The following is a 144179-nucleotide window of genomic DNA, read 5'->3' as shown; positions in this document are numbered from 1 at the left end:
ACTTGATCCTCAGGGACCCATTACTCAACCAAGACTAATAACTTGATACTCAACTTAGACTCAAGATTCAGAGGCTTCACACTTCTTTTTGATACAGCTTTGAGGACCTGATAATCGACTTGGAAATAAGCTTCGAGGACTTGTTACTTTAATTTAGACCTGAGATTCAGGAGCTTAAGACTTACCTTTGACTCGAGCCATAAAGACTTTAAGACCTGACTTGGACTAAGACTTGATACTTTAAATTGTCACTCAGTCTTCCAAGATTTATCAGTTAACCTGGAATTGGGACCCTTGAGGCTACATCTGGACTCAATCTTTACTTAATACTAAACATGGACTTGCAATTCAGGGGCTCCAGGCTTGTTCTTGATTTGAGCTTCAATTTGACTCGATTTAAACTTGAGCCAAAGAGACTTGTGGATCGACAAGGACTGAAGAAACCTGATACTAAATATGAACTCAAGGTTCCGAGACTCAAGACTGTATCCGGTCTTATGATTCGAAGGCCTGCTACTCGACTTGAAGTCAACTTTGAAAGACCTGAAAAATGCTTCAGTTTGAACATGACCCTTCAAAGGCATTCTGCTGCAAAGGGTGAAGAATTGATTTGGACATTGAGATTCAAGACAAAGACTTAAGTGTTACTAGCACAAGATTTGGCATGCAAGCTAGTTTGACTTGGAGTTTTGAAGACCTGCTGTTATTAACTATTACAGTATCTTTGATTAGCTTTTGTTTTTTTTTCCCTTTGTTTCTGTTCACTTCCTGTCTGGTGCTCTTATTTTTTTTACTTGTCCTGTTTTGTTTGCGTTTCCTGCAAAAGCTTCAACCCCGCTGCTTAGTGCTGTCTGTTTCACCTGGGGGTGATTAGTGATTATGTGTTTCAGCTGTTGCTGATCATCAACTGGGCACTATTTAAGACAGCTCACTTGTATGCTGGTGTGGGATCATTGTTTTGCATTGCTTGGAGCATGGACACTGTTTGGAGTTTTTCCACAGTCAGTATCTTAAGAATGCCCGCTAAGTACTCGCTTGCTTAGTTATTTTTTGTAGTTTAGTTTGTATTTTGGTACTATCATTCTTCCCCCGAAGACCTCCTTTAGTTGTTTTTTTCTTTCTTTGCTTTGTATTTTTTCGTGCCACTGGCTACCGCCTTCCAGTGGCATTGTGTTTGGTTTCACCTCGCTTGCATATACAGTGTGGAGTATTTTCCTGGTTCTTTCTCTTTTTGATGATTTTGCATACTTAAGAATAAAGACTGTTTTTGCTCACAACCCCCTCTGGGGCTTTCTGGGATTCCCCCGAGGGCGAAACGTAACACCCGCAACGCGACTCGATACTTAACGGATCGGCAGCAGCCTAAATGGTGCTTGTGTGCCAAACGAGCAGCAATCATTAAAAACCTGACCTCTTCCTCGTCCAACCATGTCAGCTTCACTCGACTAATAAACACGCTGTGAACGCCAATCATTTTATCTGTACATTTTTACAATGTAGACATTTGTTAAATCTATCTTCTTAAGTCGCTATTGTTGGTAACATGCTAGCCGTTGCTGGAGTGCTTATATGTTTGAGTTTAAGAAAATGTCATTTGTAGCCCCATGTAAACTGCACTTTCTAATTTGGACTCAAGATTTTGGCTCAAGACATGCTGTTGACATATTTTGAGCTTTGAGGACTAGATTCTAAACTTAGACAGGTCAGGGTCAAAAAACCTAATCTGGATTTGAGTGTTAAAAGTTCAAGACTTGACGTGTAAAAACTTGATACTGGACGTGGTCCTACTTGTACTATGTCAAACAGGTAGGCAGACTACAGAAGATCAGGAAGGAAACCTCTTTATGATAGTAGATGGAGTTTTTGTGTGTGTATATTTGTTCTAGAGCCAGACCCCATTCTGTTCTTTAATATAACAAGGGTTTGGTTTTATAAGTTGCTAATCTTTTTAAACTTTAAGACTCTGAATGTCTCTAGTTTTTAAAAACATAAACATCTAAATAGACTTGATTGTTGTCTGAATATGTGCCCCCGTAGGCTATTGCACGACATCAGCCTCAAGCCATCTCCCTCACAAGCCGTGTGAGACAATCTGATGGCAGCCGCGAGCGCCGCATCTACTGATTCATCACCTCGGTGACAAGAGCGCCACACTCCCCACTTGGGTTACAGCCTGGGAAGCACTCGCCTCGGTAAGATGTCTGCTGGTGTGATGTTACTCCAGTGACTCACTCATCCACATCAGGTAATGATATCACTCACACGTATACACAATGACAAGGCCAGCATCAATAGCTGTTATTTTATATTGATGTTAAATGTCGAATTTAGAGTTGACACTTAGGTGTTAGTTGTTTAGAGATTAGATGTAATCATTTTTTAGTAGGGATGTGCCGACCTATCAGCCACCGGTAAACCCTGAAAACGTATATTGCCTATTAATGCTGATCACAAATGCCCCGTTTACTGATAAGGAACTAGCTGCAAATCATGTTTCCATACACAGTGTGATGCCACTCCCATTAACTAATTATAAACACCTCCATGACGGCAAATTAACTGTATTTAATTAATTACTGTATTTCTTAGTATTTTAAGTGTCATTATCATATCATATCTAAGTGCTGACTAAACTTGTGTAGAACCGCGTTTCAGCAGAAAGTGAACATTTATTAACAGGAAATGTACAAGTAGATTAATATGAGTGTAGAGAGGTGATAATGCAACAGCAATTGTTGGTGTGACACGTATTGTGAGAGGACGATCGGATCCATAAATTGTTCGATTCATCAGCGTATGATCCATTCTAGAGGGATTAGGGCAATATTTTTATTTTGACAAAATCTCTTTTTTTGTTCATGTTAGCAAACTCAGGGAATAATTCCCTGGACAAGGGGGCTGTGAGGGCAAAATCCAAATGATTTACCATGATGATGACCATAACAAATAAACCTACTTAGGCTTAGGTCAGGGTGATAAGAAAAATAAATACTAATCACATAAAAGTATATCCTATCCTATATTACTGCATAAGAAGGGACTCATAAATAACTGACAAACAATTGATAACAATAATAAGCTAAAATAAATACACTAAAATAATTAGTATATTTCTTAACTAAACTGTCCAGGTGAAAATACACCTTCACTACATTAGTCATCATTTTTGCATTTAAGAAATGTATCTGGCTTTAGCTCCAAACTTCTTCTTTGTCTGATATTGTCATTACTGCCACAAGTGGTGGAAAAGTGTATTACAACTGAGTACCGGCGCAGCCCATACAAACCAAAGCTGAGAAACATATTTTTTGACGGACCTGCACGGGAAGCTCGCGGCCCAAAAATGGCAGAGTTGTGTATAAAGAGTATGGCCAACTAAACAGGCGCCATCTTTGTTACCAAAGACGTGTGCGGTTGTGCCTGGATGCATGCAATTGCTGTCGTTTTGACATTTTCTCTGAGGAAATAAACATCTATATTTAATTGTTAACATACTCCAGCTCATAAACTTACAATAAAACATGCTTTTATTTCATGAAAGTATAATTTTGCGTCCGTATTTGACGTACTCCGCTGCTTCATTCCTGCAGTGTTTATTGACCTCTAACACGCAACCGAAAGCACAATAAACGTAAAAAAAAAAATACACAGTAAGACCAAAGAAGTATGTAAATTGTGGTGGTTACCTCCAATGTATTTGTAATCATTGTATGTATCACTCATTATGTATTATGCTAACTGATCTTTCTTTTTTGTAACACGCTAAGTGATTAAGTGCACTTTTGTACTTGTACCCCCATATTTCTGCGCAATAACGCAGATGTGGTAACACTGGCGAACAATAGAGTATGAAGTGAATTTTGGTCCAGAACATATTTTGATAAATTTTTTTGGACATATTTATTGCTACTTAGTTGTTTAGTTTTCTATGAGGTATGCAGTTCATTTTGTAATCTATTATTACACCCAAAATGTGGTTTATTTTACTCTTTCATTGTCTACTCCTTCTATTTGTATTTGACTTTCTCTTCTGCTGCTACCGAATTGCATTATTTTAGTTTTACAGAAATTCAAAGATAGGCTGTATTTGTCAAACCATATCTTGAATTTATTAATATATTCTGTTATTATTTGTATTAGATTCTGTTTGTACTCTCCTGAACAAAACGCAGACATGGTGTCGTGCGTTTACCTCGCACAAGACACTGTAGTTTGTGGCTTTCCAGTGTTGACGGCTAACCTTCACTTCCTTCTTGTCTTTTTTCGGTTTTGGGAAAAGCAATTTAAAAAGCTTTCCACAATTCTCGCGGGTGGAGGGGCATTTTTACACGTCGAAAAACTAACAAGGAAGCGCCGCAAACACATAGCATTCGTTCAAAGTTGGTAGCAGTCATGGCGCCCTGTCGTCATTTGAGTGCCTTTTGACCAATCATTAAGGAGATCGCCTGAATCCGAGTTGGCCATACTCTCTCTATACACAAATCTGAACAATGGGCCACGGCCTCATGGTTAAGAAACGCTGTTTTATAAATTACAATTGCAGGAGAAAGTGAAAGTTGTGATTTTGCCTATGTAATTATAACAATAAAATGGATATTTTCTGAAGAAAAAGTAATGAGGAAAAAGCCTACTACCAACATAGCACAAAAAGGTGCAAAATAGGCTTTTATCAGCCACAACAAAGTAAGTGTATTACCGTATTTTTCGGACTATAAGTCGCAGTTTTTTTCAGTTTGGCCGGGGTTGCGACTTATACTCAGGAGCGACTTATGTGTGAAATTATTAACACATTACCGTAAAATATCAAATAATATTATTTAGCTCATTCACGAAAGAGACTAGACCAGTGGTTCTTAACCTGGGTTCAATCGAACCCTAGGGGTTCGGTGAGTCGGGCTCAGGGGTTCGGCGGAGGTCAAGACACACCCGACTCATCGTGTAAATGAAAACTTCTCCCTATCGGCATATTACGGATACGGCAACAGCAGAAGTCACACTGATTTGCAGGTGTGTAATTTGTTGTGAGTTTATGCACTGTGTTGGTTTTGTTGTTTGAACAAGGTGATGTTCATGCACGGTTCATTTTGTGCACCAGTAAAAAAAACATGGTAACACTTTAGTATGGGGAACATATTCACCATTAATTAGTTGCTTATTAACATGCAAATTAGTAACATATTGGCTCTTAACTAGTCATTATTAAGTACTTATTAATGCCTTATTCGGCATGGCCTTATTATAACCATAACCCTCAAACCCTGGCCCTAACCCTCTAACCCTAACCAAATAACTCTAAATTAAGTCTTTGTTACTTAGAATATGTTCCCCATACTAAAGTGTTACCAAAAACTGTCTTGAATTTGAAAAAAAAACAAAAACATTTTATCTTTCACTAAAGAAGGGTTCGGTGAATGCGCATATGAAACTGGTGGGGTTCGGTACCTCCAACAAGGTTAAGAACCACTGGACTAGACGTATAAAATTTCATCGGATTTAGCGATTAGGAGTGACAGACTGTTTGATAAACGTATAGCATGTTCTTACATGACTCTTACCATAATATGTTACGTTAACATACCAGGCACGTTATCAGTTGGTTATTTATGCGTCATATAAAGTACACTTATTCAGCCTGTTGTTCACTATTCTTTATTTATTTTAAATTTCCTTTCAAATGTCTATTCTTGGTGTTGGGTTTTATCAAATAAATTTCCCCCAAAAATGCGACTTATACTCCAGTGAGACTTTTATATGTTTTTTTCCTTCTTTATTATGCATTTTCGGCCGGTGCGACTTATACTCCGGAGCGACTTATACTCCGAAAAATACGGTACTGCAAGGAAAAGACTACAAATGATACCTCATCCTTCACATGAGGGGAAAATAAGAAAAAATATGCCTGACATTTGAGCAAAACTGGTTGAAAAACATGGCCGCCATCGGGCAAAACGTGTTTGCAGGTGTCCAAGCAGGCAACTAATTATCCATAAATCATGAAGCATTTCTTTAACGATTGTAAAATTGAGAATATTTGAATTCCATTTATGCTAGCATGCCCTACAAAGAATTTTGAGCACAACCCATATTGGGCGCCACAAATGTCATTTACATACAACAGTTGTAAAAGTTAGAGTTATGGAACACCTGTTCATGCTGTTGAATGAGAAAGTGTCTCCAAACTTTTGACTGATATTGTATACGTTCAGTAGGTGAATGGCAATTGTACGGGACTAAAAAAACAAAAACAAACATAGGACATATAAATGGCGACTACATGACTAAATAGTAGCATGTAAACAGATGTCAACAACACCAGCATAGCATGTTCGCAGATGTCAACAACACCAGGATAGCATGTTAGCTGATCTTTCTCAGCGTCCTGGAGGTCATCGGCTATGTCATGTTATGATGGCACCATGACAACATTGCAAAGCATATCATCTTGCAAGCTTCTCAATATGCTTCCTGTGAGAGACTCGCGAGTCGCACTGGCGTTCACCTTCACGCTTATTAGGGGAGGTTTGAGTCATGCGGTGGCGATGAAGCCTGGAGCGCCCCTCTGCCCACCCACCGGCACCGGGGGCTTACAGGTCCTGCCAGGAAGAGCTGGGTGTTGTTGCGTAACCATACTGTCACAGCTGTCGGCAGGCGACACTTGGATTTGCTGTCACCACAGCACAGATAGGAAAGGAGGCAGAGGATAGGAGGCCGGGGCCTGTCAGGAGGTGGTAAATAAAGCCAAGTATAGTCTTTGAGAGAGTGGCGCTTTCCGAGGAGGAAGCAGCTTTTGGAAAGTTTTCGTTCCATTTATTCTTAAATTCAAACACAGAAAATGCCTCCAAGGTGGAATAATCACAAATTCCTGAGTAGTTTGATTGGAGGATGGCAAGAGTGTCCCGAGTCCTTTATTTATTTATTTTTTTTACAAAAATAAAATGCAACATGGCCTGCATCTAGGGGTTTAACAGTATACAAAAATTTCTTTGTGGAATATTTGATGTGAAGTTATCGGAACCTTGGATAGGTCAATAATTCATAATAACATTGATTTTGATTCAATATTATGTTTTGAGCAATGACAGTTTGGAAGAAAAAAAAACAGCTTTGTTTTATTAGTCAACATTGCAACTTTTTCTAAATTACATTTAACCTTTAAGCTTTTTTTATTTCACTTTTGTTATGTTTTTGTTTATTTTAATAGTATTTTTAGAACGTGCCGAGGGCCTTTAAAACATTAGCTGTGGGCCGCAAATGGCCTCCGGGGCACACTTTTGACACCCCTGCTATAGATAATAAAAAATTAAAACTGATAAATCTATGGATAAAAAGCAGAGCCTGGCGACGCATGCGCGTTTATCACAACTCTCTCGCTCTCTCTGTCTCTGCCCCTCCCTCACGAATGCTGCTGCACGCACAATTTTTTTTGTTTTTAACCCCTTCTTAAACCTGAACGTACATTGAAAATACACGCAACCCTAACTCAAAATGCCGGACATTTGAGGCATTTAAGAAACTCCGCCCTGACAGCTCCGCAAAAGAGGACATGTCCGGTGAAAAGAGGACGTATGGTCAGTCTATCGTAGCCCGTTAGTTGCTAGCATGCCGTGTGTTGTGCCTCGGTGTGCATTGTTTACACAACGTGCGTTACACTACTTAATATGTCCGAGTGGAAACTCGTTCGGTACACCTCCGAACCGAACCGGAACCGAAACGGTTCAATACAAATACACGTACCGTTACACCCCTACCTGCATCCAAATAAGCTCGTGTAAGATGTCAATTAATTCCAAGCAGCTTCCTGATTCCAAATTTACCCAGAAATGAGGCACGCAATGTTAGCGCAGGGCCTGTAAGTGGTCATACCGGGTACAAATCCCAGCAGGAAATGTGTTCAGAAAGAATGCAATTTGGTTTTATTATGTCAAATTTGTTTTAGTACAAAGCATGCATCAAGTTAAATTTAAGTTTGACTAAAAAAAGCATGACATGTTTCACAAACATACAAAACTGTAAAAATATTTTATAAATAGGGGTCCTCAAAATAAAATTCTGCTTAGGGCCCCATTTTAGTCAGGAGCGGTCCTGAGAGATTGCCACAATGTCTCGCCTTATCTTGGCCAGGAATTGATTTTTTACAATAATAAGAGACACAGTGCATAACTTTTTAAACAATATAGGGCGTATATAGCCATTTTTCAAGAAACGGTTGGCAACCCGACACTTGACCCTTGTAGCTTTAATGCTAATGAGCGGTATCTGACTTAGTTTGTGTCTCCAGGAAGGGCTATTGTGTTCTTTATCGACTTTACATCTATACTGTCACTCTGTCCAATGTAATAGACGCCATACAACATACTAACATTAAGGACAGAGGGACACAAACGTTAGCCATGCTAGCATTTCTATATGCTAACATTACACTCACATTTTAACAGCGGTATTATGCTAGGGCAACATATTTGTTAAATAGAAACAAAACAATCCAATCACAGCTCCTAGATAGTTGGCAGAGCTCCAGGCTGAATTTTAAGACACGGAGTGAAGCCTGTCTTTTAAAAAAAAAAAAAAAATTTTTTTTAAATATGGAAACTGAAAAAGCGAGCATTTGAGCACCTTCTTCAAGTAATCCTGCTAAGTGAAGACGATCGCCAGCCAAAGAATCATCACAACCTTTGGTTGAGTGTGGACCTCAACCAAGTCATTTAGCTTGTACAGTAGGGAAGGGATTCATATGGCCCCATTCCTGGGTGGATCTCATGTTAGAGGAAGGTGGGGGGGGGTTAATCATTTTGCAATGCAGTCTGCTGAAAAGGATGGAAAGCGCCATTCTACATAGCAACTGACAATGTAGTCAAAGTTGGAATTTCCACGAAACACATTTAAAGATATACAACACTACTGCCAATCCGTCACGTTTCATGTGTTAAGTAAACGGCGACGACTTGGCCCATATTAATCCCCTTTGTATTGTGGCTAACCACAAACAATGCCAATCCCACTTTGCACTAGTACAAATTACCATGACAACATAGGTTTTCTTCCTGCACGGAAGTAAAACTGTTTTTACACAACAAGAAAAAGAAGCCAAAACACAATCATCATGTGTCCCGCCAAGGGTGATCAGACACTTGGCGTGGGTTGCAGAAACAAGCGCACGAAACAGGAGCTAATGTTCGGCACCAATGCCATGAGACACAACCAAATATGTGCTTGAAATGTCTTTGCGAGCTTAATATAACTCACTGGCACAAAGCGCCGCTCCTGGCTACACAAATGTGACTCGGGACACATGACGGACTCTGTGCTGCAACTTTATTTGACGCTAAAGAGGACATCAGAAGACAAAACTGGGATGTCCACATGACCACATTGCTGAGACATGGAGGGGGACAAAGAGTAGAGGAGTCACAGGGTGGGCACACGTCCCTGCTTGAAGACACATTCAAGAGCGAGTCAGCAATTCTTTGTTTGGGGGTTTTATCGGTCATGTGAGGCGTCACAGGACGTCAAGACCCTGAAGGTTCTTTACACAACAAAGCAGGCTAAGAACTTCCTGGCAGCCAAAGAAAATAAGATATAATTCATGCACTTCGAGAGAGGAGAGCAGAGAATGAAAGACCTTAGAGTTTCTGTCCTCCATCCCTCCTGGATGGACGTCGAACACCACTGTCTGGTGTCTCTGAGTACTGCCGCATCACGGGTAGTCTCCTGACTTTTCGCTGTCGCCCTCGTCGTTGCCTGCCGTCCCGTTCATGGCCTGCACTCGGGCCAGCAGCAGCGGCAGGTTGATGGCGCCCTCTGGCGTGTCCTCGTCCGACGAGTTCCGCGGTGGGTAGAAGCGCTTTGCTTTCGACAGAAAGTCCTCGGCGATGTCGAGATACAGCAGGCGATCCTGCCAGCAGAAAGTTACATTTACAAGTATTAGTCAGTCCCTGCAGTACTTTGCAGGATTTTGGGGGATTGTTGTGGCCTAAAGTAACGCCTAATAATTTCCAGCAGCTTTTTCAGAAAGTTGCGGCAAAAGTTGGAACATTTAGAGGCTTTTTTTGTCAATGATATTAAACCAACTTGAGATTTTATGAATTTGTTGTTCCTTGTAACCTCCAAAACGCACAGGATATCAACACAATTTGGAAAACAAATACCGTATTGATTTTAGGGGTTTGAATATTTGGCCACCTAACGATTCCATCCGATTCCTAGGGTGACGATTGGATTCAGAATTGATTCCCAATTCAACACGATTCTTTTTTCAAACCAGTTCTCGCAATGTATCATTTGAGATAATTATAATGAAACTTTTTCAAAACAGGTTACAGATTAGAAAAGCTCCTTCTGGTTGCACAGAGATTGCCTAAAAAACATAATCTTGAACATTTTGAACCGATTTAGAATCAGGATGATTCCATCCATCCATTTTCTACCGCTTAAGAATTGCAATTTGGACGTGAATCGATTTTTTTGTGCACCACTACTTGATGTTATACTTGTTTTATACCACACGGACTTAAAAGTAGACACAAGATGGCACTAAGAGCACATACTCAGTGCTCAGTGTCAAATTTCTCAAAGATTTCATTAATTATTACTAATAATAGTAATAATTATAATTAGGGCTGTCAAAGTTATGTGATAAAAATGCTTTAACTATAAGTTCCTTTAACGGCACTCATTTTTTTTAACGGGCATTGTTGACCCTTGGGCCGTTCGGTAGCGGGGAAAATTGGCAGCATTCACTAGTTACTGATGAGCCACAAGCAGGAAAATAGCAAGCAGACATGGACAAAGAAAATGGTATATTATGGAAATATCAGGTCCAAAGCCATGGCAAATTGTTCCCTTCACAAGACTATTTTTTCACAATGAGCTGTCTTCACTGGATTAAAAAAACTGCTGCCATGCTGGTAGGTGGAGCTTCACTTCCATGATTAGATTACATTTAAGGTGCATTGATAACATAAAATGTAGATTGTTACTGTGACTGCTTTTTAGTAAGTTGGGATAAAAGCTCAGCAGAAATGAAAAACGGTAGACAGGAACTTATTCTCGAGTCACTTTTTATAGCAGGTCCGCTGTCAAACCATGTCAAGACACCTTCTTAAATTAATCACACGCTGCCGGCATAAAAATAAAAGTGCTATGCATTACACCCGGTCTAACTACAGTAACAAAATAAAAATGGCTTACAATAAAATCATGCTTTGTCAAAGATGTTTTGTAAAGTAGTCTGATATTTCTACCTAAATAAATGCTAGTACATAGTACATAATATAGGGGGAATTTTTGTGGCAGTCTGAACTAAAGTGTGTATTATTTTATTACATGTTCTGGTTGATACTCTGCAATTACATAATGATTAGCAGGCTAAATATTAGACTTAATTATTAAATAGAGAAGGTTACAACATTGTCACGCAGAGATACGAATACCACTAACTTGTACAATATGTAATATATACAATATCAGAAGCATTTATTCAGTTGGAAATATCGCAGATACTGTATTACCAAACATCGTTAACAATCAAAGCATGACCGTAACAATCCACATTTTGTGTTATTATTTAGAAACTGGTTTCTAAACATGTAGTTCCTCTCCTTTGAATGCAAGTGCTTCTACAGCAGGAATATAAATACTATATTCCTACAAAATATGGCAAGACACCAACGCACTGCACGTATATATTTTTTAAATTTCATTAAAAGCGTATTTATTGTTTTTTTGTGTTAAACTGTTTAAAAAAGCACAATGTTTAAAAAACATTTAATTAAAGCAAACTAATTGTCTAGTCATGGTATTAAAAACCTAAAAATGATCTGTCCAGGGTACACTTATTAATGAGGAAAAATTGGATCTATCTGTGATTAATCGTGATTAATTTTTAGTTGACTATAAACAATGCGATTCGTCGCAATTAAATATTTTAATTATTTGACAACCCTAATTACAGAAAGAAACATCACCAAAGGCTTCCTTATTGTCCACCTTCTTCTATGTCGTACACTAATTGTAGACATTCTCCATATTTATTTCACACTTGAAAAGTGTTTTTGTCCATTTTAAACATTAATTTATGTTCAATCACATTAAAAGCATTTGTACAAACAATCTATAGTGCACATTTTTGTTGGTAAATGATAGACAATGAGATTATTGTCACACTTCAACATCTCCAACATGTAAATGCTGCCTCTGTGATACATCAGCATTGCAAATGAAAATGTGTTCCTAATTGCCTAACCCACTCAGAAGTAAATGTTTTTATATTACCCATAAGTCTTAGAGCTGTGGACCGGAACAGTGCCGTTTAATCATTAAATAGTTGATATATTGTTGCACAGGAAACAAATAATTTTGAGTGGACCGTTGACATGGGTGTTTGAGCGCCACCCAGAGACAAATTGGAAATATTAGGTGAGGTTGCAGGCATTGGACAAAGTTGTGAGACTTGAGATTGCTCCTGCCTATCAAATAATAGAAAAGGACTCAAAAGTTGTTCTTTGGCTTCAAACATGGACTGTAAATGGAGGCGGCTCATGAAAACTCATTGCCCACTTCAGATGGTTAACTTTTAGCGGCTGTGCGGGTAACACAAGTGGTACATGGGCCCCATCTAGTGGTACTCAGGAACACACCAGATGTTGTGTTTTATTTCATATAAATTGAAGCCAATTTCCAATGTATGAACCAATGAGACGCTGAAATTAACTTGCTGAGTACGACCCACACGTTGGAAGCTAGTAAACATCGATTCTAAGTGGAGGTAGTACAGGGGTGCCCGCAATTTTTCAGCAGACGAGCTACTTTTTAAATGACCAAGTCGGTGGTGTATTACCTGATTCTGATGAATTGCATTGATTGGAATCAGACAAGATTCACAGTAGTGCTGACAAATTCCACATTTTTGATTTTACATTGTGGAGCGAAAAAAAGTCCTCCTTTCTGTCCAACGCCACATTAAAGTGGTTGGTTTTGGCATCTTGTTTGTCCAGCTTCCGTAGTCCTTTTTATACATTTTACAAGAAATACATTGACAGCAAACTCCGTGGCTTGCTAGCTTGTTTGCGCTAGCTTTCTGAGACTCTTATTTTGTTAGCGCAGGCGGGATGGAGCAGCACTTTTATTGTGAAGACAGGAACGGTGCGGTCAGCCTCTAGGCCTTTGACGGGAGGTACGGTTGAAATAAAAACTGTTTCTCGCCTTCTTGACGGTCTTTTTTTTTCCTTCAAACTGATCTCGCGGAAGCCAGCATCATTTCACAAGATCCTCGGGTGCCACAAATGTCAATCAAGTGACGGAAGTGAAGTGAATTATATTTATATAGCGCTTTTCTCTAGTGACTCAAAGCGCTTTACATATTGAAACCCAATATGTAAGTTCCATTTAAACCAGCGTGGGTGACACGGGGAGCAGGTGAGTAAAGTGTCTTGCCCAAGGACACAACGGCAGTGACTAGGATGGCGGAAGCAGGGATCGAACCTAGAAAGAACCCTCAAATTGCTGGCACAGCCACTCTACCAACCGAGCTATGCCGCCCGGTTGGTAGACGTCATAGCAGGGCTGGGCGATATGGCCTTTTTTTAATATCTCGATATTTTTAGGCCATATCGCGATACACAATATATATCTCCATATTTTGCCTTAACCTTGAATGAACACTTGATGCATATAATCACAGCAGTATGATGATTCTATGTGTCTACATTAAAACATTCTTGTTCATACTGTATTAAAAAATGCTCATTTTCAACTTTCATGCAGAGAGGGAAATCACAACTAAGTCAATTGACCAACACTGTATTTATTAAACAGTTATTAAGCAGTGGCACAAACATTCATGTCATTTCCAAAACAGAAAGTGCAAGATTGTCAGAGACATTTTAAAACAAGCTATAAGTGCACTTTTGTGAATGTCATAAGATGACATTTCAAAACAACACTAAATTAAAGTGCACTTTTTGTGCAGAACGCCACTACAATAGTTTAAAACAAATAAAGTGCACTTTTGTGCATGATGTTACACAAGATATTTCAATAAGTGTCACATAAAAATTAGCTGCATATTAGGTTATTTCAAATAAGAGGAGAAAACTATAATTTACGGGGATATTGATTTTTGAAATAGGTAAAGCAAAAACTAATATTAAATACAAATGTATTTCAGTTTTAGGAGTTAAATGGTGGAACAAGCTCAGTGATGAGCTGAAGACATGTACTTCTTTGTTAAGGTTTAAGAAAACATTGAAAGGTGAAATAATTGAAAATTATAAAATATAGTAACAATTACTTTCATCCCATTGATTTTTTTTTTTTTTTTTTTTTTTACGTTGATGTTCCAGGTAATCTTATTTTCAGTGAAGGTTTAGGATAGACAAATATAAGCTTTGGCTTCAGCCTATTCCTTTTTCGGTCATGCTTTTTCTTTTCTTTTATTTTCCTTTTGTGTGTAAATGTGTATGATTGTTAAATATGTATAGTCTGTACTCTTAAACTGGTCACACAAAATGGTTAATGGTTGATTATATGACCGAAATAAACTTATTTCATTCATTCATTCATTCAAAAATTAGCTGCATATCAAATAGTATATGTCCTACGGTCTTGATGTGGAAATAGTTGCTTCGGCATTTAGTTGGTGTGGCACCGAACGGAGATGTTGACATGTACAGACATATTCCCGCTTGAAGCCAAACCACCGTCAGACGATAGACCCCGTGCTGTTTTTCTTGGGAATTAATTATTCTTCCATTTTTTACCAGATTCGCACCTTCTTTCTCTCGTATTACCACTCAAACCACAAAGTTAGCTGTTAGCATCAGAGCTAACGTTACCATGTCGGTACCTGTCTGCTCCGCAGGAGCGTGTTACGTTGCTCACGTGACAGTGTGTGACGTATGTAAGAAGGTGCGCTTGTTTTTAAGTCTCTATGAGAAGGAGAGACAGGAAAGAGTGCGAAACACATGCAGTTTAATGCCCCGCAGCTAAAAGCAACTGGGGGAAGATGTATACTCGAATATCACGATATAGTCATTTTCTATATCGCACAGAGACAAACCCGCGATATATCGAGTATATCGATATATCGCCCAGCCCTACGTCATAGTGAAGATTTATGATCGCAAATTTTTAGGTCTATTTTTCAATGCCTGGCTGACACACCTCTGCGATCGACGGGTAGCTCGTAATCGACGTAATGGGCACCCCTGAGGTAGTATCATGAGTAGAACTAAAACCTTTGAATATTTTCACTGTGTTGATGCTTTTGCATTGCTAAAAGCAGGTATTAATATGAGTTACAGTCAGTAATGATGAAATAAAACTCACATGATGTTCGAGCGGTACCATTTGAACATGGAAAAGCGACCAGTGCGCCTGATACTAAAAAGTAGACAAGTGTGCTTCTCACCAGGATGAAGAGGTATCTTTCCGGCGGCGCTTCCCCGCTGTTAAAGAGGGACGTATCGGAATGGAGCGTCTGCAGCAACGAGCGCGCGGCCGCCGCGTCGCGCATGCGGTCGAGCGAAGCGGTGGCAGACACGTTCAGCAGCGAGTCGGCCTCCGCCATGAAGCCTAGAACAAGAACGTCAATTTTTACGAATCGGTTTTCTAGTGCGTTAAAAAAAAAGTGGGATTAAAAAAAAAAAAGATGCGTGCTCTCACCAAGGTTTTCCAAGAGGGTCTTCCACTTGTCTCGGACTTCCCTGCGAGTGTCTCTCATGGCCTCAATGTCCACGCTTAGACGACGATAACCCTTAAGCACAGCAAGCATGACAAAGCTGCGAGCCTCGCATGGTGTTTTTTAGTTTTTCTAAAATACCGTAGTTCCAACACGCGTCTTGTTGCGGGCCTGCAGGAGTGAGTGTAGCGCTCGGTCGTCGTCCCTCTCCGTGTGGCTGGGGTCCCCCGGCTCGCTCCACAGGTTGGTCTCCTCGTCACGACGTTTCTGGACCTCCCGGCTGAAATATTCCAGCGGATCCGTGTTTCTTGGACACATTAATGTAGATTTTGATTATTAATAATAAGGTCAACACATTTTGCTAAATTCATATGAAAAAATATATTTATTTTATATAAAAATTTAAAATAAAACAGAATAAAATATTTTTTAAATGTATTTTAGTTTAAATATATCTTAATAGTACAAACTAAAACCTTTATTAAATAATTATACATCAATATATAACAAATAAAAAATATATAGAATTCAAACAAAATAAAATATAATTGAAATATACATTATATATTAAAAACATATTTATTTAATAAATGATAAATGATAAATGGGTTGTACTTGTATAGCGCTTTTCTACCTTCAAGGTACTCAAAGCGCTTTGACACTACTTCCACATTTACCCATTCACACACACATTCACACACTGATGGAGGGAGCTGCCATGCAAGGCGCTAACCAGCACCCATCAGGAGCAAGGGTGAAGTGTCTTGCTCAGGACACAACGGACATGACGAGGTTGGTACTAGGTGGGGATTGAACCAGGGACCCTCGGGTTGCGCACGGCTACTCTCCCACTGCGCCACGCCGTTATATTTTAAATGTTCTTACATTACTACAACTCTTTTGACACGTAGGTCAAGTATTAAATTCACACTTGGTTACCTTTTTTTTTTTTATAAATTAAAATAAAATATAATCCATTTATTTATTTATTTATTTTTTTAGTTGTTAATTTTAGAAGTGTTAAAACGAAGCAAAATAAATAATAAGAAAGGAAATAATCTTAACATTACAGTAAAGTACAGAAAAAGAAACAAAGACTTCACAATGAAAACACATGGAAAATGAAAACAATACGATTAGGTTTTTTCATATCCAATATGGAGTTGGGAGAAGTGAAAATGATTTACTCCCCCCCTTATCTGTATCTTATTCCGCTTATCCAGGTAATGAGAAAAAATATTTATATATTTTATATTAACACATTTGTATATTTTATATTACACATACAACAAAAACGAGTTAGTAAAATGTAATAAATACATAAGTTGTTGTACAAATCTATTAAAGACAAATCTATTTAAACTATTTCTAAAAATGTTTAGAAAAACCTAAGACATCTTTAAAAGAATTTTAAATCTAAACAAAACACATATTTGCGCTTTTATATATTTTATATTAGCACAAAAAAATAACTAAAGTAAAAATAAAAATTTGAAATTGGGTACAATACTATTTTCACCAGTAAGTTAAACACTGTAATAAAACCACAGCAGGTTAACTTTTTTTTTTAGAATTAAAACAAAATGTAATGAATATATATTTTATATTAATACATACTTATAACAAAAAAAATAGTTATTAAAATGTAAAAAAAATACATAAATGTTCATTTGTTACACAAGTTTAGGACAAATCTAAACTATTTTTAATCAAAAAAAGACATCTTAAAAAATAGAATCTAAACAAGATCAAATGTATAATATTTGCGTATTTATATATTGCATATTAGTACAAAAAATTATTGAAATAAAATGTAAGATTACAAATAATTAAATTGCAAACAATATTTTAAATGTCCAACTATTTTGACCTGTAAGTTAAGCATTGGAATAAAACAGCAGTCTGTTAACTTTTTTTTTTTTTTTTTTAAATACAATGGACATACTAACTGAAGGAAATCAAACTAGGATCTTTTGGGCTACAGGCCAAATTTTTACCCACTCATACACTTTATTCAGGAAGCTTTTCCCCCCAAATGTGAGTGCACATTTACAGGAACATTACGGTAATCTTAAAAAAGCGGTCTTACGGTATCAAGGGCTGCTTCTCGTCGTCGTCGTCATCACTGTCGGCACAGCAGTAGCAGCAGCACCGCATGCAGAACTTGGAGAACGCCGCGCCCATCGATGCAGATTATCCCCTAAAACAAAAAAAGTTATCACCTCACTGGTCCCTCAGCTGCTTCGAACCAAGACCACCTCGCTCTTTCACATCCTAAGTGGACAACAATAGGCACAGTGTTGAGGATGAGGAAGGGGTGGAGGGAGGCCTCATTGTTGCCAAAGTTTACCTCATGTTTACCTTCCCATGGTCCAGGATGACGAGGTGGATCCTGCAGGTGGAGAGGCCAGAGAAGGTCTGCAGACCAGCACTCAACTAACTAAAGCAACATTTCACACACCCATTGCCCCGGCAGATAGTTACAGCCGTGTCATGTGAGCGAGCCGCATCATCATCATCATCATCAACCTCCCGCCTCCATGTTATTCACATTGTCCTCTGAAGACAACATCACTTTTCTTTAATTAAACCCCATAAACTGGCTCTTTTAAACACACGTGTCTACAAAATAAGTCTTCCCCCCCCCCCCCAGGGTCCAAATTTACAGCACACCCCGCCTCCAATCCCATTTATAGCATGTGAACACCCCTCAACTCACATGGCTTCATTGAGGATTGCTGCAATCCTGATGCGTCACCTGCTCCGCTAACACGAGCTAATCACTAGCATGAGCGCGTGCAACAAGATGGCCGCTGGCCCTTGACGAAATGTCAGTGCAGGAATGCATACATAAAGCACATCTCTGCTGGGGAACATCACACGCTTGACACAAAAGGCTCAGAAAGGATACATTTCAATTTCTTATAGCTGATGGTTTTTTTTTACTATTCCTGTTCCGCGGACAAACATTTCTTGAGAAGACAATGTGTCGCTTGACTGATCAGCAGAACAAATGATCTAATGTCAACTCTGAGCTACTTGGTACTAAAAGCTGAGCCCTCAACCACAGTACCTCTGCCATCTTTGTGTGGGGTCTTTAAAGCCATACCTGAAGCTTTCAGGTTAATTACTTAATTTACTGACTAGTACGCTTTTATTTGATTTTTCCAACTGAACTCGGTTGCACCCCAAACCAACAGGGTTGTTGTTCTGACGCACAACAAACAATAACTGAAGTTTTTGAAGAGAATGACATGCAAATTTGACCAAATTTCACTTCAAAATACCCCAAAAGACTCTTGGATGGTTCCAGCTAAAAAAAAACAATAGTTTTCTTGTGACACCAGAAAACAATGCCTAAAGGCTTAAGAGTACACGCTGAAAGATGTAACCAGCCAAAGAGAAGATATTTTGACTGCCACTACCACGACCATCTTGGGTCAAAATGTCATTAAAAATCAACAGAATTCTTGTTGTAACCTGGACTAGTACAGTGCAATCTAATATCACAAACTTAATTGGTTCTTGAACAGGGTCTGTAAATTGAATAGTTCATATGGTAAAGCAAATTTCCCCATAAGAATATGAATAATAATGGCTTCCAGCCTTGATAAAAGTCTATATATTAGTTTGTACACTTTGAGTACAATATGAAGTACTATACAGTAGGGCTGCAACAACTAATCGATTAAATCGATTATAAAAATAGTTGGCGATTAATTTAGTCATCGATTCGTTGGATCTATGCTATGCGCATAGGCTTTTATTTCTTTTTCTTTTTTAATAAACTTTTATTTATAAACTGCAAAATTTACCAACAGCTGAGAAACAATAATCAAAATAAGTATGGTGCCTGTATGCTGTTTTTTCAATAAAATACTGGAAAGGATAGAAATGTAGTTTGTCTCTTTTATCCGATTATTAATTGAAGTAATAATCGACAGAGTAATCGATTATCAAATTAGTTGCATCCCTACTATACAGTACTGCATAGCAAACAAATAAAAACATCCTTAATTTAACAACCATATTGCTACAGTTTTAAACATTTAAAAAAGTAAAATCCACCTACAGTATATTATCGCCAAAGGAGCTATCATTCAAAATCAAGAGCGCTTTTGTAAAGACACAGAACAAACAACGCCTGAAGGTTTGAAAACTAACCAGCCGAGCAGACAACATATTTTGCCTGGACTTTTGACTCCAACTACCACGGCCATCTTGGGTCAAGTTGCTGTTAAAAAAACAATAGGGTTCTTTCTGAGACATTTCAATTAGAATGAGTTACAGTGAGGTCCACAAGTATTTGCACACCCTGCAATTTTGCAAGTTCTCCCACTTAGAAATTAGGGAGAGGTCTGAAATGTTCATCATAGATGTATTTCCACTGTGCGAGACAAAATCTAAAAAGAAAAATCCGGAAATCACATTGTATGATATTTTTATGATTTATTTGTATGTTACTGGGGTTCATAAGTATTTGCACACATCAGCAAGAATTATGACTCTCAAAGAGCTGTTAGTCTACCTTAAAAAAAGTCCACCTTGACCCCACAACTAATCACTCACCCACCACCTCTTAGATCTCATTAAAGTCACATGTGCAGCCCACAGTCAGTCAAGGTCCAACTGCTACCATGGGCAAGACCAAAGAGCTGTCAAAAGAGACCAGAGACAAAATTGTAGAGCTCCACAAAGCTGGAAAAGGCTATGGGACAATTGGGAAGCAGCTTGGTGAGAATAGATCAACTGTTGCAGCAATTGTTAGAAAATGGAAGAGGCTAAACATGACTGCTAATCTACCTCGGACTGGGGCTCCATGTAAGATCTCTCCTCGTGGGGCATCACCGATGATAAGAAAAGTGAGGAACTACACGGCAGGAGCTGGTGAATGACCTGAAGAGAGCTGGGACCACAGTTTCCAAGGCTACTATCAGTAGAACACTACGGCGTAGTGGTTTAAAATCATGCATTGCACAGAAGGTTCCCCTGCTTAAGTCAGCCCATGTCCAGGCCCGTCTGAAGTTTGCCAATGGCCATCTGGATGATCCAGAGGAGTCATGGAAGAAAGTAATGTGGTCAGATGAGACCAAAATATAACTCTTTGGTATAAACTCCACTCGTTTGGTTTGGAGGAAAATGAAGGATGAGTATCATCCCAAGAACATCATCCCTACAGTGAAGCATGGAGGGGAAACATCATGCTTTGGGGGTGCTTTTCAGCAAAGGGGACAGGACGACTGCACTGTATTAAGGAGAGGATGAACGGGGCCATGTATTGAGAGATTTTAGCCAAAAACCTCCTTCCCTCAGTCAGAGCATTGAAGATGGGTTGTGGCTGGGTCTTCCAACATGAAGCACACCGCCAGGATAACCAAGGAGTGGCTCCATACGAAGCATATCAAGGTTCTGGAGTGGCCAAGCCAGTCTCCAGACCTAAATCCAATAGACAATATTTGGAGGGAGCTGAAACTTCACGTTGCTCGGCGACAGCCCCGAAACCTGACAGATCCAGAGAAGATTTGTGTGTTGTCGTGTGTGCAAACCTGCTGAAGAACTATAGGAAACCTTTGACCTCTGTAATTGCATTCTGCACTACATACTACTGATGTTCTCATGTGTGCAAATACTTATGAACCCCAGTAACATACAAAAAAATCATACAATGTGATTTCCGGATTTTTCTTTTTAGATTATGTCTCGAACAGTGGAAATACATCTATGATGAACATTTCAGACCTCTCCCTAATTTCTAAGTGGGAGAACTTGCAAAATTGCAGGGTGTGCAAATACTTGTGGACCTCACTGTAAGAACTGTTTACTTTTAAACTAGCCCAGCAATAGTGTGGTAAGGATTATCAATCAAGTCACAGGCTAGTAGTAACCCTTTCATAAAAATGTTGACAACTGGCCCAGAAATAAAAAGCAGGACTTTATAACCAGGAAATAATTATTTTATTAGACACTAGATAAAAACGAACAACCAGTTGGTCAGTTAGAATTTCTATGACGCTGTAAACAGTGTGATGTGTGTGACTGTATTAAAAAAAAAGAGCATGTGAATTAAAATTAAAAGCACAATAATAATCAAAATAAAAAAGGACGTGTCGGCAATAAAGGCACCAATATATTTTTGATACAGCTCGTTGCTTTCTTTTGAAATTTCTTCACACTCACATGTCTGATGAGGGAGGAACAGAGTGTTCCCTGTAGCAAGGCATCACATGATCAACACTCACAGACAGCAACTATAATTTGCCACATAAAAGATAGCATGATAAAAAAAAAAACAAAGACTAAGTGAAATGAATAAGGAGCTCGCTGCAAGGCCACTTGACGTTCTTAGCGTGCCGCCAGCATCCTGATGTTCTGATTAGCCCAAAAGAACAACCAGGATGCAGCTTTAGTTCCTGGTGGACACAGTACTGAGGCCACTAATGGGCACATTAATGTTCCACCTTTTTTTTAGTTTTACAATCATCAAAACCTTTCAAATATTTAACTTGATGGCCTCAGGCTCTTAGAAATAATATCAGATAATTTTCAATACTTCTCCGACCACAAATGACCTAGGCAGCCTCTTTTTTTGCGTTTTTTTGGGGCCAGAAGGTAAGCACAGATACGTGGTGTCTCCCTCTTGTGGCCAAGTGGAAAACCCTCTGCATGCAAGTGTCTGCTGTCTTGTCGCTAAACAGCAACAATGTGACACACACAAAAAATCAAGCGTCTGTGCAAGAAAGGATAAGGCTCAGAAGAGAGAAGTCTTTTTGTAACAAGCAAGGAGGAGCAAAGCTTCTGACAACCGTGTCATTGCCCCTCCCCCGCGGGACGCAATGTGTGTTTTCGGTGTGTCCTCAGAAAAGGCAACCTTCCTCATCTGCTTTTTTTTTTTTTTTTTTTAAACAGTGGATGAGTTACAGGGACACCTTCTGTCCAGCGGTGGGCGCTGTGTCATCCCAAGCGTCAGCGCTGGTGGTGGCAGCGTATGGCGGGCCGCAGGTCTGCGATGCGTTGGCGCAAGTGGGACATGAACTCGAACATGGTGGCGGCGAGACTCTGGTGGATGAGGTAGCGGGGTAGTCGACCCTGACAGGAAGGAAATGCATGGTTTTTGCGAGTGTGGATTATGGTGTTTAACAGTAATTATGTCCATATAGACGCCAAACGTGAGAAAAATAATCTCCCTCAATCTACTTTGCATAGACTCAAAGCTTTGTTAAAAAAACAAGTACCACATTTTTCAGACTAAGACACACTTAAGATCCTTAATTTTCTCAAAAATCAACAGATTATCACCCCGTGCGCCTAATATTTAGATTATTTCTGGTTGTGCTGACGATCTCGAAGGTATTATATTTGGTACACAGTGTAATGATAAGTGTGACCAGTAGATGGCAGTCACTCATGTAATACGTGTGGGCTGCAGGCTGACACCTGTTCAATAAATGACGCGAGCAAGTACCCGAAAGCAAGCAACACCAAAACGTTGATGTTTCATTGAGAACATAGAACATTACACACGGCAGTCAAAAATCTGTCACAATGTTTTAGTACGACTTTGGTAAGCTACGAAGCCGCACCGCTCGAGGGATTGTTGAAGCATAACGGCTACCGTAGTCAGACGTACTGTGCTTCAACATACGGGTATAGATATGGTGTGTGTAGAAGGACTCCGAAATGGCACCTATTAGGAGACATTATCTGGCGTTTTGTTCAGGAATATTATGCAAAAACAACTTTTCTTACCTATTGGTACCTGCTGATGTGTATTTAGGATCTGCATAAGTCCCAAAAATGTGTGCGTGTCCGACAATGTAGCCCGCGCAGACGTCACAATCAATAAGCTCCTTATTTTTTTCTATCCTCTTGTTGTGGGGCATTCATTCTCCGCTGTTGCCATTTCTAATATTAACTAATGTACTGTTCTAACTTATATCTGTCAGTAGACTCGCTATGGAAGCGCTAAAAACTACTGGTACAACAAAGATAACGGGGAGAAGACGCTGTCGAAGTAGAGGCCTGTAAATAAGACCGCCCACAAATTGGCAGATTGTGAAGAGACGGTCAGAAAGCTTGAAGATGGTCAGTAAAACAATCTTTGCAACATTTTGACCAAAGAACCACCGTTACATGTGTTATGTGGACCACAAGGAAGTCTTTTCAATGTAGAAAACAATATGACCCCTTTTATGCGCCTTTTGTATAAAAATAGACCTGAATAGACTCGCTCATCAGTCCTGCGCCCTATGGTCTGAAAAATACGGTAGGCTTTGCTACATGTCTTAAAGCGAATCCAGGAGCTCTGCCAAGAGACTGGTTATTAGTTGTTCCTCTACGTCAAGAAGATTGTTTCAAAGCGCAGCTCCCCATTTTATATTTAACGCTATTTGCTCGCCCTCCTCATAAACACATTATAATGGGACTGTCTGAGACTGTAGCTTGTCATTACAACTCTGTAGATTGCACTGTAACTATGCTTTCTAATGCTGCCAGAGCATAAGAAGACATAGCAGGAGAGATCAATGTTGCAAACTTGGCAATTTTGTTGCTATATTTAGCCATTATTCAGACCCCACCTTGATTTGTTTCATAAAAAAAAGCATCTAACGACAAAACTAGCGACTTTTACTGATTTTATTGGACGCCTTTGTAAACGCCGACATTAAAGCAAGAATTGCCGCTGCTGTCCCCCCTATCTAAAAGCACTCAGAAGGGGCTCCATCTTGCTTGTGACAATACAAAAAGTAGTTACATATGTGAGTTAATTTACATTTCTAAATATATTTGATTAGCTTTTCACCCCCCCCACAGCGTACATAAAAATGTTATGCACACGCAAATTAGGCATGATCGATCCCCTGGTCTGCCACAAATAGCTGGCAGTCCTGTGGGAAACACTGACAGTCTCACCTTCAAGTCAGTGTTGAGGATCCAGATGAAGGTGCACACGGACGGGTTGCTGCTGGATTTAAGGACCACAAATCCGCCAGGGCCGTTCTCCCCTCTTGACATGAAAAAATATAAAAATAAAAGCTGTGTCGCTGCTTCAAAAAAAGAAGAAGTAAACACTGATTATTTCTGACCTGACGTAGCGACCGCAGGCAGGCTTAGCAACGTGGTCGGTCGCCATGCCCGCAGACAGGTAGCAGTCGCGTTTACGTTCCACCCGTCTGACGTTGACAAAGTCTCTGGAAAGACGACAAAGAGGAATGAGGCTTCCTCCTGGTGTGGGACACAAAAGAAGCTACACAGTGGATCCATGCTATTGGCAGGGGTTACGGTCCGAGACCACCCATGGATAGCAGATAGCTGCCAGTAATCAGTGTTGGGACTAACGCGTTACTTTGTAACGCATTACTGTAACGCCGTTACTTTCGGCAGTAAATAGTAATCTAACGCGTTATTTTTTATATTCAGTAACTCAGTTACCGTTACTACATGATGCGTTACTGCGTTATTTTACGTTATTTTTTATGTAGTATCGGCTAGAAACTGAGAAGATCTGAGTGTTTTATTGGAGCACTGCAGAAGAGGCGACCGGAAAAGAGGCGCACGCTGTGTGTGTGTGTGTGTGTGTGTGTGGGAGGGGGCGTGTCTGTGTTTAAACCATGGCGGAGACAGAAGTCGAGTTTCTTAACATGTTGATATTCTCACTACTTTTCTTTTGTCGACCACAAAGAAAATAACATTTTAGTTATATATATAAGTTGTGTCTTGGATCAAAGATCCTATCCTAGCAATTCAAATCTGCTGAAACAGCTACAAAAGCAAAATGCTTCGACGACGCTAGTAAAGAACGACACACTTCACCTCCTAAGCAACAGCGGCTGGATTTTAACGAGGCATCTGCCTCTGCTCATCATTCAGCACTGAAGGTACACACACTCTGTCAATTCTCTTATATACTGTTGCTCTTTCATTCTAGACTTCAAGAGTGTTTGATTATCACATCACTCTAAATGTATAGACTATAAAGTTCACAAACATAAAGAGGGATCCTAGTGGGCCAGGCCAATCTTTCCTTATCTCTAAACTAAAACTGGGGAAACGTGTAGAGTGTTCTGGGCTTCAGACATGATTTTATTTCAGAATTTTTTGAGGAAAAAACGCCTGGTTAGGCTTTGTGTATGTAGTGTGTGCCTTCCTTGGTTTACAGCTATGTTGTTATTATGCTGTTTGTTACTTATGTATGTTATGTTGCAGCTATAAAATAGTTTTGTCAATTTGTTCTGGCCTGAAACAAATTGGCCCTTTGAAACATATCTTTGTCTTTGTGTGGTGTATGTAGACCACATTGCTTAGCAGAGTTCAGTGATGTAAATACATGTCAAGGTGATAAACAGATTGTATTATTCTCCAGTGCAATAACAGTACTGAAATAAAGGCTAAAAGGGCATTAAAGGGGGCCTTAAAAAAAATTAAAAATAAATATAAGTAACTAAATAGTTACTTTTCACAGTAACGCATTACTTTTTGGTGTAAGTAACTGAGTTAGTAACTGAGTTACTTTTGAAATAAAGTAAGTAGTAACTGTAACTAGTTACTGGTTTTCAGTAACTAACCCAACACTGCCAGTAATTAAGGTCTTAGAAAATAAATAAAGCCCGGATCATGTTTCTGCTACGCCTCAAAACCGTCCTGCTATCTAGGTGTTCTTCTCCAAATGTATTTGCAATAAAAGTGAGCCTTCTAATGGTTTGATTAGATTAGATACAGAGCCAATAACCATGCAGTCTTTCTTCATTTGCCATTGTTTACTTGCAACAAAGGAAGTTCACTTGCTAAATAGAAACAAGCATAATCCACCATAAATATGCCTCACACCTAATACAAATCTTTTAAAGTATAAAATATACAATCCGCACTAATGAATGAGTTAGGACTAGGGATGTCCCGATCCGATATTTGGATCGGATCGGCTGCCGATATTTGCCAAAAATTGCGTATTGGCAAGGCATGGGAAAATGCCGATCCAGATCCAGTTTAAAAAAAAACTCCGGTCCGTGTTTTCCAAAGCACCGATTTAAATAATACATTCCACTTTTCTGCTGCTCCCTAATTTCCGTTCCGCATTTTCCAGCACACCTTCAACACATCCACAGGTCTGTGAATTCTCACGCAGTTGCTTTTAGCTGCTGGCATTACACGACAGGCTCTTCTCACTCTTTCCTGTGTCTCCCTCTCACAGACAGCAAGCGCACCTTCTTACACACGTCACATACTGTCACGTCATACGTCACATACTGTCACGTCATACATCACATACGTATACGTCCTCCCCGAGCAGAGAGGTAGCAGCATGGCTAACGTTAGCTGTGATGCTAGCGCAGCCGTGTGACCAACGTTCTCTCTAAGGTGCGCGCCTGTGCAATTGCAAACTGCTCAAGCGTCCTCTGCGCATAGCAATTATATGCCACGCACAAAATCAAATAAAAAAATAAGCGGATAACAATTTTCGACACACGGACACGACAGAGAAAACAGCTGTCGTCATCATTGTTCAAATATTGTAACGTCTGTCGAGACGCTTATCTCCATTCGGTGCCACACACCCACACCATCAAAATGCAGAGGCAAAAATTTCCAGATCAACACCGTATGAAAAAATTAGTGATTTTTTTAGTTGTGATTTCCTTCTCTGCATGAAAGTTTAAAAGTAGCATATATTAATGCAGTATGAAGAAGAATGTTTTAATGTAGACATGCAAGCCTTGAAAGAAAATTTTGAAAATCAAGACTACATTTCCTGCAAATGGGTGCATTTCTACCCTATATTTTAACTTTAGATTTATTCTCATATCAAACTCTTTTGGCTGTCTTTTTGACACTTACATCCGGCGCCCCCCTCCACACCCTGGATTATAAATAATGTAAATAATTCAATGTGATTATCTTGTGTGATGACTGTATTATGATGATAGTATATATCTGTATCATGAATGGACCCCGACTTAAACAAGTTGAAAAACCTATTTGGGTGTTACCATTTAGTGGTCAATAGTACGGAATATGTACTTCACTGTGCAACCTACTAATAAAAGTCTCAATCAATCAATCAAAACACAGAATCATCATACTGATGTGATTATATGCATCAAGTGTTCATTCAAGGCTGAGGCAAAATATCGAGATGTATATCGTGTATCGCAATATGGCCTTAAAATATCGCAATATTAAAAAAAAGGCCATATCGCCCAGCCCTAGTTTCAATGATGCCATTTCTGTTTGTCATGTATAATTTTGTCTATTTTGTGTTTATCCTTGAATAAACAGGTCAGTTTCTTGTTACCAACCATTGTGTATTATTCAAACTCCCCTAATTCAGCTGGCGAGTTGTTATCAAGAGTACTAAAACCCTTTTCAGCATGATTCTGACAACTAAGTAGGCTAAATAACTTTAAACTTTAATACATGCTCGGATAGGCCAGTATCGGTATCGGATCGGAAGTGCAAAAACCTGGATTGGGACATCCCTAGTTAGGACTGATAGAATGGATGGATTCTACTCTTTAGATGTCAGGCTAGCGCTACAGCCGCATTCGTGTCTGTTGTGGCGCCACCTCAATCTCCCTCTAAAGCAGATGGGCGCGCTACGCTGCCCTGGAGGCTGCCAGGTCGTCACAGCTCGCCGTTTCTCTAATGCCCATCTAAATCATCCACTCTGCTCGCCTGTTGTAACCAAATAATAAATGATAAATGGGTTGTACTTGTATAGCGCTTTTCTACCTTCAAGGTACTCAAAGCGCTTTGACACTACTTCCACATTTACCCATTCACACACTGATGGAGGGAGCTGCCATGCAAGGCGCTAACCAGCACCCATCAGGAGCAAGGGTGAAGTGTCTTGCTCAGGACACAACGGACATGACGAGGTTGGTACTAGGTGGGGATTGAACCAGGGACCCTCGGGTCGCGCACGGCCACTCTCCCACTGCGCCATATATGAGTTCACCTTGCTGCAGGTTTACAGGCCAGATTTGACCAAAGTCGCCTGGTGGAGTTCGTGTTTCTGCACCCACACAGGGCGCCGTACATGGGGGTATGTATTATATATTATGACTTACTTAGGCTGACGAGTAGATGGAAATTAGCGCTCGGCTAGAATCTGACATATTTACGTATTTGTGTCTATTATAATACGTACTAGGGCTGGGCGATATGGCTTAAAACTGTATCACCATATAAGTGTTTTATTTCGGTGGGTATTGATAATTGATATTTTTTATGACCTATCGAAAAAAAGGACAAGTAAAAAAATATTAAAATGTAAAAATGTTTTTCAAATGTAACCTTCCTCCTGATTATAATGCCCTCAACTATCAAGGCAGAAATGAAAGGAAATGTCAACACAAAACATGAAGTTGCAAAAAATGAGGAATATGTAAGAAATGCTTAATAAAGTGTAACAAAATATTTCAAAGTGTGTAAATGTAAACATAGATAAACCTGAAAATAACTATTTTTGCATGTTTAGTGCCAGGAAGTTACAGCTGTGCTCTAAAGGGTGAGTGGGGCTAAGGTGGTGTGGTATAACCAGTCTTGGTGGGGACGAGCGCCTTGCATTATCTATTTTAACAGACCACATTGGTCTGACTATGGTCTGTTAGAAAAAAATCCCAAAAAACTGCCATTTTGTTGAGGTGACTTTTCCAGTTTAGCCACAATTTATTAACTCTCTGCAGCACTAATTTTTATTTTCTCTTCTCACGTCAGGCAAAGAATTAACCGCGAGACAACAAGACGGCGCAACCAAACGTGATAGTTGATACTGTCACCATGTCACTCCCAATGATCAGTGATCACTTCCTGCGTTGCTCAGTTACCAGAGAGCAAGTGCCTTTGTTCATGCAACCAAATCGTTTTTTGTTTTTTTTATTGAACGCATTTTTTTTATTGATATCGATTACCTGTCTATCGCGATATACAGGTATATTGATATAATTTTATTGCCCAGCCCTAATATGAACTGCCTCTTATTTAAAATATCGTATTTTTCGGACTATAAGTCACAGTTTTTTTTTTCATAGTTTGGCCGGGGGTGTGACTTATACTCAGGAGCAACTTATGTGTGAAATTATTAAAGCATTACCGTAAAATATCAAATATTATTATTTAGCTCTTTCACGTAAGAGACTAGACGTATAAGATTTCATGGGATTGAGCGATTAGGAGTGACAGATTGTTTGGTAAATGTATAGCATGTTCTATATGTTATAGTTATTTGAATGACTCTTACCATAATATGTTATGTTAACATACCAGGCACATTCTCAGTTGGTTATTAATGCGTCATATAACGTACACTTATTCAGCCTGTTGTTCACTATACTTTATTTATTTTAAATTTACTTTCAAATGTCTATTCTTTGTGTTGGGTTTTATCAAACAAATTCCCCCAAAAAATGCGACTTATACTCCAGTGCGACTTACAGTATATATGTTTTTTTCCTTCTTTATTATGCATTTTCGGCCGGTGCGACTTATATTCCGGAGCGACTTTTACTCCAAAAAATACAGTAATTACATTGATATTGAACATGCAGGGATCCACTGAAGTTGGTGGCCACTAATGCAACATACCGGGCGGATACGACTCCTCCGGCCGCCCCAGCTGAGACGTCGTATGTGACCAGTGTGTTGTCGTCGACTCGCTGCAAGATCTAAAGAAGAAAGAAACATTCAAACCTTTTTCATTTTTAATGGCCGTACAGTTCTGAAGCTGACCTGGCAGACTGACACGGTTCTGTTCCACATGACCATCTTCTCAGGCTGCAGGATGACTTCCTGGTACACCAGCTCAGCAGGACACTGCATGAAGGCCTGAGGGAAGCAAAAATAACTCAACATAGATGTTGTATCAGGCCAACCGTCACCAGCACACCAGTGAAGAACCCTTAGTTCCACACTCTAACAATAATGTGACATCTACCAGAATCAGAATCAGAATCAGCTTTATTGTCATTACGCAAGGTAACGAGATTGAGGCCATTCCATACAGTGCGATGTGTGCATGCTAGAAAAACAATGTGCAAATATATAAAAATATAAAAAATGTAGAAGTGCAATGAATATGGTGTGAAATGAATATATACATGAAAAAAACAAAAACAAAAACAGGGTGGTTGGTGGAATGGGTTATTGCACCGAAGAGAAGGCAGTTATGAGGGACAATGGGGCAGTCCGTTCAGGATGGTTATGGCCAGTCAGCACAAAAAGGTAATGATCCACAGTGCATCCGGAAAGTATTCACAGCGCTTCACTTTTTCCACATTTCATTATGTTTCAGCTTTTTTCCAAAATGTAATACATTCATTGTTGTCCTTTGTTTTACAAATTCATTGAAAAAAATATGACATGTACATAAGTATTGACAGCCTTTGCTCAATACTTTGTTGATGCACCTTTGGCAGCAATTACAGCCTCACATCTTTTTCAATACGCTGCCACAAACTTGGCACACCTATCTTTGGGCAGTTTTGCAGCGCTTCTCAAGCTCCATCTGATTGGATGGGAAGGTATTCGTCCAGGATGTTTCTGTATATTGCTGCATTCATCTTAGTCTAGTCAGGGAGTTGACCAAGAACCCGATGGTCATTCTGTCAGAGCGATAGCAAACAGACCTGTATGGTAGAGTGGCCAGACGGAAGCCATTTCTCAGTAAAAATGTTTGCCAAAATGCACCTGAAAGACTCTCAGACCATGGGAAACAAATTATTTGGTCTGATGAGACAAATATTTAACTTTTAACGTGAATGCCAGGCGCTATGTTTGGAGGAAACCAGGCATCGCTCATCACCAGACCAGTATCATCCCTACAGTGAAGCATGGTGTGGGGATGGTTTTCAGCCGCAGGATCTGGCAGACTAGACATGATAGAGAGAAAGATGAATGCAGCAATGTACAGAGACATCCTGGATGAAAACCAACGCTTCCCATCCAACCTAATGGAGCTTGAGATGTGCTGCAAAGAGGAATGGGCAAAACTGCCCAAAGATAGTTGTGTCAAGCTTGTGGCATTGTATTCAAAAAGACTTGAGGCTGTAATTCCTGCCAAAGGTGCATCAACAAAGTATTGAGCAAAGGCTGTGAATACTTAGGTGGATGTGATATTATTTGTTTTTAAATTTTTAATGTATACACAAATCTTTTCACACTTGGGGATGGCGTGCCTCGATGGGTAGTGGCCGGGCCAGCAACTTCAGGGTTCCTGGTTAAATCCCAAGCTTCTGCCATCCTTGTCACGTCCATTGTGTCTTTGAGCAAAACAATTCGCCCTTGCTTCGGATGGGTCGTGATTAGCCATCAGTGTGTGAATGTGTGTGTGAATGTGGAAATAGTGTCAAAGCGCTTTGAGTACCTTGAAAGTAGAAAAGCGCTATACAATAATCCATTTACATTGTCATTATGGAGTATTGTGTGTAGAATTTTGAGGACAACAATGAATTTATTCCATTTTGGAATAAGGTTGTAACATAAGACAAAACAAAAATGTAAAAAAGTGAAGTGCTGGAATACTTTCCGTATGCACTGTAATAATGAAAAAGTGTGTGAAAGTGTATGACAATATATTTGTATTCAATAAAATGACCCATACAATGATTAGCCAAATCAGAGCTAATTGATTCACTAGTAATATCAATAAGGGAGCAGTAGATAGAGCCTCTGAGTTTAAACTTGTGCTACTTTCAGGAACACTGGGAAGCCAAGAATTCCCACAACAAGCTTCAAGCCAAATATGAACAAAGAACATGGCTAACGACGATGGTAAGCCAACTTTGGTTTTGCTTGTGAAGAGACCACTGGATTGTAACCACCAAATGGATAATTTACAAGTGTTCTTGAATGCACCATCCTCACACACAAACATTGGACACAATTCAATGAAGTTTTGTTGAAAGTTTCCTAAAATGTTTCCCCTTTGATGCTAACGTACAGTAAATAACGTTGAGTCTGTCAGCCAGTTAACGATAAATCACAACTTTTCTCACATGATGTCCAGTCAGCACCAACACAGAGGCTGTACGTTTCGCTCCATATGTCCCATTTTCGTGGTTGTTTAACATCAGTGGGCAAGCGGAAAACCCCGTTAACACTCTACCAATAAACAAAGCGGCCCCTGTCCACGCAGGACAACTGGATGTTTGTTTGCACTTAACCCATTTTAACTAACGTGACCCACTACAATGCCCTCTGTTGGCTGCTTTGTGAAGTTCTACAAAATTAATTATAGCAAGGCTTAAAATATGTTCGCTGTTGCAGCAAAATCATTTTCATAGAACACATTGGCGTGAAGGTCAGATTCAAGAAAACACACTAACACACAATGCTTGACCCCGCTAACCCTGTTGAGAAACAGAATAGCGATGACAAGCAATAACCATAACGGGTCATACCTTTTAAAATAGCCCAGCTAAACTAGTGTCACCAGCGCTAAGCGGTATAAACAAAGTATAAAGTGGGTCGCGGGTAAGCGTGACATCACCGCAGCAACAGCTACTCACTTACCTTAAGGATGAACGTCTTCCCGTGGAAAGGAATCTCCAGGGTGTAGACCGAGTCGCCCGTATCCTAAAAGTGAAAGAGGGCTGACTAAACCAGAATAGTTGATGTTCTTACTAAATTTCACAAGATATAACCCAACTTTATGTGTAGAGCACTTTCAACAACCAGGAACCGAATGACTACAAGATACCGCTAAAACACACTTACAATAAAATTAAAACATTAAAATGTGGATGAAAAGAATAAGTAGATTAAACCACAATAAAAACAAATAAAATTGAATCAATAAAAAAACGAGCAAAAAACTAATAAGAGATATGCTTACTAGGGCTGCAAATCTTTGGGTGTCCCATGATTCGATTAAATATCGATTCTTGGGGTCACGATTCGATTATACATCGATTTTTTCGATTCAACAACGATATTTTTCCGATTCAAAACGATTCTCTACATACATAGGATTTCAGCAGGATCTACCCCAGTCTGCTGACATGCAAGCAGAATAGTAGATTTTTGTAAAAAGCTTTTATAATTGTAAAGGACAATGTTTTATCAACTGATTGCAATAATGTTAATTTGTTTTAACTATTAAATGAACCAAAAACATGACTTATTTTATCTTTGTGAAAATATTGGAAACAGTGTGTTGTCAAGCTTATGAGATGCGATGCAAGTGTAAGCCACTGTGACACTATTGTTCTTTTTTATTTAATTTTTTTTTTATAAATGTCTAACGATTATGTCAATGAGGGATTTTTAATCACTGCTATGTTGAAATTGTTACTAATATCGATACTGTTGTTGATAATATTAATTTTTGTTTCACTACTTTTGGATTGTTCTGTGTCGTGTTTGTGTCTCCTCTCAATTGCTCTGTTTATTGATGTTCTGAGTGTTGCTGGGTCGGGTTTGGTTTTGGTTTTGGTTTGGTTTTGTTATGGTATTGCTTTGTTGGATTGATTAAAAAAACAAACAAAAAAAAAATTAGATTTTTGAAAAATGAGAATCGATACTGAATCGTACAACGTGAGAATGGCGATTTGAATTTGAATCGTTTTTTTCCCACACCCCTAATGCTTACCCTTTTGTGTTCATCAATTCGAGAAGTAAAAACAGATTTATTTTGCAGTTATGTTTGTTTTAAGGGTTTACTGTACATTCTATATACATCCATCCATTTTCTACCGCTTGTCCCTATACATATTAATAAAAAATATATATCTATATAGACAGATGTATAGATAGATTTATTAAAATTGTGTATGTCATACCTTTGTGACAGTTTTGTTTAATTTCAGATATATTTTCAACAAAAACACATCTGTTAATTATAAAAAGAAAAATAAGAATAAAAGAACTAGAAATAAATTAATAATTTTAAAAGTGGCTCGGTTGTTTGCAACTTGCTCTCAGTTACATTTTTCAAACCAAAACAATTAACAACGCCACAGGCTAGGTTGTTACCATTAGTGGTTTAACAGATTTTTTTTTGCTGTCTACATTCCTTACAATTACTAATTATATTGAATAAAAATTGCTCATTGGTCTGACAAATTTGTTTGGCGTTCATGCTTGTCAGTCACCGCTGTCTTGTACACTCGTACACACAGGGAGCGTGAGCATACACATACAAAAGCGGTCCAAGAGAAAGAACGAAGAATTTGCGGTCGTGTTGTTGTTATGACAGAATATATATTCTTTGATAGTGAACGTTAGCTATCCAGATTGCCAGTGAGCAACACATAAAGCTAATGCGCGTGCACATGTTACGTACGGGTTTAGTTATGTCATTCCGTGTTAAAGGCCGTATATAATATATGATGTATTGCTTCAAATACTTTGGAAAGTTAGCGGCCAGGAGGCATGTGCGTAAAGTTTGCAAATAACCTCTTTTTCTGGGGTTCCACTAAATTTTCAAAGTACTTTATACAAATCACCAATTGTGGGTCCTGGGGACTCACTACACTGAAAACCTATCAACATCACTGGTCATTTTAGCATGTGTATAAGAAGCATTATGATCAGTAATGTAATTAGTTGCATAGAATGTGATGTAAGACATTTTATGTGACTGATATCATGTGTCGCTCAGTACATTGCATGACATAGTGTCACACTATTACTTAACTATAAAAAGCTGTGGGACCGAGATGTTCAGTTGAGGGTTGCATTAAGCCTTATGATGGCACTATGTTTATATGTATCAATCAATCAATGTTTATTTATATAGCCCTAAATCACAAGTGTCTCAAAGGGCTGCACAAGCCACAACGACATCCTCGGTACAAAGCCCACATAAGGGCAAGGAAAAACTCACCCCAGTGGGACGTCGATGTGAATGACTATGAGAAACCTTGGAGAGGACCGCATATGTGGGTAACCCCCCCCTCTAGGGGAAATGTATGAGTAAACATGCGTGTTACTGTGTATATTGTTTGAATGTTATTAGTAAAATTGTGTTATTTACGACATATTGCACCTAAAAAAAATTCTGAGCTGCTATATTTTATCAGCGCCTAGTGAAAAAGCTAAGTGTACAGCCCTGCTATGTAATGTAATAACAGGCATCATCATAACATGTAAGACTGACATATTTTGATAATTTTAAGGATGCGGCTGCGTATTCAATTCACATAATCAAAATGTTAGCTACTCCTTCCACGACATCATCTTCAAATCATGGCAAAGACTTCACGGGAGACAATGATTACTTTGGGACAAATGATGAAGATCCAGAGAATTATATTGTTGATCCTGAATATACAGAGGATTAACTACAAGTTTTAGAAGCTGTGTGCTTAACAGATACAGAAAGTAGCGGTATTGCTAAGTGTCAAACAACAAAAACAGACTACTAACAATCACTGACTGTACAATTTCTGCTCTCACTGGGATGCCAATTGATGAGATGTTTAAATCTTCCCTTTTAGAGGGAGAATTAATCATAACCCCCACGCAGGCAAAAAACAAAAAAATTAAACAAGAATCTTTTCTTGTCTTTCTTGCTATCTTCGAGTCTAAGTTGAACAACTTCTCGGTTTTGGCCACATCAGTCCATTATCCAGGTGACAGGCATGATTTATAATCTCGAATTACCTTTCACCAACTCAGACGCGATGCAGCAGCTCACCGGCTAAATATGTCACTATAGCTAGTTATCTCTCTGTGATTACAGCGCTGCTAAGAATAGTTCCTCAGTGTTAGCAATTATAATAACAATATCGCCAATACTAGGTTATTATTCAGGTCATGAGATGTAAATGGCGTATTATTACCAGTTTTTGGATGTTTTAGAGGGTTTTATAGGATTGCTCTCGTAAGCTGCATTGAGAGCCACCTCATACTTTAAGTATATTACAAATCAGAAAGCATTTAAAAAAAGAAAAACATACGTGATCTAGTCTTACATAGGGATTGTAAATTATAGGGAAAATTCCAAAAAGGTGCAGTTCCCCTTTAATTTGCTAATAAAATAAATTATTTGAAAGTTATTTACTTTTAAAATATATTTTAAAATATTAATTAAAACAATTATTTGACTAATTGCATATTTTTCTGCTCAGCTTTATTTGGTCATATTAATTACTGCATATTTGTTTGAAGTAAACAGGAAGCGCTCACGTTATTCTTTTCAAACTTCCAGTTGTCCTCCTGGGCGAGGATCTGCTCGACGATGGTGAGAGCCTCGCGTCCTTGTCCTACATACTCCTTCTCCTGCGGGAACAGAAAAAATGTCAAGAGAGATGGCGTCCATGTTTTGACGCCTCCTGCTGGCTACTGCTGGTACCTGAGCAGTCACGGCACGCCGGCCGAGGCCCTCTTCATCAAGATCCTCCTCAGAGCCTGCAGATCAGGGTAAGAAAATGTCAGCAAGATGGAGGGAACAGGGGATCGTGTTGCACACATCACCTGCAACCGATTCGGGCGGCGAGTAGAACTGTCCATCTGAGAGGGCGCGAGGGTACATCATGGGGGCGCGCTCGCAGGCCGCGTTCACCGCCGCCAGGTAGGCTAGGGTCAAATTACGTTTAAAAAAAGATTATTTTGGGTGCGTTTGCTTGCTGGTTCGTCCTGCCCACCTCTATCATCATCTGCCTCCTGGGTGAGCACCTTAAAGTCCAGGAACCAGGTCTCCAGCCAAGCCACCACAAAGGAGGTGATGGGCAGCACATAGCCAAATGCATTCTGGGACAGCAGCTGTGTGCACACTTCTTTTTTACAAACTTTTTCATTGCTCACTATAAAAAGTGACCGAGAAGTAAACGTTTGGAGCACAGCAGAAACATCGGTCATCAGAAGTTAACATGGCCACAAGGAGCGTTTGATGTTTTGCAATAAAATCCCACCGATCAGGCGGTTGTCTGGTCAAACAGTTCTTTACCGACACAAATGCAGAAGTGAAAAGGTTTGAGGTTGAAACTGGTTTGCTTGCATGTCAACACATACTTTGAGAAAAGAAGAAGTACTCACATTAGAAACAATGACCTTCACAACGAGGAAGACGCTGGTCACGAGGGTGGTGACCTGTAGAACGTTTCCCTTTTACTTTCTGCCGTCTGGGAAATTTGCGTGTGGGACCATTACAGTGGAACCTTGATTAACGAACCCCTCTGTCTGCGAACTAATTGATTGTGCCAAACCGCCAGCCCGCACGCACGCCTGATAGCATGTACAAATATGCATGAAAACACTCCCACAGACATCACACATGGGGCGCTTTATTAAGTGTGAATTGTTTTAGTTAAATTACAAAACTTGCAAACGTTGCTTGGAGTGATGAATGAAGAATCTTTTCGAATAGAAACGCTAAAGACTAATAGTAGACGAAAAAGGATATACTGCCGCTTCAAGGCACAAAACAGGATATACTGCCACTTCAAGGCACAAAACAGGATATACTGCCGCTTCAAGGCACGAAACAGGACCTACATTTTCAACCCCCAGCATCTGCAGGGAGCAAACACGTCCAAAAGATGGCGCCATAGCACGTACAATAAAACTTTGCAGTGTCTTTTTCTGTGTTTTTTGAAAATTATTTGTTGATACAAAACATTATGGCCATTAGCGAAGAAAAATCCATGAATTATCTCTACCAGTTTATAAGCTGCAGGGTTCAAGGCGTAGGAAAAGTTAGCGGTTTACAGTCCGAAAAATACAGTAGTCACCTCACGTTATTTAGACAGCCTTAGAACAAAATAATCTGGGAGGACTCTTCGTTGCAACGGGGTGGGTCCCAATATTTCTTGTGGAGAAATTTGCTTCACTATAGGAAATGTTCCATTTAAGGACCCTGTTCAAGAATCAAATAAGTTCGTAAATCGAGGTTCCAATGTATTACGATGTGTGTGACGTCTTCATTAACTCACCGCGATGACCCACCAGTGCTTCAGGCGAAAGGCGGCATAGCCCACTTGTAGGCACAGGAAGCGAAACAGAGCCAGCAGCTGCAAACAGAAAGAAGTTCACTTATATGTACTCAAAACAGAACTAAAGTCAAACATAATAGCATATCATAGCAATACTCAGACATGACAGCAAATGCAGAGGGCAAAGGATGACATCATGGATGTCTGATTATTAAAGCAAGACGAAAGCTGGATAATTTTTTAGGGTTCAGTAACGTGCCTTCTTTTCAGTCGGTCATAAAATAGAAACAAAGTAGACACCGCTTCAGATGTGTGTGGAGTGCCAGTAATGCATAATTGAAATAAACAACACAATTATCACCTCCAGTAGCCATATGTATAAGGGTTTTCTCTGCATGTAAATGATTGTGGTGTTTTGTTATTGGACATTTGTGCTCGTCACAGACTATCCATAACGAACACAATGTTCAAACATAAGGATGTCCTTATGTGCACTTGGCACCAGGACACCCTAAGCCACAGTTCGATGATCAACTTTGTAGTTGCGTCATCAGATTTGCGGTCTCATGTTTTGGACACTAGGGTGAAGAGAAGGTGGCTCAGGTGGTGGGGGAGGATGCCGATCAGACCTGGCAGGCCCAAACGCATTGGGAAGGTCAGCTGGGAACGTCGGGCAGAGTCTCCCGTCAGAGAGAGTTTCAATTCCCACCTCAGGAAGAACTTTGAACATGTCACGAGGGAGGCGCTAGACAATGAGTCCGAGTGGACCATGTTCTGTACCTCTATTGTCGAAGCGGTCGATCGGCGCTGTGGCCGCACTGTGGTTGGTGTCTGTCGTGGCGGTAATCCCAGAAACCTAAGGACCCGATAGGACTCTTTTTTCAGCTTGACGGCATCCCTCACCGCTAGTGTACACCAGCGATTTTGGCTCATGGGACCCCGGAGGCAGCGGACAGGTACCGACAGGCCAAGCGGTGTGCAGCTTAGGTGGTCGCAGTGGCAAAAACTCTGACATGGCAGGAGTTCGGTGAAGCCATGGAAAAATACTTCCGAGCGGCTTCGAAGCGATTCTGGACCACCATCCGCCGCCTCAAGAGGGAGAAGCAGTGCACTGTCAACACCGTGTATAGTGGGGATGGTGTGCTGCTGATCTCGACCCAGGATGTTGTGGATCGGTGGAAGGAATACTTCAAAGACCTCCTCAATCCCACCTACACATCTTCCTATGAGGAAGCAGTGCCTGAGGAATCTGTGGTGGACTCTCCTATTTCTGGGGCTGAGGTAGCAGAGGTAGTTAAAAATAACTTCTTGGTGGCAGGGCCACGGGGGTGGATGTGATTCGCCCGGTGTTCCTTAAGGCTCTGGATGCTGTGGGGCTGTCTTGGTTGACAAGACTCTGCAGCATTGCGTGGACATCGGGGGCGGTGCCTATGAATTGGCAGAGCGGGGTGGTGGTTCTTCTCTTTAAGAAGGGGAACTGGAGGGTGTGTTCTAACTATCGTGGGATCACACTCCTCAGCCTTCCCGGTAAGGCCTATTCAGGTGTACTAGAGAGGAGGCTACGCTGGATAATTGGATAGTCGAACCTCGGATTCAGCAGTGTGGTTTTTGTCCTGGTTGTGAAACTGTGGACCAGCCCTATACTCTCGGCAAGATTCTTGAGGGTGTATGGGAGTTTGCCTAACCAGTCTACATTTGCTTTGTGGACTTGGAGAAAGCCTTCGACCATGTCCTTCGGGAAGTGTGGTGGGGAGTGCTCAGAGAGGATGGGGTATTGGACCGTCCGTGACTGTGGCGGTGGCGGTATATAAAAAACCCACTGTGCATTTAAATCGCCTGCTAGAAGCGCATCAGCAGCTGGTCGCGCACCTAAACGAGTTGACACCCAGCTAAAGTGAGAGAAAGTTGAAGATAAATATATTTTAAGCTAATTATTGCATTTTTGTTCAAGCCAGTGTAAACTACCCTAAATATTTTGACATTACTACAGACAATAACGTCTAACTTTGCGCCGTGTGCGTCTTCAAACCTCCGTTTGGACATAGCTGTGTGGAGGGTGCACTTGTCTCAGTGCGTGTCTGGGTTTTCTCCAGGCACTCCAGTTTCCTGCCACATTCCAAAAATGTGTACAGTATGTTTGGTTCATTGGAGACTGTGAATTGTCCATAGATATGAATGTTAGTGTGAAGGATTGTTTATATACAGTATATGTGCCCTGCGATTGGCCATGCTAATTTGAGTTAGCTTGTCTATGAGCTAGTCCATTGTACGTTAGCATTAAGCTAACAGCAATAAAGCTCATCCTTCATCCTGCATAATTGTATTACTTTTTTCAGTTTATTTCATCCATCCATTTTCTACCGCTTATTCCCTTTGGGGTCGCGGGGGGCGCTGGAGCCTGTCTCAGCTACAATCGGGCGGAAGGCGGGGTACACCATGGACAAGTCGCCACCTCATCGCAGGGCCAACACAGATAGACAGACAACATTCACACTCACATCCACACACTAGGGCCAATTTAGTGTTGCCAATCAACTTATCCCCAGGTGCATGTCTTTGGAAGTGGGAGAACCCACGCAGTCATGGGGAGGACATGCAAACTCCACACAGAAGGATCGCGAGCCCGGGATTGAACCCAAGACTATTTCAAACCATATTAATCTAACGCGGTTCCTACATGTATGTGCACCTCATGTGTATACAGTTAAGTCCATAAATATTTGGACATTGACACAATTTTCAGTATTCCAGCTCTGTACAACACCACAATGGATTTGAAATGAAACAATCAACATGTGCTTTGAGTTCAGACTTTGAACTTTAATTTGAGGGTATTTACATCCAAATCAGGTGAACGGTGTAGGAATTACAACAGATTTTATATGTGCCTTCCACTTTTTAAGGGACCAAAAGTAATTGGACAATTGGCTACTCAGTTGTTCCATGGCCAGGTGTGTGTTATTCCCTTGTTTTTTTTTCATTTATTTAATTTACAAAGAGCAGATAAAATGCCTAGATGTCATTTCAAGTGTGGTGTATTAATTTGTAATCTGGGGAGGTCATCTCTCAATATGAAGTCCAAAGAGCTGTCACTATCAGTGAAGCAAGCCATCTTTAGGCTGTAAAATCAAAACAAAGACATCAGAGGGATAGCAAAAACATTAGGTGTGGCCAAACCAACTGTTTGGTACATTCTTAAAAAGAGAGAACACACTGCTGAGCTCAGCAACACCAAAAGACATGGAAGACCACGGAAAACAAGTGTGGTGGATGACTGACAAATCCTTTCCCTTGTCAAGAAAAAGCCCTTCACAACAGTTGGCCAGATGAAGAAAACTCTCCAGGAGGTAGGTGTATCTGTGTCCAAGTCAACAATTAAGAGAAGACTTCACCAGAAGAAATACAGAGGTTTCTTCACAAGGTGTAAACCATTGGTGAGCCTCAAAAACAGGAAGGCCATATTAGAGTTTGCCAAGAAACATCTAAAAGAGCCTGTGCAGTTCTGGAACAACATCTTATGGACAGATGAGACAAAGATCAACTTGTAGCAGAATGATGGAAAGAGAAGAGTATGGAGAAGGGAAGGAACAGGAACTGCTCTAGATCCAAAGCATACCACCTCATCAGTGAAGCATGGTGGTGGTAGTGGCATGCATGGCTGCCAGTAGAACTGGATCTCTTATATTTATTGATGATGTGACAGCTGACAAAAGCAGCAGAATGAATTCTGAAATGTTTCGGGCAATATTATCTGCTCATATTCAGCCGAATGCTTCAAAACTCATTGGACGGTGCTTCACAATGCAGATGGACACTGACTCGAAGCATACTGCGAAAGCAACCAAATAGTTTTTTAAGGCAAAGAAATGGAATGTTCTGCAATGGCCAAGTCAATCACCTGACCTGAATCCCATTGAACATGCATTTCCCTTGCTGAAGACAAAACTGAAGGGAAAATGCCCAAAGAACAAGCAGGAAGTGAAGACAGCTGCAGCAGAGGCCCGGCAGAGCATCACCAGGAACGAAACCCAGCGTCTGCTGATGTCTATGGGTTCCACACTTCAGACTGTCATTGACTGCAAAGGATTTGCAACAAAGTATTAAAAGGTGACAATTTGATTTATTATGTTAGTTTGTCTAATTACTTTTGGTCCCTTAAAAAGTGGAAGGCACATATATAATGTGTTGTAATTCCTACACCGTTCACCTGATTTGGATGTGAACACCCTCAAATTAAAGCTCAAAGTCTGCACTTAAAGTACATGTTGATTGTTTTCATTTCAAATCCATTGTGGTGTTGTACAGAGCTAGAATACTAAAAATTGTGTCAATGTCCAAATATTTATGGACCCAACTGTAAATAATGTACTTTCTTTTGCAGTGACTTAATTGTGAAGAATATCAACAAAACACAGTTTTTTTTCTTCTCAAATCTAATTCAAAGGACTGTTTACATATTTGGCAAACTAAATTGCAACATTAAAGGGGAACATTATCACAATTTCAGAATTGTTAAAACCATTAAAAATCAGTTCCCAGTGGCTTATTATATTTTTCGAAGTTTTTTTCAAAATGTTACCCATCACGCAATATCCCTAAAAAAAGCTTCAAAGTGCCTGATTTTAACCACCCGTCCATTTTCCTGTGACGTCACATAGTGAAGCCAACACAAACAAACATGGCGGAAAGAACAGCAAGCTATAGCGACATTAGCTCGGATTCAGACTCGGATTTCAGCGGCTTAAGCGATTCAACAGATTATGAATGTATTGAAACGGATGGTTGTAGTGTGGAGGCAGGTAGCGAAAACGAAATTGAAGAAGAAACTGAAGATATTGAGCCATATCGGTTTGAACCGTATGCAAGCGAAACCGACGAAAACGACACGACAGCCAGCGACACGAGAGAAAGCGAGGACGAATTCGGCGATCGCCTTCTAACCAACGATTGGTATGTGTTGTTTGGCATTAAAGGAAACTAACAACTATGAACTAGGTTTACAGCATATGAAATACATTTGGCAACAACATGCACTTTGAGAGTGCAGACAGCCCAATTTTCATCAATTAATATATTCTGTAGACATACCCTCATCCGCGCTCTTTTCCTGAAAGCTGATCTGTCCAGTTTTGGAGTTGATGTCAGCAGGCCAGGGAAGCTAGAGTCGATAGGGGGTTTAGCTCGCTAGTCTGCGGGAACAAACTGCCGCCATTGCTTGCCGTGCTACCGAGGTCCTTTGTCCCTGAATTGCTCACACACTCCGGCAGATTCAATGGGGGTCTGGCGGCAGATTTCTTTGACTTTATCGTTGGAAATGCATCTGCTTTGAGTGTCGCAGAATATCCACACATTCTTGCCATCTCTGTCGTAGCATAGCTTTCGTCGGTAAAGTGTGCGGAACAAACGTCCAATTTCTTGCCACTTTCGCATCTTTGGGCCACTGGTGCAACTTGAATCCGTCCCTGTTCGTGTTGTTACACCCTCCGACAACACACCGACGAGGCATGATGTCTCCAAGGTACGGAAAACAGTCGAAAAAACAGAAAATAACAGAGCTGATTTGACTCGGTGTTTGAGAAAATGGCGGATTGCTTCCCGATGTGACGCCACGTTGTGACGTCATCGCTCCGAGAGCGAATATTAGAAAGGCGTTTAATTCGCCAAAATTCACCCATTTAGAGTTCGGAAATCGGTTAAAAAAAAATATGGTCTTTTTTCTGCAACATCAAGGTATATATTGACGCTTACATAGGTCTGGTGATAATGTTCCCCTTTAAGTGAGGGCAGAATAAAGTGTAGCCTTTGTTACCTTTTACATTAGGCAGCAACAATTGAAACTGCATTGAACAATGGGAGCAGTCTACCAAGTTAAATCCCTTGTGTTAAAGCTGATTGTGATTCTGATGATATAAGAAAAACATTTAATATTATTGTTATTAATGGTATTATTAATAACTAATAACATAAATATTTGTTTTTAAATATACATAAAATATTTGTTTAGCCTTTTTAAAGAAAGTATATGCATCATTGCAAATCAAAATGATCATGTCATGTATGATGATGTCATTGACCATGCCCCTAGCCACGCCCCCACCACCAATATATACCGGTAGTGGCAATCTCGGGGAAACATCCAGGCCCCCCCACCTTGTCAAACTCTCCCCAAATTATCCCAAACGTTTGTGCTGCAAAATGTTTTTCTCAGAGTTTTATGTTAACGTTTTATTATTCATTTTTTATAGTAACAATAATAATAATATTACATTCAATCTAAAGCATCTTTCAAAAAACCCCAAGAACACTTGACAATATACAGATAAAATAATTTAAAAAATAATGATAAAACAACGAAGAATAAAGGATTTTTGTCTGTTATGGTTTTTATGTGATTAACAAGTTATTATTCCGAACTAGCTCCATAACATAAAAACTATAATAGTAATACAAAAAACATTGTAGCACAAAGGTTTTCGGACAAGTTTGGGGAGGTTTTAACAATTAAAACTATAATTGACAAAAAACTGTATTATTCCTCACCAGTTCCATAACATAAAAACTAAAACTGTAACAAAAAAAATATTTGTAGCACAAACATTTGGAAGTACTTTAGGGAGGTTATGACAGTTACTATAAAAACTTAAATAGTTGGACAAAATAAATGTAGCACAAACGTTTGGGACAATTTGGGGTTATGAATAATAACACGTTAATAACATTGAAATTATAATAGACAAAATACATTTTGCAGCACAAATGTTTAAGGGGAACTGAATGACGTCACTAGTCAGAACATGTATTTTAGAAAAACTCTGAACCCGTAACAGCACAAACTCAAATCTTTACAGCACAAAAGAATGTCAGTGTTATTTTAATGATAGGGGCCCAACTTTGCACAGGTGTTCGAGCTGATTATTACCAACCAAACAAGTCACAAAGACGTGTTCTGGTGTTGCTGGAGGTCTGCGCTCCACTTCTAATGTCACGTATCATTATTGACTGTAATCTGAGGTGACTTACAAAGATGTCAAAGAAGGACGACCTAAAGTGGTAGTGGATGACCTCCTTCTCTAGGCTGTCCCAGATGGTGCTGGAGATCTGCAAACAAGGCCCACAGCAGTCAAACACTTGGCAAGGGAAAAAACCAACAAACAAGCCTCACGTTGAGTTCGATGATCCACAGGAGGGAGATGAAGAGCAGGTCAAAGGTCACAAAGAGGCAGAAGGTGCGTCGCACATCCGAGATGAGCTTGCGCTCGGCGAGTGGCAGCCACATGTACTGGGACGGGAGGGACAGCGATGTGGAGTAGGACGCGTTGAGGGAGGCGATGGCGGGGAGGCTGCCCCCAAGCTCCCCGTACTCTGCGCCCGGCATTCCCGCAGACCTTTAACAATAACATCATCATATTTTTTTATCCACACACACTCAGGGCGGGAAGTTTTCTTAAATGTTCACTTCCTGTCTGTGTCGCATGTCTCCATGAAGTTAAAGATAGCATACAAACAGCAAGAAGCTTATTCAGCCTTTGTAAAATTCAATAATGGTAATAAACTCGCGCTAAACGTAGAACTGACACGAAACCAAAACCACACAAACGTCATCAAACAAATGTAACGGGGAATTGCTGCCAATTTAAAACACTTAAGGCGGAATTACACTTTTAATGAAATTGTGTATCATTCGCAATCCTTATGTAGGACAAGAATGCATATCTTTCTATTTTTTTTATGCATTCTAATTAGAGATGTCCGATATAATCGGTCGATAAATGCTTTAAAATGTAATATCGTAAATTATCGGTATCGGTTTCAAAAAGTAAAATTTATGACTTTTTAAAACGCCGCTGTGTACACGGACGTAGGGAGAAGTACAGAACGCCAATAAACCTTAAAGGCACTGCCTTTGCGTGCCGGCCCAATCACATAATATCTACGGCTTTTCACACACACACACAAGTGAATGCAAGCATACTTGGTCAACAGCCATACAGGTCACACTGAGGGTGGCCGTATAAACAACTTTAACACTGTTACAAATATGCGCCACACTGTGAACCCACACCAAACAAGAATGACAAACACATTTCGGGAGAACATCCGCACCATAACACAACATAAACACAACAGAACCAATACCCAGAACCCCTTGCAGCACTAACTCTTCCGGGATGCTACAATATACACCACCCGCTACCCCCCCCCCCCCCCCCCAACCCAACCTCCTCATGCTCTCTCAGGGAGAGCATGTCCCAAATTCCAAGCTGCTGTTTTGAGGCATGTTAAAAAAAGATAAAGCACTTTGTGACTTCAATAATAAATATGGCAGTGCCATGTTGGCATTTTTTTCCATAACTTGAGTTGATTTATTTTAGAAAACCTTGTTACATTGTTTAATGCATCCAGCGGGGCATCACAACAAAATTAGGCATAATAATGTGTTAATTCCACGACTGTATACATCGGTATCGGATGATATCAGAATCGGTAATTAAGAGTTGGACAATATCGGAATGTCGACAAAAAAAACATTATCGGACATGTCTAATTCTAATTTTTAATTAATGGCAAGTACAAGCTGGCTAACAATGCAGCTAATGGGGAGTAATCTTTCTGACCATAAAAAACATCCAAATAAGGGCAAGGAAAAACTCACAACCCCAATGGGACGTCGATGTGAATGACTATGAGAAATCTTGGAGAGGACCGCATATGTGGGTGACCCCCCCTCTAGGTGAGACCGGATGCAATGGACGTCGAGTGGGTCTGACATAATATTGTGAAAGTCCAGTCCATAGTGGATCCAACATAATGGGGCCAGCAGGAGACCATTTCGATCAAGATTAATTCTTAATCTAAACGGGATGATATGAACATCCCATCAGTTGGTATCCCAGTGAGAGCAGACATTGTACAGTAAGTCAGTGTTTTAATATGGTGGTAGCTTTTATTATCATTTGTCCCACAATATTTTTTTGATGTTTTCATGAAGTCTGCCATGATTAGTCGTGTTGTTGAAGGAAATAGCAAATGTGATGCCTCTGTGGAATTAATACGTCACCGCACGCTTAAAATGAGCAAAATATGTAAATATTGCATGTTAATATGACTGCAGCGGAGATCAGCACAAGCGGTAGAAAATGGATGGATGGAATATGAATGTGCCTGTTACAACATAACATATATACCAACTTAAGCGGTAGAAAATGGATGGGAGGGTGTATATAAAACCTTGATGGAGGCTTTTGGATGAGCGCTTGAAAGGCAGAATATAGTGTCCCGTTACCTCCATTGTTAGCTGACTTTTACTAGTGTTCATTTAAAAGTTAGAATGCATTAAAAAAAAAAAACATGTGTTGTTGTATTTGTGAATGATGGGCAAAATAAACTATTGGCTCTGGGCGATATATCGAATATACTCGATATATCGCGGGTTTGTCTCTATACGATGTAGAAAATGACAATTTCGTGAGTATCCGAGTATACGTTCTCACGCAGTTGCTTTTAGCTGCGGGCATTACACTACAGGCGTTTCTCACTCTTTTTTGACTCTCCTTCTCACAGAGAGATAAAACAAGCGCACCTTCTTACATACTGTCACGCGTACAACGTCATACGCCCTTGCCGAGCAGCGAGGTAGCGGCATGGGTAACGTTAGCTGTGGCAGGTGGTGCAAGCGGAGCCGTGCGAGTGGTAATACGAGAGAGAGAGAAGGTGCAAATCTGGTAACAAATGGAGGAAGAAGAATTAATTCCTAAGAAAAACAGCACGGCTTCAAGCGGGAAGATGTTGAACAGACAACCGTAATATGTCAAGTATGCGGCAAAAGCGTTGCTACAAAAAGTAGCAGCACTACTAATTTGTAGCATCATTTGAAAAGTCACCCGCTAGAGGATAAGGAGTGTGCATGTCAACATCTCCGGCCGGTGCCACACCAACAAAATACCCAAGCAACCAGCGCTGACCCAATTGAGGCTGGCGTTTTCCATTTTCACATCAACACCGTATGAAAAAAATAGTCAAAAACAGGAGATAACGTCCGCAGGAACCTACCACATAGCGAAGGACATACACTATTTGATTTCCTAATATGCAGCTCATTTTTATTTGACACTTATTGAAATATCTTGTGTGACATCATGCACAAAAGTGCACTTTATTTGTTTTAAACTATTGTAGTGGCGTTCTGTACAAAAAAGCACTTTAATTTAGTGTTGTTTTGATATGTCATCTTAGTGACATCATGCACAAAAGTGCACTAATAGCTTGTTTTAAAATGTCTCTGACAATCTTGCACTTTGTTTTGAAATTACATGAATGTTTGTGCCACTGCTTAATAACCGTTTAACAAATAGTTTTGGTAAATTGACTTAGTTGTCATTTCCCTATTTGCATGAAAGTTTAAAATGAGCATATATTAATGCAGTATGAACAAGAATGTTTTAATGTAGACTAGACATGGGCAAATTAAGGCCCGTTAAGCTTTTCAATCTGGCCCGCCGGACATTCCCAATTAATTTTTTTAGATCTTTAAGATGGAAACTGTAGCCGCCATTATGATGTGCAGTGATGTCTTGAACTATACAAAGTATTTCAATGGTTGGAATCTGCGCTTTTGAATGATATACTAGTTACTATGGTAATCTAATTAGTTACGATGGTAATCTAAGTCACAGCAGTACAGACGAGGCACCAAGCAGTGTGGGTGGGGAGCGTTTCCACAAAGTGTTCCCAGAGCGGCCTGAAATGCGGGTGTCAGGGACAGACGCGGAAGGAGATTTTTACAACAAAGTTCTACAAGAAAAGTGATATTATATCTAATTGTAGGTGGGGTTTTGTTTTTTTTACTCTTCGCGTTCCTATTTCGCCGTGTTTGTCGCTTTTTTGTTGTGTTTCGCTTGATCCTAAATAATGTGGGTGTGTGACGTTCATATGTTGTCAATATTCAGTGTTTTATCGTTCATAGTTAATATTGTAAATCCCACATTCTTTTTATTCACGTACATTCTGGGTGTCTCATTCAGTAGAACATGTAAAATTCCATTCCGTTTCCTAAGGCGTTTTTAGCATTCAATCAGACATTATTGTGAGGTTTTGTATTAGTGTTCCTAAAAATAGGACCCAAAACCACACATATTGTACATCAGATTGTCACAGCTTATATGTGTGTGTGTGTGTGTGTGTGTGTATATATATATATATATATATATATATATATATATATATATATATATGTATGTATGTATGTACATAGATAGATAGATAGATAGATATATTGGCCCCCAGACACATTTTTTTCTCTAAATGTGGCCCCCGAGTCAAAATAATTGCCCAGGCCTGATGTAGACACATAGAACCATCATACTGGTGTGATTATATGCATCTAGTGTTCATTCAAGACGAAGGCAAAATATCGAGATACATATCGTGTCTCGTGCCATGGCCTAAAAATATAAATATTAATAAAAGCCATATCGCCCAGCCCTACTTGGCTCGCATTTAAATCATTTGGGTTTGGCCCTAAAAGCCTTACTTTATCCAGACACGTACTGCCTGACTTTGTAAACAATAACAAAAATGACCCAAATAACGACGTTGTAGTAATTGGAAGAAGAACAAGGAAAATATCGATCTAATCATTTAAGTATCGTCTACTAGACAGCGTTTGGAACGTTGATGCGCATTTACCTTTATCGGCCACCGTAACTTTTGGCAGGAACAACAAGTAGAAAAAGAGAGCATTTTTGTGCCAGTGACTCATTAAAAACAACACTTTAACGCTACTTAAATATGATTTTAAAAAATGACATATTACTTGTGAGCATGTTCCAGATCGGCTACAAAAACAAACATCTGTCAAGCGGCCAAGTTATTAACTTCGCCAATTTGACCTGCAAGCTAAGACGCGACATTAAAAGTTCCCTAAAAGAAGCGGACATAATAATAGCTTATTAAATAAATCGTGTAGTGGAATTCATAAATGTCCACTTTAAAAAAGCAAGGATGCTAGCTTCTATTAGTTAGCTTACAGGCTAAAGTGTGCTGTTTCACACCTGGCACCAATGCTAAGCTCCACAAAGTGCGGCCAAGGAAATATTAACTATTGCCTGTAACTCGCATCATTTTGTCAACGTCACACATTCCCAAATGTGGAGTGTTTTTAACTTACTTGTTTTTACCGCTTCATCATCGCCATGCGAAGTCTTTTTCCGGCCAACGAGTCGGACCTTTCAAAGAGCACAAATCACGTCAAGATAAGCCCCCTTCCCTGCCGCTAGTCACGTGATCACGTCGCTATGACGTTATCACTCAAAGTAAAGTTACACTCGAGTTTACGGAGGGCCAGATTCGACACTTATTTTCAGCGTAAACATAGAAATACTTCCATAAGAAACCGACGTCGTTATCATTTCAATAGATTTGATGATATGTAGAGTTGATAAAAGCGCGATGGAGGTTTAAAAATGCCTAATCATTTTTAACACACAGGAGAACTTTAAGGGGAGAAAATCCCAGCACAGCCGAAACTGCCATGACCAAATCTGCTAGCCAAAGATCACTTCCGCTTTCGTCAGCAAACAGAGAGGCATGCTTTAGATTTTTACTTTTCTCATTAAATGAAAATCATGTTTCCTGCTTGGACACATTACGATGCAAAGTTATTTTTTTAAATCCATAATATATATTTAACCGAGGGTTTATATATGTCGCATATACTGTATAAAGCTACAAAATAACAAACACGGAAGCTCCAGTTTTACACGAGGACCACTTTATTTCGTTTGTTTTATTTCGTTGTTTTTTTTTTTGTTTTTTTTTTTTTAAATAAACCTTTATTTATACATTTCAACATTTACAAACAGTTGAAAATAATAATCAAAGTAAGTACAAAAACAGTACAAACAGCGCCAGGGGGTTGTAAATTCAAAAGTAACTACAATAGAATGCCGAATATATATATATATATATATATATATATATATATATATATATATATATATATATATATATATATATATATATATATATATATATATATATAATAAACAAAGTGCAAAGCCATAGGCTCACTCAGTCTCAGTAAATAACTTAAATTTGGAACACAGCATCATCGTTTTCACAGCTTTTTGGTTGTTAGAAGTAGAGAGTGTTTTAATGTTTTATTTCGTTTGTTTCAAAACTCCGCTGCACCACTTCCGCTTTTAGCGCCTTCAAAATAAGAGTTCAAGGCATATACTGTATAACAGCTTATAACAGGTACTTAACATCACAGAGACAAGTCCATAAAAAATGTTACATAACATCACAAAGAGGCAAGTCCATAAAAAATGTTACATATATATTTTCAAATAACACTATACTTAATCTTTAATATGTGTTTTTTAGAAACTTTTTAATATTTATGGGAAATTTGAGACTGAGAAAGGTAAGAATGAGTTAACTTCCGCTTTTACTATACCGTACTTTCATGCATAACTACTGTCTTAACATTTATTAGTTGCTATGTTGTGTCCTATCACTTATAAAAGGACAACAGATGCCTTCTATTCTATTGTAGTGTGTGCATATGTCAATGAAGGAATGAAGCAGGAGAGGGTAAAAGTGTTTTATTTTGTCGTTGTTCAGTAGGTCACTTCAAAACAATCACGTTGAGAAACAAGTGAATGGACAATAAAAATAATAAGTGATTGGTTTATACATCAGAACCAGCGGGAGAGGGAAAAGGACATCCAGTAAAATTTAAAACACACATGAGCTGCTCATAGTTCTTTTTTTACAATAAAAAGATTTAAACCTTCAGCTCTTGGATGCTTAGGAAAGTTGAATTTGAGCCAAAATAGTTTTATTTTGTTGAGCTGTCAGTCACATGGTAACCACGGCAACGGCTTGTTTAGGTGGCGAAAGATGTTGGATTGGAAAAGAACGAAAAAAGATAACAGATCAAAAGTGCTGAGACAGAAGGAAGTGAAAAGAAGTGAGGACTTGAGAGGTAGCTTCGCTCCTTAAAGCGCGATTAAGCAATCGTATTTAAAAGTACACACTTATGTTTGTTCATTTTACACAATTATTACGTGTTTTGTTATTTCTCTTTGTCCAGAGACTCACCATCTGATAAGCACGGATTTAATAAAAACATTTATAGAAAGTTTTAATTAGCCCCTCAGAAGCTTATCCATTGTCATGACGCCTCGCAGCCACAAGATGGCGACAAATGCACATAAGGAGAAAGAGGACCCTGTTCGAAAATACCTTACTGGAACTTCTAAAGGCAAACCCACCATTCGAAATTCCGCTAGTTCTCTGGAAAAAAAAAAGTCTCCTTCAAAGTCGAACTACTTTCAAAAGTTTGTTTCTTTACTTTTGCACTTGGAGGACAGTTAAAAAGGTTTGATTTAAACATTTGAAGGAGCGTTTTAGCTGCGGCGTGCAGAAAGAGGCATGACGGCAGAAGGAATTGTCCTTGCATGATTGTGAGGTCAAAGCCCCCGACCTCATCATCATTAGGGACGACCTCCGACCTCACCTGGACAAACTCTCCTTTCTCTGTCATAACAACATGGTACCCTCTTTCCTCCTTTGTGTTACTTTCTCATCAAATACCACACAACCTCCTTTTCTCTCAGTTATCCTTCTCCTCCGTCCGTCCCTTGAACGCATCCTTTTCTTCACCGCCCTCTTCCGCCTCTTGTCCCGCCCCCGCCTGTGATTGGTTGACGAGCTTGTCCGTTTCCTTCGCGCCGTAGGTGGCTTCTGATTGGCCCTCCTGGTGGTCTGAAGGAGGAAAAGTGTGAGCGTCATAAAGCAGAAAGTACGTTTTATTATTGTCATGAGTATACGCAGCAAATTAAAACAAAGAGTTTAGTCTTGAGGAAATTTGGGAAACATAAAATAAAGGATAATAAAGGTTACAGGTCACCACCACTCACACAAACCTGAGGGAAGAATACACCCTTTTTCTGCTTACTAATCATATTTAAAAACAACAGGAATCCCGTTTGCTTGTAAATGTACTTGTGAACTTCAATAAACATAATGAATTAAAACGTTTGACTCAGAATACTAGCAGATACAGTATGTCAGGATTCAGGTACTGCCCCCTGCTGCTTTGGAAGTTAATAAACAAAGTAAAATCACTTGCATTATACAGCTTTTTATTTTTTATTTCAACAAATACACTTACCATCAGTGTTGGGACGAAGAGGTACTGTAACGCCGTTACTTTCGGCGTTATTTTTTATATTCAGTAACTCAGTTACCGTTACTACATGATGCGTTACTGCGTTATTTTTTATGTAGTATCGGCTAGAAACTGAGAACATCTGAGTGTGTTTTATAGGAGTGCTGCGGAAGAGGCGACAAGGAAGAGGCGCGCCGCGCGCTGTATGTGTGTGCGTGGGAGGGGGCGTGTCTGTGTTTACTGACATGGCGAAGCCCGAAGCGGAGTTTCTTAACATGGAGATATTCTCACTACTTTTCTTTTGTCGACCACAAAGAAAAGAACATTTTAGTTAAATGTAAGTTGTGTCTTGGATCAAAGATCCGATCCTATAAATAAAGTAACTAGTAACTGTAACTAGTTACTGGTTTTCAGTAACTAACCCAACACTGCTCACCATGTACGCTGTATTCATGTGAAAACACCCAACAAATGACAATAATGTTTATTTTTGATGGAGTAGTTAGTTGTGATCATGTTGTGTTATTGTAGCTACAACTGTACCTCATGATACCAGGAGCTGTTATTCTACATAATAACATCTTATTCTTTTATACACATTTGAACCGACAAGGTACCCATTTTTGGTACCTGGGAATCAATACCAGTATTCAATGGTACAAATACTCAGTACTTTTTTGTGTTATTGAACATGAATAATTTTTGACAATAAAATCTCTTGCTTATGGTAACTGCTTTCTTGTTTTATTTTCACATTTCTGAGCCTCAAAACAGTTAGATGGCAGTAGTGTAAAGTTAATGGTGTGTTGGCTTAGTCATTTCAGTCTTTGCTGTCTAGCCTTTTGTTGCACCCTACAAAGTGTTAATACTGTAAATATTGTACTTATTTTTTTTTATTTTTATTAACCAGTCCAACAAAATAATACACAATACCATAATACTACAATTCCAATTCCAAAACCAAGCATTCTGAATACCAATCAACAGAGCTATTGAGAAGACACACAAACATGACACAAAACAATCCAAAAGTAGTCAAACAAAAATGAATAATAACAACAGTATCAATATTAATAAGAATTCCAACATAGCAGTGATTAGAAACCCCTCATTTACATTATCATCAAAGCCATTTGTAAAAATAAATAAAATAAAAACATTAAAAAAATTAACAATATTGTACTTCTTATGCAGCAGCTGTTTGATTGTAACGTGGATCTTAGTTGTAGTTTTTATTACCACATCTGGAGATGTTAAAATTGACATGTAAAATCGCTAATCCTAATCAGTAGTGTGTCAATAGCAAAGTTAATGAATATTAGCATCAAGATAGTGCATTTTTATTTAAAAACGTGGAGCCTTATTTTACTAAAGTTGGAGCTTTTTTTATTTGAGTCAGTTTCTTTGTTGGCTTTGAAAATTGCAACATTACGTATAGGTAGTTTGGGTGAGTTCGCTCTCAGTGCTGCTGGAGTGATCGCCAAGTGTAGAAGTTCCGAAGTCAGCAACATGACGAGACGTCATGCGCAACCCAGGTACCGTAACATTGGATTTTACATGAATCGGTGCCTGGTAGGACCAGCGGGATTCGGTCGGTGCCAACAAAGTATCGGATTCGGCACCCTTTCCCTTATATAAATATTATGGTCACCTTATTTAACTGTTAATGCGTGTGTACGCTGCCCCCTGTTGGTTTGAAATTCAACAACAGAGTTTCTGGCTGGTTCATAATGTGACATGGTATTTTGCAATTTTATTACATACCTAATTACCTACCTATATACATATACATATATATATATATATATATATATATATATATATATATATATATATATATATATATATATACAGTACAGGCCAAAAGTTTTAGCACACCTTCTCATTCAATACGTTTTCTTTATTTTCATGACTATTTACAACATTGTAGATTGTCACTGAAGGCATCAAAACTATGAATGAACACATGTGGAGTTATGTACTTAATAAAAAAAGGTGAAATAACTGAAAACATGTTTTACATTTTAGTTGTCTTGTCTTGTCTTGGTTTCTTCTGTCTTGTGAATTGCATGTTTTAGTTTGAAAAGTAACTCCTCTCGTTTCAGGTCACTTGCCCTTCCTTTTGTGTCATCAGTCTGACGTCATCCCTGACCTCTGATTGTTTCCACCTGTTCCCCATTACTCTCATGTGTCTTATAAGTCCACTCCTCCCTTTGTTCTGTGCCAGATTGTCTCGTTTATTCGTGCCTCTCTAGCCACCTGTCCATGCCTTGCCTTGTCTCGTGTTTGAATACCTTCATCTTGAATTCCTTCGCTGCTATTTTGAGTTTTCTTTTTCTCCTCCTCAGCAGAGCGATTTTGTGTCATTAGTTTTTTCAGCCGAAGTGGTGAGTTTTCAGTTTTTCTTACAGTTCTTCATTTTCCTAAATTTTTGGAGTGACATTTTTTGTTAACCTTTATTAGATTAGAGACAGTGTAGAAGTTTCATAGCCATTGTTTCTTCCTCCTGTTGGAGCTTTTTTTGTTTATAATACATTTCATAGAATATACGGGGCCAAGTATAGTTTGTTATTGTATTTGTGTTTTCCTCCTTTCGGAGTGATTTTCAGTTGTTCCTTTTTTTTTTGGAACCTTTTTCGCCAACGAGTTTAATTATAGCCTATATTTAATTGCCCCGACTCTGCAGGTGAAAGGAAGCTTTCAAAATAAAAGCCTGCCGAATTAATCCCTACTCTGCATCTGAGTCCTATCTTTTGATCAAGCCTGACATTAGTTTCTTTAAAATAGCCACCCTTTGCTCTGATTACTGCTTTGCACACTCTTGGCATTCTCTCGATGAGCTTCAAGAGGTTGTCACCTGAAATAGTTTTCACTTCACAGGTGTGCCTTATCAGGGTTGATTCGTGGAATTTCTTGCTTTATCGATGGGGTTGGGACCATCAGTTGTGTTGTGAATGAGAAGGTGTGTCCAAAGTTTTGGCCTCTACTGTACATAAATACATACATACACATACATATACAGTATATATATACATACATATTGTTTGTATGACAGATAGTTGATCAATAATGAGAGCTCTGATTTACTATTTAGCTAATATTTTGATAGAGAATTTAGTCAGCGTGCATGTTGAAGCATGCTGCCCCCTACTGACCTGGAATTTGAAATATAACGCGTTCCAAAGCGAATTTGTGTTGGCGTTAGGGATGATGTTCGAAATCGGTTCTCCCGGTTGTTCCATAAGAAAAGAACCGATTCCATGGACTTGGATCCCTTTTTGAGAACCGTTTCCCGTTATCGAGGCCACTATAGTAAAGAAAAAGAGTTGGTTCTTTATTCGAATCCCTGGGAACGAATCCCTTCCCAGGTACAGGAAATGCCCTGTGAGACCTGCAATGTTATGCCCATTTGATTGTAGACTCTTACTGACACCTTGAAAATACTACGCGTCATTAGTTTGGGCACTTCCGGGTTGAGACAATTGAGAAGTAGACAAGTTGTGTTAGCTCTTACAAGCCTTGGAAAATATAAGTCTGTAAGTAAACTGTTTAACTTGTTTATGTAACTCAATATTAAGGTGGAAAGTTTGATACTAAGGTGTTTATTGAAAAACGATTTTTGTGGTGTTCTTAGTGTCATAGTGTGTGTATGTTCCAATAGCAGCAGAAGTGCACTTTTTGGAGAGCTGTATTATTTTCAGTTTTGTGCCCAAGGGACTGATTTTATTTAACACTATATTATTATTTATACACCTATAGTGATCACAGAGACAGGTTGTTTTTGTGTTACTGTATATATTTGTTTTTCTGAAAAATCCCACTTAATATACTTTGGGAAACAACAGTCAATAGTTTTTTTTTTGTTTTTTGTTTTTTAGGGGGGTAACAGTCAAGATTTATTTATTTATTTTATTTTTTTCTTATAAAATAAAAGTGAGCTTTTGTTAAACCAAATATTGTGTTTTTTTTCCATATACAACAACCTATCTGAATTCGATAAGAGAATCGATAAGGAATCGGTTCGATAAGAGGATTCGATAATGGGCTCGAACTCGATAATTTCTTATCAAACATCATCCCTAGTTGGCGTGTGTAGTATGTTGCCCCCTAGTTGATAATCGGAGGTACTGACTGGTAAACTGTAGTAGTAGAAGTGAAAGTGGGAGTGCTACGCTGTCCCCTGTTGGCCCGGTGACTCACATCTTGTAGTGTGAAATACTTACTGGGCGTATTCTTCCTAGACAAAAAAAGAAAGTGAACACAAGAGTGTGTCCATGTTGACAATCTAAACCAAGAGAACCTTCCTCCTCACCAGGAGCTTTGGTGGGAGGTCGGTGCTCGCCCTCATCCCCCTGCCAGAGGTCTTCATCCTCCTCGCCCTCACAAGGCTCCTCTAGAGGGTGGACACCGAGGTTGTGCATGTGCGCCTCGGCCATCTTCTGCACAGCTGCACACGCACACACACACGCACACACACACGGGGAGAGGACGGCACACAAACACAAGGACAGAGGGATAAGAAGGCTTTGATGTTTTCACCATGCTTCAACTCGCTCAAGTCCAAACCAGTAAATCTTTTCACATGAATAAAAAAAAACACTTGTTTTTGCTTTGAAAGTACTCATTTTGCCACATACTCGTTCTACAAGAACGACCACAAAAAGACAGAATTGTGACATTGAAATAACTTGATGTTTCTGATCAATCAAATTGTGTTTATATAGCTTATAAACACAATTGTCTCAAAGGGCTTCAAATACCTCACAATTTCATTTGAACCCCCCACAATCATGTAGTGAGGGAACTAAAAAGTAGATACACTGTAAAAAACAACTGTAAATTTTGCTGTAAATAACTTGCAGAATTTAAAGCAAACAAACAGTTTTTCCATTGACAGTTATTCACTGTAATAAACATTGAACAGTGAAATTCTGCCAGGGTTTTTCTTTTACCTTAAAATCTTGATTTGTTTTGACAGTACACTGTGAAAAAAATAAGTATTTTGATTTTACGGTACAAAACATTGCCCATAATTATACCATTGATGGTATAATTTTTCCATTGACAGTAAAAAACACTACATTTTACTCCAAAAATCTGGCAAAAGAGCTGCCACTTTTTTATTGTCAAATCTGCGGTTGTTGTTTTTACAGTAATGCACTATCAACAAAAAAGTATTTACATTTTTACGTGTTTTTAGTTGAACTGTTAAAGTTAACTCGATAACAGCTAAATTAGAGACAAAAGTTTTGTACCTGAAAAAAAAAAATCTACTTTGAAACTGAAAAATCTAGTTTTGAAAAATGCATCAGTGTTTTCGAAATAAAAATAAGTGCACACATTTTCTTTTTAGGTTGAATATAATTATGATTCACTCCGGTAATTATCTTAGGATAAATTAATTATTTCAATTTTCCCCCTGAACTTCTGCTTGAACTTCTGCAATCTCATTTTTTTACAGTTAAATTTATTTTTCATTTTCACATCTGATCTTGATAGTATTAAAACTTGAAAATGATCTGCCTGAATTACACTTACTAAAAGATTTAAAAAAAATACATATATCTACAATTAATCGTGATTAAATATGAATTAACTACAGACAATGCGATTAATGGTGATTAAATATTGAAATCGTTTGACAGCCGGAGTCTTTACACAATAAAACGAAAACATGAGACTTGTGGTGCGACTCCAGGTGGATGGAGCTGTGTTGAGACCCAAGGAGAGGAGGAAGGAGGCCCTTAGAGGGCGACAACCCAGCAGTACATCTATACTTTTTATTTATTTATTAAAGTAAGGAATGTTTTTTTTTTTTAAGATGGATTATTACCAGTGGTTAACTTCATTTTACACTTGTATGACAACTAAGAATGTCAAAATGGATTTAAAAACGCTGCCTGTACACTTATAAAGTTTTATGACGGCCACAGTTTGACCCTGTTACAGATTGTTTTCTATGTACATGTTTTCCTGTGGGGGAGTACATTTGTTTTGAAATGACTGCGGTATTTCATTTGTATTTTTTAACAATTGAACATAATACCAATATTGATAATAATAATATTATTCCATCCATCCATTCATTCACTACCGCTTGTCCCTTATTATTAATCATAATATAATCTATTTATGATGAATAATAATGCTATTAATTTTGTATTATAGTAATTTTTATCATTATTTATTGTATTGATATTTTTTTAAGTACAGGCCTACTCAATGACACTGACATATACTAACAAACAAAAGGATGGTACTTGATATTTTTTATATTTATTTTATTTTGAAAGAAAAAAAAAACTGTATAAATGTCGAAAGACCAAGCTTTGTGTTATTATTAGTGCTGTCAAACATTATTTTTTTTACATCAGATTGATCAAATTTCTGTAATTTAATTAATCAGTTATTTACTTACTTGCGTAACTTAAATGAACTTCACTATTATTTATACATAACTTGCTTCTATTTTGACACAAATGTCATTTTATTCTCAGAATACCACGCACAACCATTTTTCAATATTTGACATTTATTTGCTGGTAGTGTATGAAGTGCACGTTCTGAACAATTCTGCAATAAAACTGCAAGTAACAAAAAAATAATGATGTACACAATTATGTAGGGCTGCACCAAACTGTTGTTTCTTCAATCAATTATTTTCCTGAATTCATAGATTTTTGCATATGCCTGTTTCTCATTTTACGAATGAATTCCCCAAACAGTTTTCTTGCATGTAGAAACTATAAACACACTTTCTTTGGTCCAGGTTACAGAAAAACCTGCTTCAGTCATGCTGGAGAACGGCCCTTGATGCCTTTTTAGGTGCTCATGCATTACAGTGTGCTGTGGTGAAAAGTCATCTCTAATGTGCAGTTTACAGTTCACCTCAAAAGGCTCATTATCCACAGTGACATCTAAGGGTGTTCTGATCAGGGTTCTAAGCTGCCAATTCCGATTAATACTGATACCGATCATCCGTAAGTGAGATCAGCTGATACCATCACATGCATTAACTGTAGTGTGAGCGCTATATGATCTAAAAAAAAAAAGGAACCATACATTCACCCTCTTTTTGAAAAGTGAACCAGTTGTGGGTCAGACTACATGTTTGGGTATTGATGTAGTTACAGGGGCAGTATGTTCCATTATAATACTGATACCAATACTTTAAAATATTTAGGATCATATAAATGATTAAGCTTTTTAATTTTCAATCACACTTATACTCAGCAGAAAACACATGAAAGCATTGTAACAATACCAACTAAATATTTAAACTATTTTATTATTCTCTTTTACTTCATACAACTGTTTAAGCCAGTGGTTCTCAAACTTTTTTCACCAAGTACCACTTCAGAAAACACTAGGCTCTCCAACTACCACCATAGTGACCAACATTAGTAGTATAGTAGGATCAAGTATTAGAGATGTCCGATAGTGGCTTTTTTGCCGATATCCGATATTCCGATATTGTCCAACTCTTAATTACCGATTCCGATATCAACCGATACCGATATATACAGTCGTGGAATTAACACATTATTATGCCTAATTTTATTGTGATGCCCCGCTGGATGCATTAAACAATGTAACAAGGTTTTCCAAAATAAATCAACTCAAGTTATGGAAAAAATGCCAACATGGCACTGCCATATTTATTATTGAAGTCACAAAGTGCATTCTTTTTTTTTAACATGCCTCAAAACAGAAGCTTGGAATTTGGGACATGCTCTCCCTGAGAGAGCATGAGGAGGTTGAGGTGGGCGAGGTTGAGGTGGGGGGTTAGGGGGTTAGGGGGGTGTATGTTGTAGCGTCCCGGAAGAGTTAGTGCTGCAAGGGGTTCTGGGTATTTGTTCTGTTGTGTTTATGTTGTGTTACGGTGCGGATGTTCTCCCGAAATGTGTTTGTCATTCTTGTTTGGTGTGGGTTCACAGTGTGGCGCATATTTGTAACAGTGTTAAAGTTGTTTAAACGGCCACCCTCAGTGTGACCTGTATGGCTGTTGACCAAGTATGCCTTGCTTTCACTTATGTGAAAAGCCGTAGATATTATGTGATTGGGCCGGCACGCAAAGGCAGTGCCTTTAAGGCATGACCCCAATATTGTTGTCTGGGTGGAAATCGGGAGAAATTCGGGAGAATGGTTGCCCCGGGAGATTTTCGGGAGGGGCACTGAAATTCGAGAGTCTCCCGGGAAAATCGGGAGGGTTGGCAAGTATGACTGGGAGACGCAACTGCTCTGTACTTCTACCTACGTTCGTTTACCACTCCGTACAGCGGCATTTTAAAAAGTCATACATTTTAGTTTTTGAAACCGATACCGATAATTTCCGATATTATATTTTTAAAGCATTTATCGGCCGATAATATCGGACATCTCTATCAAGTATTCAATAAAAAACAAGGCAGATGTTTTATTAAACAGGTCTATTGAATATTTTTGGCCACTGCAACCGTACACTATATCAAATATAGGAAAATAAAACACTGTACTTTAATCAAGTGATTCTTTGGCATACCGCTAGTGTGTCAAACTCATTTTAGCTCAGAGGCCGCGTGGAGGAAAATCTGTGCACACGCGGGCCGGACTATTAATATCATGGCATTAAAAGTAAAAAATAAAGACAACTTCAGATTGTTTTCTTTGTCTTACTTTGGCCAAATATAAAACAAACACATTGTGAAAATATTACGATAAAAATATAGAAAAAAATACCGGCAAAGGTCAAGTTTAGATCCATGAAGGAAAGAAGAAAGTGAATGAATGTTTATATCTGAATACATTTACATATGCATAAACATGTGTTTTATTTTGTATAATTTTTTTTTAATGAATTAAGTAACGTTTATGACAACCTTTTTCCAAAACACAATATAGAATGTGAGATATAACAGGATAATGCATACACTTATCATTTGTTGTCAAAACGGTTACAAAAAAGTGGGACCCCAAAAATTTACTGCGGGACCCCATTTTTATGACTTGATAGGGTCCTTGGGGCCCCATTTTGAAAATTCCTAGCGCAAACACTGATGGAGTATTGGTGTGTGCAAAACAGCAGCAGGCGGCTGTGGCCTGCGGGCCGGTTTTAATACTAATCAAACATCATCCCGGGGGCCATAGATAATTCATTCGCGAGCCGGACCTGGCCCGCGGTCCTTGACTTTGACACTTAGGCGCGGCTAGTGGTACACGTACCACAGTTTGAGAATCACTGGTTTAAGCAATATAAGGTCAAAATGCAAAAGATTAAATACATCTATCTACTATTAAAATATCTACCAGGGACTTGTTCCCTCGATTTTTAAACAAAAAAAACAAACTAGTTTGCGAAAATACAATATGGAGTTAATCACTAGTATCGATCATATCAACAGCACAATGCAGAACTTGGATTCACATCTGCATTTACCCTTCTTTGCTTAGGCCAGGGGTCGGCAACCCAAAACGTTGAAAAACCCATATTGGACCAAAAATTAAAAAAATAAAAAATCTGTTTTGAGCCACAAAAAATTAAAAGCCTTATATAAGTGTTATAATGAAGACAGCACATGATGTAAGTGTCTATATTAGTTATATTAGACTACAATCAAAGGCTGATGCAAATCTTCGTTGACAGAAATGTTGTATTTTAATTTTTATTCTACACATTTTTGCAACATTGGAAATCATTAGTAAAATGGAGGTTTCTCAGAGGGTGAAATAACTCCTGGAAATGACTGGTTTAGAATGGCCAAAAGTATAGATGTGTGTGTCCAAGTTTAAAGAAACGGCAGGTTGTCTTCTTCTGATGAATTTATTACAATCTTTGCGAGCTGGGTAACGTTTGCTGTGGTCTGGAACAACATGGCACACTAACAACTATCTGAAATGCAGCCAATATTACATGCAGATAATTTGTCATGAGACATGCAAATATAAATTAAATACACATAGGACATAAGTAAAGGAAATTAAATGAGCTCAAATATACCTACAAACGAGGCATAATGATGCAATATGTACATACAACTAGCCTAAAAAGCATGTTAGCATCAATTAGCTTGCTGTCATGCAGTGACCAAATATGCCTGATTAACACTCCAACAAGTCAATATATATATATATATATATATATATATATATATATATATATATATATATATATATATATATATATATATATATATATATATATATGTTTATAATGTATATTTTCTTCTGGATCTACTCTCTATTTTATGCTGCCCTTTTTTTGCTGCAGCTTTTACATATACTGTAATACTGTACATGGTAATTGGGATTTGTTATATATTGTATATGTATATTATATAAAAATATAATATAATGTAATATATCACTATATATTATATACTGTATATATAATATGTATCTATTGCATATATGTTATATTTTATATTGCTACTATGGTACATTTTTAGTCTACCGGTACTTTATGTGTGGTACAATTTCCCTTGTCGATCAATAAAGTTCGTCTAAGTTTAAGTCTATTAACATCAACTAAGCTCACCTTTGTGCATTCCCGCACAGAACAAAAAGTTTGGTGGACAAAATGAGACAAATATGGAGTGGCATAAAACACGTCTTTCTGTGGCAGCATCAGAGAAAGTTGTACATGTAAACAAACTACGATGAGTTCAAGGATCGCTGACTAAACGACGCTCGCCAAATACTCTCACCAGTGAGGGATGTTTAATATAAACAGTGGGATTTCTAACAATTAGGAAGGTTGTGTCATGTTTGTCCCCTTACAGAAACCATACGTTTTCCATTTTCACACATCTTTGAAAAAGCTCCAGGGAGCCACTAGGGCGGCACTAAAGAGCCGCAGGTTGCTGACCCCCGGCTTAGGCAAGCAAGCTTGTTGACATTTTTAAACGACAGCGGAAAAATATAATGCGTTACACGAGATTAATGCAATCATTTTTTGCGATCAATCGCACCTTTTTGCGCTACTGGTTTTCAGTTTTCACACTGTGCAATCATCTCTTCCAGTAATGACGGTAATCACACCTCAACCTCTCGTGTCACTCGCACAGGGTCGCCTCGCCCCCACCCTCCATCCTCCTCTTCACATTCACACGTTGAGACGCACACTGTGTCAGGTCACCTATACCCGTGGAGGGCTGCTTACGCAATCTCACAGGACATGTCATCTAATGCAGGTGTGAGGCATCTTGTCCTGATAGAACATCAGTCCACACGCAGCAAGCATCACGCAGAAGAAAACACAGAGTCTTTGCGTTAATTGTATGCATTTCTGTGTGTGTGTGTGTGTGTGTGTGTGTGTGTGTGTGTGTGTGTGTGTGTGTGTGTGTTGCACACAGCTGTACACACAACTGACTGTAATCCAGGATGATCCAGACTCACACTCAGCGTCTCACAGCTGTCCCACTCTAATCTCCCCTTTCTGTCACACAAATACACACAACCTGCTCTCAAGTTGACACTAAAAAAAGGAGAAAAAAAAACAATACAGTGCGCGTAATGTCATCATGATAGCTATCTTTTTTGTTTGCCTTGTGAAGCACGGTAAAACAACACAAAAAGGAGTACAAAAATAACACAAGGAAGATGACACAAAAAAAGACACACACACAAGCACGCCTGCACTTACCTTTGAGTGACGGGGGCTGGTACACATTCGGATTGACACGCTTTGGTTTCAGGACTCCGTTCTCCCCGACGACCCACTGCCAAGACAAGGACACATTGAAAGCGTGCAGTTTGTGCACCATGTGATTTGTATTCAAAATATATAAGATGTCAATTCAAGCTACAATCTGCAACAATTGGGCGAATGGGGTCACGTTGCAAAACACAATCTGCAGTGTTTCCCCACAGGAGTGCAATCTATTGGTCATTGTCTATTGTAGAATTGGCGTCGTTGGCCATGACGCATGTGCGTGTCATTTTAATGGATGCTGCGGGAAGCAAAAATTCAGCAAAAGACATGAAAAGAAAAGAAAAAAGTTTAGAAATACAAATTAACTTCTTTTTTTCCCATCACAAGCAAGATGTTCGATACCTGTGAGTGCTTTTAGAATGTGGGAGTGGGGATTGCTTTCATGTTAGTCTCCAAAAAACCAGAAAAAAACCACTAGATTTGTCTGAATCTAGAAGGGTGTGAATACTCGCCACAACTTCCTAAATAAATAAGGCATTCTAGGTCGCTTTTACAAACAATTATTGTTTGTAAAATACTATTATCAACCCTAATCAGCAAATTGACTGCAGTGACTCCCTAAACCTTGAAATTATCTATTTTGTCCCTTAGGAAAGTGCACCTGTAAATAATCAATAAAACATCATAAAAATTAAGCTATAGAAATGAGGTAAATTAAAGAGAAATGCTCATTCCATGATCAATTATTAATAGGACTTTTATCAAATACAGTTGAAGAGTAGTATTTTGGCTTTTTACTATTACCGTATTTTCCGCACTATAAGGCGCACCTTCAATGAATGGCCTATTTTAAAACTTTGTTCATATAAAAGGCGCACCGCATTATAAGGCGCATAGATTAGACGCTACAGTAGAGGCTGGGGTTACGTTATGCATCCCGTAGTTGCGAGACCTGTTGTGGCTCAATATTGGTCCATATATAAGGCTCACCGGATTATAAAGCGCACTGTCAGCTTTTGAGAAAATTTGAGGTTTTTAGGTGCGCCTTATAGTGCGGAAAATACGGTACTTTGTTTTATTTTATTAATATTACTGGACTAAGTATTATTGTCATGTTCCATTATAATTTTTATTTTATTTTATTAAAATCTTATATTGAATTAATCAATTCAAGAAAAAACATTATGTTTTCAGATTTTTTATATTAAAGAGAACATTTTAAATATTTCATTACATGATATATTATCAACAAATATGACTTTTGTCCCAATATAGGAGTAGTATTTTGATTGTTTTACAATTACTATTATATATTTTAATATTACTTTGGTATAATTTTTATCATTAAAAATGATTTTTATTGTGACAAAATATTATACTGAATTATTTAATTCTATAAATAACATTGTTTCGATATTTTTCAAGTTAAATATTTTAAAAATATTTTTTCCGATGTTTAATTTCATGTTACAGTATATTAATAATACATATGACTTTTATCCGTATACAGTATTTAAGCTGTATTTCAACATGTTTAGTATTATTACTGTATTAAGTATACAATTCATTATTTTTTTATATAATTTTTTTTATTTTATTCTATTGAAGTTATTAATTAAAAAATACTCGCTAAGTTGGCAACATTGGTCCTTCCTGCTATATCTTCTTATGCTCTGGCAGACTAGGTGTGTATGAGCAGTGTTAAGAAGCAGGGTTACGATGCCATCTACTGTAAGGAGTTGTAAGGACGAGCTGCAATAACAGACAGTCCCATCATAACGTGTTTATGAGCGAGGGCGAAAACCAATCGATTAATGCACGGGAAACGCCGATCATAGCAGTATAGATATAATTGTAAAAGCGGTCTTCAAAGATTTGGGGTGACAACATGAATACGCAGTAATGATAATTATAATAATAACCTTAACAATAATAATAAAGTGCTGACTTCACCTTTACCTGATGGCTGGACTGGTCATCCTCAGGTGACGACTGGTCTGCTACTCTGAAAAGTGTGGCGGGTGTTGGCCTCCTACGCCGGATCTACACACACCAAAGTAAAAAGGTGCATTATGTACAAGCCAAACTGCAAACCAACAGGGGGCGACATATTAACAGAAGGTTGGAGTATCTTGCAGTATTCTCTGTCAGATAGGTGACTTTTATAATGCTCATCTAACAGTAAAACATGATTTGTCATTAGAGCCTTTTTATGAACACTCCATAATAAACACATATATGAACTTGCTGCTTTTGGCACAGAATTAGCACAGTTTAAAAAAAAGGAGAAAAAAAAGCAGGCTTCGCTACACATCTGAAAACACAGTCGAGAGCTCTGTCAGACACTGGATCGTTAAATTTGATAAGTTTGTTTTTATTCAGCAAATATGCTAACCCAGCATGATGTTGATGTTAAAAGCGTATAGCTGTATAAAATCAAAAAAATCAAAAGTAATACATATATATATATATATATATATATATATATATATATATATATATATATATATATATAAATAAAACACAAAATTATAAATAATAAAAATAATAAATAGATGCAAAAAAAAAAAATCTAAACAGTACAAAATCAGGAAGAGGCCGCGAAAGAAGGACAAAAACTGGAGTTCCTGGCAAAAAAGGGAAATTTAAGCAAAGGAGACGTACTCTCAAAGCGACCAGCAATAACTATAACATATAGAACATGCTATACGTTTACCAAACAATCTGTCACTCCTAATCGCTAAATCCCATGAAATCTTATACGTCTAGTCTCTTACGTGAATGAGCTAAATAATATTATTTGATATTTTACGGTAATGTGTTAATAATTTCACACATAAGTCGCTCCTGAGTATAAGTCGCACCTCCGGCCAAACTATGAAAAAAACTGTGACTTATAGTCCGAAAAATACGGTACTATCAAAATGACTATGTGTCGCAGGCTGACACAAAGCTTTGTTGACAGAAATGTTGAAATGTAATATTTATTCTACACATTTTTCCAACATTCAAAATCATTAGTAAAATGGAGGCTTCTCAGAGAGTGAAATAACTCCTGGAAATGACTGGCTTAGAATGGCCAAAGGTATAGCTGTGTGTGTCCAAGTTAAAGGAAACGGCAGGCTGTCTTCGTCTAATGGATTTATTACAATCTTTGCAAGCTGGGTAACGTTTGCTGTGGTCTGGAACAACATGGCACACTAACAACTATCAGAAATGCAGCCAATATTACATGCAGATAATGTGTCATGAGACATGCAAATATAAATTTAATTAAGGGGACCTAAAGGAAATTAAATGAGCTCAAATATACCTACAAACGAGGCATTTTGAAATATTAAAATGAGACGAAAAAGGGGCGGCATAAAACACGCCTTAGAAAGTCGGAGAAAGTTGCAAATGTGTACAGCTCCACAAATGGACATTGGACTGTTACTTTCAAAGGCAAAATTAAAGTATTGCTAGGAACATAATTTTATATGGGACTTTATTGTATTATATGTATAGTTATTACATTATTGTATTATATGTATAGTACATGTTCCAAAAATAAAAAAGCATAAAACACCACCAGAATTTGAGATATTACAAGTCAAAGTGATGAAGCTTATTGTTACGCTCATGACTTGGTGTAACTAAACATTACCCTATAAGATGAAGGCAATTGCATTTTATTGATATTTGAAATTTATTCAATGTTTATAAATGAATATTTAAATATACTAAATGTAAAAAAGGGATTAAATATTCAAATTAAGATCATTAAATGAAATCTCGTTTGGTTACGGCATCATGAGCACAACACAAGGTTGTAAAAGTTTCAACTACAATTCTAAATAAGATGTCAAAAGCAAACTGAAATCAAATACACACAGCTTAAAGATTGATCAATACCTATTTAAATTTAGTAATAGATAAATATGATTTATCAAAATATAAAATAAATATACCTGAACAGAACGCTCATGATGGTTACACCAAAAAGTAACGCTATGAATCGCGTTTTTCCAAGTTTTTGGGGCATTTTTATGCTATTTCCAAGTATCTCCTTTTTATTATCGTTGATTTTAAATGGTCAAACTAATGCATATTATATACGCATTAGTAGTAAACAAAAAAAAGTCATATTTATTTTGATTGTTACATTTTGAAGTACATTTGTGCAGGTGGGTGCGAATGTACCCATTACCAGAGCTGTACACACATGTAAACAAACTTTGGTGAGTTCAAGGACCGCCAAAATTAGTAGGACAAAACGGCGCTTGCCAAATAGTCTCTAATCAATGAAGCATGTTTAAAATCAACAGTGTGATTTCTAACAATTAGGAATGTTTGTGTCATGTTTGTCCTCCTACAGAAACCATATTAAAACAAAAAATATATTTTTTCCCTCATCTTTTTCCACCAAACTTTTATTTTTGAAAACGCTCCAGAGAGCCACTCGGCCGGCGCTAAAGAGCCGTGGGTTGCCGACCCCCGATCTGAGGAGTCCTTTTCGTCAAAATGAGGATTTGTCAGCGAGTAAAGCTTAGGAGGACTCAGGAGCCCACCTCCAGGAAACATGCTGGATTTAATGAAATGCAGATCACGGCTTAGTTTTGGGGTTGGTGTGCGGGGAGGGGGTTAGCCAACCTTGGCCATGACATGAACCTTTGTGTGTCCACCTCATGGCGAGTGATGAGCGTGTGTGTTTGTGTTGCCAAAGCAGAGGCTCACAGCAACACCACGTAATGGAGTGTGGATGTCACCATGATTTGTGACGCCTGGTCACGCAACCTGCTCTCACTTCCTGTTTACAGTCCCCCCTCCCATTTGTCCACCTCGCTGACACTAACACGATTGTGTGTTTCCTGTCCTCTTCCTCGACAAGGATGATTAAGAGGGCTCCTCCACACCACACCCTCTCCCTGCCCGCCTGTATCTCTCCCCAGGCAAGGTGAGGCGAGCTGGGGTCACCTGCTACCTTCCGGGCCAGCCCCGAGGACGCTCGTAGTCAGGCAGACGCCAGATGTCGCTGCCCCCAGGCCGTTAACCCTTTTTTTAAAATAAAATACACCAATTACTAAAAAATATATACAGTATATACTCATATATACACACCTGTGTGAAGTTAGCCCCCATTATAGCTGCATATATTAAAATAACACTGTAATTCGTTTGTGATACGGTAACATTTTTTGTTTGTGTCGTTATTGTTTGAGTTATTCTAAAATACATTTTCTGACTAGTGACGTCATCTAGCGCCCCCACCTGGTCAAAATCTCCCCAAACTTGTCCGATTCGTGTGTGCTGCAACATTTTTTGTTTAACTATTACAGTATTAATTAGAGATGTTCGATAATGGCTTTTTTACCGATATCCGATATTCCGATATTGTCCAACTCTTAATTACCGATTCCGATATCAACCGATACCGATATATACAGTCGTGGAATTAACACATTATTATGCCTAATTGTGTTGTGATGCCCCGCTGGGTGCATTAAACAAGGTAACAAGGTTTTCCAAAATAAATCAACTCAAGTTATGGAAAAAAAATGCCAACATGGCACTGCCATATTTATTATTGAAGTCACAAAGTGCATTATTTTTTTTAACATGCCTCAAAACAACAACAGTGCAATACTTTTTCATAACATGGTCACTACTGCCTAGTTTCTCTTCTTATATTCTTATTTTACAGATATATTTGTATTCTCATTGTTGCTTTTTATTTTTATTCTTATTGTAATATTTTTCTATTCTGTTTCCATTTATACCCCCATTATTTATTTTTTATTTTTTAAATTCCATCTCAATTCTGTACACTGCTGCTGGAATTTTAATTTTCCTGAGGGAACTCTCCTGAAGGAATCAATAAAGTACTATCTATCTATCTATCTATCTATCTATCTATCTATCTATCTATCTATCTATCTATCCAAACAGCAGCTTGGAATTTGGGACATGCTCTCCCTGAGAGAGACTATGAGGAGGTTGAGGTGGGCGGGGTTGGGGTGGATGGGGGTAGGGGGTAGCGGGGGGGTTTATATTGTAGCATCCCGGAAGAGTTAGTACTGCAAGGGATTCTGGGTATTTGTGCTGTTGTGTTTACATGTTGTGTTACGGTGCGGATGTTCTCCCGAAATGTGTTTGTCATTCTTGTTTGGTGTGGGTTCACAGTGTGGCGCATATTTGTAACAGTGTTAAACTTGTTTATACAGCCACCCTCAGTGTGACCTGTATGGTTGTTGACCAAGTATGCCTTGCATTAATTCGTGATGAGAACAGCTGTAGATATTATGTGACTCGGATGGCACGCACGCAAAGGAAATGCCTTTAAGGTTTATTGGCACCCTGTACCTCTCCCTACGTCCGTGTACACAGCGGCGTTTTAAAACGTCATACATTTTACTTTTAGAAACCGATACCGATAATTAAGAAACCGATACCGATAATTTATGATATTACATTTTAAAGCATTTATCGGCAGTCCGATATTATCGGACATCCCTAGTGTTAATGTTACGATTATTGTTTTTATGGTATCCTATACAGGAAATCGCAAAAAGCCGCTGGCTCACCAGGGCTCAGAAAATCTGCAGAGACTCCTCCCACCCCCACCAAGGACTGTTTTCACTGCTGGACTCTAGAAAGAGGTTCTGCAGCCTCCGTAGCAGAACCTTCAGGTTCTGTAACAGCTTCTTCCCTCAGGCCATAAGACTCTTGAACGCATCAAAATAATCCCCTCAATTCCCCCCAAAACACTGATTAACACACTGCAATATAAAGACCATATAACATACATCCATGAACGTGGATGCATATGCAAAAGTGCAATATATTTATCTGTACAGTAATCTATTTATTTATATCTGCACCTTATTGCTTTTTTATCCTGCACTACAACGAGCTAATGCAACAAAATTGTGTTCTTATCTGTACTGTAAAGTTCAAATTTGATAACAATAACATGAAGTCTAAGTCTAAGTATTTAACGTGTCATTATTAATAACCCGCCTCCACCATTATCAAAGTGTCCCCAAACTTGTCCCAAACATTTGTGTTACGTTTGTGCTGACATTTATTTTTTTTTTCAATTATAGTTTTTATGTTATTAACATTTTGTTATTCCTAACCAGCATTCCCTGCACATTTTGGCCAATCAGCGTTTTTTGCCAATGAAATTCACTAAAACTTATGTTTGTTTGTTGTGTAGACAAAATAGAAACAACAATGTGTGAAAATATATATATTATAAATCTCATCCATTATTATTATTATTAACTCTTTATTGTCATCCTCCAGCGTGGCTCAGACCTACTTCCTGTTCCTGTCTACAGCGCTAAGCCTTCTGGGTAATGTAGTATATAAACATTTGCTTCCTAGTTTACATGTACCTACATATTTGTTTAAAACGTATCCAAAGTAAGGCGATTAAGAACATGTTTTCATTTGGAAATGCTGTCCTAGCAAAGAGGCAGCAATTGCATGTAAGAGATGTTGGAGTCTGATGATAATCTCTCATCGGCTCTCATTTATCAACAAAAATGGTTATGTTTATTTCTACAGTTAGGATTTATCAGTAAGTAAACAATTACTGTTATTAACCATGATTAATCCAAATTCAAAAATGTGGTAAATCTGATTAAAATGTATCATTTTACATCACTAATTATTACTATTATGAGTTATAATAAATGAAAACAGTACATAAATTTGCCAATGAGTCCCGAGTATGTGCTTCTACTGCCATTTAGTGTTTCCTTTTAGGTCTGTGTGCTATAAAACGAGTAAAACAACAATATATTATTCGTTTTCAAACTTTTGTGGGAATCCTGTGCTGTTTGAGGTTAAGGTTACAAGGAACACTTATAACATTGATGACAAATGTCATCGAAAAAATCCTTAAAACGTTGCAACTTTTGTCACAACTTCCTAAATAATGTGAAGCGACTTAGACATTTTAGGTCGTGACAGTCTTTTACAAACAATTATTGTGAAAAAAGTTGTCAACTCTAATCAGCAAATTGACTGCAGTGACTTCCTAAACCTTGAAATTATCTATTTTGTCCCTTAGGAAAATGTAAATAATCAATAAAACATCATAAAAATTAAGCCATAAAAATGAGGTAAATTACAGAGAAATGCTCATTCCATGATAAAATATTAATAAATAGGACTTTTATCAAATACAGTATAAGAGTAGTTTTTTGGCATTTTACCATTACTTTTATTAATATTACTGGACTAGGTATTATTGTCATTATCATATAATGCATTTTATTGTATTAAAATCTTATATTGAATTAATCAATTCAAGAAAAACATTATGTTTTGAGATTTTTTAAATTAAAGAGAAATATTTAAATGTTTCATTACATGACATATTATCAACAAATATGACTTTTGTCCCAATCTAGTTGTAGTATTTAGATTTTCTTATAATTACTATTATATATTTTAATATTACTGTAGTATTATAAGTACTATTGTCATTTTTATTATTAAAAAATAATTTTTATTGTGAAAAAATATTATACTGAATGATTTAATTCTATAAAGAACATTGTTTTGATATTTTTGAAGTTAAATATTTTAAAAATATGTTTTCCGATGTTTAATTTCATGATACAGTATATCAATAATACATATTACTTTTATCCCAATAGAGTATGTGAGTTGTATTTCAACATTTTTACTATTATTACTGTATTAAGTATACAATTCATATTTGTTTTAATTAAAAAACAACAACATTTCATTCTATTGAAGTGATTTATTTAAAAAAATCACAACATTATGTTTTGGTACATTTTTGTTCTGAATTCATTACCCTATAAAGATGGTTTGGTTTTCAACTTCAAATCATTTCCACAAAACTTTATGGAGGATTCCGTAATATAATAATATTGGTGCAGATCCATGGTTGCCATTGTGTATTTTTCAGGAAAAATCTAGAATTTGTGAATAGTTGCATTAATTCAAATGACAATTAGACATGGTCCATAAAAGGTGGGTAACTAATATTATTATCTTTAATACACATCATTTAAGTCCGTCATTAAAAAAACAACATTATCATGGCGGCAATGATGCCGGTGCCGGGCTGCCGGCTGACATTGGCATCGCTTCATGACACAAACACACTCTAGTAATTTTCCAGTCTTAAAAAAACGCACCCCGCTCGACCCCGCGTTACGTAATAATCGTATGTGACTTCCTCATTGACGCCAACAGTGGGGCGCAGAGATTACTACGTATTATGGCTGGCCTCCTCCCTCTTCCCTGCTGGGCTCCAATCTGTCGGACGTTCTATTCTGTTGTGGGATGGAAGAGCGAGCATGTTCGGTACAAAACGTCTTTAGGGTGAAGATGATGTGGGTCTGATCCCCAGGGCACAGCAGGCCTATAAAAAGCGGCGTCACTAGAACAGTGTAAACTAGATCACGGGGACCTCAGGGGGAATCGGACCAAAACGTCAAGCATGGCAACTTTTAGCTGATATCAGCTGAGCATATTCATATAGAAACAAAACATTGATGCACAACCTTTATAACCTTTATGCATTGGAAAATAAGAAATATTTTCTGGACAATGAGGGATATATTAGGTAAAATAAGTGGAATTCTAGTCTTGTACTTGTGGAAAGACCCGACTGCCTACTGTCGTGCAACCGTGTTACTTTACTGCCGCGCTTTTATTTTGAAGGCCTGAGTTCCGTGGCAACAGGATGTGATATGCCCATGTTGAGTGGTGCTCTGGCAAGGCCCAGTAGGATTTTATTTTCACGAATATTAGGAAATGCAGGAAAACAACTTCAAAGAAGGGAAAAATATGGAAGAGCTGACGTTTATCACGAGGCGACATCACTTTTATGTGCAATTTAAAGGGACAAATCTGTCCGGCTAGTAAATTAATTTAAGAAATTTTTTTACATCAAAACACTCTTTTCATATATAGGCTCTTTGACTGTTGTTATGCACTTGGTCCTAAAAAGCAGCAGAGTTCTCCTGTCATTTTGAGGATCTTTGACGAGCGTTTTTTTTTTCTTGCGTGGATTCCTAAATGCAGCAAAGCACTTTTGTCATGAACTGGATCTTTGACACACATGTTGGTAGTAGGTCCTTAAAAAACAGATTCTGCCATTCAGGATCCTTGATTAGCATTTTTAGCAGCAGATTCCTTAATACAGTAAAGCACTCCAATCATAGAGGATCTTTGACTCACGTTTTTGTGACCTAAACATGTTGCCACATATTTTTTGAGTTCACAAACTTAAATATTTGAGTATCGTATTTTTCGGGGTATAAGTCGCACCGGAGTATAAGTCGCACCTGCCGAAAATGCATAATAAAGAAGGAAAAAAACATATATAAGTCGCACTGGAGCCCGGCCAAACTATGAACAAAACTGCGACTTACAGTCCGAAAAATACGGTATATCAGATCGTAAATGTTTGGAGTTTGTTAAATGTACTTTTAAATTATAATTGAGTTAAACTTACCAATTAAGCCAACTCAAAAATGTTCCTCTTCGCGTCTGCTGCCGATAGAGGAAGTGCACGCAAATGCTACAAAATAAAAGCACTTCCTCTGTGTGCGTGCGCGCTTGTAATAATTTATATATACATACACACAGAAAATAATAACAATACAAATCTATAATGCGATTGATTCATTCTTAATTTATTCTTGATTCGATTTAATGATTTGTTCTTTCAAATTAAGACAATTTGTTTTAATCCACTGAGTTTTAAGTACCTGTGAGTTAATTATTTTAAGTAGCATTTACATTATCCGCAAACAAGTTAATATTAATTAAAATTAACAAGTATAATAAACTTAAAAAGAAGGAAATGTTACTCACACTTAATATTTTTAAGTAAGTACAACTTTTAACAACTTTTTAAGTTTACACTACTTATTCTAATTAATTATTTTGAGCATTCGGGTTTACAGTGTATGATGATTTTCCTCTTTCCTGACTTGTAAATGTTTAGAGAATCTGTGGTAAAAGAGTAAACCACTCTTGTCACGTAGAGGATCTTTGATTAGCGTTTTTTGCAATAGATAATGAAAAGCAGCGGTGCTTTTCGCGTCGTTTTCGCCAGTTCCAGGTCATGAATGGCTGTCAAAGTGTCCCAACTTGTCAGATTATCTTCTTAGCCATCTACTTTTCAGGTGAGAGGCATGATTTGTGATCTACAATAAACTTCCAGGGAGCAAGGAAGCGAGGAAACAGCAGACCACTCGATGATGTAAACATAGGGACACACGGAAGTGATCACATCGCCGCTATAAATAGTTTTTCTGCGTTAGCGCTTATAATAACAATATCACTAATACTTGGTTAATATTCAAGTCACAAAATGTAAATGGAGTATCGATGGCGCTTTTTGAATGGTTATTTATTGGATTTTATGGCAAAAAAATAGTGGAGCCCGCATTGGCTCGGCTGTAAGCAGATTTTTATTTAATATAATAATAATATAATATAATATAGTCGATATATCGCGGGTTTGTCTCTGTGCGATATAGAAAATGACTATATCGTGATATTCAAGTATACGTTCTCACGCAGTTGCTTTTAGCTGCGGGCATTACACTACAGGCTCTTCTCACTCTTTCTAGTCTCTCCTTCTCACAGAGACTTAAACAAGCGCACCTTCTTACATACGTCACATACGTATACGCCCTCGCTGAGCAGAGAGGTAGCAGCATGGCTAAAGTTAGCTGTGGTGCGAGTGGTAATACACGAGAAAGAAGGTGCGAATCTGGTAACAAATGAAGGAAGAATTAATTCCTAAGAAAAACAGCACGGGGTCCATCGTCTGGTGGTGGTTTGGCTTCAAGTGGGAATATGTCGAACAGACAACCGTAATTTGTCAAGTGTGGGGCGAAAGCGTTGCTACAAAAAGTAGCATTACTGCTAATATCTAGCATCATTTGAAAAGTCACCTGCTCGAGAATGAAGAGTGCTTACTCCGCACGTCAACATCTCCGTTCAAGTGCCACACCAACAAAATGCCGAGGCAACAATTTCAACATCAACACCGTATGAAAAAAATAGTCCACGACATAAGGAGATAACGTCCGCCGGAACCTACCACATAGCGAAGGACGTACACAATTTGATTTCCTATTATGCAGCTCATTTATATTTGACAGTTATTGAAATATCTTGTCGCGGAGGGGCGCTGGAGCCTATCTCAGCTACAATCGGGCGGAAGGCGGGGTACACCCTGGACAAGTCGCCACCTCATCGCAGGGCCAACGCAGATAGACAGACAACATTCACACTCACATCCACACACTAGGGCCAATTTAGTGTTGCCAATCAACTTATCCCCAGGTGCATGTCTTTGGAAGTGGGAGGAAGCCGGTAGAAAATGGATGGATGGATGGATGAAATATCTTGTGTGACATCATGCACAGAAGTGCATTTTATTTGTTTTAAACTATTGTAGTGGCGTTCTGTACAATAAGTGCACTTTAATTTTGTGTTTTGATTTGTCATCTTGAGGAGTGCACTAATAGCTTGTTTTAAAATGTCTCTGACAATCTTGCACGTTCTGTTTTGGAAATGACATGAATGTTTGTGCCACTGCTTAATAACTGTTTAATAAATACAGCGTTGGTCAATTGACTTAGTTGTAGCTGCATGAAAGTTTAAAATGAGCATATATTAATGCAGTATGAACAAGAATGTTTTAATGTAGACACATAGAATCATCATACTCCTGTGATTATATGCATCAAGTGTTCATTCAAGGCTAAGGCAAAATATCGAGATATATATCGTGTATCGCAATATGGCCTAAAAATATCGAGATATTAAAAAAAAGGCCAAATTGCCCAGCTCAACCATGGAGGATACTTGACTTGCATTTTTAGCAGCAGATTCCTCAATAGAGTAAAGCACTCCTTCCATAGAGGATCTTTGACTCACATTTGTGTGACCTTGTTATGCTGTTTTATCACATCCATCTGCAAGACAGCAGATTCATTTCCTGCCTGTACTGCTGCCATGATTTTTAAAAACCAGTGTGAAAAGCGGAAAGAGTAATTAAACAACAAATTGACCTTTCCACCCTGGGCCATGGTCACCCCATGCCTGCAGCCACCCCATCTCCCTCAGCAAGGTCATCTTGGAGGTGTGTTTGGGCTCCTTATCATGTTGGACAACTGCCATGCTGCCCAGTATCTACTTCACAATGTCACAGTACACGTTGGAAATCCTCTTTCCACTCAATGAAGCGCAGCTCCCCAGCCCTGGCAGCACTCATGCGGCCCCTGACCATGAGAGTACCACCACAGTGCTGGACCGTTGCCAGCTAGTTAGACGATGATGTCCTTGTGTTGACTCACGTTCAGTAAATATGTACACTGACTACTCGCAAGTACAACAAGACCAAAGAGCAACAGCGCTTAGATTTGCACAGTTTGGTGGAAAGGGGCTTATGTCTGCTGGTTGGACTGGGGAACATATTCTTTGTGACAGCAGAGGGCTTTTTGCAGGATTAAGCCTGCAGACAAAGCTCAGACAGAATGTTTCTGTGAGCACGGCGTACCGTGAGGCTTCGGCGTGACCAACTTCCTCTCGTCCGGCCTGTGGACACGAATAAAAGGCCGACGGTGGCGGTGAAGGTCGTGGCGAGGCTAATTACAACTGTATCTTTATTCTAATGAACAGTATTGCCCAGCGCTCATTATGTGGAAGGTCTGACCCTTGGCCTCACTACTAAAAAAAAACAAGACAGTCCAGCATCTGGAGGGGCTCCTCAATGACCTCCTGAGCGGCACTATGATCGTCCAACAGCGGCGTGCTTGTAATGAGAAGGGATAGCACTTAACGTCACAACACAATGTTCTCCTCTCGTCCTCGTGTTTGAGTTTGTAGCGGACGCCTCATAAAGATCACGGCGTTCCAAAACGGGGGGGGGGGGGGGGGATTGCAGCCACAAACAAGAGCGACCTGACAAAAGACTGTTCCATTTGTGCACCTAAAATTAATATTGCGGATCAATTTGAATTTATTATTATTTTTTGAGTTTATTTATTTTATTTTTCAGTATCAAATGGTTCAAGTCAGTCAAAAAACGGTTATAGTTTAAATAAGGAGCCTTTTTTTCAAATTCAAAAATAATTTCAGGCATATATATGCACTTCAAATCTTTTCTGTTACAGACTGGAATCATTACGTTTTTCTTTGTTGTAAGTTGATCTATATTTCTTTCTATTTTATTTTTTTTAATGTTAAAGTTACAATATTATGCAGAGGCGTATTTTTATAGACAAAATACTATTTAGAGTCATTGCGGGGCGTAAAATATTTTTCTTTTTCCTGGGGAGGCGTAACAGACAAAAAATTGCAAAGCACTGGATTTACCTGTCAATTTAGTCTTTTTTATTTATTGTTCAAGCCCTATTATTTATACTAAATACAAACGTGGAAAATAATAATACATTATTTCTTAATATGTAATTCGAAATGTACTTGAACAGCCTTTGTTCACTTGTCTTTTACGCATACGCTCAGACTCCCAAAGCTAAATCTACTTCTAATCGCCAAGACTAATATAGCCAGAACTCGTTTATTGCTTTCAATTGGTTCTGGGCCTGGCTATGGTAGATACATTTCCGCAGAGTAGCAATTAATAATTATACATGGAATATTTCTTAAAGCTAAAGCAAAAAAAAAAAAATTTTTACTACTTTCTATACACAGTTTTTATTATTAAGAAAGCCCTCTCGACATGAAATAACACCCACATATTCACCTTTACGAGCCGCAAACTTCAAAGTGTGACATAGCAAGGGACGACTGTTTTACAATACTCACTAGGCTGCAGTCGGCTCTATAGCAACTTATGTGTTACACGAGTAATAGTAAAGTAGGGTTGTACGGTATACCGGTATTAGTACCGCGATACTAATGAATCATATTCGGTACTATACCGCTTCTGAAAAGTACCGGTCCGCCACCCCCCGTCGTCGTCACGTCGTGTGATTGCTGGTTTACGAGCAGAGGAGCATGTTCGGTAGCGCACAATCACAGAGTACCTACAAGCAGACAGTATGTAGACAGAAAAAGGAGAACGGACGCATTTTGGCTTTCAAACTAACTATAAAGGTGAAGTTATAACACTGAAATGCCCACCGGAAGAGGTGCTTTAAGACATGGCTATAGTCCATTCGCAGTTGGCAGTGTTTTAGCAACTTCTAAATCACTAATCCTCGCCTCCATGGCAACAAATAAGGTAAGTTTCTTACAAGTATCATCCCTGCCGGACGAGGAATAGCTAAACATGCTTTACTACACACCGTAGTGAAGCATGTAAAGAAACGCCACTGGTGGATCTACACCTGACATCCACTGTAATGATACTAAGTACAGAAGCGTATCTAGTCGATAATACTATGATTACATCAATATTTTTTGGCATCCCAAAATCTTCTTTTGTTTAAAAAAACTTTATATCATGTTTATAAACTCAGGAAATATGTCCCTGGACACATGAGGACTTTGAATATGACCAATGTATTATCCTGTAACGACTTGGTATCGGATTGATACCCAAATTTGTGGTATCATCCAAAACTAATGTAAAGCATCCAAACAACAGAAGAATAAGTGATTATTACATTTTACCAGAACTGCAGATAGAACATGTTAAAAGAGAAAGTAAGCAAATATTACCAGTAAATGAACGAGTAGATTAATAATTCATTTTCTACCACTTGTCCTTACTTATTTTGACAAAATAATAGATTAGAAAATGACACAATATGTTACTGCATATGTCAGCAGACTAAATTAGGAGCCTTTGTTTGCTTACTTACTAATAAAAGACAAGTTGTCTTGTATATTCACTCTTTTATTTAAGGACAAACTTGCAATAAGAAACATATGTTTATTGTATCATAAGATTTTTTGTTAAAATAAAGCCAATAATGCAATTTTTTGTGGTCCCCTTAATTTAAAAAAGTATCGAAAAGTACCGGTACCAAAATATTGGTATCGGGACAACACTATAAAGACCCAAATGGGTCGACAAACAAATTAATATTTCGGGCCACAAAAAACCTAGGTCCCTGTTAGGTACACCTAAACAAAGTAAAGCAATTAAACACAAGAAAATGTGTCCAAATATCAGAAAAGAGTTGAACATTTGAACATTTCAAGCAAGAAAAATATGTTGTTAAATAAGCAATATTATCTTTGCAAATGCAGAATTGTCGACTTATTGTCTGACACGTTGCGCAAGTGTACCTAATGTTATGGGAAGTAGGTCAGCGAGGTGTCGTGCGTACACATTTGTGGCGAGGAGAATTAGAGATTACAACGTTTATATCGTGTCATGTCATGGCCGCGTTTCACGGGGATGAGGATCAATCTCATTTGTTTGGAATCACGCCTCAGAGCGCCCTCATGCATCCTAATGTTCTGGAGCCGACCTGAACAGACCCAATGACGCCACACAGAGTCTGATCCAGCTGACGGATCTGCGACAAAGCCGCTGCAGACCTTCAAGTCAGCTCCAGATGTTGTCCCGAATCTTATCTGCCATATTTCCCTCAAACCTAATCCCTCCCATCATGGCTGCCGCTGTTGTTACAGCACGACGCCGCCTCCACTCATCGCGCATTACTCGGGCCTTTATTAAGTGAGCCATTGAACGGGATAACGACGATAACTAAGCAAGGATTTGAGGTCAGGGGGCACGTGAGGAGCTTTCCAGGCCTCCATCAGGCTGATCTACGTGGGTGTGTGTCCATCAAGGCTTGTTGTGTCCACTGTCATCAAACATCAGTCCTTATTCAATATTGACACTGTTTACACCTCACACAAGCACACATACGCACGAGCCCACACAAGGTGGTAAACTGTTGATACTGTTGACAAGATCTTCACCTTCAAGGCTGAAAAAGTCCTAATATGGATAATTTTATACCTAAAATAAAATATTTTTCTAAATATACATTGTAATAGCTGTAATTACAGTGCTTTAATAATTATCCAGAGTGCATGAGAAAGTGGAAAGGAAACGACAGCTCTCTTTGTTATCTCTTATCAGGACTGCAATCTCTCTGTGGTGGTTAGGGGGGCTGGATGGTATCATTGTCTGATCATATTTGGCCATATCGCATGTCCATGTCAATTTATAAACGCTGGAGGAGAGACAAACATTTAGTAAAAAAACATGATAAATGAAACAAATATGTTATTAACATTCTTTTGTCATTCAGTGTTTTTGTTTTTTAATGTCACAAACATTTTATTTTTTTTATTATGGTTGGGACTTGTATTTAGCTGAGAAGAGCGATACATGCTTTTGTGTTAGAGTCTGCAAAAGTGTTAACACAACACACAAAAAGTAGCTGAATTTGTCATTAGTCACTTTTTGGAAAAAAACATCTCGCAAGGCCTGCATACTCGCGTCAAAGTCAAAAAGTTGGTAACACTGATCCCTCTTTCTACATCTTCTTATGCTCTGACAGACTTAACCCTCTGCTGATTTTACTGTGAGCCGGCAGCGATGTCCTGCTGCTCCCGCGTCATCACGTCTACGCTCGTCAAAGTTGTTCTAGATTGTAAATCATGCCTCTCATCTGGATGATGGGAGGATTTAGCCTTGAATCTAGAAGTTGTTCATCTGTGACATTCAATTTATACCCGGAGATGGAGACAAACACACACAACCGAAGACAGTGTCTGCAGGGAGACTTCCTTGTTAACCCTTCGTGTGCATCATGATTAATTTGTCATATAAATGGCAAATGGGTTATACTTGTATAGCGCTTTGCTACCTTCAAGGTACTCAAAGCGCTTTGACACTATTTCCACATTCACCCATTCACACACACACTGATGGCGGGAGCTGCCATGCACGACCCATCAGGAGCAAGGGTGAAGTGTCTTGCTCAAGGACACAACGGACGTGACGAGGTTGGTAGAAGGTGGGGATTGAACCAGGAACCCTCAGGTTGCTGGCACGGCCACTCTCCCAACTGCGCCACGCCGTCCCCATATTAACAAAAAGATATGGACATCATATCAGTCATCATTGAAGTAGGAGCAGACATTGTACAGTAAGATATCATTTTATTATGTTTGAAATTTGTATTTCTTGTTTAGTACTTAGAAATACTGCAACATGATTCTTAGTGTTTCACTAAAGCTCGATTTGTTTAGCAGAGCTTCTAGAACTTGTAGCTCATCCTCCTTACATTCAGGATCAACAATAAAAGGTGCTGGATCATAATTTTGCCCAAAGTAAGCGTTGGCTCTCACAAAGTCTGCACGAGTTGCGTTGTTTTTGGTGGAGAAGGGATCTGCGGTTCCTACCACTACATACGCGATAACGTGTCTGGCTTCCTCATTATCTCTCAAAATGGCTCAGGAATTTCTTTGAGATTGATACTTTTTTGATCATATCTATTTATTCGCAAACTTTGGAAGTATTTAGGTGTCATTTACCAGATATATATAATAATATCTTCAATATGACTGTACTGGTACTTTGACTGGCTGTCAAGCTTGCACAAGTAAACAAAGCTTATATCGGAGATTTTACATGCAAGTCGATTAAATCAGATACATGTACTTTTGCTGATATCGGGCCGATATCAATATCTGATCTGGACACCCTTAGCAGCTACTGCTATTGTGAGGAATTATTTAACAAAACGGGGTGGTTATTTTGTAATGGCCGCAGGGATTCAATACCAATATATAATAAATATTGCCAGTCACATTTAGCTTGTGCTCAGCTGAGAATAAGATAGTATGAACTTATTATGTCATTCATTTATGAATAAATATGAATGTTACAGGCATATCAAATCATAATGGTAATATCAAAAATGTAAATTAACTGAATGTGGGAATATAAAAGGCACCGAGTGCTATCGGATGGATCAGAAGCGGAATATGACGTCAGACGCCACAATCTGGCTAACAATCTGTTAGCCAGATTGTTTTGCTGCAGAACGACGTGGATCATATCCTGATTTTTTACTTTTTTGTGGATTTACCATTGGCCTGCGGAGAACTGGGACAAATCACCAGGAGGACTTGAGGTTGGATGCGCGGTACCTTAGCTTCCAACGTTTCATTGTTTGACCGTACAGTACGTGCATGTCATGTACGTAACTTTGGGGGGATACATTTATTATATAAACTTTGGGGTGTGAACTGTGCATCGGGTTGTGGGTTCGAGTGTTTTGTGCAGGTGTTGTCGTTGTCTTGGCGTGTTACATGGACGGGAAGAGGGTAGTTTTTTATCATGCGGGATTCATCTGTGTGCTATTAAAATAAGCCTAATTGTGTTGTGGTTAAAGGACATACGTATTTTGTTTATTTATTGTTTAATAACTTGTGACTCTTTAATTAGCGCTGTGACTCGCAGCGACACCCTGAGAACGTGGTTTTGTAGCTTTTGTAGACCACGAACCTGGCAAAGAGATTGTGCAGTTAACCAATTACAGATGTTAATTTGAGCATTTACGGTATGACGGCCGGGCGCTTAGTTTTTTTTTAGCCATTTGACATAATAGAAAAAATAATAAAAATATCACAAAGGAAATAATGTCCTTTGATTTTTCAGTATGTGGCTCTCTATGAAAAAAGTTTGGACACCCCTCATTTATAGTATATAAACAAAATTTAGATCTGCATAGGGATGGATACCATATCTGGTACATATTTGGCAGTGACTGAATCCCGCCGGTCCTACTGGGAACTGGAATCACTCAAAATCAAACGATGCCATGTTTCGGTACCTGGGTTGCGCATGATGTCAGCACTGATAGTGGACTCAGCAAATTCCCTTTAGGTAATGTTTCGATGTTCATTGTCAACAAAGAAATTGACTCAAAAAATGCTCCAACGTACACTATATTGCCAAAAGTATTTGGCCACCCATCCAAATGATGAGAATCAGGTGTCCTAATCACTTGGCCCGGTGTATAGAATCAAGCACTTAGGCCTTGAGACTGCTTCTACAAACATTTGTGAAAGAATGGGCCGCTCTCAGTGATTTACAGCGTGGAACTCTCATAGGATGCCACCTGTGCAACAAATCCAGTCGTGAAATTTTCTTGTTCCTAAATATTCCAAAGTCAACTTTATTATAAGAAAATGGAAGAGTTTGGGAACAACAGCAAGTCAGCCACCAAGTGGTAGGCCACGTAAACTGACAGAGGGGTCAGCGGATGCTGAAGCACATTGTGCAAAGACTTTCTGCACAGTCAGTTGCTACAGGGGCGGTATAGCTCGGTTGGTAGAGTGGCCGTGCCATCAACCTGAGGGTTGCAGGTTCGATCCCCGCTTCCGCCATCCTAGTCACTGCCGTTGTGTCCTTGGGCAAGACACTTTACCCACCTGCTCCCAGTGCCACCCACACTGGTTTAAAATGTAACTTAGATATTGGGTTTTCACTATGTAAAGCGCTTTGAGTCACTAGAGAAAAGCGCTATATAAATATAATTCACTTCACTTCACAGAGCTCCAAATTTCATGTGACCTTCCAATTAACCCACGTACAGTACGCAGAGAGCTTCATGGAATGGGTTTCCATGGCTGAGCAGCTGCATCTAAGCCATACATCACCAAGTCCAATGCAAAGCGTCGGATGCAGTGGTGTAAAGTACGTTGCCAATGGACTCTAGAGCAGTGGAGACGCCTTCTCTGGACTGATGAATCACTCTTTTCCATCTGGCAATCTGATGGACCAGTCTAGGTTTGGAGGTTGCCAGGAGAATGCTACATTTCGGACTGCATTGTGCCAAGTGTGAAATTTGGTGGAGGAGGAATTATGGTGTGGGGTTGGTTTTTCAGGAGTTGGGCTTGGCCCCTTAGTTCCAGTGAAAGGAACTTCGAATGCTCCAGGATACAGGATGCCACTTCAAGTTCATATGTGAGTAAAGGCAGGTGGCCAAATACTTCTATTTTTTTTTTTTTTTGTCGTTGTTGTTGTTTGTTTATTTTGTACAGCACTTTGTGTTTGCCACTTGCCTATGTATGAAAAGTGCTCTATAAATAAATAGTTTGATTTGAAGATATAACACCTGGACAGCAGTTATCATAATCAGATCTTTTTTAAATGTTGCAATAAAAAAAAAGGGACATTTTATAAGCAAAAACAAGAATATTTATTAGCACACACGAAAGTACTGAAATTTGTTCCCGTTGAGTACTGGTATTGATTCCAAAGTGCCAGGAAATGGTACTGTATCGGTTCAAATGTGAACGGTACTCAGCCCCAGGTCTGCACCTCTATTCAGATTTGCATCAAATGCAATGCAGTTCTTCTGGAACTGATTAAATGTGTAGACAAAAAAACACTTCAAATCCTCACAAAAAACGGAATTGACTGTGCCGCACAGGACATTCCAAAATTGGATCATTAGATTGGACAAAATTGTACGAAGAAAACAAACTTCGAAAACTAAATGTGTTTTTTTCATACAAATTGGCTCAATGGTTGATCCATAATCCTGCTACTGTAAGTAAGAGCCACCAAAGCAAAAAATCAGTTTAGTGGAAGTTACTTAAATATATGAATTCAAACCATCAAACTAACACAAAAACTCTTTTTGCACACAATGTTAGACATCAGTGCACACATTGCGTCACAGAGGGTGACATTGCCGGGTCGGCGCCCTCTCCCAGCGTGATGTGCGCCACCCAGTAAGACGCGACGTGTGTGTGTGTTGAATGTGTGGACAGTCCCACAGACCGCTGATGTTTACCCACAAACATGACGCGCCACAAAGGTCGCCCCTTGACGTTTAACCCAGATAAGTTAGTTAGCCCATGAGGAGATGGGGTCGGGGGGCTAGGTACGTGTTTGCTGCCATACAGGAACATTTGGACATTCCAGAGTCCCTCGTTGGATTGACAGGAAATGCAAGAAGACAATGAAGAAGTGCCTTAGCTTGTTTTGAATTTAGAAGATTTGAATGAATTTCGGAGTTATTTGACTGAGTACACAAACTATTAACTATAAGAGTGACATGTCTTTTGAATGCCATGTTTCATTCATCTTTTTGTACTAGAGATCGACTGATATGGGTTTTTTTTATGACTGATACCGATTACTAGTAGTGAAGGAGGCCGATAACCGATATTTCTTAACATTATATTTTAGTAAATGTCAGACCTGTGGGGACATAATGTTTTATGCATCGCTAATGTTGTGGTTAATTTAGCAGCAAAAAACATCAGGGGATTTCACAAACACCTCTATTACGTGTCTAAGAGGAGCATTTCAAAATATTGGAAATATCCTGGGAAAATTGGTAATATTGGTTTGCTCTACATCACAATAACTTGCAATCTACTCAATTTTGTAACATTTCATGGATTAGTTGTGTGAACGATCCAACGCATTCACACATATGGTTTTCTACACCAAAATTAATCTATTTAGTATTCTTCTTCTTCTCCAGATTTTGGCGCGCTCTACCTTTCACATTTTTCATCCTATTCAAACCGTTCCAACTTCAAACTGTTCAGCCTATTCGGGAATCGCGGGCTTTCCCTTGACAAATTCCAAAAATTCCCAGATTTCCCGGGACAATTTTCCTATTCAAAATGAAAGTCATACCAAAGACTATAAAAATGGGACCCATTACCTCCCTGCTTGGCACTCAGCATCAAGGGTTGGAATGGGGGGTTGAATCACCAAAAATGATTCCCGGGCGCGGCCACCGCTGCAGCCCACTGCTCCCCTCACCTCCCAGGGGGTGATCAAGGGTGATGGGTCAAATGCAGAGAGTAATTTCGCCACACCTAGTGTGTGTGTGACAATCATTGCTACTTTAACTTAACTTTTTAATTGGCCATTTTTCAAACTTCCACCATTTCCACATTTTTCAACCGATCCAAACCATTCCACCTTCAACATATTCCACCATCCTTGACATTCAAACTATCATTTTTCGAAGTTCAAAAAAATTCCAGGAATTCCCTTTTTTGACCCTTTTTTCTGGCAACTACTCCTTGCACATTTTTCAACCCACTTCAAACGTTCCACCGTCCAAACACTCTTAATCAGGACAACAAACAAAGTTGTTTTTGAACTGGAAAAATTCCTGGTTTTCCCGAATTTCCTTAACACCATTAAAAATGTTACTACTTCAACATTTCTCGACCGATTTGAAAAATTCCAACACCAACCATTTTAACTCATTCAGACCATTCAAGTCTTTTAACATTTTCCAAAAAATTACTGCTTTTCCCGAAATTCCAATTCCCTTTGAAATGAATGGGACATTTTTCAAAGTTCCACAATTCCCACATTTTTTATCCGATCCAAACCATTCCAACTCCAAAAATATTCAGCCTGTTCAACATTGGGTGCTTTCCTTCAACAATTTAAAAAAAAATCCCATATTTCCAAGAATTCCCAGTTTTCAGGGACATTTTCCCCATTCAAAATTAATTGTCGATTTTTTAAACTTCCACAATTCACACATTTTTCAACCTATTCAAACCATCCCAACATCAACACATTCAACGTATCCAACTAACACTTTCCTAAGTTCCAAACCAAATTCTGTTTTTCCTGGAAATTCAAACTCTTCAACATTCAAACTAGGGCTGGGCGATATTGCCTTTTTTTAATATCGCGATATTTTAAGGCCATATCGCGATACACGATATATATCTCGATATTTTGCCTTAGCCTTGAATGAACACTTGATGCATATAATCACAGCAGTATGATGATTCTAACCAATCTGGCGCCCTAGGCAAGATTTTAGGTGGCGCCCCCCCACATCGGCAGTGAAGTGTATATACTCACAAGAAACCGAATAGCTTTGTCTTTGACCTTTTTTTTTTTTTACTTACAACTATACCTAATATATAAAGGGGTGGACAAGTGACTATTACCTGCAGGGCAAACATTAGCTAACCAGAAGGCAATAACAATGTAAACAAAAAACATCTGCTTAAAAGATCTAATACAAATGTCCCTGAGGAATGTAAGGTGAGTACTGTAATTACCTAACGTTACATTATTATTTTCCATAACAATTTAGCCCCCTCCACAATATTAACCCGACGTTAAAACAGAACTAGCTATTTATTGATTAGCAATTGCAGAATCATGTAACATTAGCTTAATGCTAAAAAGCCAGGTTACTATCACATTCTGTAACAGACAAATAATTTCATGTAGGCTAACGTTACCTACCTGCTAACTCTGTCTTTTCTCGTTTCTACTCCTCTTCTTTTCTCTTTTTTCTTCCCTGGGCACCTGACAGTTTTGGCCGTTTTGACATCTTGTGTTGATTTTTTGATGTGGTGACGTCCAAAAAGAGTCATGATACGGAAAGGGAGGGGGCGCACCCTATTTAATATTTCTATTAAATAGGCTTTACTTTGCATTTTAATTAACGTGGGATTATTTTTTGTATTTAGAAATAATAATACCAACTTTTTTTTTCTTTTTTTTTTTTCTCCAACATTTGTGGCACTGGCGTGGCGCCCCCTGATGGACGGCGCCCTTAGCATTTGCCTATACGGCCTATGCCACGGGCCTGCCCTGTGTCTACATTAAGACATTCTTGTTCATACTGCATTAATATATGCTACTTTTAAACTTTCATGCAGAGAAGGATATCACAACTAAAAAAAATTACTATTTTTTTCATACGGTGTTGATCTGGAAATGTTTGCCTCGGCATTTTGATGGTGTGGACGTGTGGCACCGAACGGAGATATTGACATGCGGAGTAAGCCCTCTTCATTGTCTAGCGGGTGACTTTTCAAATGATGCTACATATTAGCAGTGTAGCCGAGTGTCCTGGGTTCGCCTATACAGTGTACTTATCTAATAAAATAATAAACGGGAGACATTAGAGCAGGTTCGGTAGCCACGGCTTCTTTAATGTCAACATCACACACCTCCTTCCACAACCACACACACCCTACGTCACAGCCCTACGGCAACAACTCTGGAGGGACAAAACTCCTCCTCCTTACCTAACACTCCGGTAACTTGGAACAACCTGAACTGTTTGTTACAGCAGTAATTCTACTTTTTATAGCAACGCTGTTGCTCCACACTTGACAAATTACGGTTGTCTGTTCGACATCTTCCCACTTGAAACCAAACCACCGCCAGACGATGGACCCCCTGCTGTTTTTTGGGGGAATTCATTATTCTTCCATTTGTTACCAGATTCGCACCTTCTTTCTCTTGTATTACCACTCCGCTAGCATCACAGCTAACGTTAGCCATGCTGCTACCTCTCTGCTGGGAGAGGGCGTATACGTATGTGACGTATGACGTGACAGTGTGTGACGTGTGTAAGAAGATGCGCTTGTCTGTCTGTGAGAAGGAGAGACTGGAAAGAGGAGGAGAGCCTGTAGTGTAATGCCCGCAGCTAAAAGCAACTACGTGAGAACGTATACTCGATATCACGATATAGTCATTTTCTATATCGCACAGAGACAAACCCGCGATATATCGCATATATCGATATATCGCCCAGCCCTAATTCAAACCATTCCAACATTCAAACTATTCTTACATTCATACTACGTTCTGTCAGCATTTCAGTTCAACTTCAGAATCTGAGCATTCACACGTAATTCCTTCAGGAATTGCCTCATCTAGTTAGATTATAAGGTTTCTTCATAAGGAACTCTGAAATATTGCGACTATTTGAATAAAAACAATTCTGCGCTCCTTCGCGTAGCTTATAGTTTTCAAACAGGCGGACACCATTTGTTGTGTTATAGAAAGTATGAGATTGTGTGAGCTGCTGCTTGCTCTTCTTTACTTCTATAATAAGTCTCAAATGTGTCAATATATTTACACAAAGCTTGGATTTTTGGCCGAAATATCTTTTCTGCCGTCTTTATATCCATCCATCTCTACCGCGTTGTTATTTGATTGAATCGCGGAACATGTAACTCTGCACATTCCTTTAATGAGCCCACGTTCCAAGTGTTGCGGACAGAGGCTTGTCGATCGCAGCAGTAGCGAAAGCACACAAAACGGGACTGGTAAGACGCCAGGAAAGAAGGACAAAATCTGGATTTCCTGGCAAAAATTGGAAACTTGACAGGTAAGCAAAGGAGATGTACTGTGGGCGACCAGCAGAGCAAAATGGAGAGAAATATTTGGGGATGATTATTTACAGAATATTTTTTATTATTAAATTAATTAGGTAAATAGAAAATTGGGCTCTAGCAAAAAGGGAACTTTTTTTCATGCAGGGCAAGCGGGCTAGTGCTTGAGTAGTGCTTAATGTTTAGCTTTTTCACTAATTATGTTCTTAAATACTGAAAATTGGTATCATATATTTGTAGTTGGGGAAAAAAAGGTTGATACAGACAGACGTCAAAATGCCATATATCGTTGCCTATAATAGGTGGATCTCTATTTTGTACACTATGTTAATAATTTCTCGTGAGATGATGGTAAGAGTGTGCCACAGTATTTAAATCTCTTTGCATGCGATGCTAATGACCTGACATCGCCAGCAAAGCACACAAGACTCGTACTGTACAGTATTTGCATGTTTGCTGGGCCTCTGCTACTTAATATGTGCACCTAGCCAGCAGGGACATGTCCTAATAGGACACTTTACACAAGTTAAAACTACAACGTAAGTGTCAAAATGTCTGCATTTCTTAAAAGTAATACAAAAAAAGGATCAACTATTAGATTAGAAATGGCTGTTGAGTGTTACTTGCAAACAGTGCAAACAAACAAGCTGCCCGTTCAAGTTGACCTTTTACAGTCGAAGCTCGCTGAGGGGCTGGGGGGAAGCTGGGCGACATTGTTGTCCGGCACGTATCCATGGCAACAAGACAGGTCAGTTTTACGACGGGAAATGCGGTCGGACAAAAGGCCGTCATCTTAAGGAGCGACAACGACACACAGCCCAAACTGAAAGTATTACAAATGTAGGCACGGTGGACATAAGGTGGATGGACTTCCTGTGGACTCTTGGAGGAGAAGATTGAGCGCCAGATTGAGAACAGGAGAGCAAGAGTGCGTTTGAGCAAAGGTCACATGACCCTATTGTGTTGTTCATCGGACAGTCATCAGGGGGATAGTGGATGAAAAGATGTCCATGAAGCACCAAACAAACAACACATTCTTTGGCTCATTTCTACTCGAATAGCCGCCATCATTTTTGTTGCCAAACAGGAAGTGTGGATTTGCATGTTTTCTTCCAAGCTTTGTCCTCTTTGAATGAGCTTTTTCCAATCATTATCTCCTCCAAGCATTGAAATGCAAAGACGGGAAATATTGTTTTGATCGCCGTTTGTCAGTTTGTTCAGCAGGGTTACGTGAAAGCTGAACGAGCAACTTCCCCGAAACGACGTGGAGGGCTGGCCCGTGTGCCAAGCAAAAACCCAACAAAATGTGGGTCAGGATCGGAATAACAAGTGTGGATACAACAATGCACAGTAGCACTATATCTGTTTTGTTTTTAGTTCCCTTCCAAAAGGTGACACAAAAACTAAATCACTCGACGTCCATTGCATCGGTCGCCCAGGGGGGGTCCCCACATCTGCGGTCCCATCCAAGGTTTCTCATTGTATCCCATTGGGTTGAGTTTTTTCTTACCTTGATGTGGGATCTGAGCCGACGATGTCGTTGTGGCTTGTGCAGCCCTTTGAGACACTTGTGATTAAGGGCTATACAAATAAACTTTGATTGATTGATTGACTAAATCGTACAAAATCTGAGGGAATTTCTTCCATAAAAAAAAAATTTAAATCCAATTAATCTGTTCAAGAAATAAACACATTAACACAAAACAAATACAAATTATTGAGTGGAACCTCAATTTACGAACCCGTCATTGTACATACTTTTTGATTTATGAACCGCAGAGAGAATAAAAATATGCTTTGGTGTATGAACCGTGTGTTAACGTTTCATCCACCCATTGTGTCCCTGCAGGGGAGTCATTTTATGCCTGGAAGCACATCCATTGTGGGCGGGCTGATCGATCTCCGGCGCTCAGTGCTCATTCAGTCAGCATAATGCTGCTGTTAGCTACCGTGCTACTTGGTGCGCTTTTCAAGTTTTTTCTTTAGCCCTTTCGACCCAACTCTCTCGTTTGAGTCACACATTAAGAGTGTTACTAAAACAGCCTTCTTTCATCTCCGTAATATCGCTAAAATCCGTTCCATTTTGTCCACTAGCGACGCTGAGATCATTATTCATGCGTTCGTTACGTCTCGTCTCGATTACTGTAACGTATTGTTTTCGGGTCTCCCTATGTCTAGCACAGTGGTTCTTAACCTTGTTGGAGGTACCGAACCCCACCAGTTTCATATGCGCATTCACCGAACCCTTCTTTAGTGAAAAATAAAATGTCTTTTTTTTTTCAAATTCAAGAAAAAGTTATATGTTTTTTTTACTGGTGTATAAAATGAACCATGCATGAACATCACCTTGTTCAAAGAATGAAACCAACACAGTGCATGAACTCACAACAAATTACACACCTTACACACATTACCATGAATTGATTAATGTGGACCTTGACTTGAACAAGTTGAAAAACTTATTCGGTTGTTACCATTTAGTGGTCAATTGTACAGAATATGTACTGTACTTTGTAAACTCGACTGTTTCATATAATGTATTCTCTTCCTTTGCAATCTGCTAGTAAAATGTTCAATCGATCAATCAAACAACCTGCAAATCGTATGGAAAATTAGAGGGAACATTGTTTGGGGGTATCCATAATACGTTGATAGGGAGAAGTTTTTATTTACACGATAAGTCGGATGTGTCTTTACCTCCGTGGCGAACCCCTGAGGCCGACTCACCCAACCCCTAGGGTTCGATCGAACCCAGGTTAAGAACCACTGGTCTAGCATTAAAAGATTACAGTTGGTACAAAATGCGGCTGCTAGACTTTTGACAAGAACAAGAAAGTTTGATCATATTAGGCCTATACTGGCTCACCTGCACTGGCTTCCTGTGCACTTAAGATGTGACTTTAAGGTTTTACTACTTACGTATAAAATACTACACGGTCTAGCTCCATCCTATCTTGCTGATTGTATTGTACCATATGTGCCTGCAAGAAATCTGCGTTCAAAGAACTCCGGCTTATTAGTGATTCCCAGTGATTCTGCGGGCTATAGAGCGTTTTCTATTCGGGCTCCAGTACTCTGGAATGCCCTCCCGGTAACAGTTAGAGATGCTACCTCAGTAGAAACATTTAAGTCCCATCTTAAAACTCAATTGTATACTCTAGCCTTTAAATAGACCCCCCTTTTAGACCAGTTGATCTGCCGTTTCTTTTCTGCTCTGCCCCCCTCTTCTTCGTGGAGGGGGGGGGCACAGGTTCGGTGGCCACGGATGAAGCACTGGCTGTCCAAAGTCGGGACCCGGGGTGGACCGCTCGTCTGTGAATCGGTTGGGGACATCTCTGCGCTGCTGACTTGTCTCCACTCAAGATGGTCTCCTGCTGGCCCCACTATGGACTGGACTCTCGATCACTATTATGTTAGATCCACTATGGACTGGACTCTCACAATATTATGCTAGATCCACTCGACGTCCATTGCACCAGTCGCCCAGGGGGGGTCCCCACATCTGCGGTCCCCTCCAAGGTTTCTCATTGTCCCATTGGGTTGAGTTTTCCCCTGCCCTGATGTGGGGATCTGAGCCGAGGATGTCGTTGTGGCTTGTGAAGCCCTTTGAGACACTCGTGATTTAGGGCTGTATAAGTAAACATTGATTGATTGATTGATTTTGTAGCATTTTTCTAGCTCAATATGAGTCTGAAGAAACAGACAAGCGATATGTGGTTTGAAATCTTCAGGAAGTATCCACAGTGTTGTCGACATTGCCGCCACCACCCCGCTGTAGACAAAGACGACAAACCGACAAGGGAGAGTGAATTTTATTTTTTATTCCTAATCATCGTAGCGAACTTGCTGATAAGAGTTAAAGAGTTTCGCAATTTCAAACTGTGAGTGCACCACAGGGCTAATGTCAATGAGCGCGTGTGTGTGTGTGTGTGTGTGTGTGTGTGTGTGTGTGTGTGTGTGTGTGTGTGTGTGTGTGTGTGTGTGTGTGTGTGTGTGTGTGTGTGTGTGTGTGTGTGTGTGTGTGTGTTGTAAGCAGGGCGGCTGCGCAAGGAGGACAGTTCAGCTAGTTGTTGTTTTGAGTTTAGTTATTAAATAGAAAGTTGATCCATCACCCAGTTATTATGTTTTTGTAATACAGTACTGTATAACTTTTTATATTGTGTTCAAAGTGTGTTTTTTTTTTTTTTTACTAAAATTTGGACTTTTGTCAAAGCTGAAACCCATTATTCATACCCACATTGTTTCTTACGCAGAAATGTGCTTCTACATACAAACTTTTCTACTTAGGAACCGTTTTCAAGAACCGATGAAGCTTGTGAATCGAGGTTCCACTGTAGTAGCACAGAAAACAATGTAAAATACATATGAATAATAAGGGAAATCACTTTTACTTTATTGAAGAGGCTTGTTGGTTATAAGCGGAAAGGGAGTGATGGAGGGGAGAACAACACGGACGCCACCGTTGTACTTTTCTTGAAACCAATAGGGTTTCTCACCTTCTTTATCAAAGTGGTGGCACTCACAACTTTCTGTGGCCCCATGGAGGATTATTTTGCAGTCGTACTCAATAAAAAAAAGTGCAGACTGAGTCACTTAAGCGTGAGACTCCTCGTTTGGGCACTTTATTCTGCGGAATGATACACTGGCAAACGGACTAGTTTGTTACGCGCAATGTTTAGCCATAGGATTAACGAGACGATACACAGGAAAAACCGGGACAAATGTTAGTTTTTGCGACTTTGTGTGTCCCTTTCAACGGTGACTTGATTAAGCGTGTGCATTGCAAGTCTTTGGACAGCCATTGACTATGTGGCTTGTAAACTTCCTTCGTCGTTAGTGAACAATGGGTTTATAGGCACGTTACAACGGTCACTTTTATTGCAAATGTGGTTTGGGGAAGGCCTTCGCGAAGCTTGGATGGGGTCGTACACACCGAGGAAATTGGGTCTGTGTCGCTGCAGCACAAGGTTGCATTGGGAGGTCTTTGAGGGGGAAGCGAGCTTCTGTAGACGCTTCAATGCAAGAGCATGAACCAGACTTTAGGAGTGCCAACTGTTGCTTTGTCATGCCCTTGACAGCCTTATGGTATCAGGGTTTCTGCAGGTATCTGAAAATCGAATTTAAAGCTTTTTGATTCATTTTTTTAATGCAATTTAAAACTAATTTAATGCCCATGTCCTACTGCAGATAATTATTATATATCTCAATTGACAATTGTAGACTTTTGACAATGATAATCTTGAATAGTTGAAAAGTTTACATTAACTGTTATTCTCTAGTGAATTTGCCCACAAGAATGTTTAGTCTGAGAATATATTTTCATCCATTTATTTTTATGTAAGGGTAGCAGCAGATGCCAGTTGTGGTGGCGACAGTAGAAGTTGCTTTGTTGATCACGCCAAAGAAATTTGGCACCGTTAACTGCTGCCTGTCTTTAATTGCTGACTTGCGATTAGCTAATAGCGTGTGTGATTTGACCGCATTGGTGTCTATTGAGCAAAGCTTGGAGGTCTTTTTGCACACGCTGCCAAACACCTTTCTGGGTTTACAATCGATGGGCTTTGACCAGGTTTTAAAATGTGCATTTTCCTGAAATAAATTGCTTTTCGCGCTTTCGCCACAGCATGAACACATACACACGTATCAGCTGTAGACAATAGCCAATTAAAAGGTTCCGCCTGTCATCATCACACTGCACTTCCAATCAAAATGATTAAATGTTTATGCAATCAAAATAAATAAATGTTTATATAATCAATATAAATTGTGAATAACAATGTTTTTTTCCATCAATTGCATAGGTATGTGTAACAGATGTGTACGTTGGTAGACCGCACTCCCTGACAATCTTAAAAGGGAACTGCCCTTTTTTTTGGAATTTTGCCTATCGTTATGAAAGACATGACGATAAATGGATTTTTTATTAATGCACTTTAAATATTAAATATATTTCATCAAAAGTTTGCTTACAATGGAGCCGTTCAATTCTGCCTATAGAACCCTTAAGGGAAGGAACATGCTTTTTGTGTCATCCTCGCCCGTTCCAGATCCTAAATGGCTATTAAAGTGTCCCAACTTGTCGGATTATATCTTCAGCCATCTACTTTTCAGGTGACAGGCATGATTTGTGATCTACAATAACCTTCCAGGGAGCAAGGAAGCGAGGAAAAAGCAGACCACTCGATGATGTAAACACATGGAAGTGATCAGGTCGCCGCTATAAATAGTTTGTCTGCGTTAGCGCTTATAATAACAATATCACTAATACATGGTTAATATTCAAGTCACAAAATGTAAATGGAGTGTTGATGGCGCTTTTTGAATGGTTATTTATCAGATTTTATGGGCGGAATAATGGAGCTCCCATTTAATATTTAAAATGCACTAAAAAAAATCCATCCATCGTCATGTCTTTCATAATGAATTTGAACGATAGGCAAAACTCCAAAAAAGTACAGTTCCCCTTTAAGAGCAGTGCTGGATACCGAGTTGACAGCTCAGGCTTTTAGCTCAGTGGCTTGCACGCTGCACTTTCATTCGAGGGACCCAGGTTTGCGTGCCGGGCCGAAGGAGGCGCCGAACCAAGTGGGAAATGTATGACGTTTTTTATTGCTTGTTGACATCAAGTGTAATGCTTTCAATGCCATATTTTTAGATACATGACTTTTAATGTGTTTTAAGGAGCCACGGAAAGCCTGGATAAGTTGAATTTCCGTTTCCATGACTATCATCACACTTTTCCTCTTAGACATCACAGAAAACAAGCCAGAAAACTTGAGATACTTCTTGTGGTTCTCAAAATTGTTGCTTAACTCTACAATCTGTACTTTGTTGGTCCCACTGGCATGTGGCCAGAGACCCCGAAAGGGGAACAGAAGCGATCATTACCGTATGCAGCAACACAAAAAGTTGAGGCCTGATGGCTGTGATAATGAGGCTGATCTCCAAGTCACGCTGCAAAAACAGGTCAAGATGAGACAAGGCAGGCAAAGAGGGCCTAATCTCATGAGGAAGCAGCGAGAGGGAAATGTCACCATCATTTCTCAACTGGTCTGAGAAGAGACAGCATGTTCATCATAATAAAAAGAAAGCAGACACCAAGTTGTTTGAGCGAGGTGACCTGGATTGTGAGCCAACATGAAGTGGATTCCAAGAACGTGAGAGATATTTTTAAATGTCTTCAATGCCACTCACCATCTCCACTTGCCGGGGGTCAAGGTTGGTGGGTGCCGAGGACGGGACGGCGAACTGGATCTTCCTCCGCTCTTTAGGCTCCACCTCGGTCGACACGGAGGGCTCCATGGTCCTGGATCCTGGGTGCCGAGGATCACTTTAACCTCCCTGGAGGCTTGATGCTCCTCAACACGTTCCTCCCACTCACTTGGCCGCACTTGTCCCGCCTTTGAGAAGCAGCAGACGGGGCACGCCGAGTCCTCATCCACCAGTTGCTCCAAAAGTCCGCTCTGGTTCGTTCCCCTCACCGATGGACCCGTGCAGGAGCAGCAGCTTGATCTGATCAGGCTGAATAGGGAGGGAGGGAGGCGTGTTAATGGGCGGGGGAGATATTAGCAGAGGAGGCGGAGTCAAAGTACAAAGGGGGAGGAGAGAGTGAGCGCAGGGGGGATGTCAGAGAGGATGGACTGGTGTTTTTCTTTAAGCTGAAGTGGATTTGTGATCAGAGAGGAAAAAATCATAATCTCATCACGTCAGCTGAGCCTCTTTTGGCCTCTCTTTGTGAATGAAGGATTTGTGCTGGGAGGGCTCCACAAAGAGATAAACAAGTGGAGGAAACACGTACACCGAGACGGAACCTACACTACGTCACAGCCTTGGGGAAAGAAGAAGTGGACATAGATTCAAATTGGGGCTACTTTAGTGGCTTAAAAAAAGGAAGTTATATATTAAATGACAGATTGTGGACTAGTCCATCACTTGCTGTTTGCTGAGGCAATGCTTCAGTTAAAAGACACATTTTACTATGTTTAGTATATTATTCCATGTTTGATATTAATTGCTGCCAAATGTGCAATCTGGATTTAATCCAGATTTTATTTGGTCTGATGTTACAATTTCAGACATTTTGTTAATTCCAAATGTATTTTGACCCAATCTAAAAAAGTAGCAACTTTTAAAACAGTTAATTTTGGTATTTTTTTCCAATCAAATTTAAAATCAACTGAACAATTTTAGACAAAAATATGAATAGAAAAAAATACACTAACAATATATACATATATATTTATAGAATTCAGAATCAGAATCAGAAATACTTCATTACTTATTATTGTCACATTTGTCACATATACTATATATACATAATCAGATTGTATATGTATATGTAGTATACATATATAAAGGGTCGCTATCTGTTTCTCAGCTGTGGTCTGTATGGGCCGCAGGGATACTCAGTTGTAATACACTTTTCTACCACTTGTGGCAGTAATGACAATATCAAACAAACAGAAGAAAGACCTAAAGTCATCGAGCAGTTTCTCAACCGCAAACATTATGACAAAGTGGTGAAGCTGTATTTTCAATTGCACTTTAATATTTATTGACAATTATGTTTAGAAACATATTCATTAATTGAGTTTATTTATTTCAGCACAACACAATTGTATGTACATTTATTTTGTCAGTTATCTATGAGTTCCTTCTTATGCAGTGTATTTGGTTTGTACTTAATATTCTACTCAGAGTGATGTAAACCCAAGGTTTATGTGTTAAATAAATAATCTTTGTAATAAACAAATCGCAACTGGACTGTTTAATTTGTCTTAGTAGGCTTCATCAGTTCCTGCTCGTAGATTTAGATTGGTCAGATCTAGTCCAGCGGGTGGTGTCAAAACCCCAAATGGAATATAAATATTTGGGGTTTTGGCACCAGCCACTGGACTAGATCTGACAAATCTAAGTCTACGAGCACGAACTGATGAAGCCTACTCGGATGAGCGGTGAAACGTCTTCTAAGACAAACCAAACAGTCCAGTTGCGATCCATTGAATGCCCTAAGATGACAATGACCTGGATGAATGAGAACATTCATAGACACATAATAAACACATGTGTTCATAATATTTGAAAACATAAACTGTAAGTAGGTTAGATATAATTATTGAATATGGTTGAAATCAAGAGTAAGATTACTAATTCACTATTAATATTTGCGGTAAACCCTCATTATCGCTGACCTTGGTAAATTAATTACCGCAAAGTAATAATTATCCATTATACATAGCTAGGGCATAAAAACATTATGGGAGCCCTCTGGACATTAAATAACAGCCGTTAGTCACCTTTAAACTCATTTAATAATCCTACATGAAGGCTGAGGCTGAGCCAATCAGTGGCCACAATACTGAACATCGCGCTTTGATTGGTTGGGTCTCATCTAGAGGCTAATACTGAAGAAGTGTTGCTATTTTTAGTTCATCTTCCCATGTTGTGCTTAAAAATGCTTAATTTAGGCTAGGGGCGTCCATACTTTTTCCACTAAGGGCCGCATACAAAAAAGTCAAAACATGCGGGGGCCATTTATATTATTTTCTTTTCTTAAAAAGACATTATTAAATTAAAAACAGACAATGTATATATTTAAAGACAATATATTGTGTCAGCTTTCTGTTATAGGTGACAAAGCTTATTATTTCCTAGCATTAATATTTCAGCAAAAATACATCTTTTTGCTCTTTTTACTTAAATTTTTACTGTTCATTTTTTGTTTGTTTTAATTTTATTGAGCTGTGGGCCGCACTTAGGACACCCCTATTTTAGGCCAAGGAAACAAACAAAATCCCAAAAAAGTCTGCGACAGAGTGAAGCCTTAACTTTGAAACACACTATGGCGAGGAACGACTGTCTATTATATTTAAAATACTGTAAATGTTAAGAAGTAGCACTGGTTAAAAGTTTTTAAATATTTTTGCTATAATGTTATCTAGTGTTGTCTAAATTTTAATTCCAAGTTTTCCATGCGTGCTCTACAAAGAGTAAATGGACACATAATAATAGTGAAACTAATATATTTTATTCATCATGCTAGTTTCTACAAATAAAACACTGAAGATGATGTTATGCTTGTATTTTTCTACTTTAACTTTGCACAGTTACATTTAGTTATTTGTACTGTCAGTCACATTCAATTAATGGAGTTGCAATTATAAATGTGTCCCATTGGAAAGGGGTCAATGTGTCTTTGTGGGAGCGTGTTCCCCAGGGAGCCAAGCTGGAGAGGCTGGATGTAAAATGTCAACACTTCCACAAAGCCACTACTGTTCCAAAGAGGCAAAGAGCTGTACGTGAAGATGGAAGGTTGACAAAGCAGGCCAACAAACACGAGCAGCTGCTGGAATATTCTGCAGAGTTTAAACTGCTACTTTGGATGAGGTTCAGCACAGCCAGTGTTGCGTAACTTGGCTGGTTGAGTTTGGCTGCCATTGAGCAAAAACATTTTGTGAGGAATTCATTATAGGCTCAAGTCACAAAGAGGCAGCTATGAACGACATCACCTCGCTGTCTTAATAACGTGGTCCGCACCAAAAATGACGTCACTTCTTCCCACAAGCGACATCTGCGGCTAGGGCTGCAACTAACAACTAATTTGATAATCGATCAATCTGCCGATTATTACTTCGATTAGTCGATTAATAATCGGATAAAAGAGACAAACTACATTTCTATCCTTTGCAGTATTTTATTGGGAAAAAAAACAGCATACTGGCACCATACTTATTTTGATTATTGTTTCTCAGCTGTTTGTAAATGTTGCAGTTTATAAATAAAGGTTTATATAAAAAAAATAAAAAATAAAAAAAAATAAAAAAGTAGCCTCTGCGCATGCGCATAGCATATATCCAACGAATCGATGACTAAATTAATCGCCAACTATTTTTATAATCGATTTTAATCAATTTAATCGATTAGTTGTTGCAGCCCTATCTGTGGCGTATGAGCAAGCACAGGTGCATCTAAACAAACAAGGAAGATTACAGCTTGCAAATATGTACAACACTAAAATAAGGCCCCATTTATACCAAATCAGATTTTTTTCTACTCTAGTGACAAAAAGGGCAAAAAAAAAAAAAAAAAAATATTTGAAATAAATTAAAACATATAATCGACGGACAGATCTTAAGTTGAACTAGAGACTTAACTGTTGAAATAAAAATAAAAATAAATTATGACTTATTTTACCACTCTTATGAGTTGGGCCCTTTTGGATCCTCAATCATTTTAGTGTGATTTTTTTTTTTTTTTTCAAACCTTCATTGCCCAAAAAATAATAATGTATGAAAATCAATGTTATTAATTATTGGCCTACTAAAGGCTCTAATTACTTCACATCAAATATTCCAATCACGCATATTTTGTGTTTTTGCCATAAAAAAACAGGGTTTTCTTACACAAAAAGGCCATGGACAACAACTAACTTTCAACTTCCATGCATGGAAAGTACAATTGTAAAAAAAGGTCTTTAAATGCAGCGTACTGACTGCATGGATTACAGCAGCAGAAAATCAGATTTAGTAAAGATGACACATTCTGGGAGACATTGTGAGCCATCTGTTTTTATTTACAGTCCTTTTGGACCACATGTTACTGTTAGATCTGAAACCATGGACTGTGATGGTTTGCAATTGATCAATTATAATACATTACACAGACAGACTTTGGAGAAACAATGTAATTATACTCCTAACCTAACTTGTATTCGGACTGCTATCGGCGCCAGAGAGGACAAAAACCTTTTGTCCCTCTGTAGTCTGGACAGTCTAAAGCACTGGTGTCAAACTCAAGGCCCACGGGCCAGATCTGGCCCTCTACGTCTTTTTATATGGCCCGCAAAAGCCTGGAAATAATATGTGTCGATAAAATACCTTATATTTTCTTTCTTTACTGTCCTATTTTCTTACTGAAGGTATGAGGGTTTTTTTTCCTAGTTTGACAGGGAAAAAAATATAGTGTCCAATATTGCAACAAATATTATATTATTTTACTTTTTTGGTCAAAATCCAAATAAACACTTAAATATCTGCTCAACTTATGAATTCGGAGCAAGTTATCCATCAAATTGTGCACTATAAAAATGACCAATAGATTTTACTGTAAAATGTAGGCCGTTTTTTACAGCATATTACTGTAAGTTGAAAAAAAAACGACCAATGTTTGTTTTTTTACAGTCGTCGTCGGCGGCGATCACTCGAAACGAGTATGATTGTCCTCCTGTTGGTGGGATAGCCTTCAGGAGAATGCTTGTGCGTGGAATCTTATAAAGTGGGGAGACTGGTGCACAGACAGCCACCACACTGTCCTTGGCAAAGAGAAGGCCAGGGTCCAATGGCATGGAGACCAAGACAATTGGGGGCCCATCTTTGCTGCAGCCTTCTTCCGCCTTTGAGACCGTTGTGGAGCTTCTATGCAACCACTCCGCCGTTGAAGTCTTTCACAGTAAAATTCTGTCGACTGAGCTGTAAGTTTTGGTTGTTTTTTTTTACTGTTTAATCCACGGTTGATGACTTTATGGTACCACATTTTGTTATGGTAAAAAACTGGCAGCGGAGTTGCCAAAATAAAATTAAACAGCGCTACTGTATTTCTATTTATAGTCATATGTTGTAAAAATAATTGTAATAATAAAATAACACCATATATTTTACAGTAAAAGTCTGGCGACTAAGCTGCCAGTTTTTTTCTGTAAAAAACAGTGGTAAAATCCACAGATTTTTTTTTACTTTTATGTAAAAAAAAAGGTAAAATATAAAATTCATAGGCAAATTCATTAATTATTTACTGCTACAAGCGGCACTCTAATGGCAGCCATGACTGCAGTGTGGCCCTCAATTAAAACGAGTTTGACACCCCTTGTCTAAAAAGATCCAATAGAATGTGGCCTTCACAATAATATAGGATTTCATAATGTAGGTTTACCTTATGAAATTTACATTAAAAGTCGATGTACTTTGGATAAAGTGTTGCGGGAATCATTGCAGTGAAGGTTGTGCCAGGTGCTGTAATCAGCTGATATCTCCACAGAGCGATGGGGGGCAAACATTATGGCAGGAGGTGAAATATTCCATCAAGAGTGAGATAACAAAGAGGCTTTGTGCCAATGAAACAGGTGTCCCTCTGATTCATTGGAGGGGCCACGGGGGGCTGTCAATCAGCACCTCACTGCACCCTTCACTCCCTCAATAATCCTCTTATATAATACACTACCAAATAATAAACAGGCCACTTCTGTGCTCAGTATCATAACATAACAGATGCCTGTGCACCACCTGCTGTCTCATTGGGGTACTGCAACTACAACTCCATTGAATTCGATAATTGAATGTGATTCAAGACAATAAAAAGGCACATGAGCACAATATTGGGACCAAAATTGTTTATTTTATATATTAATAATATATGTGAGGCATCAAAGTTATTGAAATGTGTATTATTTGCGGACGACACCAACTTTTATAGTTCGGGACATGACTTAAAAGCGTTATCAAACATTATTGAACAGGAAATTATTAAACTTAAGAGATGGTTTGATGTCAATAAATTATCATTAAATGTAAAAAAAACAAAGTTCATTTTGTAAGAGGAAAAGGGAGGAAACGATCAAACTGTCAATAGATGGAATTGATATTGAAAGGGTTTCTGAACTTAGATTTTTAGGAGTGATACTGGATGACGGTCAGACATGGAAATCTCATATTGCACATGTACGGAAAAAGATGTCTAAGAGTATTTTTATATTAAATAAGGTAAAATTTGTGTTAGATTATAGGGCAATGTGCATATTGTATTGTGCACTTACAGGTAAAAGCCAGTAAATTAGAATATTTTGAAAAACTTGATTCATTTCAGTAATTGCATTCAAAAGGTGTAACTTGTACATTATATTTATTCATTGCACACAGACTGATGCATTCAAATGTTTATTTCATTTAATTTTGATGATTTGAAGTGGCAACAAATGAAAATCCAAAATTCCGTGTGTCACAAAATTAGAATATTACTTAAGGCTAATACAAAAAAGGGATTTTTAGAAATGTTGGCCAACTGAAAAGTATGAAAATGAAAAATATGAGCATGTACAATACTCAATACTTGGTTGGAGCTTCTTTTGCCTCAATTACTGCGTTAATGCGGCGTGGCATGGAGTCGATGAGTTTCTGGCACTGCTCAGGTGTTATGAGAGCCCAGGTTGCTCTGATAGTGGCCTTCAACTCTTCTGCGTTTTTGGGTCTGGCATTCTGCATCTTCCTTTTCACAATACCCCACAGATTTTCTATGGGGCTAAGGTCAGGGGAGTTGGCGGGCCAATTTAGAACAGAAATACCATGGTCCGTAAACCAGGCACGGGTAGATTTTGCGCTGTGTGCAGGCGCCAAGTCCTGTTGGAACTTGAAATCTCCATCTCCATAGAGCAGGTCAGCAGCAGGAAGCATGAAGTGCTCTAAAACTTGCTGGTAGACAGCTGCGTTGACCCTGGATCTCAGGAAACAGATTGGACCGACACCAGCAGATGACATGGCACCCCAAACCATCACTGACGGTGGAAACTTTACACTAGAAAACAGGCAACGTGGATCCTGTGCCTCTCCTGTCTTCCTCCAGACTCTGGGACCTCGATTTCCAAAGGAAATGCAAAATTTGCATGGTTGGGTGATGGTTTGGGGTGCCATGTCATCTGCTGGTGTCGGTCCACTCTGTTTCCTGAGATCCAGGGTCAACGCAGCCGTCTACCAGCAAGTTTTAGAGCACTTCATGCTTCCTGCTGCTGACCTGCTCTATGGAGATGGAGATTTCAAGTTCCAACAGGACTTGGCGCCTGCACACAGCGCAAAATCTACCCGTGCCTGGTTTACGGACCATGGTATTTCTGTTCTAAATTGGCCCGCCAACTCCCCTGACCTTAGCCCCATAGAAAATCTGTGGGGTATTGTGAAAAGGAAGATGCAGAATGCCAGACCCAAAAACGCAGAAGAGTTGAAGGCCACTATCAGAGCAACCTGGGCTCTCATAACACCTGAGCAGTGCCAGAAACTCATCGACTCCATGCCACGCCGCATTAACGCAGTAATTGAGGCAAAAGGAGCTCCAACCAAGTATTGAGTATTGTACATGCTCATATTTTTCATTTTCATACTTTTCAGTTGGCCAACATTTCTAAAAATCCCTTTTTTGTATTAGCCTTAAGTAATATTCTAATTTTGTGACACACGGAATTTTGGATTTTCATTTGTTGCCACTTCAAATCATCAAAATTAAATGAAATAAACATTTGAATGCATCAGTCTGTGTGCAATGAATAAATATAATGTACAAGTTACACATTTTGAATGCAATTACTGAAATAAATCAAGTTTTTCAAAATATTCTAATTTACTGGCTTTTACCTGTATATTGCCATATATCAGCTACTGTGTGGAAGTGTGGGGGAACACATAAGAGTAACATAAAGGCATTGTATCAACGACAGAAAAGAGCTACAAGGATTATTCATAAAGTAGATTACTTATAAAACACTAACATATTATTTATCAATTCTGGTTTATTGAAATTGCAGGAGCTAGTAAAGTTACAGACATTATGTGTCATGTTTAAGGCTAAAAGTAAAACATTACCAGCAAATTTACAAAAAAATGTTTGTCATCACTTCTGAGAATACAGAGCATAGAAGAAAAGGTCATTTCAAACATCAGTATTCAAGGACAACTTTAAAACAAATGTGTACATAGGCTCCAGCGCCCCCCGCGACCCCGAAGGGAATAAGCGGTAGAAAATGGATGGATGTATATCAGTGGTGGGGGTTAAACTATGGAATTCTCTTTACAATGAGATAAAAGACTGCAAAAATATATTCCAATTGAAAAACATATATGAAGACAGAACAATAAGATCATATGGACATCCATGAGTGTTTACATTTTGCTTTATATTTATTTTATTTATTTTTTGCCTGGTTTTGTATTTGTTTTGTATCATCCCGTGAGGTGTATATTATTTTGTTTTTTATTTTGTACTTCATGAAGTTTTGCACTTGTTGTGGTTTTTTTTATTTTTATTTTTTCATTATATTTGAATGTAATGGTTGGTTTATATGACATCCATTAAGTAAGACTACTTATTATGTTGAAGGGGGCAGGAAAATATATGATTTTTCTTCATCCTGCTCCTTCTCAGGCATTGGTGTGTAAATGTATAATTGACTAATTGAATTGAATTGAATTGTATAACTGTCTATCGAATCAAAGATGCACATAAATGAAGGAGATAAATAAAAAAATGAAATGAAATGAAATATAATAAGTAAACAGTGACATTGTGGCGGTGTGGTGCCGTACCTGCGTGATATGTTGTCATCACTTGCGTGGACTGCACCTTCCTCCTAATCAGCGTGTTCGTGACGTCTGAAAATTAAAAAGTTAGTTTTTTTCCTCTCAGTTGGTGTTTTTAAACTGCAAAACAGAACCACAATGGGTATGTACAATTCATTCCAGGTGACCTAACTGTCACAAACAAGTGAACTTACCGTCTTGTCTGCTAATTTTAACTTCAATTTCCTTGCTGTCGCCATTTTCCTTCACCTTCATGTGCTTCATGTGCTTCATGTGATACAAAAATATATGCGGGTATTTTTTTCTTTTTTTGCAGGATTTTGAATGTATTAACTTTACTTGAAAATGCTTTCATTTTTTTTAACTGTCACAAATAAGTGAACTTACCGTCTTGTCTGCTGCTAATTTTAACTTCAATTTCCTTGCCGTCGCCATTTTCCTTCACCTTCATGTGTTTCATTGGTACCTGCCGTCGTTTTTCTTCAACTTCAGGTGATTTTACTATACCCTTTCCTCTCTCACACATAATTATACTGTACAATTCTCAGATTCATTCTAAATGTTTTCATTTATTTTCATTATTGTTAAAAATGTGTTAAAGCCCATTCACTCGTTTAGAAAGTCGGTGTTTTTGATTCACTTCCGGGTATTTCTTCTTCTACTGTTCTTTAATCAGACGTCAACACCTTCCACTTCCAGGGCACTGTTTTATTAGTCGTATCTTATCTTTTGTTTGGTTTGTTGTCAATGATTTTTCAGAGATTTAATTTTGTTTGGCCTTTTTCTGCTTCTGACTGTTCATTTTACATATATTGTTTGAAGTTTTTGAAGTCAACAAAGATCGTCAGTTGCCGACCAATCCGCTAGGGGGCAGCATACTGCTACTAATGGAATAGTTGTAAGAGAACCGAATCTTGAGGAGCCATTCCTTCAAAAAGCTGTTCAAAACACTGAATCGTTATGATAGCATAATTTTGTTACTGTTTTTTTTTTTAATATCAAGGAAACAATCGGAAGTACCAGTTTTACGATAAAATGTAGATCAGAATAATTTAATTTACACACTTCTTACTCTATTGGTGGAAATTATTCTGAAATATTGGCTGTAATTTTATTTTTGGTTTTGTTTTCATGAAATGATGTGTAGCATTTTAACAATATAAAATCATACACTAATAATAAGTACAAATAAAATGCATTGATGGATATGAAAATGATGTGTAGCATTTTAACAATATAAAAATAATACACTAAATCAGGGGTCGGGAACCTTTTTGGCTAAGAGAGCCGTGAAAGCCAAATATTTTAAAATGTATTTCCGTGAGAGCCATATAATATTTTTTAACACTGAATAAAACTAAATGCGTGCATTTTTAAGTAAGACCAACATTTTTACAGTATAATAAGTCTCTTATTCTTTTTAATAACACTGTTATTCTGAAGCTAACCAATAATAAATAAAATACTTCAATACTTCAAAACGGATGAATGGATTAAAATTTATATTTTGAACGTTATTTTTAACACTGTGATTACCAGCGGAATTATTCATTACTTATCGTGTTAATCAATGTCAGCTCAGATTTATCTGAGAGCCATGCAGTCATCAAAAGAGCCACATCTGTCTCGAGAGCCATAGGTTCCCTACCCCTGCACTAAATAATAGGTAAACATAAAATGCATTGATGTATACAAAAAGTATGAATAAAACTACAATAAAATTGAGGAAATAATAAAAATGTGAGAACAAAATTGTACGACCATACCTGGTGTGTGTATGCTTTAACTACTACTCTTTAGAATAATGAACCCCAAAAGTGAATCCATCCATCCATTTTCTACCGCTTGTCCCTTTTGGGGTAGCGGGGGGTCGCTGGAGCCTATCTCAGCTGCATTCGGGCGGAAGGCGGGGTCCACCCTGGACAAGTCGCCACCTCATCACAGGGCCAACACAGATAGGCAGACAACATTCACACTCACATTCACACACTAGGGCCAATTTAGTGCTGCCAATCAACCTATCCCCAGGTGCTTGTCTTTGGAGGTGGGAGGAAGCCGGAAAACCCGGAGGGAACCCACGCAGTCACGGGGAGAACATGCAAACTCCACACAGAAAGATCCAGAGCGCAGGATCGAACCCCAGACCTTCGTATTGTGAGGCAGATGCACTAACCCCTCCAAATAAAAATAAAGAAATACAATTAAAAATACATACAATTAAAAAATAGTAATTGTTAAAAATATTTCTATATGTAAAAAAAAAAAAATGCAGTACAGGCCAAAAGTTTGGGCACAACTTCTCCTCATTCAATGTGTTTTCTTTATTTTCATGACTATTTACATTGTAGATTGTCACTGAAGGCATCAAAACTATGAATGAACACATGTGGAGTTATGTACTTCACAAAAAAAGGCGAAATAACTGAAAACGTGTTTTAATATGTAGCGGTTGCTTTAAGGACATAATTCACCACACCTGTTTACTTGACTTTGTCGTCATTATTCACTGTCATTGTTCGATTGTGCACATAACAATGTTGTTCTTGTTTAGCATTCATATATGCAATTAAGAGTGAGTAATTCGGTGCAGCCCTTTTAAGTGACCATCATACTTGCCAACCCTCCCGAATTTTCCGGGAGACTCCCGAATTTCAGTGCCTCTCCCGAAAATGTCCCGGGACAACCATTCTCCCGAAAATGTCCCGATTTCCAGCCGGACAACTATATTGGGGGCGTGCCTTAAAGGCACTGCCTTCTCTCACCTGAAAAGGAGACTATTATATTTGTCTCCGTTATCCATAGGTTTATCTATAACCCATAAAGTAGGCAGGCACGGAGCTATTTCTCAGCGTGTGTTTATTCCAGCCGGCACGTTCATACACTGACACACAACATCCGGATTACCATCATGCATTGCTTCAAAACTACAGCAAGTTGTACTATCCAAAATTTCCAGCCGGACAAACAATATTGGGGGCGTGCCTTAAAGGCACTGCCTTTAGCGTCCTCTCACCTGAAAAGGAGACTATTCTATATGTCTCCGTTATCCATAGGTTTATCTATAACCCATTACACGGTGGCCGAATGGATATAGTCACTCATGAACGGTCAGAGAAGCACAAGGCGGCGGCAACGCAGTATTATGGGCCACCTTGCAAGCAACATTCCGTTCTCATTTGCGGATGTTTTCAACAAATCCGTGAAGGATATGTTCCCGGATTCAGAGATCGCTCGCCAGTACTGAAATGGCAGAACAAAAGCTAGTCAAATAGTGAAAGGTAAGTGTTTTTTTGTTTTTTTAAGTAAGCAGCAAGTACAGTACAGTTAGTAGAAACAGTAATGAAAACACAGTTGTGTTTTCATTACTGTTTACTGTACTATATATATATATATATATATATATATATATATATATATATATATATATATCCATCCATCCATCCATTTTCTACCGCTTATTCCCTTCAGGGTTGCGGGGGGCGCTGGAGCCCATCTCAGCTACAATCGGGCGGAAGGCGGGGTACACCCTGTACAAGTCGCCACCTCATCGCAGGGCCAACACAGATAGACAGACAACATTCACACTCACATTCACACACTAGGGCCAATTTAGTGTTGCCAATCAACCTATCCCCAGGTGCATGTCTTTGGAGGTGGGAGGAAGCCGGGGTACCCGGAGGGAACCCACGCAGTCACGGGGAGAACATGCAAACTCCACACAGAAAGATCCCGAGCCCGGGATTGAACCCAGGACTACTCAGGACCTTCGTATTGTGAGGCAGACGCACTAACCCTTCTTCCACCGTGCTGCCATATATATATATATATATATATATATATATATATATATATATATATATATATATATATATATATATATATATCTTATATATGTATATATATAAGAAATACTTTAATTTCTGTGAATTCTAGCTATAAATATACTCCTCCCCCTTAACCCCGCCCCCCGGCCCCGCCCTGCCCACCCCCCAATCTCCCGAATTCGGAGGTCTCAAGGTTGGCAAGTATGGTGACCGTCAGAAGATTTACCCAAAGGTGAGGGTTTGTTGTGACTGCCATTTTGAGTCGCTTTATGTGTGGAGTCATTCATTCTCGTCTTTGATGGAATAAACGGCGCGCACGTTTTTTGTGTGTCAAAAGATACTTCAAGTTGTCTTGCTTTCGCGTTAAAAGCGCAACAATATTCTACTTTCTTCAAAATAGCCACCCTTTGCTCTGATTACTGCTTTGCACACTCTTGGCATTCTCTCGATGAGCTTCAAGCACACCTGTGAAGTGAAAACCATTTCAGGTGACTACCTCTTGAAGCTCATCGAGAGAATGCCAAGAGTGTGCGAAAAAGTAATCAGAGCATAAAACATGTTTTCAGTTTTGTCACCTTTTTATGTTAAGTACATAACTTCACATGTGTTCATTCATAGTTCAATTCAATTCAATCTACAATAGTTATGGAATTAAAGAAAACGCATTGAATGAGAAGGTGTGTACAAACTTTTGGCCTGTACTGTATATGTATTTTTATTTTTTTAAAAGTGAATCTAAATGCTGCTGTTTCCTTTTACTCTGACTTATTTTCTGGTCCATTTGCCAGTCGGGTGGCACGCATGCAGAGCGGGCAATTGCTGCCGCTCAAAACGGCTCCCAAATGAAAGGCTCACAACTGGGAACTGGTTCTCGCGTTCACATGAAAGAGCTGTTCAAAAGACTCGATTCGTTCGCAAACGTCACATCTCAGAATCAGAAATATTTTATTAATCCCCGAGGGGAAATTAAAATTTTCAGCACAATCCCATCTACACTATGGCTGACTGACAGGGGAATTTCTTAAATCGGGTGTGCTCATCCATCCATCCATCCATCCATTTCCTACCGCTTGTCCCTTTTGGGGTCGCGGAAATACAAACCCTGTTTCCATATGAGTTGGGAAATTGTGTTAGATGTAAATATAAACGGAATACAATGATTTGCAAATCCTTTTCAACCCATATTCAATTAAATGCACTACAAAGACAAGATATTTGATGTTCAAACTCATAAACTTTTTCTTTTTTTTTGCAAATAATAATTAACTTAGAATTTCATGGCTGCAACACGTGCCAAAGTAGTTGGGAAAGGGCATGTTCACCACTGTGTTACATGGCCTTTCTTTTTAACAACACTCAATAAACGATTGGGAACTGAGGAAACTAATTGTTGAAGCTTTGGAAAGTGGAATTCTTTCCCATTCTTGTTTTATGTAGAGCTTCAGTCATTCAACAGTCTGGGGTCTCCGCTGTCGTATTTTACGCTTCATAATGCGCCACACATTTTCGATGGGAGACAGGTCTGGACTGCAGGCGGGCCAGGAAAGTACCCGCACTCTTTTTTTACGAAGCCACGCTGTTGTAACATGTGCTGAATGTGGCTTGGCATTGTCTTGCTGAAATAAGCAGGGGCGTTCATGAAAAAGACGGCGCTTAGATGGCAGCATATGTTGTTCCAAAACCTGTATGTACCTTTCAGGATTAATGGTGCCTCCACAGATGTGTAAGTTACCCATGCCTTGGGCACTAATGCACCCCCATACCATCACAGATGCTGGCTTTTGAACTTTGCGTCGATAACAGTCTGGATGGTTCGCTTCCCCTTTGGTTCGGATGACACGATGTCGAATATTTCCAAAAACAATTTGAAATGTGGACTCAACAGACCACAGAACACTTTGCATGAGTCCATCTTAGATGATCTCGGGCCCAGAGAAGCCGGCGGCGTTTCTGGATGTTGTTGATAAACGGCTTTCGCTTTGCATAATAGAGCTTTAACTTGCACTTACATATGTAGCGACAAACTGTATTTAGTGACAGTGGTTTTCTGAAGTGTTCCTGAGCCCATGTGGTGATATCCTTTAGAGATTGATGTCGGTTTTTTGATACAGTGCCGTCTGAGGGATCGAAGGTCACGGTCATTCAATGTTGGTTTCCGGCCATGCCGCTTACGTGGAGTGATTTCTCCAGATTCTCTGAACCTTTTGATGATATTATGGACCGTAGATGTTGAAATCCCTAAATTTCTTGCAATTGCACTTTGAGAAACGTTGTTCTTAAACTGTTTGACTATTTGCTCACGCAGTTGTGGACAAAGGGGTGTACCTCGCCCCATCCTTTCTTGTGAAAGACTGAGCATTTTTTGGGAAGCTGTTTTTATACCCAATCATGGCACCCACCTGTTCCCAATTAGCCTGCACACCTGTGGGATGTTCCAAATAAGTGTTTGATGAGCATTCCTCAACTTTATCAGTATTTATTGCCACCTTTCCCAACTTCTTTGTCACGTGTTGCCGGCATCAAATTCTAAAGTTAATGACTTTTTGCAAAAAAAAAAAATGTTTATCAGTTTGAACATCAAATATGTTGTCTTTGTAGCATATTCAACTGAATATGGGTTGAAGATGATTTGCAGATCATTGTATTCCGTTTATATTTACATCTAACACAATGTCAAATGCAGAGAATAATTTCGCCACACCTAGTGTGTGTGTGACAATCATTGGTACTTTAACTTTAACTTTAAATTTCCCAACTCACAACGGGGGTTGTATGTATTTTACTATTGGAAAATACTATTGTGGCTGCATTCAAACTGATGCATTACTATATGTACAGTTGGATGTATTTATGTCTCTTCTAGAAATGTGAGAAATGCAAAAAATTTATTTTGCATTTGCGCATGTTCAGACTGGGGTCGCTGCAATGTAGCAGGTGGGAGACATGGCGGACGTGGCAGTGGGGCAGTGATTTAATTAGGACCCTCTACCCCCTCCGGCCCTTCACTCATGGCATCAATAATGCATGGCCCTTGTTTTCACTGCCATAATTAATCCTCTTTTACTATAATTAAAAGCCAAAAAAAATCCCACAAGATGCTTGGGCTTGGCCCGGCGCGGGCCCACTTGGCGCGGGAACTGATGGAAAAAGTCCTGCGTACCCCGTAGACCGACTGACAGACAGACAGACGCGGCGGACGTGGACATCAACCAGCGAGCCGCAATTCATCTTGAAAGCGGCGCATGAAAGCCTCGCGTGCGTGCGGTCACCTGATAGCAGGTGGGTGCATGAGTGCAGAAACGCTAAAGTACGCATCGTCATCATCGCTGATGTTTGTCTCTGTTGCAGAAAAGCCAAACGAGCGAGCAGGTTGAGAGGGAAGAGGTGGAGCTTACTGATGCTGCAATTAAGGACCTCGCTGTCTGGGCAAGCTAACAAGAATGAATATTTCAGTCCGCGGATCTCCATGTGTGCTGGGGGCCTGGCACACACACACACACACACACACACACACACACACACACACACACACACACACACACACACACACACACACACACACACATTCTTGTATTTGTTACCTTCTTGAGACCTCTGAAAAAGGCCTACCTCTTTAGGACCACCCTTTCTAGATATATAAAGATTTGTATTGACAACATTAATAATATATACATACTATGCAAATATAAAAAGGCTTGTTGTGAAAAATGAGTTAGAATTTCACAAGAAAAAGGTCACAATTTCACAAGAAAAACTTGGGCAGTGTTATAATAAGTCGTCATTTTACTCAACGCAAGTCAAAGTTTTACAAGAAAAACTGAACATGTGTGCAATATTATGTTAAAAGTTGGAATTTTACTTAATAAGAGTCGCAATTTTACAAGAAAAGCTTAAAAGCTTTTAAAGCCCTCCACAGCACAGAGTCAGCGCTTCTAAAAGTTTTTAACGATATCCTCCTGTCCACTGATTCTGGTAAATATGTTGTCCTGGTGCTTTTAGATCTGTCTGCTGCGTTCGACACCGTCGACCACGCCACCTTAATCACTCGTCTTGAGAACTGTGTGGGCATTAAGGGCGCCGCCCTCAACTGGTTCCGGTCGTACCTAACCGACAGGAGTTTTTGTGTAAAAGTAGACAGTTTTATGTCGTCCACAGCTCCTTTACCACATGGGGTCCCCCAGGGCTCAATCCTTGCCCCAATTTTATTTGCGCTTTACCTTCTCCCCCTTGGTTCTATTTTTAGGAAGTACAGTATTGCATTTCATTTTTATGCCGATGATTGCCAGATTTATTTTCCCATGGCACAAAATAACACGGTTCAACGTCTTATTGACTGCCTGCACGACATCAAAGTCTGGCTTTCAGCTAACTTCCTGAGCCTAAATGAAGATAAAACAGAAGTTATGTTGTTCGGTCCAAGTCGCTCTCCCTCCCCCAACGTTGACCTCGGCACTCTGACCCCGTATCTCAGCGACTCTGTCACAAACCTGGGGGTAAAGTTTGACTCAGATTTTAAATTCGAAAAACAAATCAGCAGCGTCGTTCAAAAAAGCTTTTATCAATTACGCCAAATAGCGAAAGTGAAACCGCTTCTATCAAGACATGATCTTGAGAAATTAATCCACGCCTTTATCTCGACTCGTCTTGATTATTGTAATGCCCTGTATGTAGGCATTAGCCAGGCCTCCCTCGCCCGCCTGCAGCTCGTGCAGAACTCTGCTGCTCGTCTGCTAACACAGACCCGCAGACGTGAGCACATCACCCCTATTTTAGCGTCCCTTCACTGGCTCCCTGTGCGTTACCGAATACATTTTAAACTCCTTTTATTTGTTTTTAAATGTCTAAACAACCTCGCACCAACCTATCTCTCCGACCTCCTTCAGCCTTACTGCCCCACCCGATCCTTAAGATCAGCCGATCAGCTGCTGTTGACGGTCCCTGACACAAGGCTGAAGCTTAGAGGTGACAGAGCTTTCGCCGTTGCTGCTCCCAAGCTCTGGAACGACCTACCCCTGAGTGTTAGACAAGCCTCCTCTCTTCCTGTTTTTAAATCTCTCTTAAAAACATACTTTTATTCCATGGCTTTTAACACTGAGTGATATCCATCCTGCAATGGCGCCCCATAATACACCTGCTGTGAACCTGTTTTTATTAATTCTATTTTAATTATTTATTTTTTATCGTGTTCTGTTTGTGTTGTGTTGTGTTTGCTCGGTACTCGTTTTATCTTTTAACCTGTTCATTGTACAGCACTTTGGCTACCCCTGTGGTAAATTTTAAATGTGCTTTATAAATAAAGTTGATTTGATTTGATTTGATTTAAAATATTGGCAATTTTATGAAAAGAGTCGTAAATTTTACTCGACAAAAGTCACAATTTTATGAGAAAACGTTAACATTTTGGCAATATTATAATAATAATCGGAATTTTACTTGGCAATTTTACTAAAAAAATGTCACTATTTTACAAGAACAACAAAAAAAATTGGCAATATTGCGATAAAAGTCATAATTTTATATGACAAACGTCACCATTTTGCATTAAAAAGTCATAATTTTACATAAAAAATTAATCAATTTACGAGAAAATATTGCAATATTACAGAAACAGAAAGAATATGAGAAATTGTTCCCAATTTTATAAGAAAAAAGTCGACACATTGTGAGAGAGACTGCTTTTAGTTCAATTTTTGTTGTTGTTGAATTTTGTGTTTGTAATTGGTTTTTAATCTTCATTACTTCAAGTTATTACAGTATGTCTCTATATTCATATTTATTTTAATTTTTTTAAATTAATTTTGGCCAAAGGGGGCCAATTTCAATTTCTTACACACACTTGTTATTACATATGTTGACCAGAGGGAGAGCACTTCAAATTATTACACACACTTGTTATTTCATATGTTGACCAGAGGGGGAGCACTTTTAAAACCGACACACAGTCAATTTGAAAAATCCCTCCTTTTCGGGACCACCCTAATTTTGATAGATTTCACCACCAGGGGTGCAAATGAGACGTTCTCTATTAGACGCAATGGTTTTCTGTATTGGGACCTTATGTCCTAACCTGTTCACCGGTCCTCATATGGAAGGTACTTTTCCTTGTTGATGTCTCAAGAAGGGTAGGAATACAAGAACCTACACACACACACACACACACACACACACACACACACACACACACGTACACATGCACGTTGACAGATCTTACCAAGGCTGCCAGAATCATTCACCTCCCAAACATAGATGCCACAATTATCACATCAGCTTCGCTGTGCAAAGCATGCCAATTGTTAGACGCGGTGTACTCGGGCGACAGTGAACGTGAAGAGTGAACACGCCCGTGTTGAAATAGCGCCGGTTTTTCTCGTGTACCGTATTTTTTCCGGACCATAGGGCGCACCGGATTAAAAGGCGCACTGCCGATGAGTGGGTCCAGTCAAGTCTTTTTTCATACAAAAGGCGCACCGGATTATAAGGCGCATTAAAGGGGTCATATTATGATTTTTTTCTCAATTTAAAACACTATCTCTGGTCCACATAACATGTAATTAAAGTAAAGTACCAATGATTGTCACACACACACTAGGTGTGGTGAAATTTGTCCTCTGCATTTGAACCATCCCCTTGTTCCACCCCCTGGGAGGTGAGGGGAGAAGTGAGCAGCAGAGGTGGCTGCGCCCGGGAATGATGGTTATTTGGTGGAAGTGTTGCATGGATTACTTTTACTGACCATGTTCAAGTAGCTTTCTGAGCGTCTCTTCGGGATGCGCCGTTTTGTGGGCAGTCTTATTTACGTCGTTCACCTTCGGCAGCGTCTTCTCCCCGTCATCTTTGTTGTAGCGGTGTAGCGTGCAAGGACAGGAGTGGAAGAAGTGTCAAAAGATAGAGTTAACTGTTTTAATGACATTCAGACTTTACTTCAATCAACAACGGAGCAGCATCTTCTCGTCCGTGGCTCACTAGTGCAACATCAACGCTAAAAAACGTCCGTCCAAAACCCTATAATAACTAAAGTTCCGTGGGTGAATTATGTAAACCCACTACAGTTTTTAGCGCTTTGATAGCTAGTCTACTGACAGATATAAGTAAGAACTAGAGATGTGCGATAATAGCTTTTTTGCCGATATCCGATATTACGGTATTGTCCAACTTTTAATTACCGATTCTGATATCAATCGATACCGATATATACAATCGTGGAATTAACACATTATTATGCCTAATTTCGTTGTGATGCGACGCTGGATGCATTAAACAATGTAACAAGGTTTTCCAAAAAAAATCAACTCAAGTTATGGAAAAAAATGCCAACATGGCACTGCCATATTTATTATTGAAGTCACAAAGTGCATTATTTTTTTTAACATGCCTCAAAACAGCTGCTTGGAATTTGGGACGTGTTCTCCCTGAGAGAGCATGAGGAGGTTGAGGTGGGGGGGTAGTGGGTAGCGGGGGGGGGGGGGGGGGTGTATATTGTAGCATTCTGGAAGAGTTAGTGCTGCAAGGGGTTCTGGGTATTTGTTCTGTTGTGTTTATGTTGTGTTACGGTGCGGATGTTCTCCCGAAATGTGTTTGTCATTCTTGTTTGGTGTGGGTTCACAGTGTGGCGCATATTTGTAACAGTGTTAAAGTTGTTTATACGGCCACCCTCAATGTGACCTGTATGGCTGTTGACCAAGTATGTCTTGCATTCACTTGTGTGTGTGAAAAGCCATAGATATTATGTGATTAGGTCGGCACGCAAAGGCAGTGCCTTTAAGGCACGCCCCCAATATTGTTGTCTGGGTGGAAATCGGGAGAATGGTTGCTCCGGGAGATTTTCGGGAGGGACACTGAAATTCGGGAGTCTTCCGGGAAAATAGGGAGGGTTGGCAAGTATGACTGGGAGACGCAACTGCTCTGTACTTCTCCCTACGTCCGTGTACCACTCCATACAGCGGCATTTTTAAAAAGTCATACATTTTACTTTTTGAAACCGAAAGAGATAATTTCCGATATTACATTTTAAAGCATTTATCGGCCGAAAATATCGGCAGTCCGATATTATCGGACATCTCTAGTAAGAACTTTACACTACTTTATTTTAGAAATGGCAACAGCGGAAGATGAATGCCATGAATTGATTTACGTGGACCCCGACTTAAACAAGTTGAAAAACTTATTGGGGTGTTACCATTTAGTGGTCAATTGTACGGAATATGTACTGTACTGTGCAATCTACTAATACAAGTTTCAATCAACCAATCAAACCACATAAGAAGGTAGAAAAAAAGAAGACTCTTCTGACTATGGCGTCGCCACGGACTACAATTGCGGACGTGCGCACATTTTCAGGACTTATGCAGATCCCAAATACACATCAGCAGGTACCAGAAGGTAATAAAAGTTGGTTTTGCATAATATTGCGAAACAAAACGCTAGGTGATATGTCTGATATATCTCTAATAGGTGCCATTTTGCGGTCCTTATACACGCACCTTAATAATACTCGTATGTTTAATGCGCCGACAATCCATCAAGCGGTGCGGCTTCATATCTTACCGAAGTCGTACTAAAACATTTTGACAGATTTTTGAACACCGTGTGTAATGGTCTATATTTTCAATGGAACATTTAAAGTTTGGGTGTTCTTTACTGCCATCATATTGCAGTCTACACGTATCTCTTATGTATGACTGCCATCTACTGGTCACACTTACCATTACACTATGTACCAAATAAAATTGCTTTGAGGTCAGTAAGCACAACCAGAATTGGGCCGTACATTAGGCGCACCGGGTTATACGGCGCCCTGTCGATTTCTGGGAAAATGAAAGGATTTTAAGTGCGCCTTACAGTCCGAAAAATGCGGTACAAAAAAAATGACCCCATGATTAGTAATAACCGGAGATGTCCGATAACATCGGACTGCCGATATTATCAGCCGATAAATGCTTTAAAATGTAATATCGGAAATTATCGGCATAGGTTTCAAAAAGTAAAATTTATGACTTTTTAAAACGCAGCGGTGTACACGGACGTAGGGAGAAGTACAGAGCACCAATAAAGCTTAAAGGCACTGCACCAATCACATAATATCTACGGCTTTTCACACACACAAGTGAATGTAAAGCATACTTGGTCAACAGCCATACAGGTCACACTGAGGGTGGCCGTATAAACAACTTTAACACTGTTACAAATATGCGCCACACTGTGAACCCACACCAAACAAGAATGACAAACACATTTCGGGAGAACATCCGCACCGTAACACAACATAAACACAACAGAACAAATACCCAGAACCCCTTGCAGCACTAACTCTTTCGGGACACTACAATATACACCCCCCGCTATCCCCAACCCACCCCACCCTCAACCCGCCCACCTCAACCTCCTCATACTCTCTCAGGGAGATCATGTCCCAAATTCCAAGCTGCTGTTTTGAGGCATGTTAAAAAAAATAATGCACTTTGTGACTTCAATAATAAATATGGCAGTGCCATGTTGGCATTTTTTTCCATAACTTGAGTTGATTTTTTTTGCATCCAGCGGGGCATCACAACAAAATTAGGCATAATAATGTGTTAATTCCACGACTGTATATATCGGTATCGGTTGATGTCGGAATCTGTAATTAAGAGTTGGACAATATCGGAATATCGGATATCGGCAAAAAAGCCATTATCGGACATCTCTAGCAATAACATCAGATGTAACCTGTAAAAATCCACTGAGGACAAAACAAATGTTAGTTCAGGGCTGTCTGAAATGTGTGCATTTTCAGAGCCATTACAATATATTGAATTAAAAAAATAAACTTCCTTTTGTCAGCTTTGGGTTATTGGGGTGCATGATGAATATTGGACAGATAATTATCAAACAAAAAAAACATTCTCCAATAAGGCATGATTACTTTTTTTTTAGGTAAGGTGAGCAAATCAACCACTTCTTTTCTTCTTTTCGCCTGAACTCATTGTAAACTAACATGGTGACAACATTTAAGACTACTTCACTGTTTTAGAGGATGGAATGTTGCGTGCTATTTGCACCAAATGTTCTGCAAACATTCCGTGAGGAAGAAAAAAAACCATCACGCGTCAACACATCAAACCCGCATCGGAGACTGAAACGCCGGGAATGCTACGATGGTGTTTTGAAAGCTTACTAACATGCCCCAAAGCCGGTCCCAAAGAAAGGTGTTGACAAACTACAATTAAAAAATGATTGATATAAAATGGTTAATCGGTTATCGGTCTCAGTCTTGAGAAACAGGAAGTTATTTGTATCGATATTGACTTGAAAAATTATGCATCCCTAGTTTTTAGTGTCGACTGGTGTTGTCCCGATACCAATATTTTTGTACCTGTACCGGTACCAAAATGTATTTCGATACTTTTCGGTACTTTTCGATACTTTTCTAAATAAACGGGACCACAAAAAATGGCATTATTGGCTTTATTTTAACAAAAAATCTTACGATACATTAAACATATGTTTCTTATTGCAAGTTTGTCCTTAAATAAAATAGTGAACATACAAGACAACTTGTCTTTTAGTAGTAAGTAAGCAAACAAAGGCTCCTAATTTAGTCTGCTGACATATGCAGTAACATATTGTGTCATTTATCATTCTATTATTTTGTCAACATTATTAAGGACAAGTGGTCGAAAATGAATTATTAATCTACTTGTTAATATCGGCTTACCTTCTCTTGTACACTTCTGTTAAAATGTAATAATCACTTATTCTTCTGTTATTTGGATACTTTACATTAGTTTAGGATGATACCACAAATTTGGGTATGAATCCGATACCAAGTAGTTACAGGATCATACATTGGTCATATTCAAAGTCCTCATGTGTCCAGCGACATATTTCTTGAGTTTATAAACATAATATAAAACATTTTTAAAACGAAAGAAGATTTTGTGTGTGCTTTTTAGAGGCGGTATAGTATCGAATATGATTCATTAGTATCGCGGTGCTATACTAATACTGGTATACCGTACAACCCTAGTGTCCACATTTCAACTTGTTCCTGTTACTTTACATTTGCTCTTTTATTCCACTTTGTATGTGTTTTTATTTTGTATTAGTATTTTATTACATATCATATGGTATTTTTTACTGTGCAGAGGGCTGTTAAGAAATTGATGTAAAGATGAGTTGAATTGATTCTTTAGGCTGGAATATACATATATATAATATACAAACGTTTGTATATATAATCTGGCCCGCCGGACATTTCCAAAAAAATTTTTTTAGATCTTTAAGACGGAAACTGTAGCTGTCATTATAATGTGCAGTGATGTTTTCAAATGACCGTAAGTCTTGAACTATACAAAGTATTTCAATGGTTGGAATTAGCGCTTTTGCATGATATACTAGTTACTATAGTAATTTAAGTCACAGCAGCTCAGATGAGGCATCAAGCAGTGTAACATCGTTATGACAGACCTTGTGGGATCTGAACCGAGGATGTCTTTGTGGCTTGTGCAGCCCTTTGAGACATTTGTGATTAAGGGCTATATAAGTAAACTTTGATTGATTGACTTTGATTGATTTGTAGCATTTTGGTAACACCTCTTCAGGGGCAGCATCCGGAACTCCAGTTTGAATAGCAAAGGGTCTGTTTGCAACATTTACACAGATGTCCTAAAAGGCGCTAACTTTCCAATGTATTTTACACAGAATATCACATATCAGTATATCAATGACGTAACTACGTACGTACGTAACACATATAACATAACGATTTGGATAGTTAGCGTTAGCTGTCATTGAATGCATATTCTATCATAACAACAACATGGCTGCAAATAGTTTTTTTGCTTTTGTTTGTGTGTACGCGCTCTCTGCTTATATGTGTTGACGAGACCGGGTGAGTGACCGCCGTAAACACCAATAATTTTATTCGGTCCGGTGAAATACTTTTACTACACAAACTTAGTCATTGTAAAAAATATAGACCGTATTAACACAAATGTGTTCTGTTAAAGGCCTACTGAAACCCACTACTACCGACCACGCAGTCTGATAGTTTATATATCAATGATGAAATCTTAACATTGCAACACATGCCAATACGGCCGGGTTAGCTTACTAAAGTGCAATTTTAAATTTTGCGCGAAATATCCTGCTGAAAACGTCTCGGTATGATGACGCCTTCGTGTGATGTCACGGATTGTATAGGACATTTTGGGACAGCATGGTGGCCAGCTATTAAGTCGTCTGTTTTCATCGCAAAATTCCACAGTATTCTGGACATCTATGTTGGTGAATCTTTTGCAATTTGTTCAATGAACAATGGAGACGGCAAAGAAGAAAGCTGTAGGTGGGAAGCGGTGTATTGCGGCAGGTGTTGTGCTGGATAACGCGCCCCCGCCGTAGAATTCACCCCCTGACTGTTGTGCCGGATAACACAGCCGGTGTTTCATTGTTTACATTCCCGGAAGATGACAGTCAAGCTTTACCATTGGCCTGTGGAGAACTGGGACAACAGAGACTCTTACCAGGAGGACTTTGAGTTGGATGCGCAGACGCGGTACCGTGAGTACGCATGCAGCTGCGGCTTCCAAACATTTGATCGCTTGCCCGTACGTGCGTGCCGCTATGTGCATGTCACGTACGTAACTTTGGGGACTTTGGGGAAATATATGTGCTGTATGAACTTAAGGGAGGTGAACGGTACTTTGGGCTGTGGGATTGAGTGTGTTGTGCAGGTGTTTCAGTTGTTTTGGCGGGTTATATGGACGGGAGGGGGGAGGTGTTTGTTATGCGGGATTAATTTGTGGCATATTAAATATAAGCCTGGTTGTGTTGTGGCTAATAGAGTATATATATGTCTTGTGTTTATTTACTGTTTTAGTCATTTCCAGCTGAATATCAGGTCCCACGCGCCTCTCACAGCATCTTCCCTATCTGAATCGCTCCCACTGCCCTCTAGTCCTTCACTCTCACTTTCCTCATCCACAAATCTTTCATCCTCGCTCAAATTAATGGGGAAATCGTCGCTTTCTCGGTCCGAATCGCTCTCGCTGCTGGTGGCCATGATTGTAAACAATGTGCGGATGTGAGGAGCTCCACAACCTGTGACGTCACGCTACTCGTCTGCTACTTCCGGTACAGGCAAGGCTTTTTTATCAGCGACCAAAAGTTGCTAACTTTATTGTTGATGTTCTCTACTAAATCCTTTCAGCAAAAATATGGCAATATCGCAAAATGATCAAGTACGACACATAGAATGGACCTGCTATCCCCGTTTAAATAAGAAAATCGCATTTCAGTAGGCCTTTAATGGTAATGCTAATGGTAAGACAACTTAGCCAATGGTGTTTTTGTTATATTTTTTGCTTTGAAAAATATAACTGTGAGCCAGTTGCAAACAGCCCCTTTAGTAACAGGGTTGAAAAAAACAAAAATGTATTTGCGACAAGGTATATCGAGTCATACCTCATATGAGAGGGCAAGAAGAGGACTTTCCAGACCTGTCAATATATTGTTAAAATACCCTCATATGATGGCACAATGACCCAAAAAGCCATTTTTTAAACCTTAAATCTGTGGGGAGGAACCATCCTGGTAATTGTACATGCACATCTTAACGTTATCACCTGATTGGGGTCATTTTTTTTCCAGCATGAGGAAAAACTTGTATTTTACGAGTGTGTGTTACCTTAGTGTATGCGGCTATGCTGTGGCGAGCGTGCCATCTCTATTGTGGGCGTAAGTGCAAGCCTGCTTGGCCGCGCGCCAGGGAGCGACACAGCTGGCAGAGCAAGGAGGGTAAGGGGCTAAGGCGGGGGTCCACGTGCCACCTAAATTTAATCCGCCTTTACTTTTCTCACCTCGACCCGCCCGTCGCCGATTTTTTTGTCGTGCGTATACCGAATGTATCCCTTCCTCCCCGAGCCCTCCTCTGGCCAGACCCCCACCTCTCCTCAGACGTCCTCTGCCCCATCTCCACTTGATTTATCGCTCTAAAATACCACTGCACTAATTAGTCAAGTAATTAATTAATAGGCATTTGCATTTGTGCATATGCAATTAAGAGAGGGCTGGAGAAAGGAGAGTGCAGATGGGGCCCAGGACGCTTGTGTGTGTGTGTGTGTGTGTGTGTGTGTGTGTGTGTGTGTGTGTGTGTGTGTATGTGTGTGTGTGTGTGTGTGTGTGTGTGCGTGTGTGTGTGTGTGTGTGTGTGTGTGTGTGTGTGTGTGTGTGTGTCTCAGATCCAGAAAGACAAGAGAAGTGCAGGTCGTCACCTCACATGTCTGAGAGAGGGAAAGATGGCGGATAGGGAGGGGGACGGGTGCTGTTGACAAAAGTAAAAAGAAGGTGTGGCTTAATGACTTTGAGTGTCTCCTGGATGCCATTTAGACGTGTAGAGAAGCATTTCACAAAGGGGAAGATTCTTTTCATTAGATGCGCTCCGTGTAGCGAAAGCAACAGCAGGTGCCCCCCGACGTCGCAGACCCCCCCACTCGTGACTAATCTGCGTAGAGAAAGAATGCAAAGTCATTTAGGAAATCTTCATTCCAAAGTGTGGGGAATTCGGGTGAATGCTGAGACCCAAATTGGCAAAGAAAGAAAAGAATAAAGGACGATAATGCTGGTAAAGGCATCCCAATGTTGGAGGAATACCGTTTTTCCGTTTTTCCATTGTGATGTTGGAAGGTGCTCTACAAAGAAACCTGGACTGTAGAGTGCACTGGTATATCAATCAATCAATCAATCAATCAATCAATATTTATTTATATAGCCCTAAATCACAAGTGTCTCAAAGGGCTGCACAAGCCACAATGACATCCTCGGTTTAGAGCCCACATAAGGGCAAGGAAAAACTCACAACCCAGTGGGATGTCAATGTGAATGACTATGAGAAACCTTGGAGAGGACCGCGGATATAAGCCGCACCCACTAACTTTTAAAGGAAATATATAGTTTTCCGTATAATAGCCGCATATATATATATATATATATATACATATATATATATATATATATATACAGTACGTTGTGAAGTGAGTTAGTTACACAGAAATATTTTGCAAATGTTTATTTACATACCTAAATTGTTTCCAATCGGTTCCTGTAACATGGCAGTAAAACGGCTGATCAAACAAAACAGAAGTCATTGTCATGGACCCACGAGCTGCGGAAGCCAGCTCTCCATTCAGCTACACATGTGATGATCTGTTAATTCATTTCTGGTTGTGTTTCCTTGGTTGATGTTTATTTCCTGTCAGCGCTCTTACTTTTGTCGCGTTTCCTGCATGTCTCCCCGAGCGCTCGTTTCCCTCACCTGTCCCTGATTGGCAGCCCGGCACACCTGGTTGCAGCTGCCAATCAGGCTGCTATTTATGCCTGCCTCGCCTGTTCCTCAGTGCTCGAGGATTGATTATGTTTGAGAACCTTTGTATTAGAGATATTATCGGCCGATAAATGCTTTAAAATGTAAAATCTTCAGTACCGGCTTTAAAATAGTAAAATGTATGACTTTTTAAAAACGCCGCTGTACGGAGTGGTACACAGACGTAGGGAGAAGTACAGAGTGCCAATAAACCTTAAAGGCACGGCCTTTGAGTGCCGGCCCAATCACATAATTAACACGGCTTTTCACACACACAAGTGAATACATGCATACTTGGTCAACAGCCATACAGGTCACACTGAGGGTGGCCGTATAAACAACTTTAACACAGTTACAAATATGCGCCACACTGTGAACCCACACCAAACAAGAATGACAAACACATTTCGGGAGAACATCCGCACTGTAACACAACATAAACACAACAGAACAAATACCCAGAACCCCTTGCGGCACTAACTCTTCCGGGACGCTACAATATGCACCCCCGGCTACCCCCTACCCCTAGAACCCCGCACCCCCCCCCCCACCCCCCCCCCACCCCCACCCCCCAACCCCGCCCACCTCAACCTCCTCATGCTCTCTCAGGGAGAGCATGTCCCAAATTCCAAGCTGCTGTTTTGAGGCATGTTAAAAAAAAAAATTAACTTTTTGACTTCAATAATAAATATGGCAGTGCCATGTTGGCATTTTTTTTCCATAACTTGAGTTGATTTATTTTGGAAAACCTTTGTTACATTGTTTAATGCATCCAGCGGGGCATCACAACAAAATTAGGCATAATAATGTGTTAATTCCACGACTGTATATATCGGTATCGGTTGATATCGGAATCGGTAATTAAGAGTTGGACAATATCGGAATATCGGATATCGGCAAGAAAGCCATTATTGGACATCTCTACTTTGTATGCATGACTGCTTCTCCTCTGTTGAAGTATATTAAAATCCTCTTACCTGCGCTTCGATCTCCTGGTTCCTGCATCTTGGGGTCACAACCGCCGCAGCCATGGGAGTTCACGACAAAACAGACACAATAACTCCACGTGGATGTTTTGGTGAATTTACTGAGGAATTGGTGAAACTGAAACAATATAAAAAAAACAATGTCATTGTGAGTTAGTAATGCTAACGCAGACACTCGTAAACATGTTAGCATATTAGCTAATGCTATGGACGTTTGCTTCATTACATTATGACAGCACATACAAATATGCCTGAAAACACTCCAACAGACGTCACACATGGGACGGTTTAGCAAGTAAGAATTGTTTTAGTTATATTGCAAAACTTACAAGTGTTGCTTGGAGTGATGAATAAAGAATACACATGACACTACGCTACGGACAGTGAGAAGACGGAACGGCACTTGTACTTCTGGTTAAAAGCTTTAAACAGCAGGACGAGCAAACTCGTCCAAAAAATGGCGCCATAGTGATAACACACCTTTTCTGTGGCTTTGCATGTGTTTTATGAAAACTGTTTGTATCATGGCCATCAGCGAAGAAAAATCCATGAATTCAACGTGTAGGAAAAAAGTAGCGGCCTATAGTCCGTAATTTACGGTAGTTTCTCTCTTTTTGGCAGAATTAAAAAAACATTTTAGAGAATGCGTCGACCTTTAGACGTCTTTCTCCAGTGCTGGTATTACAATTGTTTGTACTTACTCCTTTTTGTAGAATAAATTGATCATCTTCAATTCTAGTTACCTCTCATTATTTAGACAGCCTTAGAACTAAACAATCTGAGAGGATCCCCCTAGCCCCGAAAAGGGAGGTCCTAATAATAGCATATCATAGCAATACACCCCCTAGACCAGGCCTGGGCAAGTATTTTGACTCGGGGGGGCCAAATTTAGAGAAAAAAATGTGTCTGATTTTTAGGAACACTAATACAAAACCTCACAATAATGTCTGATTGAATGCTAAAAACGTTATGACAGACCGCCTTAAAACGGAATGGTATTTTAAATTTTTTTACTGAAGGAGACACCCAGAATGAATATGTAAATAAAGAATGTGGGATTGACAATATTAACTATGAACGATAAAACACTGAATATTGACAACATATGAACGTCACACCCTGTCAGGCTTGTCCCTGACAGTTTGGTTGTGTTTTAGTTTTTCCTCTGTGTTTGTTTTATTTCCTGTCAGCGCTCTTATTTTGGTTCAGTTTCCACCTTGTCTCCCTGAACGCTGTTTCCCCTCAGCTGCGGCGAATTGGCATCTGGCCACACCTGGTATCAATCAGTCGGCTGCTAGTTATACCTGCCTTGCCCTCCAGTCAGTGCTGGAGTCCAGTTTGCCTGTTCCTGGTTCCTGGTTTGTGTTTTTCTTGAATTTTGGACATTAAATTTTGTTTTCCTGCACCAAACCTGCCATCTTTGTATCTTGGGGTTCGTCACTACCAAGACGTGACACACCCCCTATTTTAAAATCAAGCGAAACGCAACAAAAATGCAACAAACACAGCAAAATATGAACGCGAAGGGTAAAAAAAAAACCCCACCTACAATCTGATATATCTGATATATCACTAAGCTTCAGAACTTTGTTGTAAAAATCTCTTTCCACGTCTGTCCCTGACACCCGCATTTCAGGTTGGCCGCTCTGCAAACACTCTGTGGAAACGCTCCCCACCCACACTGCTTGGTGCCTCGTCTGAGCTGCTGTGACTTAGATTACCATAGTAACTAATTAGATTACCATAGTAACCAATTAGATTACCATAGTAACTAGTATATCATGCAAAAGGGCAGATTCCAACTGTTGAAATACTTTGTAATACAGATGTCCGATAATGGCTTTTTTGCCGATATCTGATATTCCGATATTGTCCAACTCTTAATTACCGATTCTGATATCAACCGATACCGATATATACAGTCGTGGAATTAACACATTATTATGCCTAATTTTGTTGTGATGCCCCGCTGGATGCATTAAACAATGTAACAAGGGTTTCCACAATAAATAAACTCAAGTTATGGAAAAAAAATACCAACATGGCACTGCCATATTTATTATTGAAGTCACAAAGTGCATAATTTTTTTTTAACATGCCTCAAAACAGCAGCTTGGAATTTGGGACATGCTCTCCCTAAGAGAGCATGAGGAGGTTGAGGTGGGCGGGGTTGGCGGGGGCGGGGTTGAGGTGCGGGGGGGGGGGGGTAGGGGGGGGCCTAGGGGCTGACGTGGGGTGTATATTGTAGCGTCCCGGAAGAGTTAGTGCTGCAAGGGGTTCTGGGTATTTGTTCTGTTGTGTTTATGTTGTGTTACGGTGCGGATGTTCTCCCGAAATGTGTTTGTCATTCTTGTTTGGTGTTGGTTCACAGTGTGGCGCATATTTGTAACAGTGTTAAAGTTGTTTATACGGCCACCCTCAGTGTGATCTGCATGGCTGTTGACCAAGTATGCATTGCATTCACTTGTGTGTGTGAAAAGCCGTAGATATTATGTGATTGGGCTGGCACGCAAAGGCAGTGCTTTAAGGCACGCCCCCAATATTGTTGTCTGGGTGGAAATCGGGAGAAATTCAGGAGAATGGTTGCCCCGGGAGATTGTCGGGAGGGGCACTGAAATTCGGGAGTCTCCCGGGAAAATCGGGAGGGTTGGCAAGCATGACTGGGAGACGCAACTGCTCTGTACTTCTCCCTACGTCCGTGTACCACTCCGTACAGCGGCATTTTAAAAAGTCATACATTTTACTTTTTGAAACCGATACCGATAATTTCCGATATGACATTTGAAAGCATTTATCGACCGACATCTCTACTTTGTATAGTTCAAAACTTACGGTCATTTGAAAACATCACTGCACATCATAATGGCAGCTACAGTTTCCATCTTAAAGATCTAAAAAAAAATGATTTGGAAATGTCCGGCGGGCCAGATTGAAATGCTTAACATGTGGGCCTTAATTTACCCAGGCATGCCCTAGAAGCGCAGTGTCAAATACCATGAAAACGAAATATTAAGTATATCGAGTTGGTAAGGTTTTGTGGCAAAAAAAATTTCTAAATGCTAAAAAGACTGAAGGAATGCTATATGCATTTAATAAATCATACAACACCATGATAATGTGCCTTTTAGGTCCAAACTCATAAGCAGTTTGACAGTGTTTGCTTTTGTGTCGGCATTACGCCACATTTCTAGGTGGCTACATGTTAGCATTGTTGGTGTATTTTAACAGATATATAGATCTATGTTTTTTAATTTATTTTCTATTGTATTATTATTATTATTATTATTATTATATATTATTATTATTATATGTATTTTTATTTTATTTATTATTATTTTATATTTATTTTTATTTTATTGTTTTTTTAACATTTATTTTATAATCACTATTATGTTAGATCCACTATGGACTGGACTTTCACAATATTATGCTAGATCCACTCGACGTCCATTGCACCGGTCGCCCTGGGGGGGGGGGGGGGGGTAATCACCCACATCTGCGGTCCTCTCCAAGGTTTCTCATTGTCATCCCACTGGGTTGAGTTTTTCCTTGCCCTGATGTGGGATCTGAACCGAGGATGTCGTTGTGGCTTGTGCAGCCCTTTGAGACACTTGTGATTTAGGGCTCTATAAATAAACATTGATTGATTGATTGATGGCCCTGCGATGAGGTGGCGACTTGTCCAGGGTGTACCCCGCCTTCCGCCCGGTTGTAGCTGAGATAGGCTCCAGCGCCCCCCGCGACCCCAAAGGGAATAAGCGGTAGGAAATGGATGGATGGATGATTGATTGATTGATATTTCAGCGCTCAAATGCATCAAAATGCAGTGACTTGTGACATTCTTGGCACTGCATTATGACTTTGTCTCAAAGGTGTAGCTCAGTGGTTCACCTCAGAAAACATTTGGCTCTCCAAGTACCACCATAATGACCCACATTAAAATATAGTAGCGTAGTAGGCCTAGGTAGTCATTAGAAACAAGGCAGAGGTTTTGTTTAACGAGTATATTTTGTATTGTCGGCCACTGTGACAGTACACACAGTTCGAACAGTAACACTGTGTTTGAATATTTAATTAAGTGATTATTTGGCGTACAACTAGATGAAGCTTGCGTACCGTACCACAGTTTGAGAATCACTGCTGTAGCTCATTCAAAGCAAGCCTTGGATCATTTTGTGGGAACATTTCTCTTACTGTAAAAAAAAATAATTTAAAAAATGAGTAGATTTTACAGTAAAACAGTTGCATTTTTTCCATTTACAGTAATCCACTGTAATAACAACAGATTTTACGGTAGAAAAATGTACAGTCAGTAGCCAGAAAAAAATATCTGGCTGCTCAGTTAGCAGAATTTTACTCTCAAAATGAGTGGTACCATTTTTTCCATTTACAGTAATGAGCTGTAAAAATTACAACCATTTAATTTACATTTTAAAAAAATGACTGCTAGTAGCCAGAATTTTCCGTAAAAATACCAAAACACCGGTTTTTCCATTTACAGTAATGTACTCTAAAAATAATGACAATAGATTTTACTGTAAAAAACTGGCAGATTAGTTGAGTAAAGAGTGGTACCATTTTTTTCCCCAGTTACAGTAATTCACTCTAAAGACAATCATAGATTTTACGGTTAAAAAAAAAGGTCAGAATTGTACAGTAAAAAGTGGAATAATTTATTTCATTTACAGTAATGCACTGTAATAACAAGAGTAGGTTTTACAGTAAGAAATTGTCCAGTCAGTTGCCAGAATTTTTTTTGTAAAAAAACAGTGGAACCGTTTCTACAATTTACAGTAATGCGCTGTAAAACAACGAGCGTAGATTTTATGGTTTAAAAAAAAACAAAAAAAAACTGGCAGCTCTGTTGCCAGAATTTTACTGTAAAAATACTTTAAACTGTACCGTTTTCCATTTACAGTAATGCACTGTAAAAACAACCATAGCATTTACAGGGAAGAAAAAAAACTGGCAGCTAGTCACCAGAAATGTCTGTAAAAGTAACATTTGCGCGGTTTTTGTATTTACAGTAATGCACTGTAACAACAACAACAATCGTAGATTTTACGGTAAAAAAAAACCCAAAAAACTGGTCGCTCAGCTGCCAGGTTTTTACTGTAAAAATAGGTGCTACCAATTTTCCATTACCAGTATTGGACAGTAAAAACAATGAAAGTATATTTTACGGAAAAAAATGACAGCTCAATCACCACAATTTTACAATAGAATTAACAGTGGGTTTTTTGTATTTACAGTAATGCACTGTAAAGGATACTGTAGATTTTAGGGTAAAAAAAAAAAAGTGCTGGCTCAGTTGCCAGAATTTTATTGTCAAAATAACAGCAGCACCATTTTTTGATTTTACAGTAGCAAAAAAAAACCCCCCAAAAAACGGGCATTTTTCCAGTTACAGTAATGCACTGTAAAAACAATGACGTTACGGTAAAAAAAAAAACATGTTAGTTCGGTCGCAGAATTTTACTGCAGAAATTCACAGTGGATCCATTTGTCTATTTACAGTAATGCACTGTAAAGACTACTGAAGATTTCACGATGAGAAAAAAATGTGCCAGCTCAGTGGCCAATATTTTCAAGATTCAAGATTCAAGATTGAAGATTGTTTATTGTCATATGCACAGTTAAAACAGACAGTTTGCCGTACAATGAAAATCTTACTTTGCTAGTCCACCCTTCAACAAGTCACACGGTACTTAGCTAAAATGAAAATAATTTTAATTTAATTTAATTTAATTTTAATTTAATTTTAATTAATACATTTTACTGTAAAAATAAAAGTTTTACCGTTTTTCTGTAGATTTCACAGTAAACAAAAACAACTGGCAGCTCAGTTGAAAGAATTGTACCGTAAAATTAAGTAATATCGCTTTTCCATTTACTGTAAGGCACTGTAAAGACAACTGTAGATTTTACAGTAAAAACCTGGCAACTCAGTTGACAAAACTTTCTGTAAAAATAATAATGGTACCATTTTTAAATTTACAGAAAAATCGGTGTAAATTTGAGCTGACAGTTTTTTTCCGCTAAAATTACAATTTGTTTTCTTTCCAGTGTAATATTTTGATACCGATAGGTGTTTTTGGGTTGTGTAAAAGTTTGAGTAGCACATTTTGTTCGACAATTGCGTTCACCTCAACAGAGAAGCGGCGGTATGGTTAGCGTTTGGCATCTTTTTGGCGGAAGCACAGATGTTATAGTATAGGAAGGGGATTCATATGGCCCCATTCCTGGGGTAATTTCACGTGAGGGTGTTAATCATTTTGCAATGCAGTCTGCTGGAAATGATGGAGAGCGCCACTCTACATACCAACTGACCCGGTGGTCAAAGTTGGACCCACTACTGTTGTCTAGCGGTGAAGATAGATTGTGCATCTTCCCAATCCCAAATTTGTCACGTTTCATGTGTCAGGTAAACCGCGAAAAATGGGGCCATATCAATCCCCTTCCTATTGTTACATGGGCGCTTCTTTCTCAGCATCCGCAAATCTCTCCTCATCCTCCCCCTACTCGTCGCTGATTGCGCTCGCCTGCAGCTCGATGCTGGCGAACGTCACGCTGTTGACATTTAGCATCTATTTTGGCGAGGTGACTCGAAGGTTGTTTGGGACTTGTTGGGAGTCTGGATGGAGACGCCCCGCCCCCCTATGCACTCTTCCTCCCCCTCCTCTACTTGGCACGACTTGGCTGGCATGAAGGCCTCTCTATTCTCCCTCCACACACACACACCTACAAACACACACATGCTTGTATTTTTCACCTTCTTGAGACCTGAGAAAAATGCCTACCTCTTTAGGACCACCCTTTCTAGATATATAAAGATTTGTATTGATAATATATACATACTATGCAAATATAAAAAAGCTTGTTGTGAAAAATGAGTTGGAATTTCACAAGAAAAGGTCACAATTTCACAAGAAAAACTAAAAATGTTGGCAGCGTTATAATAAAAGTCGTCATTATACGCAACGCAAGTCAAAACTTTACAAGAAAAACTGAACATTTGTGCGATATTATAATAAAAGTTGGAATTTGACTCAATAACAGTCGCAATTTTACAAGAAAAGCTTAAAATGTTGGCAATTTTATGAAAAGAGTCGTAATTTTACTCGACAAAAGTTCAAAATTTTATAAGAAAACTTTAAAATTTTGGCAATATTATAATAACAATCGTAATTTTAGCCGGCAAAAATTATGACAAAAGTCACAATTCTACTTAAAAAATGTCACTATTTTACAAGAACAACAAAAAAAGTTGGTAATATTGTGATACAAGTCAGAATTTTTAATGACAAATGTCGCCATTTTGCATTAAAAAGTAATGATTTTACATAAAGTAATAATTTTACGAGAAAAAAAAATATGTTACAGAAACAGAAAGAATATGAGAAAATGTTCCCAATTTTATAAGAAAAAAGTCGACACATCGTGAGAAAAAGACTGCTTTTTGTTAATTTTTTTTTTTTTAAGTTTTGTTTCTAATTGGTTTTTAATCTTCATTATTTACTTCAAGTTGTTACAGTATGTCTCCGTATACATATTTATTTGATTTTTTAAATTCATTTTGGCCAAAGGGGGCACATTTCAATTCCTTACACACACTTGTTATTACATATGTTGGCCAGAGGGGGAGCACTTCACATTTTTACACACACTTGTTATTTCATATGTTGACCAGAAGGGCAGCACTTTAAAAAAAATAAAAAATTAGGGACCACCCTAATTTTGATAGATTTAACCACCAGGGTTACAAATGAGACATTCTCTATTAGATGCAATGGTTTTCCGTATTGGGACCATGATTTATGTCCTGACTTGTTCACCGGTCCTCATATGGAAGGTACTTTTCCTTGCTGGTGTCTCAAGAAGGGTAGAAATACAAGAACACACACACACACACTGCCAAAGGTTAGTTGGTGGGCTTCCAGGTTTCCGTCCCAAAAGGGGCGGGACACATTAGTGAATCATCACGGTTTCCTCGACACACACCACCAGGATGACCCCCATGATCCACCAAAACAGTCCCCGTCTGCGTGCTACGTGATCTGGTCGCTCGTATCAATCCGCCGAGTCCCTCGGCGCAGCGACTTGTCGAGCCAAATTGGACGTGGTGGTCATTTCTCCCACATTAACTCCACTAATGTGCGCTAAATAGAGATCTCAGGACTGGGACAGACAAAGCAGACACACACACAAGGACACGGGACTAGCTCGTCTTCTTTTTGCACTCCTCACACCTGAGCCACACTCTCCCTCGGACCCTGAACAAACCAGCAAACACTTGTTATGCCTCAATACCCACGAGCATTGCCGCAATGGAGTTGAATGAAAAGAACATGTGACAAAAGAGTCATTTGACAGCCGTGGCAGCAACTTGAGGGTTCCAGGTTCGATTTCCGCTTCCGCTGCTGTGCCCTTGGGCCAAATACTTTACCCACCTGCTACCAGTGCCACGCTCACTGGTTTAAATGTAGCTTAAAGACCTAGATAATGGGTTTCACTATGTAAAGCGCTTTGAGTCTCTAGAGGAAAAGCGCTATATAAATATAATTCACTATTCACACATATATGATGTATATACATATACAGTATATACAGGTAAAAGCCAGTAAATTAGAATATTTTGAAAAACTTGATTTATTTCAGTAATTGCATTCACAAGGTGTAACTTGTACATTATATTTATTCATTGCACACAGACTGATGCATTCAAATGTTTATTTCATTTAATTTTGATGATTTGAAGTGGCAACAAATGAAAATCCAAAATTCCGTGTGTCACAAAATTAGAATATTACTTAAGGCTAATACAAAAAAGGGATTTTTAGAAATGTTGGCCAACTGAAAAGTATGAGCATGTACAATACTCAATACTTGGTTGGAGCTCCTTTTGCCTCAATTACTGCGTTAAATGCGGCGTGGCATGGAGTCGATGAGTTTCTGGCACTGCTCAGGTGTTATGAGAGCCCAGGTTGCTCTTATAGTGGCCTTCAACTCTTCTGCGTTTTTGGGTCTGGCATTCTGCATCTTCCTTTTCACAATACCCCACAGATTTTCTATGGGGCTAAGGTCAGGGGAGTTGGCGGGCCAATTTAGAACAGAAATACCATGGTCCGTAAACCAGGCACGGGTAGATTTTGCGCTGTGTGCAGGCGCCAAGTCCTGTTGGAACTTGAAATCTCCATCTCCATAGAGCAGGTCAGCAGCAGGAAGCATGAAGTGCTCTAAAACTTGCTGGTAGACGGCTGCGTTGACCCTGGATCTCAGGAAACAGAGTGGACCGACACCAGCAGATGACATGGCACCCCAAACCATCACTGATGGTGGAAACTTTACACTAGACTTCAGGCAACGTGGATCCTGTGCCTCTCCTGTCTTCCTCCAGACTCTGGGACCTCGATTTCCAAAGGAAATGCAAAATTTGCATGGTTGGGTGATGGTTTGGGGTGCCATGTCATCTGCTGGTGTCGGTCCACTCTGTTTCCTGAGATCCAGGAAACAGAAACAATTACTGCATTAACGCAGTAATTGAGGCAAAAGGAGCTCCAACCAAGTATTGAGTATTGTACATGCTCATATTTTTCATTTTCATACTTTTCAGTTGGCCAACATTTCTAAAAATCCCTTTTTTGTATTAGCCTTAAGTAATATTCTAATTTTGTGACACACGGAATTTTGGATTTTCATTTGTTGCCACTTCAAATCATCAAAATTAAATGAAATAAACATTTGAATGCATCAGTCTGTGTGCAATGAATAAATATAATGTACAAGTTACACCTTTTGAATGCAATTACTGAAATAAATCAAGTTTTTCAAAATATTCTAATTTACTGGCTTTTACCTGTATATATATATTATATACATAGTGTGTATATATAAATATAATGTGTGTATATATATATATATATATATATATATATGTATACACTATATATATATATATATATATATATATATATATATACAGTATAAAAATTTAAAAAACAAAAAAATATATATATACATACACATATACAGTATATATATATATATATATATATATATATATATATATACACTTATATGCAATATATCCTTCCATCCATTCATCTTATATACATATATGTATACATACATTTTCTACTGCTTGTCCCTCTCGGGGTTGTGTGGGGGGGGGGGGGGGGGGGTGCTAGAGCCTTTCTCAGCTGCATTCGGGCGGTAGGCGGGATACACCCTGGACAAGTCGCCACCTCATCGCAGGGCCAACACAGATAGACAGACAACATTCACACTCACATTCACACACTAGGGCCAATTTAGTGTTGCCAATCAACCTATCCCCAGGTGCATGTCTTTGGAGGTGGGAGGAAGCCGGAGCACCTGGAGGGAACCCACGCAGTCACGGGGAGAATAGGCAAACTCCACACAGAAAGACCCCGAGCTCAGGAATCGAACCCAGGACTTTCGTACTGTGAGGCGCACGCACTAACCCCTGTTCCTCGTGCTGCTATATACTGTATATAAAAAACAGCCCAACTTTTTGCCGCAACTTTCTGAAAAAGACATTTATGTCTGCGACTATCACCAAAAAAAACATATGACCTCACCAACGTGGAAAATCTCATGGGACTTGCACCCTACCTTGTCACGGCCCGGGCGCACGCCAGTGTGCATTCATCTGTGCGCTGCGCTGAGCGCAACTCTAAGAGCGCGCGTCACTCCGGCTGCAGCAAGCAGCTGCATTCAATCAATCAGCCATCAACACGTCTGTCGCTGATGAGAGGACCTGCCTTCTTAAGCAAGTGCAAACCTGCATCCTGGGCCAGAACGTAGCGACCTGTCATATGCAGTAAGCCGAATCTATGTAGCTCTATGCTCTCTCTGTCTTTTCTTCCCCGCCGTGTTCACTTGTCTCGTGTTTTCCTTGTCGTCATCCAGCAGCAATTCCTCCGTTCCCGCGTCACAAGATGTGTGTCTCGTCTCCCCTCCCCGTATTCCTTCTGGTTCTCTGGCTGCTTTTTGGATCTCGACCTACCGCCCGGACACGGACCTTCGACGCCTCTCTATTGCCCCCAACTTCCTCCCCGTTCTCTGGACCTCCGAGCCTGTCTTGCCCCTCTTGAACCTCCGTCTCTCACTCAACACTCCCGGTAACACTCAGCAGTCAATTCCTACACATAGCCACACTTTTGGATTCGTCACACTCCATTCCATTGTTTATTATATTTTCTTATTTATATATATATATATATTTCATATAGAGATGTCCGATAATGGCTTTTTTGCCGATATCCGATATTCCGATATTGTCCAATTCTTAATTACCGATTCCGATATCAACCGATACCGATATATACAGTCGTGGAATTAACACATTATTATGCCTAATTTTGTTGTGATGCCCCGCTGGATGCATTAAACAATGTAACAAGGTTTTCCAAAATAAATCAACTCAAGTTATGGAAAAAAATGCCAACATGGCACTGCGGTTGAGGTGAGCTGGGTTGGGGGGGCGGGTTTGAGGTGGGAGGGGGGTAGGGAGTAGCGGGGGGTGTATATTGTAGCGTCCCGGAAGAGTTAGTGCTGCAAGGGGTTCTGGGTATTTGTTCTGTTGTGTTTATGTTGTGTTACAGTGTGGATGTTCTCCCGAAATGTGTTCACAGTGTGGCGCATATTTGTAACAGTGTTAAAGTTGTTTATACGGCCACCCTCAGTGTGACCTGTATGGCTTTTGACCAAGTATGCATTGTGTGTGTGAAAAGCCGTAGATATTGTGTGATTGGGCCGGCACGCAAAGGCAGTGCCTTTAAGGTTTATTGGCGCTCTACTTCTCCCTACGTCCGTGTACCACGCCGTACAGCTGCGTTTTAAAAAGTAATTAATTTTACTTTTTGAAACCGATACCAATAATTTCCGATATTACAATTTAAAGCATTTGTCGGCCGATAATATCGGCAGTCCGATATTATCGGACATCTCTAATTTCATATATATAAACGTAGAGTTAACTACGTCCCTGTTGTCTGTGACGTATACCTTGCCCCAAAACTTTTGCTCTTTTTTTCCCTTTTTTCCCCTAAACGGGTATTTTTTGCGGGGGGGATCTTTTTTTTTTGCGGGTCAGTCGGAACAAACGACGATCGGTCCTGCCTGGAAGCGCAAATTTGATCCAATTAGTTAAATAAATAAACAATATGCCTTCTGCTCGGCGGCCTTAATGCACTTATAATGCATGCACCCCCCCCCACCCCCACCACCCCACCCCAATCCCCCATGATGCAGTGCAGGATGAACCTATGGACCTAATTGGTGTAATTGTAGGATAAGCTGCCTACAGAATGATTCTCTCCCAATGCTTAACTGATTAATTGCTTGTGTTAATATGATTTAATAGCTTACTGCACTTAAGTTGGCTTCATGCTTCCATGGCTTCCAGAGAGGACACTTTTTTTTTAAAAAGAAGAATGAGGAGGTCAACATTTTTTTTTTTTTTTTTTTTTTTTTTGGGGGGGGTTGTTGTTGCACCACCATTTTATTTGTCTGTTTTTGCTGCCTTTTTTCTGGCTTTGTGCAGCACTAGTGCGGTGACAGATGGCGAAGCCCTCCTCCTCCTCATCTTCATCCTCCACCTTCTCTCTCATCTCTCTCTCTCTCTCTCTCTCTCTCTCTCTCTCCACCCCTCCAGGGAGGCCAAATCTCCCCGAATACGGGCGCATGTCAATCACAGGGCCCTCATGTGATGGCTTTTGCCGGTGACGTGCAGCCATATGGGCGCTGGCATCGCAGCCTCATAGCTGGTATGTATAACCTCCCTCTCTCTCTTTCTCTCTCTCTCTCTTCCATCACGCACACACATGCATGCTCCCACACTCACCCTCTCACTCCCGCGCTTGCAGGACGCGCGCTTTCTTTCAGGGAGGGGGGGAGAGAGAGCGACGCCAGTGAAGGAAGAGCCAGAGCTCCGCTTGCACCTGCACGCCGATACGGAGCGACGCTTCGGTCCTCCCTAAAGATGGTCTAAAAAAAAGGTTTTTTGTTTTTTTTTCTTCTTCTTCTTCTTCTCCCCCTGTCCTGTTTTGGTACTCCACCCCAGTACCCGGCCCCCCTCCCTCCTCGGCAAACATCCCCGCGAGAAGCGCTCCAACCCAGGTGAGTCCTGAATACCGTTATCACCAACGGTACTTGAACGCACCTTTTCTTGCCTATAGACGCGCATTTCCATTATCGAATTAATTTTTTTAAACAAACTTTTATCCAAAGGTCATCAAAAATGCAAATAACTGTGCGAGATTTTACAATTATAACAGATTCCTTTGTGCGCGCAAATTTAGTGTTTTAATTTTTTATTTTTTTTAAATCTTGACACACCTTCGTTAAACGTAATGTCTCTGCTGCTGTTGGCCCCCGGCACATTGAGTATATATTTAACGAGCCCTAAAAGCCTACAAGCAACATTTCCATCTGTTAAAAAAAAAAAAAAAAAAAAAAAAAAAAAGCTTAGCGCCTTTTTTTTTCTTTTTTTTTTCGCACAGCGAATTAAGTGTGAAATGCATTTGGTGTAAATGTACACGCTGCATCATGCACGCTCTGGTAATTAAACGTTGGCTGCGTTTTAATTGCCGCAAAACCAGTCGAGTGTGTTGAGATTTAATATATATATATATATTTTGCCCCTGGCACACACACACGCAAACACACCTCTAAAGATAATTAAGGCACAATTGCAGCCTATTAACTGACCTGTGCATGCAAAAGATTAAAAAAAAAAAAATTCATGGGGAAAACTATTTAATTATATTTATTGTTTAATACAAATATTTATTATATAATTTTATCTAATTATTTAATTTGATTTCATGTGTGGGAAATTGTTATTGCCTATATAGGTCACGTGGTGTTGTGTTAACAGGAATAATCCACATTTTATCCACAGAAAATTTCACTATTAAGAACACCTATTTTTTTTATATGAGTTTAATTCTCATAAAATGGTGATTGAATGGATAGTCCTAATTAAATCAGATTAAAAGAAGGCTGTCCAGTGAGAAGATAGTGTTGGAATGCAGCCAGGAGTGGATGGGGGGGGGGGTCCTCCCTCCCGCCTGATCCCTCATGGGACTTTTAGTGCTGGCCCTTGCCGGTGGGACCCCCCCCCCCAGGCCCCCCACCACCACCGCAAACCCTTGCTAGAGGACACGGCCGGTTACACGAATGTTAGCGAGGGTCTCCTAAATGTCTGTCTATAATAGATGTTCTGGTTCTGTGTCCATTCCGACTCACTTTGTGCTCCCCCCCCCTCCCCAGATCTAAAATGTTGACGAGGCTTTTCAGCGACCCCTCGTTGCTGCCCGACGTGCAGAAATATTCGGGCTGGGCCGAAGACAGCGACGGCGACGACGGCAAACTGAAAGACGACGACGCCGACCCGGACACCCAGGACGACATGGACGACATGGACGACCTGAGGGGAGACAGCCGGACGCACTCGGAGCACGCCGGCGAGGACGACGAAGACGACGATGCGGAGGAGGACGACGATGACGGCGAGGACACGGAGGGCGAGCGCCCCAAGAAGCGGGGCCCTAAGAAGCGCAAGATGACGCAGGCCCGCATCGAGCGCTCCAAGATGCGGCGCGTCAAGGCCAACGCCCGCGAGAGGACCCGCATGCACGACCTGAACTCCGCGCTGGACAACCTGCGCAAAGTAGTGCCGTGCTACTCCAAGACGCAGAAACTGTCCAAAATCGAGACGCTGCGCCTGGCCAAGAACTACATCTGGGCGCTGTCGGAGATCCTGCGCTCGGGGAAGCGTCCCGACCTGGTGTCCTACGTGCAGACGCTGTGTAAGGGTCTCTCGCAACCCACCACCAACCTGGTGGCCGGATGCCTGCAGCTCAACTCCCGCAACTTCCTCACCGAGCAGCCGTGCCCCGACGGCGCCCGCTACGCCTCGGGCTCCTTCTCCATGCACTCATACCCGTACCAGTGCGCCCGGCTGTCCAGCCCCCACTGCCGCCAGGGCTCGAACTCGCACCCGCTGGGCTCGCACGGCTACTGCCCGGCCTACGACCCGGTGTACGGCGGGAGCGCGTCCCCGGAGTACAACAGCCCCGAGTACGAGGCGCCCCTCAGCCCGCCGCCCCTGTCCATCAACGGCAACTTTTCCCTCAAGCACCAGGGTTCGGCGTCTCCCGACAACGACAAGGCGTACCACTACTCTATGCATTACCCCGGCCTGCCCGGCTCCAGGCCCGGCGGCGCCCACAACCTGGTGTTTGGCTCCTCCGGGGCCCGGAGCGGCATTCACTCGGAAAACGTCCTGCCTTACCACGACATGCACTTACATCCCGAACGAGCCCCCGCATACGAAGAACTCAACGCCTTTTTCCACAACTAGCCACAATCTGACCACTTTTATCGGAATCAAGACGTGAGTTTTGTTGAACTTCATCCAGAATTCCCCTTCTTGTTGTTTTTTTTTGCAATGGTCAGGGAAACGAGCGGGAAGGGGCGCACATGAAACACCACGTTGATTTTTAAAGTAATCATGTTTTTTTTTTTCATTATTATTTAAAAAAAAAAAAAAGATGTACTTTGTATTTGTGTTGATGCCTGTTTGCAGTTTTCCCACTTTTACACAGGAGACATTTAAAAAAAAAGAAAAGTTTCCTCCTGTGTACATTCTGTGTTTTCATTGCTTTTAATTTAGCAGAGAACAATAACGTTTTTTTTGTTGTTGTTTGGCATCTATGCAAAAGCAGACATGACAACACACACTTAAAAAAAATACACTTTTCTCTCTTTTTTGTTATTTTATTACCAAGTGAACCATTGCACTGTATTATTTATTGTATTATTTTAATGTATTAAATTATCATTCTGCACATCTATTTATTATTGTTGGGTTTTTTTATGTAATTAATGTGAACAGTCATGAAGGGATTCCATGTGCTTATTTATTTATTTATTTATTTTCCATGGTTCAACTTTGTATTCAATCAACTGTGTGGTTAAAAAATGAAATAAAATGACAAAAAGCGATTATGTGCTACTCCTTTATTTCCCATATTAATTGAATTATTTATATGCATTTATGTGTTTAAATGAGACATATAGAGCTTGTTGCTTTGTCCTCATTTAATTGGGGCAGATTTGAGCTAAACGTGCAGGCTTTGGGGGGGCCACAACCTGCAGCAGGAGCCCCTCAAAGGCCCCTCGGGGAGCGCCTTGGAGGCCATGTTGGCATCCTTCTCCCCGTGTGCGAGGAAGCTCAGTGCCAAGGG

At 39.4% G+C, this 144179-nt stretch overlaps 4 protein-coding genes and 1 long non-coding RNA gene across 8 annotated transcripts in view; 2 read left to right on the top strand and 3 right to left on the bottom strand.

Moving 5' to 3' along the window:
• LOC133620404 (uncharacterized) overlaps positions 1 to 2239 on the top strand; it is an 8426-nt gene extending 6187 nt beyond the window's left edge. For both annotated transcript variants that reach the window (XR_009817516.2, XR_009817515.1), the window contains exon 3: positions 2038 to 2239. This is a non-coding gene — a long non-coding RNA (uncharacterized lncRNA). The remainder of the gene's footprint in view (positions 1 to 2037) is intronic.
• Positions 2240 to 9295: 7056 nt separating this feature from the next.
• mreg (melanoregulin) lies at positions 9296 to 19915 on the bottom strand. Of its 2 annotated transcripts, none has more exons than XM_061981881.1 (6): positions 18027 to 19915; positions 17766 to 17876; positions 15818 to 15983; positions 15661 to 15751; positions 15407 to 15570; positions 9296 to 9892 (listed from the first exon to the last, which is right to left on the bottom strand). In XM_061981881.1, the coding sequence occupies exons 2-6, from the start codon at positions 17858 to 17860 to the stop codon at positions 9695 to 9697; spliced, it is 714 nt and encodes a 237-aa protein (XP_061837865.1). In that variant the 5' UTR covers positions 17861 to 17876; positions 18027 to 19915; the 3' UTR covers positions 9296 to 9694. The 2 variants fall into 2 exon arrangements, with proteins under 2 accessions (XP_061837865.1, XP_061837864.1); XM_061981880.1 differs by having other exon boundaries at positions 17766 to 17950; positions 18027 to 18329.
• Positions 19916 to 21530: 1615 nt separating this feature from the next.
• stard3 (StAR related lipid transfer domain containing 3) lies at positions 21531 to 51092 on the bottom strand. Its single transcript, XM_061981879.1, has 15 exons — positions 50711 to 51092; positions 45707 to 45929; positions 45565 to 45642; positions 38545 to 38622; positions 37649 to 37702; positions 37258 to 37375; positions 37088 to 37189; positions 36966 to 37021; positions 36800 to 36892; positions 33182 to 33244; positions 30401 to 30496; positions 30257 to 30336; positions 24760 to 24864; positions 24587 to 24680; positions 21531 to 22762 (listed from the first exon to the last, which is right to left on the bottom strand). Exons 2-15 carry the CDS (start codon positions 45917 to 45919, stop codon positions 22640 to 22642), a joined length of 1353 nt encoding a protein of 450 aa, XP_061837863.1. The 5' UTR covers positions 45920 to 45929; positions 50711 to 51092; the 3' UTR covers positions 21531 to 22639.
• A 1041-nt stretch (positions 51093 to 52133) lies between these two features.
• Positions 52134 to 108347, bottom strand: ppp1r1b (protein phosphatase 1, regulatory (inhibitor) subunit 1B). 2 transcript variants are annotated; one of them, XM_061981906.2, is made up of 9 exons: positions 108143 to 108347; positions 107950 to 108022; positions 107762 to 107827; positions 98803 to 98942; positions 98616 to 98734; positions 67302 to 67391; positions 65340 to 65415; positions 58032 to 58166; positions 52134 to 53313 (listed from the first exon to the last, which is right to left on the bottom strand). In XM_061981906.2, the coding sequence occupies exons 5-9, from the start codon at positions 98721 to 98723 to the stop codon at positions 53162 to 53164; spliced, it is 561 nt and encodes a 186-aa protein (XP_061837890.1). In that variant the 5' UTR covers positions 98724 to 98734; positions 98803 to 98942; positions 107762 to 107827; positions 107950 to 108022; positions 108143 to 108347; the 3' UTR covers positions 52134 to 53161. The 2 variants fall into 2 exon arrangements, with proteins under 2 accessions (XP_061837890.1, XP_061837891.1); XM_061981907.1 differs by having other exon boundaries at positions 67308 to 67391; positions 98616 to 98942; positions 108143 to 108328.
• neurod2 (neuronal differentiation 2) lies at positions 107879 to 143937 on the top strand. Its single transcript, XM_061981908.1, is given in 4 exon segments — positions 107879 to 107897; positions 140582 to 140622; positions 140624 to 140697; positions 142201 to 143937. Coding segments are annotated over 4 exon segments (1212 nt in total). The 5' UTR covers positions 107879 to 107893; the 3' UTR covers positions 143294 to 143937.
• The last annotated feature ends 242 nt before the right edge of the window (positions 143938 to 144179 follow it).

This window comes from Nerophis lumbriciformis, linkage group LG24 (assembly GCF_033978685.3).
Source record: "Nerophis lumbriciformis linkage group LG24, RoL_Nlum_v2.1, whole genome shotgun sequence".
In the NCBI taxonomy this organism is placed as follows: domain Eukaryota; kingdom Metazoa; phylum Chordata; class Actinopteri; order Syngnathiformes; family Syngnathidae; genus Nerophis; species Nerophis lumbriciformis.
Note: the sequence above shows the minus strand (reverse complement) of the source record. Positions and strands in the feature narration are given on the sequence as shown.

Excerpts from the sequence above, each read along its gene's own strand:
- mreg (XM_061981881.1), bottom strand. The coding sequence starts at position 17,860 with ATGGGCGCGGCGTTCTCCAAGTTCTGCATGCGGTGCTGCTGCTACTGC. Across the intron at positions 15,984-17,765 it reads GAGAAGCAGCCCTTGATACC|AAACACGGATCCGCTGGAAT; the intron begins GTAAGACCGCTT and ends AATGTGTCCAAG. Across the intron at positions 9,893-15,406 it reads AAAGATACCTCTTCATCCTG|GATCGCCTGCTGTATCTCGA; the intron begins GTGAGAAGCACA and ends TTCTGCTGGCAG.
- stard3 (XM_061981879.1), bottom strand. The coding sequence starts at position 45,919 with ATGCCGGGCGCAGAGTACGGGGAGCTTGGGGGCAGCCTCCCCGCCATC. Across the intron at positions 37,376-37,648 it reads TGAAGGTCATTGTTTCTAAT|CTGCTGTCCCAGAATGCATT; the intron begins GTGAGTACTTCT and ends GTGTGCACACAG. Across the intron at positions 30,337-30,400 it reads GAACCGTGTCAGTCTGCCAG|ATCTTGCAGCGAGTCGACGA; the intron begins GTCAGCTTCAGA and ends TTTCTTCTTTAG.
- ppp1r1b (XM_061981906.2), bottom strand. The coding sequence starts at position 98,723 with ATGGAGCCCTCCGTGTCGACCGAGGTGGAGCCTAAAGAGCGGAGGAAG. Across the intron at positions 67,392-98,615 it reads ACCCCCGGCAAGTGGAGATG|ATCCGGCGTAGGAGGCCAAC; the intron begins GTGAGTGGCATT and ends TGGTGTGTGTAG. Across the intron at positions 58,167-65,339 it reads CCAGCCCCCGTCACTCAAAG|CTGTGCAGAAGATGGCCGAG; the intron begins GTAAGTGCAGGC and ends GTGCGTGTGCAG.